The 120557-nt window shown below is 41.8% G+C and overlaps 4 protein-coding genes across 5 annotated transcripts; 1 reads left to right on the top strand and 3 right to left on the bottom strand.

Annotated features, from left to right (window-relative positions):
• Positions 1-36032: 36032 nt before the first annotated feature.
• On the bottom strand, positions 36033-44392 carry rpl35 (ribosomal protein L35). The gene is made up of 4 exons (XM_038971127.1): positions 44296-44392; positions 43421-43557; positions 39725-39806; positions 36033-36233 (listed from the first exon to the last, which is right to left on the bottom strand). Exons 1-4 carry the CDS (start codon positions 44296-44298, stop codon positions 36084-36086), a joined length of 372 nt encoding a protein of 123 aa, XP_038827055.1. The 5' UTR covers positions 44299-44392; the 3' UTR covers positions 36033-36083.
• A 4662-nt stretch (positions 44393-49054) lies between these two features.
• On the top strand, positions 49055-52520 carry LOC120026307 (actin-related protein 2/3 complex subunit 5-like protein). Its single transcript, XM_038971139.1, has 4 exons — positions 49055-49498; positions 50584-50656; positions 51088-51264; positions 51844-52520. Exons 1-4 carry the CDS (start codon positions 49359-49361, stop codon positions 51904-51906), a joined length of 453 nt encoding a protein of 150 aa, XP_038827067.1. The 5' UTR covers positions 49055-49358; the 3' UTR covers positions 51907-52520.
• Positions 52521-53488: 968 nt separating this feature from the next.
• Positions 53489-80912, bottom strand: scai (suppressor of cancer cell invasion). Of its 2 annotated transcripts, none has more exons than XM_038970541.1 (18): positions 80709-80912; positions 79841-79919; positions 76011-76135; positions 65903-65998; positions 65656-65742; positions 64859-64957; positions 63670-63766; positions 63342-63440; positions 60438-60590; positions 60236-60337; positions 59938-60066; positions 59584-59662; positions 59350-59449; positions 59060-59141; positions 58302-58374; positions 57767-57940; positions 57590-57690; positions 53489-57479 (listed from the first exon to the last, which is right to left on the bottom strand). In XM_038970541.1, the coding sequence occupies exons 3-18, from the start codon at positions 76115-76117 to the stop codon at positions 57330-57332; spliced, it is 1728 nt and encodes a 575-aa protein (XP_038826469.1). In that variant the 5' UTR covers positions 76118-76135; positions 79841-79919; positions 80709-80912; the 3' UTR covers positions 53489-57329. The 2 variants fall into 2 exon arrangements, with proteins under 2 accessions (XP_038826469.1, XP_038826470.1); XM_038970542.1 differs by having other exon boundaries at positions 59938-60039.
• A 7269-nt stretch (positions 80913-88181) lies between these two features.
• Positions 88182-97761, bottom strand: LOC120025914 (serine/threonine-protein phosphatase 6 catalytic subunit). The gene is made up of 7 exons (XM_038970632.1): positions 97628-97761; positions 96724-96819; positions 96432-96497; positions 96168-96309; positions 90496-90575; positions 90177-90386; positions 88182-89718 (listed from the first exon to the last, which is right to left on the bottom strand). Exons 1-7 carry the CDS (start codon positions 97700-97702, stop codon positions 89470-89472), a joined length of 918 nt encoding a protein of 305 aa, XP_038826560.1. The 5' UTR covers positions 97703-97761; the 3' UTR covers positions 88182-89469.
• Positions 97762-120557: the final 22796 nt, after the last annotated feature.

The following is a 120557-nucleotide window of genomic DNA, read 5'->3' as shown; positions in this document are numbered from 1 at the left end:
TTCAATAGGAAGCAATGCTTTGCAGGATCGTTTTATATATAGGCTGATGACTAAGAGTTTCCGTTGGTAAAAATAATCCCAAGTGCCTGCCCACACACATATCTCTGAAGTTAAGTCTGAAGTCTTGAATGGTCTCGGATTACATGTCTTTCCCTCTTTCCTTGAAAGTTGACAGCTGCTTTGGACTCCTAGATTGGGGTTTAGACGATATTTTTCTCTAATCTCACATCCTTTAAAAGCAGTGAAAAGGCATTGACGACCAGCCGAACCACTCAACCACTAAATTGATGCAAACATGGGGACATCCATTTCAGTCCAATATGAAGCTCTTATCTCAATCCCTGCAAGTTCAGTGGCTATTTCAAAAGGGGCAAAAAGGCATCAACGACCACTCCACCACTAACTGAACGCAAACAAGAGGACATCCATTTCAGAATTTCAGAGCAGTATCAAGCTTTAGTCATTGTAATTCCACATCACACAGCCAAAAAAGCAAAACGTACTCAACAGGGCTGCGATCTTGAGCCACTCTCTCCATAGGTCTCTCTCTAAGGGGACCCTGCAGGCTGATTTTGACATTTTCCATCTGGCCATAATGAAATTCTAGTTGACACGATTAGTAGCCATGACTGGGGGCTACAGTGCAACACAGGCAGCGTGACGGAAGGCCGCAGTGCAACACAGACGGCGTGACGGAAGGTTGCAGTGCAACACAGGCAGCGTGACGGAAGGCCGCAGTGCAACACAGGCAGCGTGACGGAAGGTTGCAGTGCAACACAGGCAGCGTGACGGAAGGTTGCAGTGCAACACAGGCAGCGTGACGGAAGGTTGCAGTGCAACACAGGCAGCGTGACGGAAGGTTGCAGTGCAACACAGGCAGCGTGACGGAAGGTTGCAGTGCAACACAGGCAGCGTGACGGAAGGTTGCAGTGCAACACAGGCAGCGTGACGGAAGGTTGCAGTGCAACACAGGCAGCGTGACGGAAGGTTGCAGTGCAACACAGGCAGCGTGACGGAAGGTTGCAGTGCAACACAGGCAGCGTGACGGAAGGTTGCAGTGCAACACAGGCAGCGTGACGGAAGGTTGCAGTGCAACACAGGCAGCGTGACGGAAGGTTGCAGTGCAACACAGGCAGCGTGACGGAAGGTTGCAGTGCAACACAGGCAGCGTGACGGAAGGTTGCAGTGCAACACAGGCAGCGTGACGGAAGGTTGCAGTGCAACACAGGCAGCGTGACGGAAGGCTGCAGTGCAACACAGACAGCGTGACGGAAGGCTGCAGTGCAACACAGACAGCGTGACGGAAGGTTGCAGTGCAACACAGACAGCGTGACGGAAGGCTGCAGTGCAACACAGACAGCGTGACGGAAGGCTGCAGTGCAACACAGACAGCGTGACGGAAGGCTGCAGTGCAACACAGACAGCGTGACGGAAGGCTGCAGTGCAACACAGACAGCGTGACGGAAGGTTGCAGTGCAACACAGACAGCGTGACGGAAGGCTGCAGTGCAACACAGACAGCGTGACGGAAGGCTGCAGTGCAACACAGGCAGCGTGACGGAAGGTTGCAGTGCAACACAGACAGCGTGACGGAAGGTTGCAGTGCAACACAGACAGCGTGACGGAAGGTTGCAGTGCAACACAGACAGCGTGATGGAAGGTTGCAGTGCAACACAGGCAGCGTGACGGAAGGCTGCAGTGCAACACAGGCAGCGTGATGGAAGGTTGCAGTGCAACACAGACAGCGTGACGGAAGGCTGCAGTGCAACACAGACAGCGTGACGGAAGGCTGCAGTGCAACACAGACAGCGTGACGGAAGGCTGCAGTGTGTCCGAGTTAGGGTTGCACATTTTGGGGAATATTCAGAGGTGGAAGCTTTCTGTGGGAATTAACAGGAATATATGGGAATTAACAAGTATATGTAAGTGAATATTAATACCATTTAAAATGTAGATTTTTTTTGCATTGGATATTTTTACCATATATGGAGACAGAAACATAAACCTTTTATCTTATCATAAGTAGACATAATTACATCCTTCCAATAGAAATAAAAAAAAACAATTTAGTTTCCACCTCTTGAACATCAGACTGAGGCCTCATCTTCACTGTCACTTTCCAACCTTGTTGAGGATGGCTTGTTGTCTCTGCACCAGACAGGATGCTCTTGCCAGCATACTTGGGGTCCAACATGTACGCTGCGGCGTGTATGGGCTTCAGGCAGAAGTCTTCACGCTTTTTGATGCATTTCAGAACTGCAGTTTCCTCTGCTTGGAACAACAGTTAAGTGGGCAGGGCAGTACGGATTTCTTCTCTTACATCTGCAAGCAGAGACTGAACAGGATCAGACAGGATGGCATTGTCATCCCTCAATCCGTGCAATGGCTACTGCTATAAGTTTCAGGAGTTTCAGGCTGCTTACCACTCTCTCCCAAAATACATCATCCAGGAGGATCCTCTTGATGGGGCTGTCCATATCAGTAGACTGTGATATGGCCATTTCTTGGAGAGACCTCTTCCCCTCCAGGAGATTGTAAAACATGATGACAACACCACCCCAACGGGTGTTGCTGGGCAGCTTCAATGTGGTGCTCTTATTCTTCTCACTTTGCTTGGTGAGGTAGATTGCTGCTATAACTTGATGACCCTTCACATACCTAACCATTTCCTTGGCTCGCTTGTCTTCAATGCATGAGCAGCACAGCCAATGGGTGTGATGTGAGGGAAGGATTCCTCCACTTTAGACCAAGCAGCCTTCATGTTCGCAGCATTGTCTGTCACCAGTGCAAACACCCTCTGTGGTCCAAGGTCATTGATGACAGCCTTCAGCTCATCAACAAAGTAGAGAGCAGTGTGTCTGTTGTCCCTTGTGTCTGTGCTCTTGTAGAATACTGGTTGAGGGGTGGAGATGATGCAGTTAATTATTCATTGCCCACGAAGATTTGACCACCCATCAGAGATGATTGCAATGCAGTCTGGTTTCTCTATGATTTGATTGTCCTTCACTTGAACTCTGTTGAACTCTGCATCCAGCAAATGAGTAGATAAAGCATGTCTGGTTGGAGGGGTGTATGCTGGATGAAGAACATTCAGAAATCTCTTCCAATACACATTGCCTGTGAGCATCAGAGGTGAACCAGTTGCATACACAGCTCGAGCAAGACATTCATCAGCATTTCTCTGAATACGTTCCTCCATTGAGTCAAACTTCTGATTCCAGGAGGACCATGAGCTGTTGCTATCGATAAGGTGTCTGATTAATCATTTTCACCTCAAATAGAAGTAGAGGGACTATTGTTAGAGGTTGCTTGTTGTGAGCACTGAGGGAACTTTATGCACTTGGCCAGATGATTCTGCATCTTTGTTGCATTCTTCACATATGATTTGGCACAGTATTTGCAAATGTACACAGCTTTTCCTTCTACATTAGCTGCAGTGAAATGTCTCCACACATCAGATAGTGCCCATGGCATTTTCCTGTAAAGATTTTTTTTTAAATGAGTAAAAATAAAAACAAATACAATTCCACGTACAGATAAATAGTTAAGCAGTTAGATTAAACAACTCCTTGTAAGATAAATGTTTTAAAATGAAACATGTATGGAAACAGGTGAATTAACACTCAGTTAGCAGCAAGCAAGCTAAAACCCACATGCTAGCAAAAACTAACTAGCAGAAAATGTTAACAAGTTAGAAATTATTTAAATCACACTTTGCTGTAGACTACTATTTACTAGTTAACAAAAAATCATGTCATAAAATATATTCACCCCACCCAGTATTATAATCAAAACTTAACAGAAAGCATGTAGTCCCAGGCTCAGACAGAGTAGTAGTGTGAGCTCAATAGCATCTCATTAGTGTGCAAGATCTTGAGAATCAGCTGTACAAGTGATGGAAAAGTGCACTGCACAGGTGATGGAAGAACGCACTGTGCATGCAGAGGGTTGCAATTCCATTGAATTGGGGATAGTTTAACCAAAATATGACACAAGACCTAGAATTTCCTTATGTGTATCCCACAAAAAAGGTTCACTGTTATAAACTAAGTTTTTTGATGAATTTAAGCAAAATTCCTGGGTTTAATTTCTCATGGAAAATGTACCGGAAAGTTTCCGACCCTTTGCAACCCTAGTCCGAGGCCCACGCTGCTCAGCCTGTGACAAAAGCCTTTTTGGACGCAGAAACAGTGCGCTGGCCTGATGTCCACTTGAGAAAGCCCTTTGTTCTTTACAGAATGGATGTTTTATTTTCCTCCGAGCAGCAGGCTCAGAGATCTCCCCTTTTTGAAAAAGGAATTGTGACTAGTACTTGGAGAGGCAGCTTGAGACAGGGCTCCAGTCAGTCGTGAGAACCCAGGAACAGGGCTGAGATCAATTCCATGTCAATTTAGTCAATTTAGCAGATTTGCTGCAACAAACAGGGTGACATTTTGATCGTGCCTGCTGAAATGGCACCGTAGTCAAAACAAACAGAATCAATGAAAATATGCAGTGAAGCTACTTCAAAGAAAGTCTGCAATGAATCAGATTCAACTGCATTGCACGCATCACTTATCGAACTTCAAGCCTGCGTGAATTATTGCCACCTGCTTGTGGACATAGCTTGTAAATAAACACAGGGAAAAATATTGACTATCTTTGGACCGCTTGTTTTACATTATCAACCCGGACCAAAGAGGTCAACAGGTCATTGAGAGCATTGTGACCGTCAGTCAGTGGGTTTACAACTCATTTAAAAAGAAGCCAGAGCAAAGTGTCACTTGGCAGCAGATACGCCCTTAAATCAGCGAACTCCAGACATGGAATTTGCCACAGGTCTTTAATCTAACGAGCCTCAACCCCGGATCCGGGATCACCCCCCACACTGATTAGCATCGCTAGCATAGCGTCACAATTAAATAGTAGCATCTAAATATCATTAAATCACAAGTCCAAGCCACCTAATGAAAGATACAGATCTTGTGAATAAAGCCACCATTTCAGATTTTTAAAATGTTTTACAGGGAAGACACAATATGTAAATCTATTAGCTAACCACGTTAGCAAAGGACACGATTTTTTTACTCCCAACAGCTTTTTCCTGCGTCAGTAGCTATCACTAATTCGACTAAATAAAAATATATATAGCCACTAACCAAGAAACAACTTCATAATATGACAGTCTGATAACATATTTATGGTATAGCATAGTTTTTTTTTGGAAAAATGTGCATTTTTCAGGTATAAATCACAGTTCTACATTGCAGCTGCAATCTGAAATAGTGCTGACCCAGCCAGAACAATTACAGAGACCAACGTCATATAACGAATTACTCATCTTAAAACATTTCAGAAAAATACACAGCGTACAGATATTGAAAGCCCAACATCTGGTGAATCCAAACAATATTTCAGATTTATTAAATGTTTTATAACGAAAACAAAATGTAGCGCTAAATTAGCATAGCTATACCAGGCAGATTCGGCTAGGCGCCCACGGCCAGTTCACATGCACAACAGATATGATATAACATCGTAAATTGGGTCTTACTATGGCTGATCTTTCATCAGAATGTTGATCAAAGTGTCCTTTGTCAAGATGAGTCGTTGGTTCCGTTCAGAAATCTTCCTTTCCCACTCCATTTAGCACAGGTACCGGTCGAGTGGCACGGATCTCTCAAATGTAAATAAATTGTGACAACGGAACACCGCAAAACTCCCAAAAAAATTCAAATAATCTGATTAAACTATATTGAAAAAACATACATTACGATGATATGGTCACATGTATCAAACAAAATTCGACACGGAGATAGTTTTCATCCATAACGCCAGCAAAACAGTACACAATCGCAGCTCCAACTCGTGCGAATCAGCAAACCGGAAGTTGTCGGTCACGCCAAAGAAATAGGTCTTATTTCACGTCAGTACCAGATAAACAAAGAATTTCTCCTCTGACGTCCTCTTGACACCCAGAGGAAGGCGAATGAGGTGTGTTTCGGGTCATAGGGGGCACGACCATATATAGGCAGAGCTTTGAAGCCAGCATAACACATCTTGATTTTATGTTCTTGGTCATGGAAAGTGCTGTGAAATGACTTCTGTATCACTCAGAGACAAAATTGAAACGGTTTTAGAAACTAGAGATTGTTTTCTTTCCAATGGTATTATTTATATGCATGTAGTAAGAGCAATAATTGAATAAGAGGCAGTTTAATCTAAAGAGCAAATTATGCTAATGGGAAAATAGCACCCCCTGTATTCTCAATAAGTTAAAAGCCAACCGCAGACACCTGCCTAACATTGCCCAGTGTCTGAATACCATTTGAATAATATAATAGTTAAATCCCATTTCATGCTGCCTTAAACCTAAAATATTCATGAGCCAGCAGTGCTAGGAGCTTCCAGCACCTGACGGTTTCTGGGCTAATTCATCCCCCTGACTTCCCCGTCCCTCCCCCTATTGTCTGGCTTTTCCACTTAATGAGAATGGCGGCCATTTTCACTGAACTGTGAAGCTCAAAACCAGCGAGCGACAAGAATTTGAATGACAAGATAAGAGGGGAAGGAACCGTTGAAAAGTAAAACCTTTCTGCTAACTAATTAAGACACCCTTTTGAGGAACCATGAAGCAGATCAAGGAAAAGAAAAAGGCCACAAAATTATTCTCTGATAAAGGTACAGATCACAGTTCTCCCACCCAAAAGTCAAGCAGTGACATGAAATCATACAGCTAGATATGCTGTAAGCACATAATCAGTTAATGGAGAGCAACAGTACAGTTCGACAGGGACCAACGAGTAACTGGTTGAAATGACGTCTTACAACCAAACTGGTTAGTTATGCCCACAGGGGAAACAATCATGCACTCCCACTGACACACCCTTTTCACAGTACTATTCTGATCTCGGCATTATGAGAGAAAGCTACTACAAACCTAATCTGGCCCAACAGCTGGATTCCTCTCTCTCTCTGTCGAGAAGTCTGATTTCAGAGAGCCTCAGAACGGGACTTGAAATGGTAGGAGCGGCTAAAATACAGCCACCGGTTTAAATTGGCTGATCTCTCAGTCCATCACCATCTAGCACCTCACCCTCTTTGTGAATTTCAAAGGGAGAGCAGCACAAGTAATGGGCTAAACAAGTGAGTGAGTTCAGGGAAATCAGAAAGTATGCATCTAAGAAATAGTTAACTTTATATGCCTGAACTCAGAATCAAAAACACATTGTCGCTGTGATAGAACATTTATTTTGATTGTCGATTTCCACAATTTTTTAAAGTCCCATCTAACACAGCTGTAGCAGGCTTGCTCCTTCTCCTGCCTCGATTTTAACCACACCCCTTTCAAGTCCCACTTTGTTGCACAGTGTTACCAGGTACTATGCAACCACCAATTCAAGCCTTGGGACAAGGTTACTACAACCCTGACAGGTGGACTCCCATGTCCCACTCAGAGTCCTATAATCAATGTCATTATCAATCCCCTGAAACCTTTCATCGCTGCACTTACTTACCAAGTTCAATGAGTAGCCCTAGGAGGTCAGATATTGACCTATGTCCCCTGACCTCCCTTTGTCCCCTTCATGGATGAAATTCTTCTTAAAATTCCCCCACAGCCAGTCTCCACAAGGCCCAGACCTAGGCTATAGCCTGTGGCTTGGTGGCGGCCAACCATACTGGTGCTGTTCTGAAGAAGCAGGCTATTCCTCACCATTACCTCACTAACAGAAATGAATGGACTCCTCAAAGCTTCATGCAGATGGGACACACACAAGTGATGGGGTAAAAAAAATGATAGTTACATATTGCAATATTATATCGATTTGTCAAAAAATGTAATACAATTAAAACGCTACTGCAGCTAGACTTAGCTAGCGCTAGTCGGCTGTAACTGCGCCAAAACTCAAGTATTTTTTACCCTATAGCTTATTCTCCATCTTCTTCTGAAATAGTGAGCCAACACGTTTTCAGCACTTGTATTTCCCTGACTGATCAATACTTCACGCTCTCTCGTTACTGCAGCAGACATACACTGAGTGTACAAAACATTAAGAACACCTGCTCTTTCCATGACAGACTGACCAGGTGAAAGCTATGATCCCTTATTGATGTCACTTGTTAAATCCACTTAAAATCACTGTAGATAAAGGGAAGGAGACAGGTTAAAAGATTTTTAAGCCTTCAGATGGATTGTGTATGTGTGTTATTCAGAGGGTGAATGGGCAAGTCAAAATATTGAAGTGCCTTTGAACGGGGTATGGTAGTAGTTGCCAGGAGCACCGGTTTGTGTCAAGAACTACAACGCTGCTGGGATTTTCACGCTCAACAGGTAATAAACTCAAAAGAAACGGCCCTTTCTCAGGACCCCGTCTTTCAAAAATATTTTGTAAAAATCCAAATAACTTCACAGATCTTCATTGTAAAGGGTTTTAACACTGTTTCCCATGCTTGTTCAATGAACCATAAACAATTAAATGAACATGCACCTGTGGAACGGTCGTTAAGACACTAACAGCTTACAGACAGTAGACAATTGATTAATGTTGATTAATGTGCACTGTCCCTGTAAAAAAATGTATAAATAAACTCAAACTCAATTAAGGTCACAGTTATGAAAACTTAGAACACTAAAGAGGCCTTTCTACTGACTCTGAAAAACACCAAAAGAAAGATGCCCAGGCTCATCTGTGTGAACGTGCCTTAGGCATGCTGCAAGGAGGCATGAGGACTGCAGATGTGGCCAGGGCAATAAATTGCAATGTCTGTACTGTGAGACGCCTAAGACATCGCTACAGGGAGACAGGACGGACAGCTGATCATCCTCGCAGTGGCAGACCATGTGTAACAACACCTGCACAGGATCGGTACATCCGAACATCACACCTTCGGGACAGGTACAGGATGGCAACAACAACTGCCCGAGTTACACCAGGAACGCACAATCCCTCCATCAGTGCTCAGACTGTCCGCAATAAGCTGAGAGAGGCTGGACTGAGGGCTAGTATGCCTGTTGTAAGGCAGGTCCTCACCAGACATCACCGGCAACAATGTCACCTATGGGCAAACCCACCGTCATTGGACCAGACAGGACTGGCAAAAAAATGCTCTTCACTGACGAGTCACAGTTTTGTCTCACCAGGGGTGATGGTCGGATTCGCGTCTATCGTCGAAGGAATGAGCGTTACACCGAGGCCTGTACACTGGAGCGGGATCGATTTGGAGGTGGAGGGTCCGTCATGGTCTGGGGCAGGGTGTCACAGCATTATCGGACTGAGCTTGTTGTCATTGTAGGCAATCTCAACGCTGTTCGTTACAGGGAAGACATCCTCCTCCCTCATGTGGTACCCTTCCTGCAGGCTCATCCTGACATGACCTTCCAGCATGACAATGCCACCAGCTATACTGCTCGTTCTGTGCGTGATTTCCTGCAAGATAGGAATGTCAGTGTTCTGCCATGGCCAGCGAAGAGCCCGGATCTCAATCCCATTGAGCACGTCTGGGACTTTTTGGATCGGAGGGTGAGGGCTAGGGCCATTCCCCCCAGAAATGTCTGTGAACTTGCAGATGCCTTGGTGGAAGAGTGGCGTAACATCTCACAGCAAGAACTGGAAAATTTGGTGCAGTCCATGAGGAGGAGATGCACTGCAGTACTTAATGCAGCTGGTGGCCACACCAGTTACTGACTGTTACTTTTGATTTTGACCCCCCCTTGTCCAGGGACACATTATTCCATTTCTGTCAGTCACATGTCTGTGAAACTTGTTCAGTGTATGTCTCAGCTGTTGAATATTGTTATGTTCATACAAATATTTACACGTCAAGTTTGCTGAAAATAAATGCAGTTGACAGTGAGGACGTTTCTGTTTTTGCTGAGTTTATGTACATGTAGGTAGAGTTAAAGTGACTATGCATAGATAATAAACAGAGAGTAGCAGCAGCTTAAAAGAGGGAGTGGGCGGGGGACAATTTGATTAGCTGTTCAGGAGTCTTATGGCTTGGGGGTAGAAGCTGTTAAGAAGCCTTTCGAACCTAGACTTGGCACAGAGAGAACAGTCTATGACTAGGGTGGGGGGGAATAGGTTTTGTCGTGCCCTCTTCCCAACTGTCTTGGTGTGTTTGGATCATGATAGTTTGTTGGTGATGTGGACACCAAGGAACTTGAAGCTCTCAACCTGCTCCACTACAGTCCCGTTGATGAGAATGGGGATGTGCTCGGTCCTCCTTTTCCTGTAGTCCACAATCATCTCTTTTGTCTTGATCACGTTGTGGGAGAGGTAGTTATCCTGGCACCACACGGTCAGGTCTCTGACCTCCTTCCTATAGGATGTCTCATCGTTGTCGGTGATCAGGCCTACCACTGTTGTGTCGTCGGCAAACTTAATGATGGTGTTGGAGTCGTGCCTAGCCACTAGGCCAAGGGTGAACAGGGAGCACAGGAGGGGACTGAGCACGCACCCCTGAGGGGAACCCGTGTTGAGGATCAGCGTGGCGGAGGTGATGTTACCTACCCTTACTACCTGGGGGTGGCCTGTCAGGAAGTCCAGGATCCAGTTGCAGAAGGAGGTGTTTAGTCCCAGGGTCCTTAGCTTAGTGATGAGCTTTGAGGGCACTATGGTGTTGAACGCTGAGCTGTAGTCAATGAATAGCATTCTTATGTAGGTGTTCCTTTTGTCCAGGTGGAAAAGGGCAGTGTGGAGTGCAATAGAGAATGCATCATCTGTGGATCTGTTTGGGCGGTATGCAAATTGGAGTGGATCTAGGGTTTCTGGGATATTGGTGTTGATGTGAGCCATGACCAGCCTTTCAAAACATTTCATAAAATCGTGAGCACCCTAGTAATTCCCAGCCCTAACGTGTGTACACACACACCCACAAGGTGATACCCACAAACCTAACCCCTAAGCCAAAAATAGCCTTTATCCTTATGGGGACCTGGGAAATGTCCCCACGAGGGAGAATTTTCCTTGTTGTACTATCCTTGTGGGGCATCCGGTACCATGTGGATAGAAATGCTCCACCAGAAATCACTTGCGCCGACAGTTTAGGGCTGATTAGCTGATTACTGCAGTCAGAGCGAGAACATTCATCTGTTCAGCAAAGGAACAATCTCAGCCAACTGAACCCAGTCTGAATTATAACAAGATAGAGTCAGACAAAGAACAAATTAAAGTGTGAAAAGATGTGGACATTCTGATACCTCGTGTTAAAAATGGAAAGATTGAGTTTGGCACAATTTCACCCTCTCATTCATCCAATTGTGACTAAAGGAAAACCCATTCTGTGAACAATTCCTACTGAGGCACCATGTGAAATTCCCTCTGTTTTGTCTTGGAGACTTCAACCTCTTTCTCCATGACCAGGAGGAGGAATGCGAGTGTGTTCTCACTCTCTCACTGGAATTTCCTCCCAGGGTATAAGTAGCCTCTAGCTCTATATGCAAGTCTTCCGGGCCAACACTGTGGTCGGCAGGAATAGTCTGCTGTAGCAGCTACTTACCCCACTAGACTACAGACAGTCATAGATCTAGAGCACACAACATTTATTTTATTTTAGAATATGTTCTAGACAAAGTAAATTGTTACAGTATATGTAGCCAGTCCTGGACTCACATACTTGGTGTTGCCTGCATCATGCTGGAGTTACCACTATGCTCCATCCAACTCATCTGGGGTTAGACATCCAGACCAGAGTATAGAGGGTTGCTGGTTCGAAACCCGTGTCTGACAGGAAAAAGTCTGGCTGTGGTGTGAACCAGCAGCTGTAACGTTACTGATTACAGTTTCAGACGCTACCTATATTACTATCGTCGTGACCTTGAGTGTAGCAGACCCTATGTACATCTGTACTGTTTCCGAATCTCTAAACAGAAACCACTTACTCAGCCAAAGAGATAGCCTGATAGAACTGAACGTTACATAACAGTGCTTGTTCTAAATGACTCTAAAGCATAAAATAACGTAAATACCAAACAATAGACTGTAAAGTGTAGTAACAGAGGTCCACCTCCTCCCTGACCTCCCTAGACACCTACAATATAGTAGCGCCCCGAGATCCCAATGCAGCCTCACGTTCCTCCTCAACCCTCCTTCTCGCCCCTCCTCCCCCACCTCACTGGAGACATGAACTCATATCGGAGAATACGAGCTGCTGCCGACAGAGCCGCAGAGCCGCTCCACAGCTTGCTGACCTGATAAAAACCAAACCCACAGACTCGGCATGTTCATTTCTCCCCCATCCGCAGAGAGAGAGGGAAGGAGCGAGGGTGGGAAGGAGCGAGGGAGGGAGGAGCGAGGGAGGGAGGGAGGGAGCTGGGAAGAGCAAACAAAGCAAAAAACTAGGGGAGCGACAGCCATTGTCAGCAAATGTAGAGTTCTAGCACAGACAGAACACATGCTGTAAGGTGTAGGTCAGTTGGCACAGGCATGTGGTGTGCTGACACATATTGCGTGACGATAATCAATTTTCTTTGAGTGTATGGATGGCGGATGTGCCAGCGGACAAATGAATTAGTGGAATACGGGACCACAGGAAACACAGGATGCAAAGATTTACAGGAGAGGAGCAAGAGTAGCTGGAGAAGAACATGATGTATCTGTTGCAAACCTGTAAACAACTAGCAGCACAGAGATGATTGCCCCAAACCCAAACCCCTTCTGTGTTTGAAGATCAGATATGTATTGGGCCATGTCTAGACATGACAGTTCATGCAGCTTTAGTATTCTGATCATAGAGTTCTGATCATGGAGTTCAGAACACGTCATGAGTCTACACCTACAATTAAATGGGTTTACTGTGTCCACACTGTGTCCAGATTCCCTTTTCCTGCACAATATTCAAATGCCAGTATGCATTCTACAAATGGTGGAACAGGCAAAATATGATAACAGAACAACTGATGGCAGTAGCTAACTACTGTAGCATACTAGCCAGCTAAATCTTGTAGCAAATGTAGACACGACCTTGCTCTAGCTCTATCTAGCTAGCTCATTATATGCACAGTGAAAATGTGTGGATCATTTATAAAACATAGCACTAATTATCTAACTTTTTAGTCCATTTGAGTCCACCGAAAATATTGAGGGGGGGAGAAAACAGAGGATAGATGGCTACACTTCTAACACAGTTCAATTCATCTTCCAAGTTACACTTCTAACACAGTTCAATTCATCTTCCACGTTACTACAGGAGAGGGTGGTACCTGCAATCATCACAGCTGATTAATGACAGTGTCTTTAATTAAAATAGTGGGAAAAGATGAGTCAGTTCAAGGACACACCAGTGGGTTTGTGTACCACGACAGAGGGCACTGTACGTGCCAGAGCCACGGACGACCATGACACCATGTAGCCTCTCCACAGGACCTCCTGCTAAATATACACAGGGATGTGGAGACAGCCATCAGTTACATCTGCCTGCTGCCGCTGAGCAACAACCTGATCTGCATCATTCACTCACTCCAGAGGTCAAATACTTGAAAGACAAACAGGAGTACTGTAAACCTACGCACGCGCAAAGCAAATACAGCCAACGGTCGATAACTGCACACCGGATAAATTGCAAATTCAGTTTAATTTCTAGGCCAAACTGCTGCTGTCTAGTGGTGCTGCCTTCTGAGGACATAGTGATTAGAGATTATGGTGTCACTGTTCATCTCCGATCTCCTTCACAGCCACTTGGAGGTGCCACAGATTGGAAGGGTGCCGGCTGGTCTGACAGTGCCTGGCTGGCACACAGTGGTGTGTTAGAGAGGGTGCCATATGATTTGAGGTAGCAGCGTCCTCAATATTTGATACGGAGATAGTATTTCGTTAACATGTTGACCAAACGTCGATATTAAGTCTTGAACAAGAAAAAAACACTGAGCAAGGACCAATGAATAGATAAGGAAGCCAGGAACCACCTGGAATGAAGTCAAGAAAACTGCCCAGAAAAAGGATTCACTGGAGATGTACCGTTGTACTTTGCTCAACTAGGAGCGGACAGAGGAGACTAGCTAGACAGGAGAATGTGTTCAACAACTAAGCAAATCTACTTTCACTGTTTTCACTCCCTCTCCAGGTGTTTGACATATGGGTAGATGCTAACACGGCATGCTGAAAGAACATCCTCGCCTGCTGAAAAGTATTTATGAATAGGAGTACGTCATGGCAAAACAACACTTCCTCTTTTCAGTAGAAACTGTTGATGGGAGGTTTCTGGGGAATTTCCTGGAAAGAGACATTATGAGCAACAGGGAATAACAGAACATCACCTAGTCTGAGAACTCAAAGTGATAGTTCAGTAAAATATATAATACATATTTTCACTGAATTATACATTTAATTAGGCAGGCATGAATTATCTTTATTACCCCTGAAGTTTCCATCTACCAGGGTGGGCAAGGAAGGTGACATTTGAGATGGAGACCACCAAGTACTCTGTAATAGCCGCTTCAATTTCAGTATAAATATTATATCTCAGTGCAGGAAGTGAGCAATCTGTAAAGGTCGCAGAATTCTGTAGGGAGATCGAATTCCTGGTGAAACAACCTTGGAGTCGGGAAGGATGTTGGGATCACCTGGAATTAATTTGCCACCAACTGGGAACAGATGAGGGGGGTGAGGCTGGGAGTCACACGACTACAGCATCTCCCATGTGCGTGCATTCACGCTCTTAAATCACACACACACACACACACACACACACACACACACACACACACACACACACACACACACACACACACACACACACACACACACACACACAGCGTGCATGCTTGGTGACACGCGCACAGACACACACACAACAGCCGTACATCAAAGACGTGCACAACCATAGGCTCATGGATAAGATCAATGTTTTCTCTTCAAAATGTCCTCCATTCGTCTTCAACAGTTTGGGCCCACTGAGCTCCTTATGCATTGACTGGTCCATACAGGAAAGCCTGGACACCACTTTATTCAGGCGCCTGAAAGAATTACTCCCTTTATCAAAGTGCCGTCACTACTGCCAGCATTTAGCTGGCTCGAGAATTAAGGAAGATGCAGTGCTAGAGTGGAGAGAGAGAGCAAAAAACACAGAAGGACAAAGAAAAAAAGATTCAATATGATGGATGGAGATACAGGGTTCCCTGGTTCAGTTGCCTTGTTGTTCAAGATAGAATATTTCAGCTAAAGTTGAGACTTTTGATGTAACAAAGTATTAAAACTAAGAAACTAAGAGTGGTAAAACTGGAATAATGCCCACGAGGCAGAAGGGGGGGGGGGGGGGGGGGGCGTGACCTGTTCAGGGTTGAGACGTGACCCTGTTCAAGGATGACTCCGTTCAGAGTCGACGACATGACCCCGGTCAAGGGTTGAGACGTGACCTGTAGGCTTGGGCGGTATACCGTATACCGAGGTATTTGGATATAGCCACAAGATGTTTGTCCAATATTTTAAAAAATAAATAAATGTGAATATTTGCAGCTACTTATTAAGTAAATACCTGCAGTTAACTTGTGCAATACATTATGTGGTAAAGATTGCGTACTTCATTTCACCTGTCACAAAATGTTGCATTATGAAGCTTACCACTAGTCCCCAGTCATCTGGTGTTTGTTTACAAGCACACGAGAGACCGGAACCTTGTGAGTCACTCACTGTTGTGCAGCACGTGCTAGGTGATCTAGTTACAGTATGGAATTCACAACTTAATGTTTGCCAGCTAGTACTCTTATAACTATTAAGTTAACTGTTTAAAATGTGCTAAAATGCTCTGCAGTTGTGCATTTGGTTTGCTAATTTAGCAGCTAGTTAGCCATCTAGAGTCAAGCTTCTTCCAAAATCAAACTTCGCTTGTAGTTACTTGTATAACTTTATGAGCTGGGATGTCTGTCCTGCAAACACCGAACAAAAATATAAACGCAACATGTAAAGTGTTGGTCTTATGTCTCATGAGATTAAATAAAAGATCCCAGAAATGTTCCATATGCACAAAAGGTAAATTTCTTTCAAATTTTGGGCACAAATTTGTTTACATCCATGTTAGTGAGCATTTCTCCTTTGCCAAGATAATCCATCGACCTGGCAGGTGTGGCATATCAAGAATATGATTAAACAGCATGATCATTACACAGGTGCACCATGTGCTGGAAAATAAAAGGCCACTCTAAAATGTGCAGTTTTGTCACACAATGCCACAGACGTCTCAAGTTTTCTATGGCGTGTGCAATAAGCATGGAGACTGCAGGAATGTCCACTAGAGCTATTGCCAGAGAATTTAATGTTAATTTCTCTACCATAAGGCGCCTCCAACATCTTTTTACAGAATTTGGCAGTTCGTCCAACCGGCCTCACAGCCGCATACCAAGTGTATGGCGTCGTGTGGATGAGCGGTTTGCTGATGTCAACGTTGTGAACAGAGTGCCCCATGGTGGCGGCGGGGTTACGGTATGGGCAGGCATAAGCTATGGACAACGAACACAATTGCATTTTAAATCGATAGTAATTTTAATGCATGGAGACCCGTGACGAAATCCTGAGGCCCATTGTCGTGCCATTCATCCGACGCCATCACCTCATGTTTCAGCATGATAATGCACAGCCCCATGTCACAAGGATCTGTACACAATTCCTGGAAGCTGAAAATGCCCCAGTTCTTCCATGGCCTGCATATTCACCAGACATTTCACCCATTGAGCATGCTTGGGATATTCTGGATCGACATGTACGACAAGGTCAGTATGAAGGTATGACAATCTGGATACCGCCCAAGCCTAGTGACCTGTTATGTCAGGTTTCTGGTGTCTTGTATTTTACACCATATCCAGTCTAGAGTTCAAAAGGGCAGCAGACAGCTGCTCCTGTCCCATTCGGGGCACATTTCACACAAAAAAGTATGTTTGTTTAGAAAGACTTCTCACTTAGGTCAACAGGTCTACTGCATACTGTGCTCTGTTGAATGTAGCCCGCTGCCAAAAGTAGAAAACATTATGCAGAGAAGCACTTGACAAGAACTGTTCAGCCACCGTTCAACTGCAGTGGTTGCATTATGTATTCTCCTTTCTTCAAATCTCCCCACCACTTCAATGGCAAAGAGGAAAAACAGCTCCGTCTCAATGCGCCACCACTGACCAGAGAAGAAGCCTTTGTTTTGGGGTTTGTGCCTTGAAGCAGCAAAACCTTCAGAGGGAACTGAGTAGTGCTGAAGACTACTGCGTGGCATTGAGGAGAGAGGGAGCAGACAGTAAGCAACAGGGGGCCCATTTCAAAAGTGGGGAGCAATGATTTATATGGTAATATGATATTCTGGACTCAGCACGTCCCATCATCACTGCACTCCCCGTGACGCCAGCAGTCAAGACCTTGAGATGGAGACTTCTGAAGCACCAGGGGCGTTATCGGTCCAGTTATGAGAGTAGGCATTTGTAATAGGCTTCCATGGTAATAGAGAGGTGAGTGGATGTGCACTGGCGTGAACACATACATTTTTTTTTTTAAAGAGGTAGGGCTTATGTTAAAAGTGTTTAACAAAGTACACAGTTATGCTAAAAGACCCCTGTTTTTAAAACTAAATGTTTACATGAATTCTGATTGTTTCCAGGGATACACAACATCCTGAAATATATGTAGATATCTTTGTTAGAAAGAAGAGTATATTTGCCTTGACGAGTGATGCCGAATGTAACGAAAGGCTCAACTTACTCAACTCACCTACCCTTGATTCATGAAAACAAGATTTTTTTGTACACACAACATTAAATTATGAATACCAAACCCTTAAGCCTTTCGCCTGCTTCCCAGTCTAAACAGTTTGTGCATATATTATGACGAAATGTTGATGTTTTTATTGCATTTGTGTTCGGCAAGATTTTTTTCTGGCTGTTTGAACAAACATTTTTCTTGAGGCAAGTCAAAGTTCGGTAGCCGATGTCTACGTCCCTTCGTCGGTGATTGTTCAACAGTACTACTTCTAGTAAGAGTGGGAATTATGGACAGGACTCTTCAATTAAGTGTTTGTTGTCATTCAACGAGAGACTAATAGTTTTCATGCACATTTTTTCACCTGACAAATACTGCACCAAACATCTTAGTTAGATGTCAAATTCTGCGAGCAAGACCTCTGTAAAAAGGTCCAAATTAATTACAGATTTCTTGATTTATCTTAAGATTCATTCTGAAAATTTTGAGGAAGTAATATTGCCATTTTTCAAGCGAAGGTCTTTTGGGAGTAAGCGAGCACAGACATTCGTACCGCCTAGCCGAGTTCTGCTAGGAGCAAACCAAACCTATGTATGTGGACGCCTTTAATGACGATGCAGCAATTCACCTACACAGGTTAATACTTTCCTCTAATGCAAAGCTAGATGACAAGCAAACAAACATTTGAGCTTTCCTAAAAAGGACAAATGACATCTATACCCAAAGATGACAGCAGCTAAATCCAATTCAATTCAGCTGATTGGGCACCATTAATAAAAAGGACTAGTGCCACAGTTTCAGTCATTGTTGTTCAATGTTCCATCAGAGCCATATTCCCCATCTCTCTCCCCACAGACCTTCCCACTTCTGGAAACATGCACTGAGACAAACTAATGTGGGTCAGGGAAGCCTGCATGCTTGCCTAGCTGCCAGTCAGCCCGCCACATGAACCGCATACGTGGAGGAAAGGCCAATTGTGTGTGTGGGAGGGGGCTATAAGGAGCTTGGCTGTGTGTCTGGTTGTGGTGCTCTCACAATCTGACCCACTGCTCAGAATGTGATACCCAGACTAAATATGTGCACAGGGTGCAAGACACTAAACACAGTCTAGCTATGCTTTAATGTAGGGGTCAACAACCTCAGACATCCAATGGGGGATGAAACTTCTAACAAGAGTTTAATTGGCATTTTATACTGAACAAAATATAAAACACAACATGCAACAATTTCAAAGACTTTGCTGAGTTACAGTTCATATAAGGAAATCAGTCAATTGAAGTAAATTCATTAGGCTCTAATCTATAGATTCCACATGACTGGGCAGGGGCCTGGGAGGGCATAGACACACCCACTTAGGAGCGAGGCCCACCCTCTGGGTGCCAGGCCCAGTCAATCAGAATATTTATTAGACAGAAATATTCCTCAGCACCCACCCCTTGACAATCCCGTAGGAGAAAAAGCCGGATGTGGAGGTCCTTGGCTGGCGTGGTTACAAGTGGTCTGCGGTTGTAAGGCCGGTTGGACGGGCTGCCAAATTCTCTAAAACGACGTCGAAGGCGGCTTATGGTAGAGAAATTAACAAATTCTCTGGAAACAGCTCTGGTGGACATTCCTGCAGTCAGCACGCCAATTGCACACTCCCTCGGGAATGTAAACAAATTTGTGCACAAAAATTGAGAGAAATAATATTTTTGTGAAACATAGGACCAACACTTTACATGTTGCATTTATATTTTTGTTCAGTGTATATGTTACATGCCAACATACTATGGTGGTATTTGCGCTGAGGCCATTATAAATGTACTGCAATACTGCCCACTGTGCTCAATGCAAAGCCATGTGTATTATCCGATTGTTCAATGACCTAATTCTGATTGACCCTGGTGGTGTTCGAACCCCCCCCCCAACACACACACACTTTCACTCTCTCTCCCAATTCAGAGACAGTGGGCTTTGGCTCACAGATGGTGGTCTACTGCAACCCCCATACCCCTCCTCCTTCACCGTCCTTCCCACTTTCTTGCTTCCCTGGACAAATTTCCTCATCTGCTTGTCACATTAACACTTTACTGGGGAGGGGGGGGTCCATCCACGCTGCAGTTGCTAAGCAACCTCTCAGATTTCCATTATGTGTCACCACACTCCGCGGTAGGTATCTCTAATGAACAGAGAGAGCTTCCTGCTCCTAAGTCCCTCCGAGAGTTAACTCAAGAGCACCAGCCACTGCATCCAGCTAAATAACATCTTCCTCAAGAGTCGTTATCATTATTTTTTTAATTTGTTTTGGGGGGGGGGGTTATAAAGTTAAAGGGGGATGTATTCCCTCCTGCATTCTTGGCCCAGAGTATTAAAGTGGCTTTGACAGGGTAACCAACATCCCATTATCAAACTGTCAAAAGGTTACTTGATTTACAACCAGATAAAGATGGATTTGAATGACAGGAGATAATTGCACATCTCATTCAGATAAATTGCTGTGTGTGTGTGTGTGTGTGTGTGTGTGTTCAGGCGTGTGCATGTGTGTTTGGTGTGCAGGCATGTGTGTGTGTGTGTGTGTGTAGGTGTGTGTGTGTGCAGGCGTGTGTGTGTGTCTGCAGGTGTGTGTGTGCGCGCAAGTGTGTGTGTGCATGTGTGAGAGCAAGAGAGGGTGTTTATGCATGATTGTGTGAGTGTCTGTTTATTTACAGTTGAAGTCGGAAGTTTACATACACCTTAGCCAAATACATTTAAACTCAGTTTTTCACAATTCCTGACATTTAATCCTAGTAAAAAATCCCTGTCTTAGGTCAGTTAGGATCACCACTTTATTTTAAGAATGTGAAATGTCAGAATAATAGTAGAGAGAATGATTTATTTTAGCTTTTATTTCTTTCATCACATTCCCAGTGGGTCAGAAGTTTACATACACTCAATTAGTATTTGGTAGCGTTGCCTTAATTGTTTAACTTGGGTCAAACATTTTGGGTAGCCTTCCACAAGCTTCCCACAATAAGTTGGGTGGATTTTGGCCCATTCCTCCTTGCTCGCACACACTTTTTCAGTTCTGCCCACAAATTTTCTATAGGATTGAGGTCAGGGTTTGTGATGGCCACTCCAATACCTTGACTTTGTTGTCCTTAACCATTTTGCCACAACTTTGGAAGTATGCTTGGGGTCATTGTCCATTTGGAAGACCCATTTGCGTCCAAGCTTTAACTTCCTGACTGATGTCTTGAGATGTTGCTTCAATAAATCCACATAATTTCCCCCCTCATGATGCCATCTATTTTGTGAAGTGCACCAGTCCCTCCTGCAGCAAAACATCCCCACAACATGATGCTGCCACCACCGTGATTCACGGTTGGGATGGTGTTCTTCGGCTTGAAAGCCTCGCAATTTTTCCTCCAAACATAACAATGGTCATTATGGCCAAACAGTTCTATTTCTGTTTCATCAGACCAGAGCACATCGTACTCCAAAAAGTACGATCTTTGTCCCCATCTGCAGTTGAAAACTGTAGTCTGGCTTTTTTTTAATGGCAGTTTTGGAGCAGTGGCTTCTTCCTTGCTGAGCGGCCTTTCAGGTTATGTCGATATAGGACTTGTTTTACTGTGGATATAGATATGTTTGTACCTGTTTCCTCCAGCATCTTCACGAGATCCTTTGCTGTTTTTCTGGGATTAATTTGCACTTTTCGCACCAAAGTACGTTCATCTCTAGGAGACAGAATGCATCTCCTTCCTGAGCGGTATGACGGCTGCGTGGTCACATGGTGTTTATACTTGCGTACTATCATTTGTACAGATGAACGTGGTACCTTCAGGCATTTGGAAATTGCTCTCAAGGATGAACCAGACTTGTGGAGGTCTACAATTTTTTTCTGAGGTCTTGGCTGATTTCTTTTGATTTTCCCATGATGTCAAGCAAAGAGGTGGAAGGTAGGCCTTGAAATACATCCATAGGTACACCTCCAATTGACACAAATTATGTCAATTATCCTATCAGAAGCTTCTAAAGCCATGACATAATTTTCTGGAATTTCCAAGATGTTTAAAGGCACAGTCAACTTAGTGGATGTAAACTTCTGACCCACTGGAATTGTGATACAGTGAATTATAAGTGAAGTAATCTGTCTGTAAACAACTGTTGGAAAAATTACTTGTGTCATGCACAAAGTAGATGTCCTAACCGACTTTCCAAAACTATAGTTTGTTAACAAGAAATTTGTGGAGTGGTTGAAAAACAAGTTTTAATGACTCCAACCTAAGTGTATGTAAACTTCCGACTTCAACTGTAGGTTGATTAGTCTTTATGAATGTTGCAGCAGTTGTCCCGGGTTTCAGGTCTTCCATTTCTATTGGCTCTGTCAAACCAAGGTCATACCCATTCCATGTCAATGAGCTCAGTACATCAGCTTCCAAGCCCCACTTTTCCCACTGCAGATAGATAGAGGAAGGGTTGCAGACAGTACACAGTATCCAGACAGATGCCACGGCACTTTTTCATCCCTACTACCCTATTGCCTGGTTGAAAAACAGAAATATCCGAGATACGGAGAATGTGGACGGAATTCAGCAATATTTAAAAAATGTATCGAACTTAATAGGGAATCAACTAAATATATTGAAAATGAAATAGTTTGCCCAGGTTTATCATAAGACATGAACAGAACGCAACAGTGATTCGTATTTCCTGTAGAGCCAACTGAAGAGCCAACGAGAATTCCACCTGTATGTGTGGTGCACGGAGCAGCTACCAGTTCGTGTAGCCGTTAGTGATGATGCTAATGAAAAATCTTCTGGTAGATGGAAAGGCTTTCCAAAAAACCTTCTCAATTAAAATGATAACTATAAAGTAGCCTTACCTGGCAGAAGGATATCATGATTATCAATCCAATGGATATTTGTTTTGCTAACTCTACCATCATATGTGCACTACAAAAACCCCACTAACCAACAGCCTCTTTTTCGGTGCAGACTGGAATTAAAGGGTAACAAGACCCCAAATTCTAAATATTTTTCCAAAAGTGGTCCCCAGATGTGGTTTAAGCATTGTTGTGGACTTAGAAAAACAATTAAATTGGATGTTCAACTTTAAAAAGCATGATTTAGAGAGCAAAAAATATATACATAAAAAAAAAAAGGGAAACAAACCTGGAAATAATAAAACGGAGAAAATGGAATTTGGGAAGAAATTTAAAAGGATTTTATAGGGCCCTATGGTTGTTGGCCAATCTGAAGTCCCTAGAGATGGTTCCATCTTGCCCCCATCTTGGGGCTGGATGGAGAAGTTCTCAGTTGCAGTGAAAAAAGCCAGAACTGTAAAGAGGAACCATTTCAGGACAGCAGGAATACTTCCTCATAAACACTATAGTAATTTTTGCAGACACTCTTCTCCAGTTTACCTAGTACAACAAAAATATGTTGATAAGCCAATAGACAAAAGCAACAGAGAATACGAGTGTGTCAGGGAGGGATCCCCTGGGAAACCGAGACAGGGTATGGGGTGGTCGACATCGAAAGGTCCCAAGAGTACAGTAGTACTGGAGTGAACACAGTCGCTCGCTGGGGGCATAGCGATAGTGTTATGGGGCAGCTGATTGATGGATACAGATACAATACGATGCAGGCTCATGTTTGAACTTTGTCTACATATTTTTCCATTCTCCGTGTCACAAAGGTTGAGCCTTGACTTTTGGGATCTTGACTTGCACTGTACTTATATAACATACTGCTGACTGCCTTCCCACTTTGGCTGTCAATTTGTTGCCAGTCACTGTTCCACTCTGTGGTATAGTGAGGTTCTGTGGTATAGTGAGGTTCTGTGGTATAGTGAGGTTCTGTGGTATAGTGAGGTTCTGTGGTATAGTGAGGTTCTGTGCAGCTCAGCCACTCTCTGGTCTCATCGACATTCCTTTACCGTGCAGGCGGGTCAGCCAGGAATGTAGGAGAGTACCAATTTCAACAGTTTCCCAACTTTGTCCACCGCTGAGGAAAGCTGAGCATTTTTCTTTTCACTTTGGCACAACAGCAAGGTTATGAAAACGGTTTACTTCTGAGTTGCTGTTGCTACACAGGGACTTGCTGTTTTCTTTGGCGGGGAATGACTGAATCCTGAACTTTCCTGTCATTATTGATTTTTCCAATCATGACTAGTGGCATCTTCCGAAAGTGACAACCTATTCTTCACAGGCCTTGAGATAGAACCTGAGATTGCTTGGGCAGGGAAACGGATATGCTACTGTGTGTGTGTGTGTGTGTGTGTGTGTGTGTGTGTGTGTTTCACCTGCACTGAGGGATTTTTTGATCCTGCGGTTGCATTTGGGCAGGAATCCTAGAACATCCTCAGGAGATGAACTCACAATCTGTCCACAATCCAGAGAGACAAAATAGGCAGCGCAAAAACGCTGACAGATGCGCTGGCATTTATAAATATAACAGCGGGAGAAGGTCACTGAAAGCACAGCAGGGGGATTGATGTCTGCCGCTGATGGCCACTCTTTCCAAACAAACTCGATATTGCACTATTTTACTGATAGATCCGTAAAGATGCCTGTCAGTAAGTCATAGACCAGGGATTCAAGCTTTATTATAAACTGGGTTGTTCGAACCCTGAACTGTGATTGGCTGACAGCCGTAGTATATCAGACCGTATACCACGGGTATGACAAAACATTTATTTTTACTGCTCTAAATTACGTTACGAACCAGTTTATAATAGCATTAAGGCACCTCTGGGGTTTGTGGTATATGGCAAATATAACACGTCTAAGGGCTATGCCTAAGAACAGCCCTTAGACGTGGTATATTGGCCATATACCACATCTCCTCGCACCTTATTGCTTAAGTCTTTCATGTCTACATTAACCAGGTCTTCATTTCATGCTACATTAACCTGGGAGAGAAGTGTCACATGACACACAATGCATCATACACAGTCCATCAGCAATGGGGGTAGTAAGGGACAAGAATTGAAGACATATGAAACAGCTACTCTAAAGAGATAAACAAAAACATTGAAAGAGTGTATGGTCATGGGCTTGAACACCATCTGATATTATGCTATAGTATCAATGTATGGAATGCACACATCCATTGCATGCATTCCCTCCGAAATACACACTTACCATTCCTACATACAGTACATGCGTATGTTACCCCAACCTGACACACACACCACAAAAATACATGTTTTTAGGAGGGTATAAAGACTCAGGAAACTTGGTGGAATTGGTTATGATTGTAATAGTGATCCCAGGGATAATACTATACTAAAGGGATGTGATTAAATTAATGTTAGGAATTGTGCGGTAGCCAGAGATTCTATAAGCAGTGAATGGAACTGGAACACCATTCATTCATCTTCTCTTCACAGCCCCACTAGAATGGTGGGTTGTGTTACGCTCTAATTACAGCTTCAGAGTCCTCAGTAGTTACGCTGTACACAGTTTCCCCAGTGTCAATACCAATCGGATAAACAACAACCCCTACAAGCATAGACTTTAAACAAAACTTTCTATAGGAGCCAGGGAAGTCAAACTGAAACTCCCAAAATACCAACCATTGTGTCAGACTTACAGAGAAATTAGATTTATTATGAAAATTACACAGCGTCTTCTGCCTTTCAGGTGAAAAATGACAGTTGAAACCAAGCAGAGGTCAATAGCCCCGGGGGGACACAATTACTGCACTCTAAGGCACAGACAACTTTGGACATTCTCGAGGGAGTATTTTCTCACACAAGTGAATAGACAGAGACGGAACTCCCTGCCTTGTTGTGACTTTGCAGTGACATCATTGCGCTTATTTAACCTCTATTTTACCAGGGAATGTCTTGGGGTTGACACCTCTTCCTTGGAGTTCATAAAGCACCAAATTAAAGAAAACAGACTGAAACAGGGAGGGACTACCTGGACACGTCCAATAAACACTCAAATCCGTTTTCCGATGCAAAAACGTTTTCAGATGTGTGCCCTAAAGAACACAACCCTGGGTTCAGGTGAGTGAGTCACCAGTCTAACAGGTAGAGCAGGAGCACACGAAAGACAATAGTACTGCAGACAATGTGATGTCAGATGACGCACCTTTTAGTTATCATACCTGTAAAAACTTCTAAAGCGTTGTTCCATGAGACCAGACTGCTGGTCTGGTCCAACCGGGGAACTTTCACACGCTTACCTAACGTCTTACCCATAGATACCTCCCCTACATTGGCAATAATTTGTAAACCATGAAGACACTGCTATGGAATATATTTTGCCTTTTGTCTGGAATACCTGGTAAACACTGATAACGCACACATTAATGAAAAGTCTCACCTGTCGCAGAGGGGTCCGAGAGCACCGTAGGAGTCGCAGCTACAGGGGATGCAGCCGGTGGTGCCATTGTTGAAGTGGGCCTCCTGGCAGTCAGCACACCGCAGTCCCATGTAGCCCAACAGGCAGACACACTGCCCTGTGCTGCGGTCGCAGCGGTCTAGATCCAGAGATCCCTCGCTGCTACAGTTACACAGGAACTCAGCTGGGGACAGAACAGGTAGTGGGTTATTCAGATGAGGTTACTGTTGATATCACATAAAGGTGCTCTAGTGTTTGTGCTACATTCATATTCTGCCCTCAACCGACCAACAGCTTTAAGACACTGCTGAAGTGGCTCAGTTGGTAAGAGCGTGGTGCCAACAACGCAAAGGTCGTGGGTTCAATCCCAGCAGGGATCATTTGTAAAAATTGTCACATCACATGTAGGCTACGTGTCATGTGTCACATACTGTACAAAGAAACTATGCAAAAACTTTCAATATCCTAAATCAGCTAATTCCCAGTATCTCTTATGAAGAATCCTAATTGAGAAGCCAAGGTAAATCTCTGCCAAGATACATATCAAATTGAGGTTCATCTCATTAACAGCCTGTTTAAATATTTAAAAAGGCCTGTATTACAAAGATCTCCCTCAGAAGAGCCTGGTTGATCATTATCTCTGCACTAGAGCCGGATGACCTTGATGTGCTGGGTTGTGTCGAGCAGATATCATTTTTCACCCACTCCGCAGAAGACAAGAGCATATTTCATTAGCCATGGGATCCGCGTGATGCTTAACAAGACTGACTTGCAGATGCCTGGACAGAGAAGATCAGAGGCAATTTGGTAGCGAGCTTTGAGACTTATTCTCCCCCTCACTCTAGCCAATTACTTTCTGTATAAAACAAAATGTCATGGAAGCCTGGAAGTTTCCAGAGGCTTTTCCTTTCTTTAGACTCAGTGGGGAAAATAGCAACTTCAGAGAACACAAACAAACGATGTACTGGAGGAAGGTACTTTGGTGAGAGGATAGCCCTAGTATATATTTAACACTGCAGTAAAGGGAAAGGAGAGAATAACTGCTCAGTGAGGGAAGAAAAACACTCCTGGGAGACACTTGTGTCCTGGGGACTATAGGTCTATTACCCATTGTGTTACAAGGTATATGGGTAAAATGTTGCGTTTGTGCTGCAATCTCTATTCAACTCTTTCATCCTCAATGTCTTTGTGAGCACACTGCGTGCTACCGTTGTCTGCAAGTGTGTCGTTCTACTATCATTATGAATGTAATATAGTTAGTGAGTGAGTGACTCAGCGTGAAAATTGTGTATGAAGTGATCCAGATTAAATCCAGGTGGAATGAGTGGAGTGACCATGGCATGTGGATAAGTCCATTAAAAAACTGCTAACTGAAAGTGACCACAGGCATCATATTTGCACATCACAAGTGGACATATCGGTGACACGTTACTTGAACCCACTGTCATCACACCAACAGGCTTACAAAAGTACCAATCCCTTTTAAATTGGATTAAAACAATAGATTTTTCAAATTCTGATTTTCTATGAAAACAGTTCTTAAATGGAACACATTGAAAGTACTTTATGGACAACAACTTGCTGCTTTCTACACATCAAAGGCATTCAAAAACAGTCATCTTTTGCTTCTCCCTCTCTGTCGACATGATGAATGGTTAGCTGCATTCATTATTACATAATCAACTGAATGAATAGCAAGACACTAACAAAGGACGTCATGGACTGCAGTGACTGGGATGGCAGTTATTCTGCAATTGTTATACAATTACGTTAGTCAGCAGCGAACATGGCCCGGCGACGCAGTGAGAAAAATAGAGATGCATCAGGCAGATATCTAGCACCAGCTAACAGCACCGTTCAGCTGGGGAAACAGGAGCCTCTATCAGAGGTGACCTTGTTGCCACAGAGAAGATTACACAATGTGAAAATCTACCAGTGTGCACCTTTTTCCCTCATTGCCTCGGACTGCTCAATCGTCCCGATGGTGGTAGATACAGGACCCTTGACTGACTGTACATAAGCACTTTCTCCTCATGTCAACGGCATGGCTTTATCAGGAGGACAATGATAAAGGATGGGTTTGGAGTTCTATACAAAATGTGAAAGGGGTATCCTGCTCTTTGTAGCAGAGTGTGATTATCATTATATAATGTTGAACACAAGGCTCTTTCACTCTCCAAACAGCCACAACAGGGAGGGACTTATAAATACCTCCAAAGCAGGGGTTTGAACCGTTTCAGGGAACATAACTGAAAACCGTAAAATAAAAATTGAGGAACAGAAGCAGAACAGAAGTGATCTATACTGTTCCGGAACATAACAGTTATTTTAAAAGTAAAGGAACCAGTTAATAACGTTATTTTACATTCCAGGCCTTTTTTTCAAACCCCACAAAGCGCCTATGCAAAGCCCTCATTTGTCAGCCAGAAACATATTCCAGTGTCTGCCCTTCCTTCCCAAGCATAGTCTGCTGTAGCTACTGACGTTACAAACATGATTAAGAAATTAGGGAGAGATTTTTAATTAGAATAGATTCACTTTTTCAATGCTAGTTAAGGATACTATAGTTAACACGTTTCACATTGGATTTAACTACAAAAATACGTGTTTTTTAGTTTAATTCTGATGCCACTGTGCACACAAGCTTGTTAGCTAGATCTGGTCTAGCTCTGGAAAACTCTAGGCAGCATTAAGTATAATGTAATGGAATGGAGTCATGGTCAAGGGCTAGCTCTGGTCCAACGTTTGCTAGCTCTGGTCCAACGTTTGCTAGCTCTGGTCCAACGTTAGCTAGCTCTGGTCCAACGTTAGCTAGCTCTGGTCCAACGTTAGCTAGCTCTGGTCCAACGTTAGCTAGCTCTGGTCCAACGTTAGCTAGCTCTGGTCCAACGTTAGCTAAGCCAACACTGAAGTTCAAAGACATTCTAGGTTCCTCCATAGAAGCTGCTCCTCCGTAGGTATAATTCTGTGGGCCTAATTCACATATGCATGTCATAACAAGGTCTGGTTAGGGTGAAAGTACAATGTCCAATGTGCTTGAGGCTCTGGCATTGGAGGATGTGGACACTACCACCAATTTTTACATGAAAACATATCAAGTTCCCCATTCAGCAGTGATCTTTAGATAGAGCATGGTATGTATATTAGTACATCCAGGGACAGCACAGCGGTCACTGAAGCAGTAGGCTGGCAGTTCAGGTGGTGGCCTGGGAACGTTCATGACGAGGCCTGGTGGCTTCCCAGTGTTACGTAAGAGAGTGACTGCATGAATAGGACAAAGGAGAAAGAGGTCAGAACTAACTGTGCCTCCCACACTCCAAAGCCTGGTTCCTTTTGAAAGTGTTCCCTTGTGCCCCCTGATCAAAAGAAACATGGGCTTTGTTGTGCAAAGTACTCTTTGACCAGTGGTTCTACATTCCAATAGAATTTGACAGGAGTTACGCAACCAGCCTGAGCAGTCAGAGAGTGAGAGACATGTCCCTGCTCCTGGCAGCAGAGCCGCTGACCCCCGGAGTTTGCTGTGCCACTGTCACCTTGCATTGCCCGACACTTTCGTGATCCCCCTCACAGCTTACATCACATGACCCTTACAGACAGAGCAGAGAATCTCCAATCCAGCTCAGTGTGGTGTAGGTCACTATTGTTCTTACTGTATTCGGGAATTTGTCTTGCATCTCGAGCTCTTGAACTTTTAAGCGCGCAAGTCAAAAATATGTTGAGAATATGGATTAAATCGTTGACATTATGCAAGAATGGAACTTCTGTTATCACTTTTCACAGTAGACATGAAGATACACAAAGCCCACAGGCACTCAGCACATACATATCAGGGAGAACAAGCGAGACTGTATACTGCAGACACCCACAGCCCCACACAGAAAAAAATGTATCAGAGAAGCAAAACAGTCTTGTGCTGTACAAGACACTGCTGCTGTGTCCACCAACATTCCAACTGGGGAGCTTGGACGGCGCACTACACTTTCTCCTGACCTGCGAAGCTCATTAAGGGGGACCTGCCAGAGGGGCTGCCAGGAGATGCTTGAAGAGCAACGCTGCTGTCTTACACGCAGACCTCTGCTGAGGTCATCCCTGGCCAACTGGCCGCTCTCAGCAAATTTTACAGCCGGTAGAACCATTACATATTCCCACGGATCCACAGCGTCACAAAATTGGATCGCATTCTTCTCCGAGAGAACAAATCCTCTGGTTCAGCACAATTTCTGACCCTAAGAAGACACACTTTCCGTTTCTTTCACCACACTGCTTGTTTACGAGTAAAATACAGTAGATTAATATCCTAAAGGAGATCATTCTTCTCACAGTAGCTTAAACAAACCAAGCACATAATGTCAAACAGAATATACAGCGTTCATAAACTGAAAAGGCCAGATAAACATAATGGTGGACAAGAAGACAGGCACAGTAGACAAATGGGTTTCTCTCAGCAGTTCAGTGTGTTTATGGCAAGAGGGATGTCCAAGGGTCTACTCTACAGCCTGGCTGCAGGTCGAGGGAAGTTTGACCAAGCTCTCAATGCTAGTGTAACGGGTGGTCAGGGTCAGCGACTACCATGGAGCCTTTTCAAGTAAGGCACATCGTATGGCTTCCCAACGTCTAGGTAGAGCGAGGGGAAACTTCATCTTACTGCAACATCACGGCAGATTCAGCAATGGCACCGTGTTTATTTTTATTTAACTCTTATTTTACCAGGTTGACAGAACACATTCTCATTTACAGCAACAACCTGGAGAATAAGAAGGGGGATGAATGAGCCAATTGGAAGCTGTGTGGGATTCTTGTTTTTGTTGTTATGGTGACCATTGGCACTGCCTCTCTGTAGCCTCCATCTACCCCGTACAACTGAATGTGGCATATCTGTGGTGTGATAACAGCGACAAGGTCAGATGCTTTTCATCTGGACAGGACACCCTGAAGGCTTGGCTATCGATCAAATACAGCCCCATTACAGTAGCCCTCTAGTTACTGCCTATTGGGTCCCTGTGCATGGGACAGGGAACAAATCAAAAACCAGGGAAAATGAATCCACCCGTAGCTGCAGTGGTAGTCCATCTACTGTAACACAAAAGCAACTCCAACCACATCTTGAATGAAACGTAGACACAATAAACAACATGTGGAGGTAATACTGTGTTCGCGGGAGTACTCTTTTTCGCCAAATGAAATCCACTCCTCCCACAACCAATAAAGCACAGTAAAACTTGTCATGAGAGTTACTCTAATATGAGCTTCCACGATTATTTAATGCAATCATCAAATATTATGCCTAGAACTAGAAGAACTCAAACTGCTTCTAACCTCACCCTCTCAAGGCATCGCTGTTCTCTCAGTAGACATTTGAAAGAGAAAATGGTCAAGATGGAAACATGTATTACAAAATAATAAGCAGAATTTGACAGTGAGACGAGTTAAAAGACCAGACAATACTGATTCAATATTTCTGAACTAGGTGGAGACCACTGAGGGGCAACATGGGCTGACAGGCAGCGCTGTGACAAACATCTCCTGGGTCTAGGAGTTTGCAATCCTTGCCATCACAAACCCATTAGCACAAAATAAATCAGTGCCAAGCCACAATGTTCCATCAGGGCTTGGCAGGGTCTATGGGGAGCATTGGGGATGCTATCCAACCAGGTGCAGAGAAACAGGCCCCTTTCAGATGCCCTGAGCTGTGCCGAAGCATGGGAAGAAAGGATAGGGATCTCTGAATGTGAAGCAGGGCACGTGCAATGTCACCCACGCTGGGACTTGCAATCTCACTCCACACATGAAGATCACAGGCGTATTAGTTCATGTCACTCCTACAGACCTGCAATGATATCCATTTTCAATCATTGATGACTTCCTCCCAATGTTACTTTATTGACACAAAACTACACAAAAACAAAGGTAGCCAGAAACATCTGACACATCTTTAGGCCAAAACCCTCCAGACAGGATACATATACAGTTGAAGTCGGAAGTTTACATACATCTTAGCCAAATACATTTCCACTCAGTTTTTCACAATTCCTGACATTTAATCCTAGTAAAAATTCAATTTTATGTCAGTTAGGATCACCACTTTATTTTAAGAATGTGAAATGTCAGAATAATAGTAGAGAGAATGATTTATTTCAGCTTTTATTTCTTTCATCACATTCCCAGTGGGTCAGACGTTTACATACACTCAATTAGTATTTGGTAGCATTGCCTTTAAATTGTTTAACTTGGGTCAAACGTTTTGGGTAGCCTTCCACAAGGTTCCCACAATAAGTTGGGTGAATTTTGGCCCATTCCTCCTGACAGAGCTGGTGTAACTGAGTCAGGTTTGTAGGCCTCCTTGGTCGCACACGCTTTTCAGTTCTGCCCACAAATGTTCTATAGGATTGAGGTCAGGGTATGTGATGGCCACTCCAATACCTTGACTTTGTTGTCCTTAACCATTTTGCCACAACTTTGGAAGTATGCTTGGGGTCATTGTCCATTTGGAAGACCCATTTACGACCAAGCTTTAACATCCTGACTGATGTCTTGAGATGTTGCTTCAATATATCCACATAATTTTCCAGCCTCATGATGCCATCTATTTTGTGAAGTGCACCAGTCCCTCCTGCAGCAAAGCACCCCCACAACATGATGCTGCCACCCGTGTGCTTCACGTTGGGATGGTGTTCTTCAGCTTGCAAGCATCCCCTTTTTTCTCCAAACATAACAATGGTCATTATGACCAAACAGTTATATTTTTGTTTCATCAGACAAGAGGACATTTCTCCAAAAAGTACGATCTTTGTCCCCATGTGCAGTTGCAAATCGTAGTCTGGCTTTTTTTATGGCGGTTTTGGAGCAGTGGCTTCTTCCTTGCTGAGCGGCCTTTCAGGTTATGTCGATAAAGGACTCGTTTTACTGTGGATATAGATACTTTTGTACCTATTTCCTCCAGAATCTTCACAAGGTCCTTTGCTGTTGTTCTGGGATTGATTTGCACTTTTCGCACCAAAGTACGTTCATCTCTAGGAGACAGAACGCGTCTCCTTCCTGAGCGGTATGAATGCTGCGTGGTCCCATGGTGTTTATACTTGCGTACTACTGTTTGTACAGATGAACGTGGTACCTTCAGGTGTTTAGATATTGCTCCCAAGGATGAACCAGACTTGTGGAGGTCCACAATTCTTTTTCTGAGCTCTTGGCGATTTCTTTGGATTTTCCATGATATCAAGCAAAGAGGCACTGAGTTTGAAGGTAGGCCTTGAAATACATCCACAGGTACACCTCCAATTGACTCAAATTATGTCAATTGGCCTATCAGATGCTTCTAAAGCCATGACATAATTTTCTGGAATTTTCCAAGATGTTTAAAGGCACAGTCAACTTAGTGTATGTAAACTTCTGACCCACTGGAATTGTGATACAGTGAATTATAAGTGAAATAATCTGTCTGTAAACAATTGTTTGAAAAATGATTTGTGCCATGCACAAAGTAGATGTCCTAACCGACTTGCCAAAACTATAGTTTGGTAACAAGAAATTTGTGGAGTGGTTGAAAAACGAGTTTTAATGACTCCAACCTAAGTGTAAGTATACTTCTGACTTCAACTGTACCTGTAGAGAGTGAATGACATTCACAATAAAAATTATATTGGATTCATATTACAATTAACCCGATTCAATAGTAGTTTTGCTCAGTTTTCTTTTCCCAAAACCTGTAACTCAAGACCCTGATGTGTACAGATGATTAGTGGAATGTGTTAGATCAGGGCTGGGACAAAACCCTGACAACTACCTGATGGACATTCAATGAGTTTCCATGAAACAGCAAAACTGTCTACCACACAATTAATGCAAAATATCTGTTGATGGCGTCATATATATGTGTGCGTGTATACATATACACACACATATATACAGTCATTGGTTGATACTACAATGAATGACCCTATTACAGTGGACGTCAGTCAGTAGTCACACTGGGCTAGTTGAAACAATGAACAAACTGGATGTAGAGTTAGAAAATTTTATTTAATTGTCCCTCCACAATGATACAAAATACCGATTAAAAAATGTACGCATTGAGGACCACTCAAATTGAGTTGAAACATGGTACAGACATCATCTATAATGCATTACAGCTATACACATGTAACGTTATGCATAAACAAAACACTAAGTAGGCTAGAGTGGATAAATGGACAATTAGGCACTTAACGTAAGTTACATTTCCCATCGCCTTTTCTGACTTGTCGTGTAACTGGAAAAGGGTCATGTGTCTTGAGACAAATGGCAGTGACAGTGCTTTGTTTCATTTTCAAATAAATATTTTTTATTTCATGTTACGCGGTGTTTGGACATGAAAAGAATCCTGTTTCAAAATAAAGGTCAACATCCGACTGCATTTCAATTTCCAAAAATGGGTACAGCAGAGACTTACTTTGTTGCGTGTCAGTGGTGGGGACAGGTAGAAGCTGAGAGGTGGGCGAAGAATGTGTCTTTGTTTCGGAAGTCCTCGATGTAGAAATTGTCTCCTTCGATATGGACTCACTTATGGTGGTCTTTGCTGTTCGGGTCAACTTGTTTGTTTGGGAAGATTTAGTGGTTTTACCTGTAATCCTGTTTGCCGATGTGGTCGCGGTAGAAACTGGGGAGAGCGCTGAAATCGTGGACAACCTCACATTGTCCTCGGGTAAATAGTTTGGCATGGTAGTGCCGAGCTGCCCGAGTGTGATTTCGGACATGGCAGGTTGCTTTGATACAGACAGTTCATTGTTGTTGGAGGCGCGCGGTGCAGCACGATATAACCCAGCTGTCAATGAAAACAAAAGTAATTCCAGCATCGTTGACCTTAACATAGTTCCAAGTTCACACTTCATGTTCTTTCAACTCCCCACGTAAAAGTTTGAACAATTCCAACTAAACAGCACTTGAGATCAGTGCACCCATCACTGGTTCTGCTGCCACAACTGCTTTCTCGCGCTTACAACCAGCTCGAGTTCTACTATCCGTCGCACCAACGAGACAATGGGCAATATGATTGACAAGCGCTCCAACCAATGCAAAGAGCCCTGTTAAGAGTTGTACATTTTAGATGTCTCTAATTTATTACATACCTACACGTTTCCCCAATTTTTATTTTTTAAACACAGGGTGGTCTACTCTGGCCTAGAGAGACTGAGAACACTGTCTACGACAGTTTTTTTGCGGCAAAACAAAAACATGGTAATTTATCAAAATTCACATCAATAAATAACACTGGTTTTGGTTGATTTAGTAAAGAATAAATTTAGTTTGCCAAAATAGATTAAAAGCCTATTCATGATTGACTTCATGGCATATAGTTTAATTGAAGTGTCCATTACACGAGAACCTAGAGCACCATCTGGTGACGACTCAGCGAAACCAAAGGTCAGGACCTGCTCCTACCTAAACTCTATATGGGAAATATTTAACCTAAAAGCCCATTTGGAGGATGTGAGACAATTGCGGAGCCTCCAGAGCTTGGCAGAGGCAAAACTGAACTCCGTATTGCATCGTTTGTGCGCTGCCCAAATATTGTAACATTGCGGAAGGCTCCATATAGCTCTGCATTGACATGATTGGTTGACGGTAGGTGGAGGCGGGAGGTCCAGTATAAACACAAACTCACATCCTTGACAACAGCTCTGCAATGCAAAGGCAAGAAGTATAAATGCCTTGACTTTTGCAGAGGCCTTATCGCAGTAAATGCTGTATGGCTCATAGACGGAAGACAGGCATTTAGTCTTGATTGACCATGCAAAGCCTAACTTAGGAGTAGTGACAAAAAGTTTCTGGGTAAGATCATAGTCAACTTTTATACACCAATCCATCATAGCTTAAGATCAATGATGAAGAATGGAGAGCGCACATGTCACAGGGGAGGGAATGAGGTCACAGCATTTTATTTGATAATTTTCCCCATGTTGTTTCCCTTGTTATTTTGTTTGTCACATCTTAAACGGTGTACATTTTTTCCAATTGTTAAAAAAAGACAATTACTGTTAAAAAATGCTGTTCCCTTGGGATTCTGATAGATTTAATTCAAACACTTACAAGACAACATTATATTTTTTCCTGGGAAAGGTAATTTATTTTCAATACAAAAAAGGTACAGACTCAAGCCTTGACAGCGAACTTGCGAATAGTGTACAAGCGTGATTTCCTCTGCATCTTTTTGGTCATCAGACTCTCCTCATGTTTGTTCAGCCGCCTGCGGATGGCACGGGTCTTCCTTGGCCTCAGATCCAGGGGCTTGTACTTCTTACCCTGCAAAAGAAGCAAAAAGGTGTAAAGATTCCAATTCCATTCAAATCACTATTCCAATTTCCATGATTTCAGGGATTCAAGTCTTTTTTGGTACAGGTACAACTGACCATGACATGTGTTCCAAAATGTAAGGCCAGAAATATTTATTTACAGGTGGAAGAATTATTTACAGGTGGTTTATTTCAGGTAATTACATATACATTTGACTGTATGTGTGAAAGAAAGTGAAGAAAAAAATATATATACAGAATGGGGGCATTCCAGAAAGCAAGCTCAACTACTGTTATTCAAGATTTTCTAGAAATATTAAGCTTTGTGTCAGAACACAAGGATCCACAACAGCTGATTTTGGAATCAGTTCACCAAATCATATCCAGCTCTTCAAATCTGCTAACTACTAGTTCAAAGCTAATAAATCTCAACAGTCCCTTCCCCTCTGCACATTCACATGCTCTTCCGCCATATGCACAAGTGTACCAAAGCTGAGGGAGTGAAAATGATTCAAGGTGTAGGGGCTAATAAGACCCTCCAATAGCCAGTTTAACAGCTTCAGAACAACGTCTTCCCAACACACACAACAATTTAAAAAATAATGGAGAGGTGTGTATAATTATATGCCACATGCAACGTCCCGAATGTCCTGAAGTTGATGAGTTTAATTGATCCCCTCGGCACTTGAAGTCTCGTCAGCAACATGTGACAACGGAGTACCCTCCGAGTGAGCTGGCAGGGGCGAGGGGCTGGTTTGAGATTCAGCAACGCAGTCCTTGATCCAGGCTGTATGTGCCATTCTGCAAATGATCCCCTAGTCTTGGAACCCATAACCAAATCCAACGCTAGCTAGCCAACTACATTTACTTCTTGGGGCTAGGGATGTGGCGGTCACGAAATTTAATCAGCCAATGATTGTCAAGAAAATAACTGTCGGTCTCACAGTAATTGACCGTTAACTAACAAAACACACATAGCCTACAAGCCACTGATGTATACCTTTGGAACATCAACATTTAAAAAGTTTAATAAATCCACTTAATATAGCCTACACCTTCACAATAAATCAAAATGTTAATTTTAGACAGGTCTAAAGAAGCATGATATGAATAAAATGTAGTCCATTTCAGAAGAACAGAATAGCATTCTCTGTAGTCCTTATATTAGGTCCTGATCTGGCTATGCCAATTGGCTGTGGGTTACACTAGTTAATTTAGCAGACAAGATTTGCTTTGAATTCCGTGGCATTATTTTATAGTATCAAGAACACAAATAGACAAAGCTGAATAAAATATAAATAATATTTTCTCCAAACGCTTTGAGGGAGAGCGCACATTCTGTTGAGCGGTTAACAAAGAAATGGGTATTCCTATATGCTTAATATAGTGTTCTTGATTTGTTCTACAAACGTTGGACTATATGTTTTGATTTTTAATCCATTGTAAGGCTGCTTGATGCGACTAATGATGATTTGAAAATTCACTTGAAAGGCATGAGCTCTGCTTTGTTTTTTGCGCAAGCTGTACACACTACATCAGTCTCTCATTTACAATTTGACAAGCACTTCATAATGCCTAGAATTTCATGGCGGCATCCCCTTAGTGTGGCCGTAATGCACCCTAAAAAAAAAATCCATGCCTTTTGCGACCAGTGGCCGTTGAAGCCCTTCTCCCCGGGGTGCTGCGTTTGAAGCCCTTCTCCCCGGGTGCAGCGTTTGAAGCCCTTCTCCCCGGGTGCAGCGTTTGAAGCCCTTCTCCCCGGGTGCAGCGTTTGAAGCCCTTCTCCCCGGGTGCAGCGTTTGAAGCCCTTCTCCCCGGGTGCAGCGTTTGAAGCCCTTCTCCCCGGGTGCAGCGTTTGAAGCCCTTCTCCCCGGGTGCAGCGTTGTGCCCATCACCTCGCACTCACATGGCTCTCCATCACACGATCGGGTCTTTCTCAAAGGCTACAAGTGAAGACCGACACGTCGGGGATGCAACTGCACGTGTCCTTATGCAATTCCGAGGTGCATATTGAAGATATTGGAAGAACTGTCCAAATTTACAGCCACAAGATGGGTAGGCCTAATGAACACCAAAAGCACTAGCCTATGTCAATCTACTATCCCCATAGTACAAAAGTTGACCTATTCTATTCTGTGCGAGAAATAAATATTCCAAATATAGTCTGGGACAATTGTGGGATGCGATAGCTCCCAAATGAATACAACCACTAGCATCAAAAAAATTTTTTTATGCAAAGTGGCTGACGCAACAGATCAGAACGTTTAGCTTAAAATGTTGATAGCCTAATAGTTTATTTATTCACATTATAAAGAGCAGCAATGCACACATCGTAGTAGGCTATAAGCGCAAATGTTCCATTAGTGGAAAAACACCATTATCAAAAGTGACCGCAAATGCGATTATGCATGCAATGCTTTTATTATAAAGGTGCATTTTAATGGTGAAAATGATCTTCCCCAAACTTGAAACTCACCCGCTGCTTATGTATGCCAGGTAGGCGCTACACGCATTGTAAAGCGGATGTGCTTAATTTTAAGAAGTTATTTGGCCACTTTAGTTGTAATACAAACCTTATCAAAACATATAGGCCTGAGGTGTGATTAGAAAAAGTCACCAAAAGTGATAATATATAATTCACAAGTGATAGGCTAATATTGTCACCCATCAAACTATTCTTGATTTAATCTTGTCTTTACATATACGTGTGAAAATGTATTTGATTTAGAATGGACCATTATCATGCACCTGTATTGAAACAGGGCAGCTGGAAAAAATACACGTCATCTATGCACTTAAATAGCGAATGGAGAATGCTTTTCCCCGTGGTTCATTTTCATGCCAGCCAGGTAGGCTATACTCCTGTTGTAAATATAATATGTTTAATATTAGGAAAGTTGGGAAATAAATATATTAGGCCTAACCTATAAAAAGCCAATGGGAGGCCATCAAAACTTTCTATAGCCTATAGAAATGTTTCGCAACAAGAGCTGTCATGAAGTGTTTGATTAGATTTTCGATCACATTTGCATTGATGTCAGAGTGATTAGAGGGACAGTAGAGTGCTGAGTACCAGGCAGTTAGCAAGTTTGGTAGGCTACTAATGACCATCAGCAGCATCAAAGCATGGAGAAGCCTTATTACCATGACTAAACGGTCATGTGGAATTTGACTGCCTTCATGACTCGTGACCGCCGGTGTGGCGGTAATACGGTCACCGCAAACAGCCCTACTTAGGGCAGATGTGGCTGGATTTCAACTAGCGAAAACTCCACATCATGATTCAGCAAAAGAATCAGTGACGCTGATGCACCAAATAAAGATTTGTGAAAAGAATCTAATGCTGATGCACCAAATACGTGAAGACAATTAGAGCTCAGTATTGCTAGTGACCTCAGGATACTGTACCATCATGACGCATAGATACTGTGATTCTATACTATAACATCCTATAACTTAAATCCATGAAGCCAGCAACAAAGTTTTAAATAAAAGGTCTACCTTGTAGAATTTCCTCAGGTTCTCCTTCTGGGTCTGGTTGACGACTGTCAGGACTCTGGCAATGGACTTCCGAACGACACGGCTGAAATAAAAGGTGGGAATAAGTGAAATGCATGAAACATTGCACTTTGAACATTTGATTTAAAACAACTTAAAAGGTAGACTCCGCAATATGACGTAGATGCAAAAAGTAAACAGCATAGTTGGTCAATTTCCACAACAGAGCGTTAAAGCACGATAATCAACTTCTCCTGTGACTCCCATGCTGTAAGAGCGTGAAGCTAACCTATCCACATGCGCAGATGCTGTGTGAAAGAAAAGTCTTGAATCTCACTCATCTCAATATCTGCGATGCTGATCATGGCAACTAATGACATATTGCTATTTACTACGTTTTAATTTTATCTTTCAAATTGTACCGATAAGATGTAGGGAAATGTACAATTGCTTTTCTGCCATATATCAATGTCAAACAATGTGTAGTACATTCAAGTTGAACATGTTTTACGAGGGGTGTGCCGATCTGGCAATGATCTGGTTATGAGTTTCCCTCATAAGCAGGGGTGAAAGGTGCTACGGTCCGGTACGCTGTACCAGTAAAACATGAGCCTATCACAAAACTAAATGTCAAGAAAACTGTAGGCTATAACACCATGAAAAATTTGTGAATGAACTTGAACGGTTGGTATAGCCTACATTCCAAAATGCGATGTGGTTTGACCAGAACAGACATTTTTGCCAAGGCAGAGATGAATGGCGAACACAGAGATGCGCACGGACAGCAGCGGATGCATAAATGCTAACCTAATGACAACTGCCAAATGTTATGACACTTTGTGGTGTTTTGAATAACAGATGTCTCTTTCCATTCACCACTGTTTGGAGGCTGGTAATATGTTGAGAGTGGATGAACGTGTGCAGGTAGCCTAGTAAAGGAGCCCTTTGACGTGATTGTTTGATAATCAGATGAAAACATCATGACTGGTTGTGTTTATGCCCCAATAAAAGGGTCATAACTTTAAAAGTTAAAGATGCACTGCAGAAAACACTGCCATTTCCTGGTTGCTAAAATTATAGTTTCAGTTTGTGTGACAAAACAAGTAAGTATAGCGTAGAGAATCACTGTACCATCTAAACTACTGTGAAATATATTTTCCAAAAACATTGTATTTTCAGCTGTTTGAAGCTGGTGTACAAAAACGAAAGTAAAAGACGCAAAAACAAACCTTAAGAACGGGAATAATAGAAACAGCACACACAGAACATATTTACCGCTTCTTAGATTTGCTTTCAATGAGATTGACAGATCTATAATACATTTTTATGTCAATTTGGTCAGGTCACACAAAAAGTTACATATTGCAGCTTTAAAATTACAAATCTTATAAGACTAGGCACACAGAAATCCTATTGAATTAATAGGGATTCTACATAGAAAAAATGTACAATGCAACAATTTCAAAGATTTTACTGAGTTACAGTTCATATAAGGAAATCAGTCAATTGAAATAAATTCAATAGGCTCTAATGTATGGGTTTCACACGACTGGGAATACAGATATGCATCTTTGGGTCACAGATACAGTACCTTAAAAACAAAGTAGGGGCATGGATCAGAAAACAAGTCCGTATCTGGTGTGACCACCATTTGCCTCATGCAGTTCACCAGGCTGTTAATTGTGGCCTGTGGAATGTTGTCCACCTCTTCAATGGCTGTATTGGCAGGAACTGGAACACGCTGTCGTACACATCAATCCAGAGCATCCCACACCTGCTCAATGGGTGACATGTCTGGTGAGTATGCAGGCCATGGAAACACTGGGAAATATTCAGCTTCCAGAAATTGTGTACAGATCCTTGCAACATGGTGCCGTGCATTATCATGCGGAAACATGAGGTGATGGCGTTGGATGAATGGCACGACAATGGGCCTCAGGATCTCATCACGGTATCTCTGTGCATTCAAATTGCCATCAATAAAATGCAATTGTGTTCATTGTCCATAGCTTATACCTGCCCATACCATAACCCCACCGCCACCATGGGACACCATGGGAAATACTTCAGTTTCATCAGGTTTCCAGGTGGCTGGTTTCAGATGATCCCGCAGGTGAAGAAGACAGATGGACAGATGGAGGTCCTGGGCTGGCGTGGATACACATGGCCTGCGGTTGTGAGACGTACTACCAAATTCTCTAAAATGACATTGAAGAAGGCTTATGGCAGAGAAATTAACATTCAATTCTCTGGCAACAGCTTTGGTGGACATTCCTGCAGTCAGCATGCCATTTGCAAACTCCCTCAACTTGAGCCATCTGTGGCATTGTGTTGGGTAACAAAACGGCACATTTTAGAGTGGTCTTTTATTGTCCCCAGCACAAGGTACACCTGTATAATAATCATGCTGTTTAATCAGATTCTTGATATGCCACACATATCACATATAGGTGGATGGATTATCTTGGCAAAGGAGAAATGTTCACTAACAAGGATGTAAACACATTTCTGCACAAAATTTGAGAAATAATATTTTTGTGTGTATGGAACATTTCTGGGATCTTTTATTTCAGCTCATGAAACATGGGACCAATACTTTACACATTGCGCTTATATTTCTGTTCACTGTATATGTAATTCTATGATTAAGCGTGTGTACACAGGAGGTCCCGTACCGGGAATAAATTCAATCAACTTTCACCCATGTCATAAAATACATTTTAAAGTTCCCTTTAAAATGCTCAAATGAAGGTTGTTGAAAAACCTTCAGGGCCAAGCTTCCCGAGATTACTTCATTCTAAGGTAAACAGGCTACATATGCCTCCATATTTCAATAACAATAACAATCAAATACAATTGAGTTCTATTTTGCTGTTGTGGCCTAGTCATTTTGCCTCAATATACTTCCTGTGTAACAACATGCACAATTATGTGAGAATTAAGATTTAATGCAATAGAGGCTACAACAGAATAAAACACCTCAATATTTGTAGCCATAGGTGATAGTCTCTCTAGGAGCTGATCCGTTGTCACTAGTGTGTACGACTACTTATGTTAGGTAAGAAATTTAATAGAGAACGCTGATCTGAGAGCAGCACTGCCTTCCTTTCGATCCTATCAGTATCGACACATGCTTCAAAGACCCACTTAGTGAACATTCTCTACGCAGAGTTTTGGGAAACGCATGTGACATATTTGGACATTATAGGAACGATGCGTTGCTAAACCCTTCTAAGCTCAAGTTCTGTCGCTATCAGGAAACACAGAACCAGGTCAACAAGTTCATTACCTGAGAGTTCAGGTTCTACCAGGGGCGGCAGGTAGCCTAGTGGTTAAGAGCCTTGGACCAGTAACTGGTTCGAGGGTTGAGCAGATAATGATCCTGTGAAGTGCGCGGTTGTGATCTCACCTAGCCTACCTGCACCCTCATAGAAATGTGTGCATTGAGGACCCATAGACGTCAAGCGTGGTGAATTGGACACAGTAATTCACATCTGTGAGCATTCCATCTAAACTCCTGACATTGTTGTCCAAAGGTGAGGAAATGCTCATATGGGTGCAGTTGTGTTTACATTCACCTAATGCCTGCTTTTAATGATGCCACTAGACACTTCTGTACATGACCTGTCTGCAAAACATTGTGGAAGGAAAGGTAAAATGAACTGTTAGCAAGTGCAAGTGATTCTAAACAATACTCACATCTTGGACAGTTTGGATGCAGCACCACCCGTAACCTTGGCAACACGGAGCTGAGATAGTTCCACCTTGAGGTCTTCAAGCTGTTTAAGGAGCTCCTCCTTCTTCTTGCCCCGCAAGTCTCGGGCCTTGATTTTAGCCTGAAAAAAAACATTGATAAACAAATCATTAATTAGAACGGTAGTTCTTTACTGATGACTTCAAACTAACATGGAATATTTTGCAATCTGTCTAATCATACAGATCTAACAGGATAACTACAATAACATTGTAATTTATCTGAGTCAAGTGTATGACAATGTTCACCCTAGAGGGAAAACCAAAACACACAGCCATGGCCTCCTATAAATGACGACCGTGTCCTAGACTACTTAAATTACGATTGAGGATGGTTCAGGCAAGATGCCCAAACTCTGAACCTTGAAATGCAGCATTCACATTTGTAGCACTAACAAACATACCCAAAATAAAACTTTCGTCTGAAAAGTGCCTAATTATGTCAATGCCTCTAAATACTTCACACTAGATAACATATTTGCAAGATGGTCTACCTAGCGACTAATAAAAACTTAAAATTGCCAACTAACTACACTATGTGAGATAAAAGTTACCTAGTTGACAGTCGATGTCATTCATTTGTCTGTCTCTCGTAGTACTTATGTAAACCTGACCATCTGAGGGGTTAGCCCAAAAAAAGTACCACTGGATTCTGAACGTGCAGGACATTCTAATCAACGAATTCGAAGGCGGACTCAATCAAAAATTAATCACGCAAAGCCCAGAGATGTGTGCCAACTATTTTATAAATGTTACTATATACAAATTGTCTGGATGATGGAAGATTGTGTTAGATTGATTTATTGTCGATTATTGCTTACCATCGTCGTCGCTGACAGCTCACCAAAAAGGAAGTTGAGGGGCCAGGTAGGAACATCTACCGGGTTATTATCGACCAATCAGAATCTTCGTAATCCTGACAAGAACTGGTATCAATTAGATTTCCGGTTTCAAAATAAAATCTCTCAGTAAAAAAAAAAAATTTAGTAGGATAAGTGATGGACATCTTTTTTAACGGTTTCGTTGTACAGTAAATAGTATTGCAATAGTTAATGAATTTGGGGAGGAATCAAAACAAAATAATTGAAATATTGCTACCACTTGATGCACATTTAGCAATAATTTAGAGTATGTTGAACGCATAACATTTTTCAAATGTGTTATTATAATTGGTTAATATTCAGAGAGAACATTCAACCTTTATTCACTATGAACATTCAAACGGCATTAAATAAATATTTCACACATAAATAGCTATATAATAACCAACAAATGTTTAGACAGAAAATTAACCATAGGGTTGTCTGTCAAATAACACACTGTGGTACTCCATAACATACTCTCAGCATGTTTAATGAAATTGGCCTGAGCACGGAGCTGCTCCAAATCGACAAGGAGCAAAGTGTTGTAACTGTGGTAGAGAACATGAGGTGACATCCCTGGAATGCCCGAGTAGGGTGAAAGAGACTGGGTTTGCCAAAATCAGGGCAGTTGAGAGAGTTTCCCTATGAGGAGGCTATCAAAGGGGTAGAAAGATTATCTCTGAAGGTCCCTTGTAGTGAATCACCAGCAGGACCCAGAAATTCTTAATGTGAAGAAAGTGGACTTTGTGTCTTCTATAGCGATCGTGTAAAACGGCACTGCACAAGTTGAAAAGAAGTCAAGAAAGATCTACATCATTGTTTCTGTACCTGAAATATTTCTGGGATTAAAATATCTCACATCTGAGGAGCTACCTTGATTACTTACATTTCAAGTTATTTAGCAAGTCAATTATCTTGTGTGATTTACAGTAGTGAGTCCATACATTTCTTTCATACTGAGGCCCCGTGACAATCGAACCCACAACCCTGGCGTTGCAAGCGCCATGCTCTACCAACTGAGTCACACTGATTACAGGTGTGTTTAAGTTTTCAAATTACTGAAGGAGTGGGAATATATAATTTGAAAACTTAAATACCCTGCTTAGGCTCTGAATCCTCAGAGAGTGGGATGACACGAGACAGTGTGGCTCAGTTGGTAGAGCATGGCGCTTGCAACGCCAGGGTTGTGGGTTTGATTGCCATGGGGGTTCAGTATGAAAGAAATGTATGAAAATGTATGGGCTCACTACTGTAAATCACTCTGGATAAGAGCGTCTGCTAAATGACTTGAAATGTAAGTAATCCAGGTAGCTCCTCAGAGAGTGGGATCACATACATGTATATATATGCAATACCAGTCAAAAGTTTGGACACACCTACTCATTCAAGGGTTTTTCTTTATTTTTACTATTTTCTACAATGCAGAATAATAGTGAAGACATCAAAACTATGAAATAACACATATGGAATCATGTAGTAACCAAAAAAGTGTAAAACAAATCAAAATATATTTTAGATTCTTCAAAGTAGCCACCCTTTGCCTTGATGATAGCTTTGCACACTCTTGGCATTCTCTCAACCAGCTTCATGAGGTAGTCACCTGGAATGTATTTCAATTAATAGGTGTGCCTTGTTAAAAGTTCATTTGTGGAATTTCTTTCCTTCTTAATGTGTTTGAGCCAATCAGTTGTGTTGTGACAAGGTAGGGGTGCTATACAGAAGATAGCCCTATTTGGTAAAAGACCAAGTCCATATTATGGCAAGAACAGCTCAAATAAGCAAAGAGAAACGACAGTCCATCATTACTTTAAGACATGAAGGTCAGTCAATCCAGAAAATGTTAAGAACGTTTAGTTTCTTCAAGTGCAATCACAAAAACCATCAAGCGCTATGATGAAACTGGCTCTCATGAGGAACGCCACAGGAAAGGAAGACCTAGAGTTACCTCTGCTGCAGAGGATAAGTTTATTAGTCGCCAGCCTCAGAGATTGCAGCCCAAATAAATGCTTCACAGAGTTCAAGTAACAGACACATCTCAACATCAACTGTTCAGAGGAGACTGCGTGAATCAGGCCTTCATGGTGGAATTGCTGCAAAGAAACCACTACTAAAGGATACCAATAAGAAGAAGAGACTTGCTTGGGCCAAGAAACACGAGCAATGGACATTAGACCGGTGGAAATCCAAATTTCAGACGTGAGATGTCTTTGTGAGACGCAGAGTAGGTGAACGGATGATCGCTGCATGTGTGGTTCCCACCGTGAAGCATGGAGGAGGTGCTTTACTGGTGACACTGTCTGTGATATATTAAGAATTGAAGGCACACTTAACCAGCATGGCTACCACAGCATTCTGCAGCGATATGCCATCCCATCTGGTTTGCGTTTAGTGGAACTATCATTTGTTTTTCAACAGGACAATGACCCCAAACACACCTCCAGGCTGTGTAAGGGCTATTTGATCAAGAAGGAGAGTGATGGAGTGCTGCATCAGATGACCTGGCTTCCACAATCACCAGACCTCAACCCAATTGAGATGGTTTGGGATGAGTTGGACTACAGATTGAAGGGAAAGCAGCCACAACAAGTGCTCAGCATATGTGGGAACTCCTTCAAGACAGTTGGAAAAGTATTCCTCATGAAGCTGGTTGAGAGAATGCCAAGAGCATGCAAAGCTGTCATCAAGGCAAAGGGTGGCTACTTTGAAGATTCTAAAATATAAAATAGATTTTGAATTGTTTTACACTTTTTTGGTTACTACATGATTCCATATGTGTTATTTCATAGTTTTGATGTCTTCACTTTTAGAAAATAGTAAAAATAAAGAAAAACCCTTGAATGAGTAGGTGTGTCCAAACATGACTGGTACTGTATATATATATTTTTTATTTTTTTTTTAAATCATTTTTTGTAGTTTATGTGGATTGATGTTATTTCTCCCTTCCCTCTAATGAAATTACTTTTCTTTGACAAATTTTTCACCCCTGTCCAGTTGGTGGCGGCAATACACCATTAAATGATGAAGTCTGTCGCAAAACCCCACCGAATGAGAAAAAGCTGCGCCAAATCTCTGATATATTTATGCAATAAGGGAGGGGGGTGGTATATGGCCAATATACTATGGCTAAGGGCTGTTCTTATGCAGGACGCGACACGGATACAGCCTTTAGCCGTGGTATATCGGCCGTATACCACAAACCCCCGAAGTGCCTTATTATATTATAAACTGGTTACTAATGTAATTAGAACAGTAAATAGTACTTTTTGTCAAAGTAAACTGTCTGATATACCATGGCTTTCAGCCAATCAGCATTCAGTGCTCGAATCCCCCAGTTTATAAAAAATGATTTTAGCACCTCAACTCATTATGTGAACATTAGTGAATCTACACAGCACCTTGCTCAGATGTATCCCCTCAAACATGAGGTTACATGTGGCTCCTCTAATATTGGTTCTTGAAGAATTTAACTAAACATTTTCAGTCCTGTCTTACCCTAGTAATAACAAAAATGATAGGCTACGGTTGTTTTACTCCACTTCGGTTGTCACCTTCCTTTTTACTGTTGGTCTGGGTCCTTGCATCCATAGACCTATATTTATGTCTATCCGTGCATTTAAGAGAATCTGTTTGGATTGCAAGATGATCTGTAAATCATTGATTCTGCACAGTCAGACTAATGTAGTTGATCTCAAAATGCAATATATGAATTTGAGAGTGGTAATTTATGCTACATTTTCCCAACAGCCCCATCCCTCAACTTCACAGCCAACCAGAGCAAAAGCATCCATTGAACTACAGGAATCATAGAGATAAATAGAGGACTCATCTTTGTATCTGTGCTACTATACTGTAGCGTCTGTGACAGGATAGGCAGCGCCGTTGAGACAATCTCCATTTTGAAGTGGTACATTTTCTTCTTCACGATTGGCTGATCCCTCCTGATGGACATGACTCTAACATGGTCACCAGGAGGGATCAGCCAATTAAGTTGTAAAGGTGTCAGCATGCTTCAGGTAAACTGGCACCTAGCCAAACTCGGCTAGCCGAACCGAACGAGTATGCTCGCATACTGCCTTAAAAGAGTGTCGCTTGAAAAACAAGAAAAAGCGGCAATAGTACTGTTTGTCCATTTTGAGACGCCATAGTCAGTATACACTTCCTCAAAATAGTCTCACCGAAGTCCTAAACTAACAAAAACGTCACAAAATGTCATCATAGTATATGCACAAACTCTCCCAAATTGTTTCGGCTGGGAAGCCTTCGGACGCCTTTAGTCCCACCCAGCTGACTACATTAAAATGGTGGAAGCCCTCAATGGTGCTGCCCATGCAAACACAGCCTTTTGGACACTAGAGGCCTCTATCATTCTCTATGAGAGGAATATAAGCGGCAGAAAGGCCAATGGACTGAAACAAAACAAAAAATCACATCGTTTTTTTCCAAATGTATTGAGTTTGATAACTACAGTAATATATTATGACAGTGATGTACTGTAAACCGTACTGCTTTTTTGGCATTTATATTTTATTTCCAATAATTGTCTAGGTTGTTGTGAAATTGTTAGATTACTTGTTAGATATTACTGCACGGTCGGAACTAGAAGCACAAGCATTTCGCTACACTCGCATTAACATCTGCTAACCGTGTGTATGTGACCAATCAAATTTGATTTGGTTTCAGGGCAGCACACTTATTGTGAAGGATTTTTCAAATATTTGACCCGGAAGGGACAGTTTATGCTGCTGGCTTCACGTAGGTGAAAATGATTCTGACAACAACACTATCGCGTGTCAAACTAGTTAGCTAGATATTTGGTTGAAAAGTAATGATTGTGTAACACTGACAGATAAATTACAATCAAAACACCGTTAGATTGTCACATCTGCATAGACTGTGGTTGCTAGCAAAAGCACCGACAGGGCAAGTACACTGTACTACGCTCGCATCAACTCAACAACAGCGCCGTGGAGGACTAGCTCGCTGGCTTGCTAGCTACTGTTTCCTCCAGCGAAGTGGCTCCGATGGCGAAAAACACTCTTTCGTCGCGATTCAGGAAACTCGACATAGATGAATTTGATGAGAACAAATTCGTGGATGATCACGATGAGGCTGTCGACAATCAAGGACCCGACGGCTCGGAGATAGACAACCTCATCAGGCAATATCCTTTACGTTCATGCGCATGCCCCCCGTGTTAACTAGCAAGCTAGCACATTTAGCTATCAGATAGCCTCGGCGATTTTGTTTTTCATTCAAAAACCCAAATGTTCAACATAGCTGATTTTGTGTTCGTACTGACAAATTTATCTTGCAAGTTAGCTTAGTTGATGTTGTGTAAATATGTCGTTTTAGGTTGTTGGCTAACTAGCCAATGGAGGATATCCCTGGCTGAACCGTCTTTAACTCTGGTCCAGACCAGGGCGCCCTCCAGAACTATCTAAACCCGAGACTCTTGGATGTCCTAACTTTTTGTTAGCTAGGTAGTTACGTCTAAACATAGTTGGCTATAACTAGCATGCAAAGTACAAGCAGTTGCTCCAGTATCGATGGGGGAATCACTGAGCCATTTGATTTGGGTGAGGCAGGAGTATCAGTGTCAGTAGGGTCAACATGGCCCCCTTAATAAGGGCCTTATTTCGAGTGAGACACATTCAGGTCAGGATTTGCTTAAATATATATACCCTCCCCCCAACACCTTGTCTGGTGGTATAGCTATCCATCTCTCTGCGTCATCCTGCTCCATTTGAGGGGAATATGGTTGGTCTGGTCAGGTGAGATGGAACTGGCTGTGTGTGATGGACACCTCTATGCCTGCGTTTTACAAAGGCAGCCCAACTCTGATCTTTTGACCAATCAGATCAGCTCTGAAAAAGATCTTACGAAAAACCAATTCCAGGAAAAATATAACAATTGAGCTGGCTGTGTAAATGCAGCCTAAGGAATTTGTATTTTATTATGATCCCCTTTAGCTGCCAAGACAGCAGCTATTCTACCAGGGGTACAGCAAAATTAAGGCAGTTTATACAATTTTAAAAACAGTGCAATACATTCAGATTTCACCACACACTGTATGCCCTCAGGAAAGAGATCTCACATTGGATGCTGCCATCAAAACCCTCCCTGATATCGGTCTGTTTGTTGGTGGAAAAACATTTGCTTGTGGAGATGCATTGTGTTCCTGCCCCTTAAACCTATTTAGGATATGGCAATAGGAAGTATTAAATTCCTTAACCGACTGTAGTGCACAGGCGACATGATGACAGCTTTTCACATTGCTCTCCGGAACCCTCCTCTCAACACTAAGAATCCAGCAATAAAGGTAATGGGCCAAGATGTGCATCAAATCTGAAATTGTACTCTTGCATCATGTAACTTTGTGGGAAGCTCCTTTTGTCAATATTGGCATTGGTCTAGAATACTAGTATTACAGAGTTAAGAACATACCGTAAGCTCACTCCACAGCTAGCTTGAAATGTTGCGGATGGAGCCATCCAATTGATAATTTTCCTTGTGGCTCAAACCATTGGAATGTTGTCAAGTAGGGCGGTCCCGAGTTCAAGCCAGGCATGAGGCGAATCAGGTGGAAGTGGTACTCACTAAGCAAGCAATGTGGCGTCCATAACATGGCAGGAGAGGCTTAGCAAGCATCCCAAAAATGTTGCCTCTCTCCCGTGGGAATCTGCAGTTGTAAATAACTTCCTTTAACATGCTCTCTCTCCCTTTCTCTCGCTGTCTTGCTCTGTCTTTCAGGAAAGGGCTCTGGCAATAGTGCTGAGAGTGTTGACGTCATTCAAGTCCAGCGATATCGAGCCAGCTGTCAAGTCGCTAGACAGAAGCGGGGTGGACCTGCTTATGAAGTACATATATAGAGGCTTCGAGAAGCCCTCTGACAATAGCAGTGCCATTCTCCTACAGTGGCACGAAAAGGTGTGAAAGCTCTCTGAACTTGTGATCTTTAAACTCTAAGCCACCTAATACAGGGATGGACAACTGGTGGCACCCCCTTTGAAGGCCCTCTGAACTTGATTTTTTTTTTTTAGGAAGGGGGCCAACTGTTGGAATAGTATAATACTCCAGGTGCAATTTTGAAGTTTAGTTGAATTACTGGCCCGGGGAGCCCCCATTGATTTTGTTAGTCAGTATCACTCAGATATATTAAAAACAGTAAACATATCTCTCCACTGTATAGCAAAATGTGTAGAATTGCACTAAACTTGTTATGAAGTTGCTATAATTGTCTCTCCGCCCCATGGCAAACTGGCTTTAAAACTGCAACATTTTCTCTCAGCTGTCAAGAGGGGGGCTACTAAAACGTTTCTCACTATGTGGTGGGGGGGGGGGGGGGGGGGGGTATGCACGTGGTTATGCAGACCCACGAGCAACTGTGGCCCCTCATGAATTCAGATGTGGCACCCACCCCCATAAAAGTTGCCCATCCCTGACCTAATTTAGCATGTGTGTATGATATTTGTTCATTTGTCTCTTCCCCTCGTTTTCTTCACTCAGGCTTTCGCAGTTGGGGGCTTAGGGTCAATCGTAAGAGTTCTGACCGCCCGAAAGACGGTTTGAGGGGACGTGCTTTATCACATGGAGCATCTCCTGCATGACCACTGACAAGAGTGACTGCCTTCTGTATAAGGGAAAGTAGCTTATAATTACAATACATTTCTTCCTGAGAATAAAACCCCTTACACTACATAAGTTAAAGACAAAAAAACAAACAAAGGGAGCATTATTTTCTGTTAGAAAATATTTAGCTGTAACTAAGGAAATTGATACATGTTCATGTATAGGATTATCATTTTTACCTAATCACGAGGTTGTCGTTCTTTCACCATTGCATTTCTGTTTTAATATTCATAAGTATCCGCATGTTTCTTTGAGGGTGGGGGAAGGAAGAGTTTCCCTAATGACATGAACATGGCAGGTAAAAGGCTGTGCATCAACTGTTACTTGGTACCAACGGTACCTTTATACCAGTGTGTGTGTGTGTTGTGTGAGCTTGCGAGTATGTCCTTTGGCTCACATCAGTGTTGAATATTTAGATTTGTTTTTCTCATTGTCAGTTTTGTACAGACAAAAGTACATTTAATATAAAGAGATTCAATTAATTGATGGGTGGGGGATTTCATTGTAAAGTGCCTGCTGCAATAAAACTCATGGATCATCTTAACTGGGAACAAGTGTCCTTGTCATTTGCCCTCTAGTCTGCAGGTTGGTGGTGAATTTGGCTGTGGAACCTGTATTCCTGTTCAGATTGAACACAACGGTACGTGTGAATCTACAAACTAGTTCGAGAAACACCTCATCCAAATAGTATATTATTTTTTCGGGCTAGGGTATAAGTGAACTATCAATTTAAAAAGGCTGGACCTATCAGGAGGAAAGGTTGAATTTATATAAAAAAATAGGTAAAGCAGTGTTGGCGGCAGTAAAGGTAATTTTCAATTGAGCCGACATGCAGCGTTTACCGTGAATGTAGTCTCCGCTGACGCGGGAATATTGCCTTTAAATCACACTGAACTTCCGCAATATGGATTGAATAGAACCCCAAATCAAATAAACTTTCATAGCTGCTTAACCAGAAATGTTAAGCTCCAAGTGACATCTCTTCATACAGGGTTTTAAACAAGTACACCTTACAGCCACCCAGAGAATGAACCAATGCCCCCACAAGCTAGGTATCTAATTGTAATAGACGTAACAGGTAAATTATCTTTATACAACCATCACTGACGTCTACAACATATGTCCATAAACCCCGTCGATAATTATGCTTTCAGCAACAACTGAAGACCATCGTAACACAGTAAAGACTTATTTTTTTCCTTTTGATAGCAAGAAGAAATGGGCACAATTCATAGCATGCTAAGTGAGGGACATTGGTTTTGGTTAGAAAAATATCCCTGGAACACATTGGGGGGAAAAATCAGTTAAAATTGGAGTGGTGTGTCAATTCATTCAGGGGCATTTTCTGCAAAATTGTTAATGTCTTCAGTCCAAAGGCATCTCTTGCCTACTGTATTGTTGATTGTGTTTGAAATAAATGTTTGAGTGATGCTTTTGTAACAGATTTTTTCTTTTGAGGAGTCAAAGCAATCACCTATATAAAATACATTTTAAACAATAAAGACAATATATCTCACACAAATTAAAACAAAACAGTCAAACTTTTAATTTTCTTAAAGCATTCAAAAAAGCTTGCATGTTTTGGTATTTTAGTCAACTTATTTTTCCTTCATACTTAACATCAAATATAATTGGCAACAAATGGGACAGAACCGTTTAAAGGATATAAACAAAGAATGCCAAATAATGTTTAACTAGCATCTCTAGAAACCCTTAACTTATAAAGAAAGAGTATTCCGACCAATATATCACTTTGAAATCGTTCCCTCCCACAACAGTAGGAACCGGTAGAAAGAACACCCTTACTCTCAAAGTAACATTTTAGATTTAGGCCCAAGAAATTAATGTTCATACTTAAATATACTTTTGTTCCATATCATTGTGTTACTCATCTAGGGCTTATCCAAATGGTGCGAAACGTTCAAAGCATTGCAGATAGAAATGTATTGCACAGAATTGACATGACTTTCAAATAATAGATACGTAATTTATAGAATGGACATTCCTTTGTTTCTCAACATTTCACCCTATTAGGGGCTTCAACTACATGCCAACGGGGGAAAGAGGTCAGTCACATCCTGTCACAATTTACAAGTATTATAACATAAATAAATGGTGTCTAGGGCTTTGTCATTATGCATAAATATCATATGTACTTTACATATACTGTACTATCCTCACTAGTAAGACCTATTTTGGGATGGGGATACACGGTAAAGGGGCAGCTTCACTTCAGTTTGCACAGGAAGCTTTGACACTTTTCTATAAGAATGAGTGCTTTTTGTTCCCCTCTTGCTCCTAACTACAATGCACAATAACACACTACATGGAGGAGAGTAAAGTCACCACGAGATTACAACGGGCTGTAAACAAAGGCCCAAAGACAAAGCAGGAAAACATGTCCCAAAATGGTTTTACTGCATACAATTCACAGTGTATGATATGACACGGTCACAATGCGTCAACTTGCAACCTTTTTGAATCAGGTTTAGTTAAGTATGGGTGCTCCGTCTTTTCCTCTTCCCTTGAGGACTTCATCATGTTTGTAAATTCATGAATCAAGGATAGTCCAAGAAAACATGGGTGATATGCTCAACTGGACAGTAATTCTTCATGGCCTTCCCCTGAAAGCTCATCCGTCAACTTGTTTTGGCAGTGATAACTCTTATGGAAATTGGAGTGGTCCATAAAAATGGTGGCAATTAAAAATTGGTCCATGATGTGCTTGAAGAAAAAAAAATGGATAAAACCAAAAGGCAGTTTGAATGAAACAGTCCACAGAGGCTTTGTAGATGTACATTTCTATGAAAGTGGGTCCCCTAAGTGAAGAGAAGATGAGCTACGGTAGTGTAGCTCGTTGCACTAACTTGTGCTTCCCAGTGAGCTAGGATGCTAGTCTTGTGTGATCTGGATGATCATGCCCTGTGCTGCCATCCCAAACATGGACAGACATACATGCTCTAATGAAATAACACAGATAACATCATATATCACAACAATTAAGGTTTTTACAAAAAATATGGACAGTGTTCTTGTCCATTGTCATTGACAAAAACATCAAATATCTAAATGTGTATTACAATGATCGTAGGGTGGCATAGGGAATAATGGATTGGACGGTCTCTGACATGCCTTTTTACCGACAGCACGACAAATAAGATTAGGTCATAATTGAATACAGTAAAGTGCAAGGCTACTATTGTTTTTATCATCATTATTAACAAATAAACAAAATATTATTATAATTGCCATGGGGAGAAGTATTTCCCATGTTGAAATGGTCCACTTTTGTTTGTTTCTATGGGGAGAACCGTGTCAGTTTCCCCGACTCTCTCCATGTCCTTGGAATGTATGCTGGCTGAATTTGACCAAAACAACTGATGGGGGGAACAATGTGCAGTTCATTCATTAAAATTGCTGTGCCAACTGCATATATTTTTCACAGCTTCTACAATTAACAATTCGACATACGTACTAAAGACCAAACATCTCTCTGTATCACATACTGTTATTTTCAATTAAACATAAATATACATTTAAAATGGTGATTTCTTACTTTTGAAATTCATTTTTTCCTCTCAGTAAATACAAAAAAACAAAATGATTTGGCTATTTTTGTTCATCACCACACACACGTACTTAAAACTGGTTGCCAGGAGTCAGTTTCAGCACTACCCGGTTCCATTGCTTCAAGCCCCCATCTATATAAGGAAATTAGATGACGCTTGCTGCCATGCAGGGCACTTGCTAGACGGCTAACGCTGGAACTGACCTGCAAACAGACTAACATGAACTCGACAGAGTAAACTCTGGACAAGAATACTGATAAGACATGCAAAGAAAGAGAAACAGCAGCATGAACTCTCTCCAGTAAACCATCATGCCTAAAACAGAGGAATGGGGGCTTAGTTATAATGAATGACACAGGGCCTCAAAGTCCTACATTTTCCATAAACCATAGGTTTTTGAATCAGTAGGGGTGAATCTCAGAATCTACCCCCTTTACCTAATTTCCTTAATCCCCACTGGTCAGGAGAAAGCCGGTTAAGGAGAGAATACATAAGACTATAATTGCCATGGGATGCAACCCCCAAAACATATAGGCTACAGCATAGAGAGAGAGGCCTTTTCCATCCCTACAATGTCTCAAAAGATATGCAGCCAATGATATGCTGCCAATCAAGGTCAAAGCTAAATCTTTTAAAAGATCCACCCCAGAAGGAGTGTTACCCTGGTTCCTCAAGTGATATCTTTGAAAAGCAGAAGATTGGGAGAGATGTGTCTATTTATCTATTTTGATTGGCCTGTGAGGAGCTGGGCAGCTGTGTACCTGCGGGGTGCTTAAACATATACCCGCAGTAAACCCAGTCCGAAAACTTGCTCTGATACAAGGAGTAATAGACAGTGAAAATAGATTAGCGACCTCCTGCTTGCTCAGTCACTGCACTAAATGAGCAGATATGTTTGCAGATCATTCAGAGCCGCTGACATCGCCACCGTATGTTAGTACCTAGATGTTAGGAGCTGGTACCTAAACAGGTCAGAGCTGGTGCCTAGAGGGTAGGGGCAAGTGGTTGTTTCTGAACAGGGCTAAACTGTTCATGAGGGTCTTCATAGGCACTCTGTTACTTTACACATCCAGGCCTCAGTTTTACAGAACAGACTACTGAAACGAAACAAAAAAAGCAACTTCCAGGCAATTACATTAGAAGTGTTAAAACCAGCAGATCTAGTTGGGTAAACAAATATGGAGGTTAGTCTCACTCTAAACCCTACATCCAGTAAACTTGGCCAACACATCTACCCATGCACAGAAGAGGAGATTTCCCTACAGCTTGCATTGAAGTTCATTTGCAGTTCAGATAGCTGGAAGCATCCATCTAGAACCCACTGCAGGCAGTGTTGTCGTAAAACTATGTTAATTTATTTTCTGTCTTTTTAAGTGTTATAAAGCCCTCGATAGCTTCATGTGTCCTCCTGTCACCCTCAGACTAAAATAGCTGCACCATGTGGTTCATTTGAGTGCTTTTTTTTGAGTAACAACACGTAGTACATGCTCATCTCATGTGGATATAAGTAGCTAGGTAACTTGTTCATGTTTGCATTGTACATAGTTGACTTCCACAAGTAGCTGTATGAATGTACTCAAAATAAGTATAGCCGATAGGGTAAAGTAGATAAGGTAGGGGAAATAAGGGGATCTTGGGTTAAAAAGAAACGGACACTATTGCAGTGTGTTCAACCAGTAACTTAATTACCTCTGAAAGATGAGGACTCTTGTGCGAATGTGTATAGCGGTGGTCTGCGTGTCTGTGGTTGGTCTGTGTTTGTATAGTTGTGGTGACTAGCTGGGCAGCTGAAGGTTAGTAGTTCACGTCCAGCGTTCCGTCCCAAAAGAGGCTCCGCACATCCAACATGGCGGCCAGCTCCAGAACGTGCTTCTGCAGGAGGCTGCTCTCCACCGTGTCCTGTTTGGGTAGCTGAGGGTACGATTCCGGGAAGCTCCTGGACTCCTGCAAACGGCAGACAGAGAGAGAAGGGACATTACATTTAACCCCCTAATTACCATGAATAACTATGGGAGATGTAACTAAGTACCAAGGGCACAATAAAACTGATTTACCCGGAAGAGCTTGTGCAGTCTCAGTGTAGCCGAGCAAAACACAAAGCGGATCAGTAACAATCGGAGGAACTCATCACCGTAGAACTGTAGAAAGGCTTGGTCTGTGAAGGAGAAATTCCACCATTATGGTTGTGATATTTGCACTTACAATCTTTAAAAAATTGCCAAAAAACACACCTATAGCTTGTGAGCGCGTGATCATCTGGCCGATGTCACGGTACACCTTGTGTAGAAACTCCTCAGCCTTCTCCCACAATCCTTGGCGCAGGCTGCTCAGGCCACACACTGACAGGAAGGCCAGAAGGGGGCAGTACAGGAAGAGTGTGAAGAGGCTGCCGCGCTGAGACTGGTCTGAGAGAAATTCATAGAACAGTTTCTCAGAACACCCACAAAAACAATGTCTCATCTCACGTGGCTTATTCTGCACACACATTTCTAAACCAATCAATAAAATGAATTAAAATAATTGCAGAATCCAATGGAAAATAATCTGCCACATAAATAGGCCTAAATGAGTACAATGGCTGGTATCAATAGGTCAACATTTGAGAATTAACTGACAAGCTCTAAGAACTATTTTCTAGAATAGTTAAGAGTATGGCATAGTGTAATTGCCGACTTCAACATTGAAAGTAATTGACGGTTGCCTGTAACACGCTAATTAAGAGGAGTACAGAGGTGTAAAAAGCTATAATAATAGTGACAAACTAACCTTGCATGCTCTTTGGATAGACTGTGGGAGATAGCAGGCACACCAGCGGCTGACCAAAGAGATTGGTGAAATTCTACATGGAGATACAAGGCATAGCGTTAGTAAGGATCACGCCAGACTGAATTCCCAAAAGGAATAGTCCACTTTTCCTTAAATGCATCTTAAAATTAGGGGGGGGGGTGGTAGTGAGGAGTATTTCTGTCTGCAATAAAGCACTTTAGTGGGGATTGGCTGGGCCTGTGCTCCAAGGCCCACCCATGGCTGCACCCCTGCCCAGTCACGTGAAATCCATAGATTAGGGCCTAGTGATATTATTTCAATTGATTTATTTCCTTATATTTTTATTTCATTATTAATTAAGTCAGTTAAGAACAAATTCTTATTTACAATGATGGCCTACCCCGACCAAGCCCTAACCCGGACGACGCTGGGCCAATTGTGCGCCACCCTATGGGACTCCGAATCATGGCCGGTTGTGATACAGCCTGGAATCAAACCAGGTCTGTAGTGACGCCTCTAGCAGTGCCTTAGACCGCTGCGCCACTTGGGATCATGAACTGTAACTCAGTAAAAACGTTGAAATTGTTGCATGTTGCGTTTATATTGTTGTTCAGTAAAATAATGATGAAAATCCAGGGAACTAACATCAATCAATTTAAGTTGAGTGTTTTAGCAATGTATGAAAAGCACCTCAGTTATCATTATCCTTCTCTTAACCCAAAAAAGGTGTAATTGTGATTAATGTAATTCTCACCAACCTTATAGGCTGTGCTGTTGGAAGAGTCCACAATGACAAAAAGAGGCTTCCGGGTGAAAGGGAACAAGTCCCCAGGGTGAAGGCTAAGGCATACAGGAGTCAACAGTAATTGCATGTACACACACACACACGTTACAAACAATTTGGGAGAATATTGTAGAGTGTGTTAATAAATAAAGTGGGCTGTGCAAGAAGTTCTATGTGACTTTTTAAAGGCCAATACTGTACATGCATCTCATGTCTGCCAAAAAACATATTGAGGACAGTGGATTGCCAGAGCCTGTTCCTTACCAGTGCATCTCTTTTTGGGCTTGGTTCCTTTTCTGTACAGTCTCCCCATTCACCACATCACGGTTTGTGTTGGTGAGAACTCCTCCAAAGTCATATGGTCCTGATAAAAAATCAATCAAATTTTTTGAATAAATTATCAGATGAATTTCAGCTCCTGCTGCAAGAACGTGACCAGTGTGTGAACTAGTGAGTGTGTGTGTGTTTACAGAATTTAAGGGGGGGGGGCTGGTGTACCCTCATAATCCAAGCGTCCGGTAGGGAAGACTCCAGTAGCTGAAAGATAGACGAGCAGCACACTGTTCGCTGGCAACTCCTACAAAACAACACCTAAAATCAGCCAATACCATCCAAAAATCATTAATGTTTTAAAATATACATTTTATTGATATTTTATACAATTCTGATGGGATTCCATTAGGATGTACTCTAGAACAGGATGTAGATTTCTTTCTGTTCAGCGTTTTAATTTCCATTGGCTAGAACTAGGGCTGTGGCGGTCATGAAATTTTGTTAACCGTCACGCGATCGGGTCTTTCTCACAGGTTACAAGTGAAGGGAGACACATCGGGGAGACAGTTGGAGACTGACCTTAAAGGAGGCAGACAAGAAGGTGTAGAGCTGGCTGAACGTTGGCTTGTACAGCAGGTACTTGTGAGGGTTCTCTCTCTTGGCTGGCTTCTCGCTGGGTTCCTGTGAAGGAAGACATGGGGTAAGGGCCTGTGAAGGAAGAAACGGAGTAAGCAGCTGTTTACAGGACAGGTTTCATGTAGGGTTTCCGGCGCTGCCTTTCTCCCATATCACATTCGAGACTTTTACATTTGCAATATTCTGTCTATGTTGTTGTCCACAACACAGTGTAAGATGCGTTTCCAGTATTCCCCCTCACCAATGTTCCAGGTTTAGAAGTTGTAGTAGCCAGGTTGACTGGTTCCCGCTCCAAAGCTTGGAGTATGCGGAACATATCGATGGTTAGCTCACTGAATTTTACCTGACAAACACAAATGATTATAGTTTAGAATGTAGGTCCCCAGACTGGTCAAGAGGTTGTTTTAGAGCTGCGCTTTAGACTAGAATCTGTGTTCACACACCTGGTTGTTGCAGTTTCCAATGATTAGTGCATCTGCCAGGGTGAGTTGGCCAACTACCATTCCCTGTTCCAACTGAGGCACGCCCCCCTCCTGTAGCCGATTGGATGTGAAGACCACAGTATTTTCATCGTTCAGCACCACCACTGGGTCTGCCTGCTCACAGAAACAAAACATTCATAGCTTCACTTCAACTCCATTGTGCACACCATTCTAGTAATACTTCTGTGGTATGTAAAATCTTTCACACAAAATATCACAGATTGACATAAATATACAATGATAATTTCAACCCCATAATCCTGAATTAATTAAATTACAGTACTTCAGTAATGCTTGGTGGAAACCCATCTGATTTTTGCTGACTTGTGGAAGCCTCCTTTAAGTGTTGGTATATCCTTCATTCATAAGTTATGATGACATTTCCCCCTTTCGTAGTAGGAAATTGGCAGTAGGCACAGAAAGGTAAAAGTCATCAAGAGATCGTGACGGGATACAGTAAGTTCATACCAATATCGTTAAAAATCTAAACCTTTGCTTATAACGACATAAGCCAAACCCATCCTCAAAGCTGATAATTTCTCTCAAGACTGCAAAAGGTTACTCTGAGAATCTTTATGAAATATCCCTGCACATAGAATGTCCATTAAAAGGGTCATTTTGGCAATGAAGCTCTTACTCTACTTCCCCAGAGTCAGATGAACTCGTGGATACCATTTTTATGTCTCTGCATGCAGTTTAAAGAAAGTTGCTAACTAGTGTTAGTGCAATGATTGGAAGTCTAGGGAAACTGCTAACATACACGCTAGTTAGCATTGGCTAACTACCTTCATACTGGATGTAGACATAAAAATGTTATCCATGAGTTTTTCATCTGACTCTGGGGAAGTAGATGAAGGGCTTCATTGCCAAAATTCTGAAGTATCCCTTTCAAATCTTTAAGAGTCTAAGTACGTGGGGGTTCTACTAAGCGAACATATGGTCATACCAAGGATCATTTAGCTGTTTGATTTGAAATTTTAGAACTCCATAAGGTAAAAAAAAATGTTTGTTTTTTAAAGCTTACTGCTATTAGCCCATAGCAACGCATAACAGCTTCATGGAATAACAGATAGTCCCCCAAAGAATCTAAAGGAAGTTTGTTCTGAAGTGTCTGTTCTGTATCTGAGAGATATACAAAAGATCAGGACTCTTACTTTTTTGACAAGGATTTAACCCCTTATTTTAGGCACTGAACTAGTTTCTCCATATACACTACCATTCAAAAAAGTTTGGGGTCACTTATACATTTTGTTGTCAATTAAAATAGCATCAAATTGACCAGAAATACACTGTAGACATTGTTAATGTGGTAAATGACTACTGTAGCTGGAAACGGCAGATTTTTTAATGGAATATCTACATGGGTGTACAGAGGCCCATTATCAGCAACCATCACTCCTGTGTTCCAATGGCATGTTGTGTTAGCTAATCCAAGTTTATCCTTTTAAAAGGCTAATTGATCATTACAAAACCCTTTTGCAATTATGTTAGCACAGCAGAAAAGTGTTGTGCTCATTTTAGAAGCAATAAAACTGTCCTTTAGACTAGTTGATTCTGGCCAATAAAAATAAAAGATTAAGATGGGCAAAAGAACACAGACACTGGACAGAGGAACTCTGCCTAGGCCAGCATCCCAGAGTCGCCTCTTCACTGTTGACGTTGAGACTGGTGTTTTTAAGGTACTATTTAATGAAACTGCCAATTGAGGACTTGTGAGGTGTCTGTTTCTCAAACTAGACACTCTAATGTACTTGTCCTCTTGCTCAGTTGTGTACCGGGGCCTCCCACTCCTCTTTCTATTCTGGTTCTGTGAAGGGAGTAGTACACAGCGTTGTACGAGATCTTCAATTTCTCGCATGGAATAGCCTTAATTTCTCAGAATAAGAATAGACTGACGAGTTTCAGAAGAAAGTTCTTTGTTTCTGGCCATGTTGAGCCTGTAATCGAACCCACAAATGCTGATGCTCCAGATACTCAACTAGTCTAAAGAAGGCCAGTTTTATTGCTTCTTTTATCAGAACAACACTTTCAACTGTGCTAACATAATTGCAAAAGGGTTTTCTAATGATCAATTAGCCTTTTAAAATGATAAACTTGGATTAGCTAACACAACGTGCCATTGGAACACAGGAGTGATGGCTGCTGATAATGGGCCTCGGGTGGTGTATATTTTCATTCATTTTTTAAACTGGTACCCGGCTATCTTCAGACTATTCTTGTAAGCGTCCTAGAGCAAAACAACTGACATATACATGTCCGTGAGAGACTCGCCTTTCCACAGAGGGGTCATAGAGTGTAGCCCAAACTGTTTGGACGCTACAGACCGAAGTTGGCAGATCGGCTGTACCGACTTCAGACGAGTCACGTGAGACTTGTGGAGGTCATGGCGCAAAATGGAGAACTATCGTGCTCGTTAGTCTCATCTTTCCATGAAGTTTGTAGATCAAACTGTTCGGACGCTACCAACGTTTTTGTGAGTAGACTGATTTTCGGGATGTCTCATGGTCTGACAAACACCACTCTAGCTCTGCCACCTTTCACCGCATATGCGGAAGGGCGACATCAACAGATAAGGTGGATTGAGATGCAGCCAATGCACATTTACTCTAGGGGGTTAACTGCCAATCATTAGTGAGTAAAACACTCCTGCAGTGTTTCTTTATATACAGTCAAGTTATTCTTTAGTATTTTATTAGGATCCCCATTAGCTGTTGCGAAAGCAGCAGCTACTCTTCCTGGGGTCCACACAAAACATGAAAGAACATTAATAGACAAGAACAGCTCAAGGACAGAACTAAATCAATTTCAAAAAGGCACAAGTAGCCTAAATATCAATACAATCACACAACCTATTCGGAATCTGACCTCCACAAAAGCTGCCACCTCTTGTAAGACCAGATTCCATTCTAACTGATCTTCTGTGTTGAATCGCTGGGTATAGTCCTCGATTTCCTCTGACAGCTCCTGCAGGAGGGGAGACCACTGTTATACACACTATACACAGCACACTAATGCATGCTACTTAAATATGTGTATTTTTGTAAGAGTAAAAAATAAAAAATTCAGGCTGAAACTTCTGCACTCCACTTTATATTAAACTCCAATAATAAAATACAACAAAAAGGCCTAAATAAATACAAATGAGATTGAGAACTTCCTCTGGTAATCGTTTGTTTATCCTCAGATTTTTTACCTTGACCAGCACCTTCACTAGGTCCATCTTGTTCAGAAGTAAACAGACGACTATGTAGCGGGCATAATACCGAAGCTTCTTCACTACCAACTCAGGCCTAACAGGAGGGGGAAGACATTGGAAGAAAGCAAAGTTGTGTTACAATCTTTCCCTGGCAAGCACAAACACACACAGAGTAAAATGTTAATGTGTTTTGTTCCAGCAGCACTAAATAAATGTAGCTGTTGGAACATTCACAACAATTTTGTTAAATGTGATTATGTAATTTGTCTCAGTCTACCATAAACACCTTCAACAAATATCATATAACATTACATAAAAATGTACTTCTATCATTATCCCCATGTGGATTGTTGCTCCTTGTTGCTAGCTAAATCACTCACCCACCTTTCCCAGGTTTAGCTGGGTTTTGAAAAATTTCATTAAAATATAAATAAAATGTTAGCAAGCCAGCTAACCCATTACTACGTTCACCTGGTTCAGCAGCAAACAGATAATTATTAAGTGGCTAAAAATGTGCATTCAAGTGCTGTCGGAAATACAACTGTCCAACTCTAATATAGCCGAATGACGGTCCAAGTCGGAGTAACAAGTGGGAAACTCAGAATTTGAGTCTACAAGTTGACACGTTTCATCACTGACTTCTCACCTTTTCAACCTGAAGGTAATGAAACAAAGCCATTTACAGCCTTTATCATGTAGCTAGTTTGACAATGTAGCTAGTTTGACCACATTGCCAACATTAGCAAGCTAGCTAAGTTATTAACAACGTTAGTTTGCTAGCTAAAATCTCATTGGTTGAAGAGTTGTTCAGACTTCAAAAGCACTTGAACATGTCGAAAAAAGTTATGTGCTGAGGGTTAAAATATATATATTTTTATCACAGAAATTGCAAGTATATAAACTACCCGTTACTCATATGTATTTTTGCATTATTGTTAAGTTGTCTGACAGTCAGGGATACTTCACTCCAAATACAAAGGTATATGGTTTTATCCATACCATGTCTGTATTCAATTGACCCAGGCCGCTTTTAAAGTGCATAGTTCAGTTGATTTGCTATGTTACAACAGCCTCTGGCAAGCATTAACCTCCTGGGACAAAACCTGAATAGAAGCCAGACGGGCATGTTCAGAGTGCTCGAACAAATGTCTTAAAAATCAATAAAATGCCATGCGTTGGCACTCACCTATCCTCTTTGTTGACCTGATAGTAGTAGGACCGCTGACGGATGGCCGAGTAGAACGAGAAGGCCTCATTCAGGTAACTTGTTTCTGAGGTACGAAGACTACAACACAAAAAGAGAAAATGGTGTGCCAAGAACTCTCTGTATTGAGTGTGACACTGGTACCCCGGTAGTTCCTGAATAAGTGTATTAAGGAACAAATTTGATCAACTTAAAACTCAATACACTTAAAGAACACTTTAGGAAACACAAATTCTGCATGTCAGCTTGGTTTTATATCGTTTAAAAAAATCCATGCACCTCACACCACCACATTGGATTACATGATACTTAGGTATTTATTTTGCCACCCGTTTTTTTATTTTGTTTTAGTCAGTCTTTCCAAACATATTAGTTTTAATCCCAAAAAAGTAAGTAATTTTAGTTGACAAGATTTTCCTCTTGTTTTTAGTCATTGTACCTTTTATATTGCTTAATTCACAGGTGCACACAAACAGTGCTACATGTAGCAACTAAATAGCTACAAATGGCAGCAAATACTAAATGTTTCAGAATTATTTTCCCAAATTCACTTTTTGTGCACATCCGAATAATGGATTTAGAGTCGGGCCCACTCCTAGGTCCTAGATACTGGACCAACCTCTCCATGAAGTACAATCAATTGCTTGAACCAGGAATTGTTTTCACACAAGTTACCGGAGTTAAAGCACAGATCAGACCAACAAAATGTTCCAGGACATGAATGATAAGGATATGTGACAGTCTGTGTATGTGAGCGCGTGCAGTTGGAGGAACCTTACTAGTAGTGGTAGTACAGCTGGCCTATTTTGGACGCCACCTCCCCTATCTGCCATCTCTTCAGGCCATACCGATTGTCCAGGACCTGCCTGCTCCCAAGCAAGAACAGAAAAAAAGAAGCAATGCTGCGTTTAAAATGAACGTTTAAGCCAACAGATTTCTCCATCTCATCCACTAGGCTCAAATGTTGTTGATCTATCTGGGGAAATGTGGTGTCAGAGAGAACGGAGCCGTCAGTGATCAGCTGACCTGTGCTGCTGCTGAAACTTCCACAGCTTGGTGTAGACGTCAAAGGTGCGGCCGAAGTAGGACTGCCACTGCTTGTGTCCGTACTGAGGAAGATCTCTGCAAGAGACAAAAGGGTGAGGAGGATTGAGAAGAAGGAAAATGCAGCCAAGTAGAACAGTCTCACACCTTCTCTCCTGATTGGAGAACTGAATAACAATTCATAAAAATTACAACAAAATAGAGGAAGCAAAGAGGGATTTGGTCGAACTAAAATTTGAGCTGGGTAATCAACAGAGGAAACAGTAGTGCTGTCTTTGGAAGATAGTTTTAGTAATCATATTTTTTAATAGCGAAGTATACATATGCAAAACTTACATCCAGGTCACCTCTGAGCTGTCAAATCAACTCATTCACACAACAGCAAAGCAGAAAGGCTATGTTGAGACCCTCTGAAGGTCTACCTCAGAGACATTCTCTGGACATTGAGCTATTTTTTGCTTTCCTAATAGCCAACGTTGTGCCTGAGGAGTGGTGTGTGTGTGTGTGTGTGGGCTATGCTGCGTGCAGTAGTGAGTCAGAGGGGTGGGGATGTGATGGAATCGGATGAGGTCTGCCTGTCAGCTGGGGTGCAAGTCGGCCACTTTGCCTCTAATTTCCCGCTGAAGCTCCGGGCCTCGTTGTTATCATTGAAGCATTGCCATGACAACGTGTCTGGAGACTGAGGAGAGGAACGGGCAATGGTGGCTGTGGCGGCAAAAGTGCAGCAGCAAACGCACGCATAGCCTGAAAACACCCAATACGATACTGGTCAACACTACACAGCCATAATCCTTCCCTGCAACATCATTTTTGCCACAATTATCCATCTGGCAAATTTCTCACCCAGACTGGCATACAGAATATGGAATGCAGATACACTAAACACAACAGACAGACCAACGATACATTTCAAACTCTAGTCTTTGTACTCAAAAGGGGAGATGTATGGTTTGCACTTATTTTTGAAAACACATTGTGTTAAACGATACAGACTGCCTTCCTAAGATATTCAAAGGAGAATGGATAGAAGATTCATTCGTAAACATGACACAAAGAAAACGTGTGCTCCTATATACTGGTACGTAACACTGAGGCCTACTGATTGCTCAGTTTTCCCCCGTGTGATTATCTCTTACCCTAACGCCCTTCCTGGCTGTGGGAAACAATGTCATGACTGTTAAGTCAGGAATATGGGTCAAATAATCAAGCAGAATTAAACTTAGCCTAATTCCATCCACCATTAATTTCATATCGCTATGAACAAGATTAATACCCAAAATACTTATTCCCAAACAGAGTGAAGGGATGGAGAAGGAAATCCGCAAGATCGCTAAACCTGCTCTGTTGTTTCCGGTCAAACTAATAAGATACTGGATAACCAATACAAATGTGGGTGTCGTTGTGTAAAAAGGGGTGGATCTTAAGTAAATGAAATGCTATTTATTTAATCATCCACTTAAAATGTTCTTACTCACTTTACATAAAGCTATTCCAATACCATGGAGCAGGGGCATTTTTAAACATCAGCACCAAGTGATTTATTTTGTGAAAATCTGTTCCAAAGTATTCCCATGCATAATATAGAGAATGTGATCGTATACTAATGTAAGCAAGGTTCGAAATTATTATGTTTTAGCTGGGTTTCTGAAAATTTGCCGCTTGACAACGTGACCCGCAAGATTTTCATTTACCGGACTTCCATATGCATAGGGTGCTTAACGCATTAGGGCGTCCACCAAGGTGCTCAAAATCACATTTGGATTGTAATTCATTTTAACAGAATAGAAATGAAAATGTATTGAAAAGCAAAACATTGACTGTTGTGTCTTCATCCCTGCTATAAATCATAACTGAATATAATTTTAAATTTAAAACATTTAGCCTAGAAGAACAAGTTGCCTACATATTAAACTAATAAAACAAACTCCAAAATATAACATTTGCGTAATATAATTAGCGAACGACCTGCCCTATGGGCTATTTGTATGAACATTTTAATAAATAAATAAAGCAGATGTTTTCAAATAGAATCTAGGCCCCTCTAGTTTAATTTAGCCTAGGCATGAACATTTAGATTAGGCCTAATAAAAAACTAAACGTGTATGTCTATGAACACCAGGGCCGGCTGGTCATGGCTAGAAGGGCCCCAGCTTTTGTCAAATTAACGTCAAATTTGACTTTTCGTAGCAGGTTAGGATAATTATATTAAAAAGGTTAAGAAAAGGGTTAGGTAAAATGCAACAAAAAAAAAAATCTACTTTTGACGTTCATTTGACAAAAGCTTGATCCCTTCTAGCCATGACCGGGCCAGCCCGTCTCACTCCCGCTGCGATTCAGCACCACAGCAGTGGAATGAGGACACTAGACGGCCACAAAATTAAGAAATTGTATAACTGACATTGGACAACAAAATTCGATATGTAAATAAACAAAATTCGTTAAGGCTGGTTCATTGAAAGAAAACGTATTTTACAATGCTCCTGTGAAATGAGGCACTAGCCATGCATTCATGAAAGCATTTGTTTCCAAAGCTGAAATGATCTCACTCTTTGTACAGTTCTACTGATGTTAATAAATGTTATGTTTATTGTAATTTGAACTATAGTGGGGTTATGATTTGTGTGATATATATATATATATATACACACATGTATAGCGTTGCAGTTCTTGACACAAACCGGTGCGCCTGGCACCTACTACCATACCCCGTTCAAAGGCACTTAAATATTTTGTCTTGCCATTCACCCTCTGAATGGTACACATCCACAATCCATGTCTCACTTGTCTCAAGGCTTAAAAAAACATTCTTTAACCTGTCTCCTCCCCTTCATCTACACTGATTGAAGTAGATTTAACAAGTGACAACAAATAAGGGATCATAGCTTTCACCTGGATTCACCTGGTCAGTCTGTCATGGAAAGAGAGTTCCTAATGTTTTGTACACTCCATGAACGTGGTTTATTGATAACAAGTATGTTTTCTAATATAGGCAGTTAGCTGCCTAGTGATTGCAACATTGTAACTCTCCGATGTGAATAGTTGGCAACGATCTTTCGTTTCGAAGTGCTACTGAATAAGCTCAACTGAAACACTCCCAGTGGCGCATGATACACATTATACAAGTCTAGCAATCCATTCCAAATCTTTATACTATACATGATACAGGCGGCATATGTTGATCTTGCCTAGGGGGCCAGCAGAACTGCTAGGACCGGGTCTGACGAACACATTCATTTGCATCCAATTTACTTGCGTTTGCAGTTACTTCCGTTTGCTGTTGGGAAGTTTAAACTGTCCAACTACTTGGAGCAGCTTGATGAACACTAGCTAGCCTCGTTACTTTGTCCTCAAGAAGGTGCGATTTTGAAGCTGTTTTTACTCTTGTTTTGGAGAAAGAATCCACTCTCGGCAGGCACACTGGGAACAGGGATAATCAAACACAATCTTTGCCAATTTTGCCCAGTCAGGGTACATTTAGCTGAAGTCCCTTATGAGGACCTCAAGTCTTTTGCGTGAGTAAAAATATAAACACACACACACACCCTAACACTAATTTCCAAGCAGCTTGAGGATTTATTAGCTTATGAAGTATATTTGATTTTGAAATTGGAGCACATCGATTGGTATTTCGATCAATGAATAAAAAGCATTATTTTGCAATGGATATTTTTTTTTTTTTTATCTAGGTCGATTTTGCCAGCAACAATTTTATTTATCGGTTTTTCATTTATTTTAGTTGGCCAAAAGCCGGCATTTACCGGCTAACGGAAACCCTGTGTTTTAATCAAATAAATCTGTCTGGTCTTAGATTCAATGCAGTCTACAAATGATTTGTAATTATGTTCCAGCCCAGAAAGTCCAGAAAGTATTCAGACCACTTGGCTTTTTCCACAGTTACATTACAGCCTTATTCTAAAATTGCTTAAATATTTTCCCCCCTACATCTACACACAACACCCCATAATGACAAAGCCAAAACATGATTTTAGAAATGTAAGCAAATTTATAAAAAATAAAGTGAAATATTAAATTTACATCAGTATTTCAGACTCTTTACTCAGTACTTTGTTGAAGCACCTTTGGCAGTGATTACAGCCTCGAGTCTTCTTGGATATGACACTACAAGCTTGGCACACCTGTCTTTGGGGAGTTTCTCCTATCCTTCTCTGCAGATCCTCAAGCTCTGTCAGGTTGGATGGGGAGCGTCGCTGCACAGCTATTTTCATGTCTCTCTAGAGATGGACATTCAGAGACTTGTCCTGAAGCCACTCCTGCGTTGTCTTGGTTGTGTGCTTAGGGTCATTGTCCTGTTGGAAGGTGAACCATCACCCCAGTCCACGGTCCTGAGCGCTCTGGAGCAGGTTTTCATCAAGGATCTCTCTGTGCTTCTACACCTGCATTGCTTGCTGTTTGGGGTTTTAGGCTGGGTTTCTGTACAGCACTTTGAGATATCAGCTGATGTAAGAAGGGCTATATAAATACATTTGATTTGATTTGTACTTTGCTCCGTTCATCTTTCCCTCAATCCCGACATCTTTCCCTCCCAGTACCTGCAGGCTGAAAATGATCCCCACAGCATGATGCTGCCACCACCATGCTTCACTGTAGGGATGGTACCAGGTTTCCTCCAGACGTGATGCTTGGCATTCAGGCCAAAGAGTTCAATCTTGGTTTCATCAGACCAGAGAATGTTGTTTCTCATGATCTGAGAGTCCCTAAAGTGCCTTTTGGCAATCTCCCAGCAGGCTGTCATGTGCCTTTTACTGGCTTCTGTCTGACCACTCTACCATAAAGGTCTGATTGGTGGAGTGTTGCAGAGATTGTTGTCCTTCTGGAAGGTTCTCCCATCTCCACAGAGGAACTCTAGAGCTTGGTCAGAGTGACCATCGGGTTCTTGGTCACCTCCCTAACCAAGGCCCTTCTCCCCCGATTGCTCAGTTTGGCCGGCGGCCAGCTCTAGGAAGAGTCTTGGTGGTTCCAAACTTCTTCCATTTAAGAATGATGGAGGCCACTGTGTTCTTGGGGACCTTCAATGCTGCAGAACATTTTTGGTACCCTTCCCCAGATCTGTGCCTTGACACAATCCTGTCTCGGAGCTCTAGGGACAATTCCTTCGACCTCATGGCTTGGTTTTTGCTCTGACATGCATTGTCAACTGTGGGACCTTATATAGACAGGTGTGTGCCTTTCCAAATCATGTCCAATCAATTGAATTGACCACCAGTGGATTCCAATCAAGTTGAAAAAAAACATCAAGAATTATCAATGGAAACAGGATGCACCTGAGCTGAATTGAGTTAGCAAAGGGTCTGAATACTTATATATAAAATGTATGCTTTCTTTTATTTTTAATACATTTTAGGCAAAAATGTCTAAAAACCTGTTTCACTTTGTCATTATGGGGTATTGTGTGTAGACTGAGGATAAAAATGAATGTAATCAATTTTAGAATAAGGCTGTAACGTAACAAAATGTGGAAAAGGGGAAGGGGTCTGAATACTTTCTTAATGCACTGTAATTACAAAGTATTTTCTATTGTGAATGGAAGGGTCCTTATTTACAATGTGTAAAAAGGCAAGCTTTGTTGCATTTGACATGTCTGCAGTTACCATATATAAAATGATAAATCCCCTAGTTTATTCATAACAATTCCAATTATTTAATTGAAATCAGACACAGGGCACCAAACAAGCAAAGTCCCAAAGAAGAACTAGGACACTGATCCCAATCTTTGGTCTGATTCTAATAACCAAACCTCTGTAATTAGCGTGGAGGAACAGAGCACTGCAGCAGGGCTGGCTTTGGTTAATTCCAGGATGGGACCAAGCCTCCAGAGACAGGGTCACTGTGCCCCAGATTTCACACGCAGGCCTCGTCCAAAAAGCTACGCTGCCTGGACCCATCAGGATGATAAGAATCCTACCACAGGAGACTCATGAGGGGAGGACGGCTCATAATAATGGCTGGAATGGAATGAAACACATGGAAACCATGGGTTGGATGTGTTTGATACCGTTTGATTTATTCCATCCCAGCCATTACTACTCCCCAATGAATTAAGGTTCCACCAGCCACCTGTGAATCCTACCAATTACAAAAGGTTTCCAGGTACAGGGCTACAGGCATCACACTCCATGTGGAACCAAGTCTGGAGCGATAAAAGACAACAGCTGTCTTTGAGCCTGAGCTCGTCAGGGAGTTAATGTGATCAAAATAAAAAGAGACACCAAAGCTGGAGGGAAATTGCCACGCTCTACAGCAACACGAGTTTGTTTCTTTCTAAATCATTTGCAATCCTATACTGTAAACATACATACTGATCACATGGAGTGCAACATAAAATAATGTGATTTCTTTATTTTTTAAACATCCATGTCAACATTTAGGCCAATCAATTCCATTAGTTATTGTTCCATTCTCATCTCTTCGCATGAGTCATAGATTCTACTACACACACACACAAACCCTTGGAGCTGTTTCCCTGGTAACTCCCAAATTGTAAGGTGGAGGATGTTTGTCGTGTGTTAACAAATCGCCCAGTGTGACGGCTACTATAGGACCAGTGTGCAGAGTAGGGATGGGCATTTGACATTATTTCACTATTCAAATAATATCATTATATATTTTTTCGGATATCCGGATAGTCAAAATACACTGAGTGTACAAAACATTAGGAACACATTCCTAATATTGAGTTACACCCCATTTTGCCGCCAAAACAGCCTCAATTCGTCAGTGCATGGACTACAAGGTGTCAAGTGTTCCACAGGGATGCTGGCCCATGTTGACTGCAATACCTCCCACAGTTGTGTCAAGTTGGCTGGATGTCCTTTTGGTGGTGGACCATTCTTGATACACACGGTTAAATGTTGAGTGTGAAAAACCGCCCAGCCAAACTGAGCAATCTGGGGAGAAGGGCCTTGGTCAGGGAGGTGACCAAGAACCCGATGGTCACTCTGAAAGAGCTCCAGAGTTCCTCTGAGGCGATGGGAGTACCTTCCAGAAGGACAACCAATCAGGCCTTTATGGTAGAGTGGCCAGACGGAAGCCACTCCTCAGTAAAAGGCACATGACAGCCTGCTTGGAGTTTGCCAAAAGGCACTTAAGGACTCTCAGACAATGAGAAACAGCATTCTCTGGTCTGATGAAACCAAGATTGATCTTATTGGCCTGAATGCCAAGCGTCACATCTGGAGGAAACCTGGCACCATCTCTACAGTAAAGCATGGTGGTGGTAGCATCTTGCTGTGGGGATGTTTTTCAGTGCCAGGGACTGGGAGACTAGTCAGGATCGAGGGAAAGATGAACGGAGCAAAGTAGAGAGAGATCATTGATGAAAACCTGCTCCAGAGCACTCAGGACCTCAGACTGGGGCGAAGGTTCACCACCCAACAGGACAACGACCCTAAACACACAGCCAAGACAACACAGGAGTGGCTTCGGGACAAGTCTCAATGTCGTCGAGTGGACATTATTTTTCCAAAATGAATACTCTCCCAAGTAATCTAATACGAACGTCAGTTCAGATATTTTGAATAACAGTGCCCATCCCTAGTGCAGAGAGCTGATTGCACAGTGCAAGATGCTCCAGTCCTTTGGGGTCATTTGAGATTGGTGAAACCATGTTTTGTTGAGTGTTAAATCTTGTTTATGTTGGCTTGAGCGGACAAGCACAGGCAATTATCATAAACACACCCCCGTAAAGCCCTCCCATGTCAACACAAAGGGCTTCTACGCAGGACAACGCTGATGCAGTGAGACCGATTTCACCAATGCGTCAGCCAAAACAGTCATGTTTGACAACATCATTGCGATGCATGTTTCTCAATTACTACCAGCCACAACACTTTTGTCTGACAACACCGTTGCAGTGAGTCGAGCTGCAATTAGAGTAGGCAGTGTTTCCCATCTCTTCTAGGGAAGCGTTTGTTTCAGAGTGGGATGCCAGTCACGCCACTTCAGTTTCTAGCCATACATCCCATGGACGAGCAGAATGGAGAAGTAATGAAGCGACCAATTCCAAGCTCTCAGACAATCATTCAGGCACGCGCTGTTACTACTGTACACACTTGTTAGGGACAGAGGGATAGAGCGGGGGAGGGAGACAGAGAGAGAGCGAAGGGAGGCCTGCAGCTACTGACATACCCAGACTAAAAATAGACGAGAAATGACTGATTAACTCAAACACAACCCGTTGGCCACATGGGATACGCCGAACACATGGTCTGACATGAATATTTTTCCATTTTAATGTATGCGTGATTGCATGCGTGTATTCTGTGTATGTGATGTATTGAAAAGAAAACATCTTAACCCAACAGTAAGGTTTGGCAAAAGAGACAGAGCCACATTAGAAATGACATGGTTCCACTCTTTAAATTGGGGTTGATACAAAGAAATTGTGTAATACAGCTTAATATTTTTATTCACCTTAATTCTAAGAGTGTGGACCTTATTTTCAACACTGATCATTTCAGGTCTACGAGCCATTTACTTAATATAACGTGTGCAGGTGAGGGATTGGCATTTGACATTTTACTATTCAAATAATATCATGGCATGTTTTCGGATATCTGAATTGCAAAAAAATGTTTTTAATAAATATTGCCGACAAATCAAAACGAAGCAAATGCACATGGCAGAGGTAAATGGGACAGACTGCTTTAATCCGGGAGTTTTGGCTAACAGCAATTTGTGACAGATTTTAATGCGAATATTCTAAAATCTGCATTTAAAAAATATGTGCATTTTCTTACCAGAGGTGTGTTTCAATTAAACTGACCTGGTGCACATAAAAAGCACTTAGTCGTATAACGTTTACTTTATCGGGGAAAAAAAGAGATGTGTTTCCATTTTATTTTTATCACTGTCGATGATTTTGGCACAAAAAGTCTGCCATAAACAGCAAATGTGCCCATGCTGATCTTGGTATGTGAGCTCCAGCCAACCACTTGCAGATACAATGCAGACGGTACATGACGAGATTATGGATAAGAGCAGGATAATTTTTACTTCTCAATTGGCAGCCAAGCACCGATCATCATTTCACCACCACCTCTATGGTTTGGAAAGGAGCACCAAGCTCATCACTGTGCACTTTCACCACCCTGTGAAGTTCATCATAACTTATTTTGTCTGTAGCCTAATAAACTGTCCATGCTTTTCCAAGTCGCAGTGGGAGGACCACACAACATAACTTGCAGTAACACGATGCTTACTTCGCCGTGATGGTTATGTCAATCTTTGCACACAAAAGCATTTCCACCTCAATTGTAGCATAATCTATTTCCCCAACAAAAACATGATCCCACGTTGTCTACAGTTTTGTTTTGTCGACATTTGGAAAGTTTACCCACAAAATATCTGTTTCCATCAGGCCTGTCGCGACATTTTTTATCTGACGTACTTTACTCGCATAAAAGGTTGGATGGAAACCCTGTTATTGACAAGAGAAATATGATGTGTGTCATGATAGAACTAACTTTGAAACAAAAGGGTTTTCTGGTGAGTGTTTTGCATTGATCGGTGTCAGGTCTTGTGGAAACTCCATTAGGTACATGTCTGTAATTGCTATGTGGGAAATAACATACCGGTCTCGAGACAAGACTGTATGGCTAAATGAACAGAAGAAGCTCAATGCACTGTTATAAAAACTACATTCAAAAGTTTATTGTTTTATTAAATTAAGAATTTTAAATATCATGGTATATCCTTGAAGGTAAAAATGTCACAAGGATAATTTACATTTAGAGCTTTTTCAATGTTATAGGCCTACCATTTAGAGCTTTTTCAATGTTAATATAGGCCAACCATTTAGAGCTTTTTCAATGTTAATATAGGCCTACCAATTAGAGCTTTTTCAATGTTAAAACACTCACTCAAGTAATCTAATACTAACGTCCGTTCGGTTATTGGATTGATCGATTAACAGTGCCCAAACCTAGCGTATTTGTTATATATTTTATACCTTACTGCATTGAATGTCACATAACTGAAGAGTATTCCATTGAGAAGTAAACATTTAGAAACGACTCAACAACAGCCATAAATCAAAACACAAATTCAGAAACCTCAAGAGACAGAGACTGACCTTAGACCATTGAAGAGTTGTTTGGACTTGTCCAGCAGGTAGCAGAAGTCTGTGACCGTCTTCCTTTCACCCAATGGGATGTCATCCTCAGCCCCAGCTCCAGTCATGTCACCTGCTTCTCTCCCCTGAAAAACCAAAGAGCATCTATGACTTGATAGAGGCCATAATACATATGTTAAAACTAGAGCATTTTGTCATGTATCATTCTTTGTTGTAGATAATATTCATCTGACAAAATGGCTGTAAGCTAAAACTAAAATCAATTGGAATAATAGTTTTTCAATTGAAGCCTGCAAATGCCATGTCTGTGGAATACATATTGTTTGTTAGACTACAAAAAAAGGTGGGAACTTGTGTCTTTTAGACAACTGTTGAAAAAGGTAAAACTACACCATAGGGAAGAACTGCAAGCCTCATCACAGTGAGTAACCTATTATGAGAGGTTTGGTCCTGGTTAAAATGAAGGTTGTGTGTGGGATGCCAGTGGGGCCAGAGGCTAAATAGGCACTGTTCATCTGCTAAGTCATGCAACTGAAGAGGGACAAATCAACATGCACACTGTCCCCCACACAGACACTGAAATATCCTCTGTGTGTGTGTGTGTGAGAGCCTTTTCTGCATCACCAGAAAACCCAAGGGCTCTACACTGTCCAACAATTCACTGTCAAGCTCTGGTGATCACACTCTGGCAACCAGCATGTAACTTGCTAACCAGCGCATGCATTCAAGGTGTGTGTGTCTGTGTGTGTAAGATTGGGTAATACACGCACACTGAAATGTAGCGTGCAAGCATCTTTTCTGCATCACCCTATGACCAAAGGGCTCTACACTGTCCAACACTTAGGCTAACTGCTGTCAAAGCCAACCAGCTCAAGCATATTACTTCCCCCTTTTGCCGAATAGGAGCAACCAATTATAAACAGTTTTACAGAAAAATATATTGATTTTTCAAAGAAAATATATATATAAAGCCACTAATTCATGAATTTGTGCGAGAATACAAGACTTGCCAAACTCTAGACCACCTTTACTCCACACACAGACACACGCATACAAAGCTCTCCCTCGCCCTTCATTTGGAAAATCTGAACATAATTCTATCCTACTGATTCCTGCTTACAAACAAAAACTAAAGCAGGAAGCACCAGTGACTCGGTCAATAAGAAAGTGGTCAGATGAAGCAGATGCTAAGCTACAGGACTGTTTTGCTAGCACAGACTGGAATATGTTCCGGGATTCTTCCGATGGCATTGAGGAGTACACCACATCTGTCATTGGCTTCATCAATAATGCATCGATGACGTCGTCCCCACAGTGACCACACATACATACCCCAACCAGAAGCCATGGATTACAGGCAACATCTGCACTGAGCTAAATGGTAGAGCAGCCACTTTCAAGGAGCGGGACTCTAAAGCTTATAAGAAAGCTTATAAGAAATCCCGCTATGCCCTCCAACAAACCATCAAACAGGCAAAGCATCAATACAGGACTAAGATTGAATCATACTACACCGGCGCCGATCCTCGTCGGATGTCGCAGGGCTTGCAAACTATTACAGATTACAAAGGGAAGCACAGCCGCGAGCTGCCTAGTGACACGAGCCTACCAGACGAGCTAAATTACTTCTATGCTCGCGTCGAGGCAAGTAACACTGAAGCATGCATGAGAGCATCAGCTGTTCCGGATGACTGTATGATCACGCTCTACGCAGCCGATGTGAGTAAGAACTTTAAACAGGTCAATATTCGCAAGGCCAGACGGATTACCAGAATGTGTACTCCGAGCATGTGCTGACCAACTGGCAAGTGTCTTCACTGACATTTTCAACCTGTCCCTGACTGAGTCTGTAATACCAAAATGTTTCAAACAGACCACCATAGTCCATGTGCCCAAGAACACGAAGGTAACCTGCCTAAATGACTACCGACCCATAGCACTCACATCTGTTGCCATGAAGTGCTTTGAAAGGCTGGTCAAGGTAATTTGCAACAGATCCACAGATGATGCAATCTCTATTGCACTCAACACCCTTTCCCACCTGGACAAAATGAACACCTATGTGAGAATGCTGTTCATTGACTACAGCTCAGCATTCAACACCATAGTGCCCTCAAAGCTCATCACTAAGATAAGGACCCTATGACTAAACACCTCCCTCTGCAACTGGATCCTGGACTTCCTGACAGACCGCCCCCAGGTGGTAAGGGTAGGTAACAACACATCCGCCACGCTTATCCTCAACCGGGGGGCCCCTCAGGGGTGCGTGCTCAGTCCCCTCCTGTACTCCCTGTTCACTCATGACTGCATGGCCAGGCACGACTCCATCATCATCTCCATCATCAAGTTTGCCAATGACAACAGTGGTAGGCCTGACCACCGACATCGACGAGACAGCCTATAGGGAGGAGGTCAGAGACCTGGCCGTGTGATGCCAGGACAACAACCTCTCCCTCAACGTGATCAAGACAAAGGAGATGATTGTGGACTACAGGAAAAGGAGGACCGAGCACACCCCCATTCTCATCGATGGGGCTGCAGTGGCGCAGGTTGAGAGTTTCAAGTTCCAAACTATCATGGTCCAAACACACTAAGACAGTCGTGAAGAGGGCACGACATAACCTATTCCCCCTCACGAGCCTGAAAAGATTTGGCATGGGTCCTCAGATCCTCAAAAGGTTCTACAGCTGCACCATCGAGGGAATCCCGACTGGTTGCATCAGCCTGTTATGGCAACTGCTTGGCCTCCGACCGCAAGGCACTACAGAGGGTAGTGCGTACGGCCCAGTACATCACTGGGGCCAAGCTTCCCGCCAGCTTCCCGCCATCCATACCAGGCGGTATACCAGGCGGTGTCAGGGGAAGGCCCTAAAAATTGTCAAAGACGCCAGCCACCCTAGTCATAGACTGTTCTCTCTGCTACTGCACAGCAAGCGGTACCGGAGCACCAAGTCTAGGTCCAGAAAGGCTTCTTAACAGCTTCTACACCCAAGCCATAAGACTCCTGAACAGCTGAAAGGGCTACCAAGACCCCTCTTTTATGCTGCTGCTACTCTGTTTATTATCTATGCAGTCACTTTAACTCTACCTACATGTACATATTACCTCAACTAACCGGTGCCCCCGCACATCGACTCTGTACTGGTACCCCCTGTATATAGCCTCACTACTATTATTTAATTACTTGTTACTTTTATTTTCTACTTATCTATTTTTTTTTTTTTTTTAACACATTTTCTTCTTAACTTCTTAAAGCATTGTTGGTTAAGGGCTTGTAAGTAAGCATTTCACTGTAAGGTCTACCTACACCTGTTGTATTCGGCCCAAGTGACAAATTCAATTTTATTTGACATCTAGCTACACCTCCTTGTTAAGGGAAGCGGTATCGATGGTATCACTAATGTAGCCTAGTATATTGTGGCAGCATTGAGAACTTAGCCCGTGTCTGGGGCAATCAAACATAATTTTTTTATCCACATATTAAAGCATGCGATGGTAGCATCATGTTATTGGTATGATTATCATTGCCAATAACTGGGTACAGGATCAAGAGGAGAGTTGATTGTCAATTCATTCTGGTCCATAAAGACAACAAAAAGGGGCTGTATGCTTTCTAGGGGCACTGTATAGTCCAAAAAGTAGGTTCTATTTAAATTAATGACTCCCTCCCCAGACTGGAGCTGGAAGTAGTGGGAAAATCGTCACAATTTGCTTCATTGCCATCATTTCCTTTCAGTGGACATTTTGGACGCAATTGCATTTCAAATCCCCAGTGTATAACGTGGATCATATCATCATCCGGGTACAGAAATCAAATGAAATGTACTCACCTCTCAGAACAGGACAGGCTTGTGTCAAGTCCGAATCCACTTGAAACAGTAGAGGTCGACCCTATAGGTGCCTATACGTCTTAAAATGAGACATTGTTTTGACATCAGTGAAGAGGTATTGATTAAAACGACAATCTGTGCACAAATTAAACGGCCACAGTGACAACGCACTGCCAGTTACTAGCTTGCTAAGCTATCGTAAATACACGATTTTATGTGGGTGATTTAATGTTGTGCAAAAAACTACATAGCTAGCTAAACAGCTAGCGGCTGGCGGCAGGTAGCCTAGTGGTTGGAGCGTTGTAACCGAAAGGTTGCAAGATCGAATCCCCGAGCTGACAAGGTACAAATCTGTCGTTCTGTTCTTGAACAAGGCAGTTAACCCACTGTTCCTAGGCCGTCATTGAAACTAAGAATTTGTTCTTAACTGACTTGCCTAGTTAAATAAAGGTAAAAATGAAATTAATCAAATCAATAATGTAAAATAATGTACCTGTAAACTAGCTAACGTTAGATAGCTAGTTGGTAACGTTAAGGTTACTAACGTTATTAACTAGGTAGATTTGGAAGCGTGCATGAAAAAAATTGCCTTTCCACTACTTGGCAATGCAAACCCGTTATTGTATCTCGATTCTTTTGTCTATGCAATCATAGTTAGCTAGCTATTAGCAATGCATCAATCTAAGCAGCTTGCTAATGATGTGCAACCAATTTCCCCCAGCTACTAGTTAGCTACGTAAACAGCTGGGCAGTTGGATACGTAGCTACTGTAGCTAGCCAGCTAAAGAAAATATAGCTAGCTAGCCATTTCTCGACTACTCCAAATATACTAGCTATCGTTAGCTAGTTAGCTAAACTGGCTAACTACCTGACTCAGTCCTGATGTCTCCACCCTGTCGTCCTGAGAGCAACCGTATCCAGGTGTAAATGTATGAACCCTTTTAAGTCAGAGCCTCCAATGCAGTGCCGCACTGTCATTTACAGCTGTTTTACACTAGGAAAAAGAAACGGAACCGTGGTGCACCAAGCCGATGGCAGTCAAACTAACTGCGGGTGGTTGTATATGTGTGTGCTCAGACTGTGGAAGGAGGAGGGTGAATGGAGAAAAAGCGTCAACGTTCTGCACGAGGGGCACGTTTTCAGTCAGTCGTCTTTGCTACCTGGTTAAACGCCTGTCTGTAAGAGTTCCAGTCATTTCAATAAATGAAATAAACGCCTTGATTTTGAAGTATGAACGTATACTTTCATGAGATACTTGAATTAGTCAAACTGCCGAAGGTTATCATAATCAGAAACACAAGGATATAATATATTCCTTTAATTATGATAGCTTCAAATCATGTATGAAAGTAAATTATGACCAAAGTGTAACTCAGTGCAACCACTGCAGGGCTAAAACCCTGACTTCAAGTCAACTGAAGTATGCTAACCACAATCCAAAGAGAGTTCGCACTGTTGCAGGTAGTTGCGCCATCCCACTTCTGACATCCAATCGAATTGTATTTGTCACATGCTTCATAAACAACAGGTGTAGGCTAATAGTGAAATGTTGAATTACAGCCCCATCCCTACAAAGCAGAGAAAAATTGAAAAAAATACTAGAAAAAGGATAACATGAGGAATAAATAACACTCAGAGTAACGATAACTTTGGTATAATATATATATACACAAACATACATACACAAACAAGGTACCTGTACCGAGTCGATGTGCAGGTTTACGAGGTAATTGAGGTAGATACAGTATGTACAGACTGTTGAAGTCGGAAGTATACTTACACTTAGGTTGGAGTCATTAAAACTAGTTTTTCAACCACTCCACAAATTTCTTGTTTAACAAACTATAGTTTTGGCAAGTCGGTTAGGACATCTACTTTGTGCATGACAAGTCATTTTTCCAACAATTGTTTACAGACAGATTATTTCACTGTATCACAATTCCAGTGGGTCAGAAGTTTATGTACACTAAGTTGACTGTGCCTTTAAACAGCTTGGAAAATTCCAGAAAATGGTGTCATGGCTATAGAAGCTTCTGATAGGCTAATTGACATCATTTGAGACAATTGGAGGTGTACATGTGAATGTATTTCAAGGCCTACTTTCAAACTCAGTGCCTCTTTGCTTGACATCATGGGAAAATCAAAAGAAATCAGCCAAGACCTCAGAAAAAGAATTCCAAACACCTGAAGGTACCACGGTCATCTGTACAAACAATTGTACGCAAATAGAAACACCATGGGACCATGCAGCCGTCATACCGCTCAGGAAGGAGACGCGTTCTGTCTCCTAGAGATGAACGTACTTTGGTGCGAAAAGTGCAAATCAATCCCGGAACAGCAGCAAAAGACCTTGTGAAGATGCTGGAGGAAACCGGTACAAAAGTATCTATATCCACATAATCTGAAAGGCCACTCAGCAAGGAGGAAGCCACTGCTCCAAAACCACCATAAAAAAAAAAGCCAGACTACGGTTTGCAACTGCACATGGGGACAAAGATCGTACTTTTTGGAGAAATGTCCTCTAGTTTGATGAAACAAAAATTTAACTGTTTGGCCATAATGACCATCGTTATGTTTGGAGGAAAAGGGGGGAGACTTGCAAGGCGAAGAACACCATCCCAACCGTGAAGCACGGGGGTGGCAGCATCATGTTGTGGGGTTGCTTTGCTGCAGGAGGGACTGGTGCACTTCACAAAATAGATGGCATCATGAGGCAGGAAAATTATGTGGATATATTGAAGCAACATCAAGACATCAGTCAGGAAGTTAAAGCTTGGTCGCTAATGGGTCTTCCAAATGGACAATGACCCCAAGCATACTTCCAAAGTTGTGGCAAAATGGCTTAAGGACAACAAAGTCAAGATATTGGAGTGGCCATCACAAAGCCCTGACCTCAATCCTCTAGAAAATGCATGGGTAGAACTGAAAAAGCATGTGCGAGCAAGGAGGCCTACAAACCTGACTCAGTTACACCAGCTCTGTCAGGAGGAATGGGCCAAAATGTACCCAACTTATTGTGGGAAGCTTATGGAAGGCTACCCAAAATGTTTGACCCAAGATAAACAATTAAGGCAATGCTACCAAATACGAATTGTGTATGTAAACTTCTGACCCACTGAGAATGTGATGAAAGAAATAAAAGCTGAAATAAATCACTACTATTATGCTGACATTTCACATTCTTAAAATATAGTGGTGATCCTAACTGACCTAAAACAGGGACATTTTACTAGGATTAAATGTCAGGAATTGTGAAAAACTGAGTTTAAATGTATTTGACTATGGTGTATGTAAAACTTCCGACTTCAACTGTATATGCATGGGTAAAGTGACTAGGAACCAGAATATTTAAATAATCAACAGTAGCAGCAGCATATGTGATGAGTTAAAAGAGCAAAAAAGGTCAATGTGTAGCTACAGTGCCATCAGAAAAGTGCCACCCCTTGACTTTTTCCACAATTGGTTGTGTTACAGCCTGAATTTAAAATGGATTAGATTCAGATGTTTTTGTCACTTGCCTACACACAACTCATGTCAAAGTGGTATTATGTTGATCAAAATTGACAAATTAATAAAAAATGAAAAGCTTAAATGTCTTGAGTCAATTAGTGTATTCAACCCATTTGTTATGGCAAGTCTAAAAAAGTTCAGGAGTAAAAATGTGCTTAACAAGTCACATAATAAGTTGCATGAACTCACTCTGTGTGCAATTATAGTGTTTAGCATGATTGTTGAATAACTACCTAATCTCTGTACCCCACACATACAATTATCTGTCAGGTCCCTCAGTCGAGCAGCGAATTTCAAGCACAGATTCAACCACAAAGACCAGGAAGGTTTTCCAATGACTCAAAATGAAGGGCACCTATTGTGAGGTGGGTAAAAATCTAAATAAACAGACATTGAATATCCCTTAGAGCATGGTGAAGTTAATAATTACACTTTGAATGGTGTATCAATACACCCAGTCACTACAAAGAAACAGGTGTTTTTCTTAACTCAGTTGCCGGAGAGGAAGGAAACCTATCAGGGATTTCACCATGAGGCCAATGGTGCCTTTTAAACAGAGTTGAATGGCTTTGATGGGAGAAAAGTGAGGATGGATCAACAATGTAGTTACTCAACAATACTAACCTAAATGACAGAGTGAAAAGAATGAAGGCTGTACAGAATACACATATTCTAAAGCATGCATCCTGTTTGCCACAAGGCACTAAAGTAATACTGCAAAGAAATTGGCAAAGCAATTCACTTTTTGTCCTAAATACAACATGTTATGTTTGGGGCATATCCAAAACAACACAGTACCACTCTCCATATTTTCAAGCATAGTGGTGGCTGCATCATGTTATGTGTATGCAGTGGCGACACATCATTCAGGGCAGGTGGGGCAGAGCCCCACACCTTTAGGTAAAAACATATATTTTTTGCCTGTTTTTCTTGTTATTATGGCATTAATACGTGTCACATATCATTTTGCAAACAATGTAAAAAAAAAAAAAAAAAAAAAGTCTGAGTTAATAAAGCTGCGTACAAACCTGGTCTCATTTTTGCTTTCTTGAGTAAGGCAGCTCCAAAATGCAGGTGTTTCAGCCTAGCTCAGTGCTTTCTGTGGTGGTGGGGCTGGCCAGCAGAAAATATGGTGTGGCTTTGCTGGCATGCATCCCACCTTTTTTTTTTGCCACGTCAAGATTTACATGCTAAAATCACCATTGTGTGTATGCTTTTAATCGTTAAGGACTGGGGAGTTTTTCATAATATATATATATATTTTTTTACAATAAGCACATACGAAAACCTAGAGGAAAACCTGGTTCAGTCTGTTTTCCACCAGACACGGGTAGATTAATGAATCTTTCAGCAGGACAATAACCTAAAAAACAGGGCCAAATCTACAGTGCATTCGGAAAGTATTCAGACCCCTTGACTTTTTCCACATTTTATAGCGTTAAAGCCTTATTCTAAAATTGATGAAATAATTTTTTCTCTCATCAACCTACACACAATACCCCATAATGACAAAGCGAAAACAGGTTTTTAGTAATGTTAGCAAATGTTGAATTTTTTAAAATCAGAAATACCTTATTTACATAAGTATTCAGGCCCTTTGCATGAGCCTCATTATTGAGCTCAACTGCATCCTGTTTCCATTGATCATCCTTGAGATGTTTATACAATTTGATTGGAGTCCACCTGTGGTAAATTGATTGATTTGGAAAGGCACACACCTGTCTCTATAAGGTCCCACAGTTGGGTCCCACGTGCTTCTACACCTGCATTGCTTGCTGTTTGGGGTTTTAGGCTGGGTTTCTGTACAGCACTTTGAGATATCAGCTGATGTAAGAAGGGCTATATAAATACATTTGATAGTGCATGTCAGAGCAAAGCCTTGAGATTGAAGGAATTGTCCGTAGAGCGCGGAGACAGGATTGTATCGAGGCACAGATCTGGGGAAGGGTATCAAAACATTTCTGCACCATTGAAGGTCCCCAAGAATAGTGGCCTCCATTTTTAAATGGAAGAAGTTTGGAACCACTAAGACTCTTCCTAGAACTGGATGCCCAACCAAAGTGAGCAATCGGGGGAAAAGGGCCTTGGTCAGGGAGGTGACCAAGAACTCACTGTGGAGATGGGATAATCTTCCAGAAGGACAACAATCTCTGCAGCACTCCACCAATCAGGACTTTATGGTAGAGTGGCCAGACGGAAGCCACTCCTCAGTAAAAGGCATATGACAGCCCACTTGGAGTTAGCCAAAAGGCACCTAAAGGACTCTCAGACCATGAAAAACAAGGTTTCTTTGGCCTGAATGCCAAGTGTCACATCTGGAGAAAACCTGGCACCACTACAGTGAAGCTTCGGGGTGGCAGCATCATGCTGTGGGGAGGTTCTTTAGTGGCAGGGAATGGGAGACTAGTCAGGATCAAGGGAAAGTTCGGAGCAAAGTATAGCGAGATCCTTGATGAAAACCGGCTCCAGAGTGCTCAGGACCTCAGTCTGGGGTGAAAGTTCACCTTCCAACAGGACAACAACTCTAAGCACACAGCCAAGACAACGCAGGAGTGTCTTCGGGACAAGTCTCTGAATGTCCTTGAGTGGCCCAGCCAGAGCCCGGATTTGAACCCGATCAAACATCCGAGAAGAGACCTGAAAATAGCGGTGCAGCCACGCTCCCCATCCAACCTGACAGAGCTTGAGGATCTGCAGAGAAGAATGGGAGAAACTCCCCAAATACAGGTGTGCCAAGCTTGTAGCGTCATACACAAGAAGACTCGAGGCTGTAATCGCTGCCAAAAGGTGCTTCAACAAAGTACTGAGTAATACTTAAGTAAATGGGATATATATTTATTTTTTATACATTTGCCAACATTTCTAAAAAACAGTTATTGCTTTGTCATTATGGGGTATTGTGTGTATATCGATGAGAAAAAAAACGATTTAATCCATTTTAGAATAAGGCTGTAATGTAACAAAATGTGGAAAAGGTCAAGGGGTTTGAATACTTTCTGAATGCACTGTATTTGGTTAACTATTTAGCAGTGTTATTGCTTGGGGATAGAAGCTGTTCAGGGCAACTGTTTGTTCCAGACTTGGTGCATCGATACAGCTTGCCATACGGAAGCAGAAAGCAATGACAATTTCAGCATGTAAATCTGGGTGGGGCAAACTCAAAAGAAAATTGATGCATGCCAGCAAAGCCACTACACAACACTAAACAATACATTCATTGCACTATAGCGGTGACAAATGCTGCCCACACTGTTAGGACCTACATAAAGCTGTCCCAACAGAAGAGCTTTCTTTTCAGCACCACAGAGTGAATCCTTGTCTGGCAGCGAAACAGTTCATTCAGCCTCATTTACTGTCTTAAAAAAAAACATGGCTGACTTGCTTAAACAAATGTGGTTTCTACTAACAATTCAGATGTACAAACTATGGCATAAGGGGACGACGAGCGGATAAGAGACAATCCGTATTTTCGATTGACAATGAGCGAGCTAGGACGGACGTAGTCAATATAACTATTAGTTCAGCACTTTTGAAATATACAGCGACACAATTCAGAACATGGGCCGTTCTTACAGTATTCTCCCTGTACACCAAGTCAGAACCGTAGGATAAATAAAGGGGGCATATAAGCAATGAAAGCACTTACAATATTTTATGATTACATTTCTCTAAAACAGGCTATAGGCTACATGTGCACCACCAACCAAGTCAGAACAGTAGGCTAGGTTATGAGGGGGAAAGGGACCAAATTATTAGGGTGAGGCACATGGGTTACTAACAGCTTACTACACAACATACACTTAGTATTACTTTCTTAGCTACAGAATACATATCTCCCTGGCATATTACATCATTTATGCAGCAGCAAGACATTTTTGGACTCACCTCACTGGAACAGGAATGTGGCGCAGCGGTCATTCTGGGCAAATTTTGTCAAACTGTCATCAGTCTGGCATTCTCTGGACTTATGGTGCTTTCAAGACAACTGGGAACTTGATGGCAGGGATCTAGTGAGCTCCCTGCCCCAGTGATGTACTTGGCCATACGCACTACCCTCTAGTCCCTTGCAGTCAGATGCCAAGTAGTTGACATACCAAGTGGTGATGCAGCCAGTCAAGATGCTCTCAGTGGTGCAGCTGCAGAATTTGAGGATCTGAGGGCCCATGGCAAATCTTTTCAGCCTCCAGAGATGGAAGGGGCGTTGTCGTGCCCTCTTCATGACCGTGTTGATGTGTCTGGACCATGATAGATCCTTAGTGATGTGGACACGGATTTCAGTTTCACTGCTTTAAAATCACCGGCCACAAAAAGCACCGCCTCTGGGTGTGCATTTTCTTGTTTGCTTATGGCCCTATATAGCTCGTTGAGTGCGGTCTTAGTGACAGCATCGGTTTGGTGGTGGTAAATGGACAGCTACAAAAAAATAGATGAAAACTCTCATGGTAAATAATATGGTCTGCAGCTTATCATGAGGTTTGGTAACACAAGCAAGCAAAAACAGAGACTTACTTAATATTAGAGATCATACACCAGTTGGTTAACAAAGAGACAGACCCCCCATCTTACCTAAGGATGCTGACCGGTCTTGACAATGCATGGAAAAGCCAGCAGTATATTATCCATGTTCTTGTTCAGCCAAAACTCCATGAAACATAGAATATTAAAGTTCTTCAGGTCCCGTCGATAGAATAGTCTCAAACGGAGCTCATCCAGTTTGTTCTCTAGTGACTGGCGGTTTATTTGCACACCAACGTAGTCTAGTCAGGATGCCAACTGGTCTGCCACAAATGCAGCAACCACCGTTGGATATTTTAACAAAATAAACAGGTACTTAAGTTAAAGGCTTTTTATTTTCAATTGGTAGGTTGATTGCGGTCTACAACAATAAAATACAACAAATCAGAAAAAAATAGGAAAAATAATCAATACAATTATTTGAATGTACAAAAGCCTAATCGCCCACTCAGTCCCCAAGACTTATCCCCTCCCCAATCACCCTGATCTGGTTTAAAAAACAACAGCAGCATACTTAAGTTGCTGTCTTCGGTGGAAATAATATCTGTGAAGATAGTACGGCATGAGGATAAAACTGTTTTCTTCTATAGATTACAGCTGAGAGTCCATAGTATCAGATCTGACATGCCTTTAGCGTAATTGCAATATCGACCCAGTTGGAACGATAAAACTCACACATCACTGAATTCCATTCAATAGTTAACATGGAATTCTGAGACAGTGCAATTCAAGGAATTCAATCCGTGACAGCATTTGATAATATCCCTATAAAGAAGCAGAGTAGATGAATGACCGTTGAATGTGCACAAAGCTGCAAAACATATTCATACAAATACACTGTTGGCTACAATTACATTTAATAGGAACAGCGTGTCCCATTTACTCACATCAAATAGAATTTGAGGGAGTAGAAATTAAAATCAGGAGTATTGGGGTGAAGTATAAAGATAGGGCTTCAATTGAAATGAAGGGCCAACAGTACTATTGAGTCAATTCATCCAATGCAACAATGTTAATCTACAAAAACAAATATGCATTTGGCAACATCAAATACTATCAAGGGAATGAGGCAGGACTGAGATGGGATATTTCAAGAAAGAAAATGTTCAATAAAACAAATAGAGAAATGCAAGTCCCGTTGGGAGAAGCTGGGGGGGGGGGGGGGGGGGGTAGTTGTCAGTGGGGACAATAGCCCAGTCCCAAAACCACTAACCCTTTGCAGATGACAACAAACCAGATAGGTTTAAGAAATATAGATAGATCCCCTAAACATATTACAAGATTCAGTCCAGAAGCATCTATCACTTAGGTTTTTGCAGATCAAAAGGGATGAGACTGATGTAAAGTAAACAAATTAGTGACAGCTCAACCTTTCAATGAGGCTTAGGGGAGCTTACATCATGTTGCTTATACACATCTCATTCCTTCAGATCTGTAAACACTGAAGGGGTAAGAGCTATGGTTAGTTCTGGACCAGACCAAGGTGAAGCCATTGTATTGTCATTTCTTAGTTACACCTATCCACTTCCTTAAGACTGCAAACGGGAATTGGTAGAGGGAAAGAGGCAACGGGCTATTTTTGGGGTGAACAAAATGGCTCGTGATTAGAGGAAGTAAGGTGTTGTTGTTCTGGGAGGGATGACCCGCTCCGAGTCGGGCACGGCGCGGAACAGCTTGGGCTCCCGGGTGTTCACGTCTTTGAAGACCATGATGGAGGCAATGTTTCCACAGCGGTAACAGTAGTTGGGCGCAGACCACACTGTCACCAGCTTCTCGTCAAACATGAACTTGTAGCCCTCGTGGACCAGCTGGTGTGCACGGCAAATCAGCTTCAGATTATTGATGTGAACAAACTGAAATGGGTCAAACAGAACCACAGATGAGCTCAGTATTCAACATAGGAGGTCTCTCTTTCAAATTGAAAAAGAAAAAAGACACAAAAATGCACAAAAATTGGGCAGCAGGGATCTTGATCCAGGAGGGGATTGTTTGTCTCTGCTGTAACCAAGAAGCTTGATCTTACAAGCTAGCCACTTAGCTAGCAAGTTAGAGAACCAAATGCATAACTGGAGCCCTGAACTGGAGATCATTTATTTGGCACATCTTAGATAGTTAACTTATATTTATAAGCAGTGGCATAGCATGCAAACCCCTGGCATTTTTACTGTATTGAAAATCATACCTTTGGTATTTCAAAATATCCCGGTATACTGTATATACCACCCAAGCCTACCGTCTAGGTCTATGCATATCATCATTATAAGCTGTAGTAGTTAGCCCTCTACTCAGGACAACAATTTGATGCGTTTACCTCATTAGTGACCTTGGCGCCAAACAGCCAGCCAGCACCTCGCGGACTGATGGCCCAGGTGTCCACATCCTCTGGGTCCGACCACACCAGGTCACAGAAGGCCCCCTTGTGGGGAATCTCTTGGTTGCGCTCGATTGTGCGGATCTGGTCCAGGGTCTTGATGTCAGGTGAAAGACCCCCATGCACACAAAGGACCTGCTCGTCTATCAACTGTGGTAAGAAACTCTGTAAGTGATTGATTCATATGTGTGGGAAAATGTAAGATAGATAAAGCACATGCATTCAAAGAAGTGTGAACGGTCATGGTGATTGGACTTACAGCCGCTACTGTTAGCATGTCAAACACTTTAGTGCAGTATCGCCACGCATTTGCATTCCCATATTTAGTTTGGCACTCATCTGCAAAAAATAACAAGTTAAAATTCTAGAACACTTTACAAAATCTGGCAGCACTTATTATTTTTATTTTTACACTGAACGAAACTATAAACGCAACATGCAACAATTTCAAAACTTTAACTAAGTTACAGTTCCCATGTATGGGTTCCCTAGTGGCACAGAGGTCTAAGGCACTGCATATCAGCGCTAGAGGCGTCACTACAGACCCTGGTTCGATTCCAGGCTGTGTCACAACTGGCCGTGATTGGGAGTCCCATAGGGCGGCACACAATTTAACCAGCATTGTCCGGGTTAGGGTTTGGCTGGGGTAGGCCGTCATTGTAAATAAGAATTTGTTCTTAACTGACTTGCCTAGTTAAATAAAGGTTAAATAAGGAAATAAGAAAATTGAAATAAATGAATTAGACCCTAATCTATGGATTTCACATGACTGGGAATACTGATATGCATCTATTGGTCACAGATACCTTCTTTTTTTTTTAAAGTTGGGGCTGGGATCAGAAAACCAGTCAGTATCTGGTGTGACCACCATTTGCCTCATACAGTGCAAAACATCTCCTTCGCATCGAGTTGATCAGTCTGTTGATTGTGGCCTGTGGAATGTTGTCCCACTCTTTTTCAATGGCTATGTGAAGTTGCTGGATATTGGCGGAAACTGACACACGCTGTGGTACAGATTGATCCAGATCATCCCAAACATGCTCAATGGGTGACATGTCGGGTGAGTACGCAGGCCATGTAAGAAATCCAAGAATTGCAGGGTTCGTACAGACAGTGGCAAATCAAATTCAAGTACTTTTTCAAGCACTAATATTTTCAAGGACAATCATTTTGTAATACTTAATGTTATAGAATTGTTTCTAGCCACCACCAGATGGCAGTATATCGCCAAAACCGCATAAAAAAAAAAAACTACCGTAGTATTCATCACTACCTTATAAGTTCTACTCAATAATACGCTGTTTCACTACTTATTTACTCAATACGTGAGTGGTAAGTCAGTACTGATTATTTTGTTATCTGAGTAGTGACGAATCTACATTTGCCCGGCATTTTAGCCATCGATGTGAGGTTTGGCGGCGCCCAATCAAATCAAATTTGAATAGTCACATGCGCCAAATACAACCTTAGTGAAATGCTTACTTAAAAGCTCTTAACCAATAATGCAGTTTAAAAAAACACAGATAAGAATAATACAAATTAAAAAAGGAACAAGTACTTAAAGAACAGCAGTAAAATAACAATAGCGAGACTATATACAGGGTGGTGCCGGTACAGAGTCAATGTGCGGGGGCACCGGTTAGTTGAGGTAATATGTACATATAGGAAGAGTTAATAAAGTGACTATGCCTAGAGGATAACAACAGAGAGTAGCAGTGGTGTAAAAGAGGGGGAGAGGTGGGGCAATGCAAATAGTCTGGGTAGCCATTTGATTAGGTGTTCAGGAGTCTTATGGCTTAAGGGTAGAACCTGTTTAGAAGCCTCTTGGACCTAGACTTGGCGCTTCGGTACCGCTTACCGTGCGGTTGCAAAGAGAATAGTCTATGACTAGGGTGGCTGGAGTCTGACAATTTTTAGATCCTTCCTCGGACACTGCCTGGTATAGAGGTCCTGGATGGCAGGAAGCTTGGCCCCAGTTATGTACTGGGCCGTTCGCGCTACCCTCTGTAGTGCCTTGCGGTCGGAGGCCGGGCAGTTGCCATACCAGGCAGTGATGCAACCAGTCAGGATGCGCTTGATGGTGCAGCTGTAGAACCTTTTGAGGATCTCAGGACCCATGCCAAGTCATTTCAGTCTCCTGAGGGGGAATAGGTTTTGTTGTGCCCTCTTTCACAACTGTCTTGGTGTGCTTGGACCATGTTAGTTTGTTGGTGATGTGGACACCAAGGAACTTGAAGCTCTCAACCTGCTCCACTGCAGCCCCGTTGATGAGATGCTTGGTCCTCGTTTTTCCTGTAGTCCACAATCATCTCCTTTGTCTTGATCATGTTGAGGGAGAGGTTGTTGTTCTGGCACCACACGGCCAGGTCTCTGACCTCCTCCCTATAGGATGTCTCGTCGATGTCAGTGGTCAGGCCTACCACTGTTGTGTCATAGGCAAACTTAATGATGGTGTTGGAGTCGTGCCTAGCCGTGCAGTCATGAGTGAACAGGGAGTACAGGAAGGGACTGAGCACACACCCCTGAGGGGCCCCCGTGTTGAGGATCAGTGTGGCGGATGTGTTGTTACCTACCTTTACCACCTGGGAGCAGCCCGTCAGGAAGTCCAGGATCCAGTTGCAGAGGGAGATGTTTAGTCCCAGGGTCCTTATTGATGAGCTTTGAGGGCACTATGGTGTTGAACGCTGAGCTGTAGTCAATGAATAGCATTCTCACATAGGTGTTCCTTTTGTCCAGGTGGGAAAGGGCAGTGTGGAGTGCATTAGAGATTGCATCATCTGTGGATCTGTTAGGGCGTAATGCAAATTGGAGTGGGTCTAGGGTTTCTGGGATGATGGTGTTGATGTGAGGCATGATCAGCCTTTCAAAGCACTTCATGGCTACAGACGTGAGTGCTACGGGTCGGTAGTCATTTAGGCAGGTTACCTTAGTGTTATTGGGCACAGGCACTACATGCTTAAAACATGTTGGTATTATGGACTCGGACAGGGAGAGATTAAAAATGTCAGTGAAGACACTTGCCAGTTGGTCAGCGCATGCTTGCAGTACACGGTCTGGCAATCCATCTGGACCTGCGGCCTTGTGAATGTTGACCTGTCTAAAGGTCTTACTCACACCGGCTGCGGAGAGCGTGATTACACAGTCTTCCGGAACAGCTGGTGCTCTCATGCATGTTTCAGTGTTATTTGCCTCGAAGCGAGCATAGCTCGTCTGGTAGGCTCGTGTCACTGGGCAGCTCTCGGCTGTGCTTCCCTTTGTAGTCTGTAATGGTTTGCAAGCCCTGCCACATTCGACGAGCGTCAGAGCTGGTGTAGTACGATTCGATCTTAGTCCTGTATTGACGCTTTGCCTGTTTGATGGTTTGTCAGAGGGCATAGCGGCATTTCTTATAAGCATCCCGCTAGAGTCCCGCTCCTTGAAAGCTCAGTGTGGATGTTGCCTGTAATCCATGGCTTCTGGTTGGGGTATGTACGTACGGTCACTGTGGGGACGACGTCATAGATGCACTTATTGATTAAGCCAATGACTGATGCGGTGTACTCCTCAATGCCATCAGAGGAATCCCGGAACATATTCCAGTCTGTGCTAGCATAACAGTCCTGTAGCTTAGCATCTGCTTCACCTGACCACTTTTTTTATTGATCTAGACTGGTGCTTCCCGCTTTAATTTTTGCTTGTGAGCAGGAATCAGGAGGATAGAATTATGGTCAGATTTGCCAAATGGAGGGCATGGGAGAGCTTTGAACGTGTGTCTGTGTGTGGAGTAAAGGTGGTCCAGAGTTTTTGTCCCCTCTGGTTGCACATTTAACATGCTGATAGAAATTTGGTAAAACGGATTTAAGTTTCCCTGCATTAAAGTCCTCGGCTACTAGGAGTGCCGCCTCTGGGTGCGCATTTTCTTGTTTGCTTATGGTGGAATACAGCTCATTCAATGTTGTCTTAGTGCCAGCCTCTGACTGTGGTGGTATGTAAACAGCTATGAAAAATAGATGAAAACGCTCTAGGTAGATCATGTGGTCTACAGCTTATCATGAGATACTCTACCTCAGGAGAGCAATAGCTCGAGACTTCCTTAAATATCGTGCATCAGCTGTTATTTACAAAAATACATAGCCTTCCGCCCCTTGTCTTACCAGACGCCGCTGTTCTATCCTGCCGTTACAGCGTATAACCAGCCAGCTGTATGTTGATGGTGTCGTCATTCAGCCACGACTCTGTGAAGCTTAAGATATTGCTGTTTTGAATGTCCCGTTGGTAGCTTAATCTTGCGCGTAGGTCATCCGTTTTATTCTCCAAAGATTGCACATTTGCTAGCAGAATGGAAGGAAGTGGGGGTTTATTCGATTGCCTACGAATTCTCAGAAGGCAGCCCGCCCCTTTTTCTCCACCTCCTCTTCATGCAAATCACGGGGATCTGGGCCTGTCCCCGAGAAAGGAGTATATCATTTGCGTCTGGCGCGTCAGACTCGAGACGATACCGGCAACATTATGTACAAAATAAGTATATCATTTTTATTTATTTTTAAACAAAGCCATTTGCCCGAATTAGAATTAGCAAAACCAATACATTTTTCTAATATTTTTCATAAATGTAATTGATCATTATCTGTTCTCATCATTTTAATACCAATTTTAATACCAACTCAAGTACCAACTTGAGAAAATATCTGAGTACTTGAATTTCAGAATGCCAAATTCACATACTTTAAGCACCTCAAGCTCCTTTTGCGAACCCTGGAATTGTGTACAGATCCTTGCGACATGGGACCGTGCATTATCATGATAAAACATGTGATGGCGGCGGATGAATGGCACGACAATGGCCTCAGGATCTCGTAACCGTATGTCTGGGCATTCAAATTGGCATTGATAAAATGCAATTGTGTTTGTTGTCCGTTGCTTATGCCTGCCGCTGCCATAACCACAACGCCACCATGGGGCACGCTGTTCACAATGTTGACATCCGCAAACAGCTCGTCCACACGACACCATCTTCTGCCTGGTACAATTGAAACCGGGATTCATCCGTGAAGAGCACACTTCTCCAGCGTGCCAGTGGCCATCGAAGGTGAGCATTTGCCCACTGAAGTCGATTACAACACCGAACCACAGTCAGGTCAAGACCCTGGTCTCAGAAGAGCACGCGGATGAGCTTCCCTGAGATGGTTTCTGACAGTTTGTGTAGAAATTCTTCCATTGTGCAAACCCACAGTTTTATCAGCTGTCTGGGTGGCTGGTCTCAGACGACCCCGCAAGTGAAGAAGCCAGATGTGGAGGTCCTGGGCTTGCGTGGTTACACGTGCTCTGCGGTCGTGAGGCCGGTTGAAAGTACTGCCAAATTCTCTAAAATTACATTGGAGGCGCTTTATATTAAAGAAAGTAACATTCAATTCTCTGGCAAAAGCTCTGGTGGACATTCCTGCAGTCAACATACCAATTGCACACTCCCTCAAAACTTGAGACATCTGTGGCATTGTTTTGTGAGACAAAACTGCACATTTTAAAGTGGCCTTTCATTGTCCCCAACCCAAGCTGCACCCGTGTAATGATCATCGTGTAATGATCATGCTGTTTAATCAGCTTCCTGAGATGCAACACCTGTCTGGTAGATTGTCTTGGCAAAGGAGAAATGCTCACTTTGATAGAAATAAGCTTTTTGGACATATGAAGAATTTCTGGAATCGTTTATTTTAGCTCATGAAACCAACACTTGACATGTTGCGTGTATATTTTTGTTCAGTATACTTTAATCTCAAGGTTAAATGGTAATTACACCATAATAACCTAGAAATTCAGCTACTTGTTTGCTTCTTGGTACCAGGTTAGTTACCAATTGTCCCAATAACTATGGCACGAGAACCTACAAGTATACATATGGTCTTATGTGTTGTTAGAGTTGATGTGCCCCCAGCAATTAGGCATGTTGCTCACCGTAAAAGCCGTACACCTGTGTTATCTGCCTGCTTTCGTGATTTCCTCGTAGAAGCGTGATGCGGTCCGGCCACTTGGCTTTTAAGGCTAGCAGGTACGTGAATGTCTCCAAGCTGTAGTATCCCCTGTCCACAAAGTCTCCCTGGACAAAACAGACAGGCATTGACCAGGGTTCAGATCAATCGCAAGTCAGATCCAGCTTATGTTCTAAATTCCATTTTTGTTACAGCAGACCATAACAATATAATACAACTTCACACTTACCATAAAAATGTAGTTTGTGTCTGGAACTTGTCCGCCAGTTCTGAAGAGTTCACATAGGTCATAAAACTGCAGACAGTGTTCAGAAAGAGAATTTCACATTTACTATAAAAAATTGGGATATTCAGAATGCGCATACTAGATAGATTTGTTTGATCATTTAAAACAATACAACCACACATTGGGATAATGCATTTAAAATCATGGACGATGATTTTTAATGTAGAATCAAAACAAAAAAAGTAAGAGAACCAATTCATTTGGGGATGGTATCAAAAAGAACATTGGATAATACCTGGCCATGAATGTCTCCACAAACAGTGACTGGAGTAGATACTGGTTGAACATTTGATTCCTCGAGTAGCAAATCACATACATAGTCACATAATCTCTGAGAGGGATGAGACATGACAAAATTATTAGGCTGCATAATAAGGTTTGCACACTGGACCTGCTGCTATTTCTAAACGACCAATTTTCGAATATTTGGCCATATCAGCAGAAACCCTCTCTAAATGGGAGGCATCTTCACAGGTATCCAGGTTTCTCAACTCCACGATCACATCAATGGACCAGATGTACATATCGTGGAGTTGATCAACCCAGCTTCTTCACATGTTATTTGTTAAACCTAGATTTGTAATGGTAGTTAGCTACAACTTCCCGGGCCCTGATTGATACGTCTAACATTAGCTAACCAATATTGAAATAACGTTGTGGTTTCAGGTCACAACGTTACGTTTTCGAAAGACACCAATATTTGCTCTGTACTATACTAAGCTGGCTAGCTGACTATAAATGTATGTGCTGAAAGCTAGTATCCTTCCTATATAGTCATCTGCTACAGAGTTAACGCGTTAGCCTGTTAGTTCACAAACCATGGCTAGCCCACGAACGTTAGCTACCGTTAACGTTAGTCATATGCATACCTAGTTCACAGGTCTAAATAGTTAGCAAGATATCTAATAGCAAGAATATACATATATTCTATCGTGATTATCCCAAGGTTTGACGTGTTCGGCTAACAGGCAAGCTACTGTACTGGCTAACGTTAGCTGCCTTCATTTAGCTGAAGAAGGAAATCATGCTAGCTTAGCCAGCCATATTGATGTCGCAATGTGATTGATATAGCCAGAGCGAATGTACTAACATATGGGTATTGGTTAAGTACACGAATAAAAAATAATATTCATGCTCACCTTTAAGTCGTTTTCTGGTAAATATTTGCACTGTCTTGCAATCTCAACATACTTATCCAAGTCTAACGGCGCCATTTTAAAAACAAGAACTTCAGACAAATAGGAAGTATATGCGCATCTCGAGCAATGGGCCAGGGTTCCGGTCTAAAGCACGGTTTCGACTGCTCCTACAGTTTTGTTTCGGCACTGCAGTTTAATTGACGCCCGGCCCAGAAATACAATTTCCAAAGACGGTCACATAGAGATGTCAGATTAGAAAATTCGTAATAAGACACTTTAGTCATCACCTGTGTGCACAAATCATCCATTGAATTATTCAAATAATTGTCGCTGAGGCCGACTTTTTTTTTTTTTTTTTTTTTTTGGGGTGGATCAGCTTAATATTGCGGAAAGAATGTTGCTTCCAATGTAATTGTCTGCATCATTTCCAATCCCCCATATTTTTTTGGGTAAATATATATATCCATACACGCATGCATACATATATACATATATACATACACATACCTATATAGACATACATACTTTTTTAAAGAATATACCTTTATTATTATTCCCCGCAACCCTACCACCGCTCCCCCAATTGGAGTAAACTAATAAACACTTCTGCTTTTACCTTCAATTTATACATCTTATACCTATTTTACAGACACAGACTACTTTATAATAGTTCTCTCTTGTTTGTTCTTAGTCCTTCCTCTATTTCTGTTGTCCATCCAATTTTATTTCCACTTGTAACTGTGCTATTTCACAAAAGCTCCGCACCTATACACATTTCACAGATCCCGTATGCCCTACATTGTTTATCTTGTTATTAGTCCCACCCTTCAGTTCCACTCAACCCTTCCCATCTATCTTCCAACATCATCCATTTCGGATTTTTATTTGCCATATATTTTTCAACTGTGCTGTGATGCTTCACAAAAGATTTGAACCTTCCTATTCTCATAGCTTCTACAGATTGTAAATTAAAAATAAACATTTTTGCTAAAATAATTATTATATTATTGATTGATTGACTATGGCTTTTCAAATCCCCCAGTATTGCTATCTGTAGCGTTAGTTCTAGGCAAATGTTGCAATTCTTCAGCCATTCCTGGACCTGTGACCAAAAACGAGCTACATATGGACAATACCAAAATAAATGATCTAATGACTCTGCCTCCTCACAACAGAATCTGCAGAGCTGGGAAGATTGTATACCCCATATATATAACATTCTATTAGTTGCAAGAATTTTGTACAGTAATTTAAATTGAAAAATTCGAAGTTTTGAATCCGGCGTTGTTTTGCGTATCAATTCATAAACCATGTGCCATGGAATGGGTACATCGAAAATCTCTTCCCAACTATTTTGCAATTTATATGGCACAGCTGTCAGTTTTTTGGTCCTTAAATGAAATTGGTATATGTTTTTATTTATCACACTTTTCTTTAACCATTTATGTTCTTTAATACAGGGCCGACATACAAGTTCCTTACTTTTTTCCCCTTCTACTTGCCTCTTCCATTTTTGTGGTAATGCTGCAATTAATTGGTTGTAATTTTGGGTAGAGCAGACATTTCCATATGTCTGTGTTAGCTGCATGTGTGACATAACTCCACCAGTCCTATTTATGATATCATTCACAAAAATTATACCTTTTTTAAACATTTCTTCGATAAATACAGTTTTTTTATCAATTACTATATTTGAATTTAACCACAATATTTGTTGTACTATTTGTTCCGTCCTTTCAGGTGGATTAAACTGAAATTGCAACCAACTTTCTAAGGCTTGTTTAAAAAATAAGGATATTTTGGAGATTATTTCCTTTTCAAACAACCGAAAGTGAGCAGGTGTAATCTGAATAAAGGGAAAAAGGCCCTTCTTGAACATAGGATGAGACATTCGTACCAATTTACTAGAGAACCAGTTTGGATTTAAGTATAACTTTTGTATGACTGATGCCTTTAGTGAGAGGTCTAATGCTTTAATATTTAATAATTTCTGCCCTCCGAATTCATATTCGTTATATAAATAGGCCCTTTTAATTTTATCTGGCTTGCCGTTCCAAATAAAATGGAATATTTTTTGTTCATATAATTTAAAAAGCAGGTCACTAGGTGTAGGCAAAACCATAAGCAAATAGGTTAACTGTGATATGACTAAAGAGTTAATCAGGGTGATTTTTCCACAAATAGACAAGTATTTTCCTTTCCATGGTAGCAAGATCTTATCTATTTTTGCTAACTTTCTATAAAAATTTATTGGAGTGAGATCATTTCTTTCTTTTGGGATTTTTATACCGAGTATGTCCACATCTCCGTCAGACCATTTAATTGGTAAACTACATGGCAATATAAAATGTGTATTTTTTAGTGATCCAATACGTAATATGGTACATTTATCATAATTTGGTTTTAATCCAGAGAGGATAGCAAAGGTATCTAGATCCTCTATGAGGCCGTGGAGAGACTCTAGTTGTGGTTTTAAAAGAAAACATGAATCATCAGCGTACAATGACACCTTAGTTTTTAAGCCACGGATTTCTAATCCATTAATATTAATGTTTGATCTAATTTTAACAGCTAACATTTCGATGGCAATAATAAATAGATATGCCGATAGTGGACAACCTTGTTTTACTCCTCTAGATAGTTTAAAACTTTCTGAGATGTAGCCATTATTTACTATTTTACACCTAGGGTTACTATACATAATTTTAACCCATTTTATAAGAGATTCCCCAAAATTGAAATATTCTAGGCATTTATATATAAACTCCAGTCGTACTTTATCAAAAGCCTTTTCAAAATCAGCTATGAAAACCAGACCTGGTGTCCCCGATATTTCATAGTGTTCTATTGTTTCCAGTACTTGCCTTATATTATCTCCAATGTATCGTCCATGTAAAAAACCTGTCTGATTAGGATGAATAATATCTGACAAAACTTTTTTTATTCTATGCGCCAAGCATTTTGCTAGGATTTTTGCATCACAACACTGAAGTGTAAGAGGTCTCCAATTTTTTAATTGGACTGGATCTTTATATATACCACTTGGGTCCTGTTTCAGTAATAACGATATCAGACCTTCTTGTTGCGTGTCTGATAATCTACCATTTATATAGGAGTGGTTAAAACAAGCTAATAATGGTCCTTTGAGTATATCAAAAAAAGTTTTGTATACTTCCACTGGTATGCCATCCAGCCCTGGAGTTTTCCCATCCTTAAAGGCCCCAATTGCATCAAGCAGTTCCTCCTCTGTAATTTGGCCTTCACATGAGTCTTTCTGTACAGATGTTAATTTTACATTATTAATAGGAAAAAAATCCATACAATTAGTTTCAGTTAGTGGAGATGGAGGAGCCTGAAACGAAAACATATTCTTAAAGTACTTTACTTCCTCTTTCAAAATATCATTTGGTGAATCATGCGTGACTCCATCATTTGTAACAAGTTTTAATACATTTTTTTTGGTAGCATTTCTATATTGAAGATTGAAAAAGAATTTGGTGCATTTTTCCCCATATTCCATCCAGTTCGCTTTATTTTTATAATATATTACACTGGATCTTTCTTGAATAAGTTCCTCCATTTCTTTTTGTTTTTCCTCTAACTTATTCTGTGCCTCTATGGTACCGTTTTTATTGCTATCTAACTGTACTGTTAGTCCTTCAATTTCCTTTGTTAATATGGACTCTTTTGATCTAAATTCCCTTTGTTTTATAGATGAGTACTGAATTGCATGGCCTCTAAAGGCACACTTAAAAGTGTCCCATACAATAAGGGGATCTGCTGTACCTATGTTATGTCTGAAAAAGTCAGTTATAAAATCTTCTGTCCTAGTTCTAAACAATTTATCATCTAGTAGACTTTGATTAAATTTCCAATATCCTCGCCCACGTGGAAATTCTGTAAGAGAAATATATATGCCAATTATGTGATGATCCGACCGCATTCTGTCCCCTATCAACACTTTTTTAACTTTTGGTGCCAGAGAGAATGGTATAAGAAAGTAGTCAAGACGACTAGCTTGATTCAGCCTCCGCCATGTATATCTCACTAAATCAGGGTATTTAAGTCTCCATATTCTCCATAGTCTCCACAGAGGCCGACTTGTTTCCATCACTCACAACCGAAGATATTAACATTTTATTTTTATCCAATGTCTGCAATGTTTTTGGATGACATGACAACCTAGACGCTGCTCACGATGCTCCCTGTGCACTGAGTGCTAGTGCGCATGTGATGTTTGTCTGTTTAAACAGAGAGGAAAAGAGAGCGAACTCTGCGAAAAATCGGTCTCCCACCAGCAAGTGGCGCTTTTGTTGTTTCGTCCACCAAGTAAGGAGTCAACGAGAGTGTTGAATTTGGTCAACACATTTTTTTAAATATCTTATATGCTACTTGAGGTTTATTTGATCGAATATACGTTTTGCAATGCTTAACTTGTTACGAGTGTACTGATATAAGTAGGACATTTTAAGAAAAAGCACTTTATATCGGAGTTCTCTCGAGATGGCTATGCATATTCATGAACTGGGGCTAGTAGCATATCATCTCTCTCCATTGAATACAGGCGTTTGACGTCAACAACCCTTATCGCATATTCAAAATAAGATTACAACAATGAGATGTATCCACCAATCCAAATAAAAGGAAGGCAGGAGCTAGACAGCCGGCCTAGGGGCCAAGGGTCAGTCTGTCATATCTGGTGTAATTCTCCTATCTTATCTGGTGTCCTGTGCGATCTTAAATTAAGTATGCTCCCTCTCTACCCCGTTGCACCCTCTACAACAGTGATCACCAACCCACTATTCAATCTCCAAGGATTTCCTAGTCGATCACCAAACATTTCTGTAAAAAAAAAAAACGCCTTGCGTTCTTATTTTTCGCGCTATTGGCAGTAGGTGCACTTGATTCAGCAGCCCTAGTGCCGGGAAGGCAAAGTGTTCCCAATTTTAACCATTTCATGTGTCTGAAGGTAGAACTCTGCCCACCTGGCAGGCCCAGAGAGCAAATCAAGTGCACTTATAGGCCTACGGCTACAACCAGCACTGCAGCTGCAAAGAGCTCCGAAAAGCTTGCGTTGATATTATTAGCGGCTTGTGTCTTTTTTAATATCGATGAATTGGTGCATGATGCAGAAATAATGCAGTGCTACTCAGTGGTGTGTATTCATGGATGCCAAAGGAAGCCAGGCTTTCCCCAAAGATTCACCAAGAAAATACATTTTCTTTCGTTTCTCTGTTTTCATGATTTTCCTTCCAATTCGCAAGAGGCTGAATGTATCTCACAAGAGAAAGCATCCTTTAATTGTTGCATCTCATTGTGTTGTTGTCCTCCGGTGTCTAGCTAGCTAGCTAAAATTGCCCCTTTCCTAAATTAGCCATGGATGGAGATAGGGATTTGGACTTGTGGTTTTACTTAATTCTCTGTACTGGCCGGTGATTCTAATCCAACCATAAATTCATACATTGTGCCCTTGGATTTAGAGGATGGAAGTTCAACATGTAGCTAGATGTAGAAGGCTACATATTCATGGATGCCAAGGGAAGCCAGACTTTCCCCAAAAAATGACCAAGAAAAAACATGTAAAATATTTTCTTTCGTCTCTCTGTGTTTTCATAATTGTCCTTCAATTCGCAAGAGGCCGAATGTATTTTACCAGAGAAAGCATCAGAGCAAGCGAAACAGCGCCCCTCTGTCTCTGTACGTGTAGCCCATCTATCTGATGCACTCTGGTCATAAAGAGTATGACATTGTTGCCACCCATAGCAGAGGGAGGGAGAGTGGAAGCCTCACCACTGTTCCCTCCCCTCACCCATGCTCCCTCCCCTCAGACTGACCATCAGATGCAGGCCATACTGCCCTTTCCCACTTGGACAAAAGGAACACCTATGTGAGAATGCTGTTCATTGACTACAGCTCAGCATTCAATACCATAGTGCCCACAAAGCTCATCAATAAGCTAAGGACCCTGGGACTAAACAACCCTGGGACTCCCTCTGCAACTGGATCCTGGACTTCCTGACGGGCTGCCCCCAGGTTGTAAGGGTAGGCAACAACACATTTGCCACGCTGATCCTCAACACTGGGGCCCCTCAGGGGTGCGTGCTTAGTCCCCTCCTGTACTCCCTGTTCACCCACGACTGCGTGGCCAAGCACGACTCCAACACCATCATTAAGTTTGCTGACGACACAACAGTGGTAGGCCTGATCACCGACAATGATGAGACAGCCTATAGGGAGAAGGTCAGAGACCTGGCCGTGTGGTGCCAGGACAACAACCTCTCTCTCAATGTGTGCATGACAAAGGAGCTGATTGTGGACTACAGGCAAAGGAGGGCCGAACAAGCCCCCATTAACATCGATGGGACTGAAGTGAAGCGGGTCGAGAGTTTCAAGTTCCTTGGTGTCCACATCACCAACAAACTATCATCGTCCAAACACACCAAGACAGTTGTGAAGAGGGCACGACAACACCTTTCCTCCTCAGGAGACTGAAAAGATTGGCTATGACTTGGGTGACTGGAGTCATAGCCCTTTGTTTTTACACTGCTGCTACTCGCTGTTTATTATCTATGCATAGTCACTTTACAAATGACCTCGACTAACCTGTACCCCCGTACATTGCCTCGGTACCAGTACCCCCTGTATATAGCCTTGTTATTTTTATGTACATTTATTGTGCTACTTTTTGATTGATTAGATTTGTTTTAAACTTTATTTAATGGCTCAAGATATTTCAGCTTTACATTTTTTATTAATTTGTAAACATTTCAAAAACCATAATTCCACTTTGACATTATGGGGTATTGTGTGAATGCCAGTGACCACATAAAACAAATTATATATACAGTATATATATTGATTCAGGATGTAACACAACAAAATGTGGAAAAAGTCAGGGGGTGCGAATACTTTCTGAAGGCACTGTAAATGTACGTCTTTGTACTTCAGGACATCAGCAAGCAATCATCCATATCATTACCACTGGGTTGTTCAGTTATGGTATGACCTTTCAGTCTGAAGGTATTCTTATGCTGCGTTCAGAACCAAGTGGGAAGTTGGAAATCACTAGTTGTGCAGTCCTAAATACCAGTTGGATGCATTCACGTGCTTTGAACTCGTTGAGAAAAGGCTGATTGGCTAATGGCCCACAAGCTGCATCAACCATAACATATAAGTACAGCTATCATGCTTGTAAACAAATTATAGTATTAAAAAATCATTTTAATAGTTTATTTTTTATTTTTTAAATGTTGTTGCATTTAACTGCCCGAAAATGTCATTTCCTTAGTAGAGGACATCAGAGGTTAGCATGTGGGAGAAGTCAATGCTCAGCAATGATAGACAAGTTTCCCACTAGTAATTACCATTTGGAGGGGCGTTCAAGTGGACATTTCTCAGTCGTATGTTGTAAATACCACCTTCCCAGTAGATGAGCATGTATGAAGAATTTTTCCTTCCATCAGAGATTAGAATCTTAAAAAAACACAAACCCTGTGAATTTAGGAGCTGTCAACACATCACTGCTGGCTTGTTTATATGGCTTTGATGTGAGACAGAGAAACTATGTATGTAGGCTTAATGGGGATATAAACTCAGCAAAAAAAGAAACGTCCTCTCACTGTCAACTGCGTTTATTTTTAGCAAACTTAACATGTGTAAATATTTGTATGAACATAACAAGATTCAACAACTGAGAACTAAACTGAACAAGTTCCACAGACATGTGACTAACAGAAATTGAATAATGTTTCCCTGAACAAAGGGGGGATCAAAATCAAAAGTAACAGTCAGTATCTGGTGTGGCCACCAGCTGCATTAAGTACTGCAGTGCATCTCCTCCTCATGACTGCACCAGATTTGCACATTCTTCCTGTGAGATGTTACCCCACTCTTCCACCAAGGCACCTGCGAGTTCCTGGACATTTCTGGGGGGAATGGCCATAGCCCTCACCCTCCGATCCAACAGGTCCCAGACGTGCTCAATGGGATTGAGATCCGGGCTCTTCGCTGGCCATGGCAAAACACTGACATTCCTGTCTTGCAGGAAATCACGCACAGAACGAGCAGTATGGCTGGTGGCATTGTCATGCTGGAGGGTCATGTCAGGATGAGCCTGCAGGAAGGGTACCACATGAGGGAGGAGGATGTCTTCCTTGTAACGCACAGCGTTGAGATTGCCTGCAATGACAACAAGCTCAGTCCGATGATGCTATGACACACTGCCCCAGACCATGACAGACCCTCCACCTCCAAATTGATCCCGCTCCAGAGTACAGGCCTCGGTGTAACGCTCATTCCTTCGACGATAAACGCGAATCCGACCATCACCCCTGGTGAGACAAAACCGCGACTCGTCAGTGAAGAGCACTTTTTGCAAGTCCTGTCTGGTCCAGCGACGGTGAGTTTGTGCCCATCGGCGACGTTGTTGCCGGTGATGTCTGGTGAGGACCTGCCTTACAACAGGCCTACAAGCCCTCAGTCCAGCCTCTCTCAGCCTATTGTGGACAGTCTGAGCACTGATGGAGGGATTGTGCGTTCCTGGTGTAACTCGGGCAGTTGTTGTTGCCATCCTGTACCTGTACCTCAGGTGTGATGTTCGATGTACCGATCCTGTGCAGGTGGTGTTACACATGGTCTGCTACTGCGAGGACGATCAGCTGTCCGTCCTGTCTCCCTGTAGCGCTGTCTTAGGCGTCTCACAGTACAGACATTGCAATTTATTGCCCTGGCCACATCTGCAGTCCTCATGCCTCCTTGCAGCATGCCTAAGGCACGTTCACACAGATGAGCCTGGGCATCTTTCTTTTGGTGTTTTTCAGAGTCAGTTGAAAGGCCTCTTTAGTGTCCTAAGTTTTCATAACTGTGACCTAAATTGCCTACCGTCTGTAAGCTGTTAGTGTCTTAACGACCGTTCCACAGGTGCATGTTCATTAATTGTTTATGGTTCATTGAACAAGCATGGGAAACAGTGTTTAAACCCTTTACAATGAAGATCTGTGAAGTTATTTGGATTTTTACGAATTATCTTTGAAAGACAGGGTCCTGAAAAAGGGACGTTTATTTTTTTGCTGAGTTTACATGGACATGGCTACTGGCAAGAGGAGGGGGCAAACACAATGAGGGTAAAGGATGTCCACCATCCAATTACCTAATTTCTGTCTCTTAATTTCTCTGACTAATTTGTCTTCACAACAACTACATGTCTGCATTGAAGACAAAACAGAGTTATGCTGTTTTAAGGGTTCTAGCACTGTGCATCTCAATAGCAGGACTACAGTTTAAAAAATATATATTTTATTTGGGCTGAAAAATCTAACCATGCATTTTATATTTAATATCAGGTAATGTTTTCATATACTTAACAAATTAATATGTTGCAGAAAAATAAAGTGCCTGACCACACATCAGTTCTTTTTTATACAATATATATATATATATATATATTAATACATGAATAGGACATTTAGCCAGGACACCCTTCCAAGTGTCATGGATCTGACCATAGAACCTCATCATAGCATCTTTGCAGGTTATGCTGCTTTTTGACTGTAACACTAGTGCTTGACTTGGGCAGGATCTCACCAGAGCCGAGTACTTGCACCTCAAATGTTCTTCTGCTTGAGCTCCTGCTCCTCTTATTGAATATTAGCTCAAAAGTATTGTGGAGCTCCTACACCTAATTATAAACAGTATCTGCACCCAAAATGAGTATAGGCACCTATTTAAATCCAAGTCAAGCACTGTGTATACACCCTTATGTTATACTAGGGAAATTGTGTTTCCATAGCTATGGCTGACAGTGAGGACTTGTGAAGAGCAGAATCAACAACATCTGCATAATCAAAACAGTTGCTTTGAGAGGTGTTCAAATCAAATTTTATTGGTCACATACACTTAATTAGCAGATGTTATTGCAGGTGTAGCGAAATGCTTGTGCTTCTAGCTCCGACAGTGCAGTAATATCTAACAAATTACACAACATATATCCAATACACACAAATCTAAGTAGGAATAAAATAAGACTATATACATATGGATGAGCGATGTCAGAGTGGAACGGACTAAGATACAGTAGAATAGTATGGAAAACAGTATATATATATATATGAGATGAGTAATGCAAGATATGTAAACATTATTAAGTGAATGAGATAGCGTAGAATAGTATAGAATACAGTATATACATATGAGTAATGCCAGATATGTAAACATTAATGTGACTAGTGTTCCATTCCTTAAAATGGCCAGTGATTTCTAGTCTATGCCTATAGGCAGCAGCCTCTAATGTGCTAGTGATGGCCGTTTAACAGTCTGATGGCCTTGAGATAGAAGCTGTTTTTCATTCTCTCGGTCCCAGTTTTGATGCACCTGTACTGACCTCACCTTCTGGATGATAGCGGGGTGAACAGGCAGTGGCTCGGGTGGTTGATGTCCTTGATGATCTTTTTGGCCTTCCTGTGACATCGGGTGCTGTAGGCGTCCTGGAGGGCAGGTAGTTTGCCCCCGGTGATGCATTGGGCAGACCGCACCACCCTCTGGAGAGCCTTGCGGTTGCAGGCGGTGCAGTTGCCTTACCAGGCGGTGATACAGCCCGACAGGATGCTTTCAATTGTGCATCTGTAAAAGTTTGACAGTTTTAGGTGACAAGCCAAATTTCTTTAGCCTCCTGAGGTTGAAGAGGCTCTGTAGCGCCTTCTTCACCACACTGTCTGTGTGGGTGGTCCATTTCAGTTTGTCAGTGATGTGTACGCCAAGGAACTTGAAGCTTTCCACCTTCTCCACTGCGGTCCCGTCGATTTAAATAAAAAAAATAAAAAAAAATATTTCACCAGGTAGGCCAATTGAGAACAAGTTCTCATTTACAACTGTGACCTGGCCAAGATAAAGCAAAGCAGTGCAACAAAAACAACAACTCAGAGTTACATGGGATAAACAAACGTACAGTCAATAACACAATAGACAATCTGTATACAGTGTGTGCAAATTAAGGAGGTAAGGCAATAAATAGGCCATAGTGGCGAATTAATTACAATTTAGCAATTAACACTGGAGTGATAGATGTGCAGATGAGGATGTGCAAGTAGAAATACTGGTGTGCAAATAGGGGGGTGCACCCTCTGCTGTTTCCTGAAGTCCACGATCATCTCCTTTGTTTTGTTGACATTGAGTGAGAGGTTGTTTTCCAGGCACCACCCTCCCAGAGCCCTCACCTTCTCCCTGTAGGCTGTCTCGTCATCGTTAGTAAGCAAGCCTACTACTGTGTCGTCTGCAAACTTGATGATTGCGTTGGAGGCGTGCAAGGCCACGCAGTCATGGGTGAACAGGGAGTACAGGAGGGGGCTGAGCACGCACCCTTGTGGGGCCCCAGTGTTGAGGATCAGTGGAGTGGAGGTGATGTTTCCTACCTTCACCACCTGGGGGCGGCCGTCAAAGTCCAGGACCCAGTTGCACAGGGCGGGGTTCAGACCCAGGGCCTCGAGCTTAATGATGAGATTGGAGGGCACTATGGTGTTGAATGCTGAGCTATACAGTGGCTTGCGAAAGTATTCACCCCCTTGGTATTTTTCCTATTTTGTTGCCTTACAACCCGGAATTAAAATTGACTTTTTCGGGGTTTGTATAATTTGATTTACACAACATGCCTACCACTTTGAAGATTCAAAATATGTTTTATTGTGAAACAAACAACAAATAAGACAAAAACAGAAAACTTGAGCATGCATAATTATTCACCCCCCAAAAGTCAATACTTTGTAGAGCCATCTTTTGCAGCAATTACAACTGCAAGTCTCTTGGGGTATGTCTCTATAAGCCTGGCACATCTAGCCACTGGGATTTTTTCCCATTCTTCAAGGCAAAACTGCTCCAGCTCCTTCAAGTTGGATGGGTTCCACTGGTGTACTGCAATATTTAAATCATACCACAGATTCTCAATTGGATTCAGGTCTGGGCTTTGGCTAGGCCATTCCAAGACATTTAAATGTTTCCCCTTAAACCACTCGAGTGTTGCTTTAGCAGTATGCTTAGGGTCATTGTCCTGCTGGAAGTCTCAAATCTCTGGAAGACTGAAACAGGTTTCCCTCAAGAATTTCCCTGTATTTAGCGGCATCCATCATTCCTTCAATTCTGACCAGTTTCCCAGTCCCTGCCGATGGAAAACATCCCCACAGCATGATGCTGCCACCACCATGCTTCACTGTGGGGATGGTGTTCTCGGAGTGATGAGAGGTGTTGGGTTTGCGCCAGACATAACGTTTTCCATGATGGCCAAAAAGCTCAATTTTAGTCTCATCTGACCAGAGTACCTTCTTCCATATGTTTGGGGAGTCTCCCACATGCCTTTTGGCAAACACCAAACGTGTTTGCTTATTTTTTTCTTTAAGCAATGGCTTTTTTCTGGCCTTTCTTCCGTAAAGCCCAGTTCTGTGGAATGTACGGCTTAAAGTGGTCCTATGGACAGATACTCCAATCTCCGCTGTGGAGCTTTGCAGCTCCTTCAGGGTTATCTTTGGTCTCTTTGTTGCCTCTCTGATTAATGCCCTCCTTGCCTGGTCTGTGAGTTTTGGTGGGCGGCCCTCTCTTGGCAGGTTTGTTGTGGTGCCATATTCTTTCAATTTTTTAAATAATGGATTTAATGGTGCTCCATGGGATGTTCAAAGTTTTGGATATTTTTTTATAACCCAACCCTGATCTGTACTTCTCCACAACTTTGTCCCTGACCTGTTTGGAGAGCTCTTTGGTCTTCATGGTGCCGCTTGCTTGGTAGTGGCCCTTGCTTAGTGGTGTTGCAGACTCTGGGGCCTTTCAGAACAGGTGTATATATACTGAGATCATGTGACACTTAAATAAAGTCCACCTGTGTGCAATCTAACTAATTATGTGAATTCTGAAGGTAATTGGTTGCACCAGATCTTATTTAGGGGCTTCATAGCAACGGGGGTGAATACATATGCACACACCACTTTTCCGTTTAAATTATTATTATTATTTTTTAACATGTTTTTTTTTCTTCGTTTCACTTCACAAATTTAGACTATTCTGTGTATGTCCATTACATGAAATCTAAACAAAATCCATTTAAATTACAGGTTGTAATGCAATAAAATAGGAAAAAAGCCAAGGGGGTTGAATACTTTTGCAAGGCACTGCAGTCAATAAACCGCATTCTTACATATGTATTCCTCTTGTCCAGATGGGATAGGGCAGTGTGCAGAGTGATGGCAATTGCATCGTCTGGGGATCTATTGGGGCGGTAAGCAAATTGAAGTGGGTCTAGGGTGGCAGGTAAGGTAGAAGTGATATAATCCTTGACTAGTCTCTCAAAGCTCTTCATGATGACAGAGGTGAGTGCTACGGGGCAATAGTCATTAAGTTCAGTTACCTTTGCCTTCTTGGGTACCTCCTTCTTGGGTACAGGAACAATGGTGGCCATCTTGAAGCATTTGGGGACAGCAGACTGGGATAGGGAGAGATTGAATATGCCCATAAACACACCAGCCAGCTGCTCTGCGCATGCTCTGAGTACTCGGCTAGGGGTGCCGTCTGGGCCGGCAGCCTTGCGAGGGTTAACACGTTTAAATGTTTTAGTCACGTCAGCCACAGAAAAGGAGAGCCCACAGTCCTTGGTAGCGGGCCGTGTCGGTGGCACTGTGTTATCCTCAAAGTGTGCGAAGAATGCGTCTAGCCTGTCCGGAAACAAGACGTCGGTCTCGGCAACGTTTTCCTTTTGTAGTCCGTGATTGTCTGTAGTCCCTGCCACATACGTCTTGTGTCTGAGTTGTTGAATTGCGACTCCACACTGACGTTTAGCTTGTTTGATTGCCTTGCGGAGTGAATAACTACACTGTTTATATTCTGCCATATTACCAGTCACCTTGCCATGGTTAAATGCGGTGGTTCGCGCTTTCAGTTTTGCGCGAATGCTACCATCTATCCACGGTTTCTGGTTAGGGTAGGTTTTAATAGTCACATTGGGAACTACATCTCATATACACTTCCTTAAAACCTCAGTCACCGTATCCGTGTATGCGTCTAGATTATTTTCGCAAGCTACCCGGAACATATCCCAGTCCACGTGATCAAAACAATCCTGAAGCATGGATTCCGATTGGTCAGACCAGCGTTGAATAGTACGAAGCACGGGCACTTCCTGTTTGAGTTTCTGCCTATAGGACGGAAGGAGCCAGATGGAGTCGTAATCAGATTTGAAGTTTGAATAGCAATGGTCGAGAGTCTTAGTAGCGCGAGTAGGACAGTCGATATGTTGATAGAACTTCGGCAGGCTAGTCTTCAGATTTGCTACGTTAAAATCCCCATCTACAATAAATGCAGCCTCAGGATATGTGGTTTCCAGTTTGCATAGAGTCCAGTGAAGTTCTTTGAGGGCCGTCGAGGTTTCGGCTTGAGGTGGGATGTAAACGGCATTGGCAATGACGGATGAGAATTCTCTTGGGAGATAATATGGTCGGCATTTAAATTGTGAGGTATTCTAGGTCGGGTGAACAAAATGACTTGAGTTCCTGTATGTTCCTAGAATTACACCAGGAGTCGATAATCATGAAACACACCCCTCCGCCCTTCTGCTTCCCGGAGAGATATTTATTCCTGTCTGCGTGATGTACTGAGAATCCTGCTGGCTTTACCGACTCCAACAGAGAATCCCGAGAGAGCCATGTTTCTGTGAAACAAAGTATATTACAGGCCCCGATGTCTCTCTGGAAAGAAATCCTTGCTCTAAGCTCATCAACCTTGTTATACAAAGACTGAACATTAGCAAGTAATATACCCGGAAGTGGTGGGTGGTGTGCGCGCGTCCTAAGTCGAACCAGCAGGCCGCATCAAGTGCCTCTCCACCGACAATGTTTTGGGTCGGCCTCTGGAATTAGTTCAATTCCTCTGGGGAGAGTGAACAAAGGATCTGCTCCAAGGAAGTCGTAATCCTGGTCGTAATGTTGGTAGTTCTGGTGAGTTTCCACTGCTCTAATATCCAATAGTTCTTCCCGGCTGTATGTAATGACACAAAACATTTCCTGAGTTAATAATGTAAAAAATAATACATAAAAATAAATAATAATACTGCAAAGTTTCCTAAGAGCTAGACGCGATGCTGCCATCTGTCGCGCCATCTTTATCTTCAAGTTCACAGTTAGCCATTTAAGTAAATGCCAGCTGAAAAGTACCAGTGGCCTGGCTTTGGCCCCAAGTGAGAGCAGATCTGCCGGAGTCATGGCCTAGTGAGACACGGGGGCCAGCCCGCATAGATGGAAACAGAAAAGTCTGAGCCTTTTGGGTAAAATACTCCCAATATGGAATTTTGTGTCTCCCAGACCAGAGAGAATTCCCAAGGGTTGAGCTCTATGGTGGAGAGCAGGGAGCATTCTCTGCTTCGCTTCAGAAGCAAGCCAGTAGACAGCAGTGTAAAAGTATACATGGTGATATTGTTGTGTGGGGAGACACTTCAAACAATAAAATGTTCTCAATAACATACAATGGATTCCATATTTTTTTTCTCTCACCCATCTACACACAATACCCCATTATGACAAAGTGAAAAAATGTTTTTTGCACATCTATTGAAAATGAAATACAGAAATATCAAATTTACATAAGTATTCACACTACTGAGTCAATTGACAGGTTTTGGCTTTCCATTTATATTTCGAGGTTGGACATTAGCATGTGAGGCACACCGATTGGTGTCACCTCGTTAGTCAGTACGTGTTACACCTGTGCTGGTTTGTCATCTCGTTAGTGGGAAGGTGTTTCACCTGTGCTGGCCCAGGGGATATTTAAGAGTGGCTGGCCCAGTGCTCTTGAGAGAGAGAGAGCCCTATTTGAGTTCTAGAAAAACAATCCTTTAGCTGCTCATCCCTGTTTCGTTTAGCTCCACTCTTTGGTTTGCTTCCTGTCCAAGTTTATTGTGGGTTTTTCTTTTGTTTGCCTCTATTTGGGCAAATTTAGTGGGCACTCATGGTGGGTGTCTATTAGGTCCCAGTTGTGGTTACTAGTCAACTTTCAGTGGGCACCCCCATGAGTTTCTTTCAGAACCCCTCCTAAAACCCCACCTGTTTTGTTTTGGCTGTTGTCAGTGACTCTTTGTTAGTTCCCCCTTCTGTTTGAGCGTCAATTTTCTTATTTTTTTTGTTGGGGAATGTTAGATTCACCTTTGGCAGCAATTGCAGCTGTGAGTCTTTCTGGGTAAATCTCTGAGCTTTGCACAAATGGATTGTACAATATTGGCCTTTAAAAAAAATATATATTCTTAAAGCTCTGTCAAGTTGGATGTTGATCATTGCTAGACAGCTATTTTCAAGTATTGGCATAGATTTTCAAGACGATTTAAGTCAAAACTGTAACTAGGCCATTCACGCTTCGAACACACCGACAGTGTCATTGCGCAAAATAGTACGCAGCATCATCTGGATATGTATACAACAAAAGTTTAACATTCACCATCTGCTACCATTTCTGTCAAGCCGTCTGCGCATACATTTTGACGCATACGTTCGATAAATCTGACATATGCACCACACCAAACGCACTGCAACTGCCTCTGCAATGCAATGCTGCAAGGCAAACACAGCATTTCATTGGAAATTAATGTAATTCTGATGTACCAAAATGCAATGGCGCTGTCGGTGTGATCGAAGCGTCAGGGTCTCTAGGACGCAGGTGGTTGATGATGTGGCAGCGTGGTAGGCACAGCTTGTCCCATGAATTAATCATAAAAATTGAGGATTAGCTGATAACTGTGAAACATTCTGGATAATATAGAGAATCTTGAACTATTTATTTATCAACATTTTGATATGCTCGAAAAAGAATCAGATACACTGAAGCGAACAAGAGAAGACCTTTCCTCGAGCTCTGCAAGCGAAACTGAAAGGAAGCAGGCATCTAAAATCGCAAATGTAACATTGGAGGGAGACGTTTTTAAAACTGTCTCCAGAAGATAGAGCATTGCTTACAAGCATGAGCGACCAGCAAAAACATTGATCTATTGACTGGGCTACTGGGGGAGGTTGAGACCTTAAAAACAGGAATGGATTATAGTAATAAAATTATGGAAGAAATATGAGCGGAAAATAAGATATTGGAAACTACCGTGGACTCCCTAAAATACATTACAGAGAGGCTACGGTATGATAATAAAACAATGAAAGCCAAATTACTTGATCTAAAGTGCAGAAGAATAATATTGTTATAATGGGAATAAAGGAGGATGAAAACGGAGGAAAAAGTCAAGTATGTCTACTTCACCATCTGACCATTTTATTGGTAAACTACAAGGTAGTGTAAACACTGTTTTTTAACGATCCAATATGCAATATGGTACAGTTGTCATAATTAGGTTTTAGTCCAGAAAGGCTAGAAAAGTGATCAAGATCTTCAATGAGACTGTGCAGGGATCCAGATTGCGGACTTAAGAAAAAACGCAAGTCATTGGCATACATTGACACTGATTTTTTCTAACCTCTTGATGTTCTTATTGGATCTAATTTTAATAGCTAGCATTTCAATTGCCATAAAATGATATGGAGACAACGGACAGCCTTGTTTTACCTCTCGTAAACGCTCAATACTTTCTGAGAAGTAACCATTATTTACCACTATTTTACATCTGGGGTTGCTGTACATAACTTTAACCCATTGTATAAGAAATTCACTGAAATTAAAGTAATCCAGGCATTTATATATAAATTCTCGTCGTACTTTATCAAACGCCTTTTCAAAATCTGCAATGAAGACCAGGCCTGGTGTCTTTGATGTTTCATAATGTCCAATTGTTTCAAGTAATTGTCATATGTTATCTCCAGTATATCGTCCATGTAAAATACCTGTCTGATCAGGATGAACAATATCTAGTAAAACCTTTTTTATTATATGTGCAATGCATTTCACCAGGATTTTCGCATCACAACATTGAATTGTAAGAGGCCTCCAGTTTTTTAAATGGATGGATCTTTATACTTACCACCTGGGTCCTGTTTTAGTAGTAATGAAATCAGACCTTGTTGAGTACCTGAAAGTCTACCATTTTTATAGGAGTAATTAAAACATGCTAATAATGGATCTTTGAGTACATCAAAAAAATTCTGATATACCTCTACTGGTATACTATCAAGCCCTGGTGTTTTTCGAGACTGAAAAGATTTTATTGCCTCAAAAAGATCCTCTTCTGTAAGGTGGCCTTCACACAGGTATTTCTGTAAATGTGTTAATTTTACATTATTATTAAGGAAGAAATCCTTACAGTTAACATCATTAAGTGTAAATGGAGGAGACTGAAACAAAAACATATGCTTAAAATATTTTGCTTCCTCTTTCAAAATATAATTTTGTGAATCATGGATGACTCAATCATTTCTAACGAGTTTCTGTAAATCATTTTTGGTAGCATTTCTATGTTGAAGATCCAAGAGAAATTATGCATTTTTCACAATTTTCCATCCAATTCGCTTTATTTTTGTAATACATTACACTTGATCGTTCTTGAATAAGTACCTTCATTTCTTTTTGTTTTTCCTCTAACCTATTTTGTGTCTCTATAGTATAGTTTCATTTACCATCTACATGTGCTGTTACTTCCTCTATTTCCTTTATTTGTCTAATCTCTTTTGACCTAAACTGCTTTTATTTTAATGATGAGTATTGTATTGAATGGCCTCTAAAAGTACATTTGAAAGTGTTGCATACAATAAGGCGATCTGCTGTACCTATGTTGGGCAAAAGAAAGTGAATTATGAATTATTTTGTCTTAGTTAACTTCTACTTCATCACAATCCCGGATCCGGGAGCACCCCCATCAGTAAAAAAGCTGACTAGCATAGCCTAGCATAGCGTCACAAGTAAATACTAGCATCTAAATATCATTAAATCACAAGTCCAAGACACGAGATGAAAGATACACATCTTGTGAATCCAGCCATCATTTCTGATTTTTAAAATGTTTTACAGGGAAGACACTATGTATTTCTATTAGCTAACCACGATAGCAAAAGACACAACTTTTTTTTCCCACCATTTTTTTCCTGCATAGGTAGCTATCACAATTTCGACCAAATAAAGATATAAATAGTCACTAACCAAGAAACAACTTCATCAGATGACAGTCTGATAACATATTTATTGTATAGCATATGTTTTGTTAGAAAAATGTGCATATTTCAGGTATAAATCATAGTTTTACATTGCAGCCACCATCACAACTCTCACCAAAGCAACTAGAATAACTACAGAGACCAACGTGAATTACCTAAATACTCATCATAAAACATTTATGAAAAATACACAGCGTACAGCAAATGAAAGACAAAGATCTTGTGAATCCAGCCAATATTTCAGATTTTTTAAGTGTTTTACAGCGAAAACACAATATAGCATTATATTAGCTTACTACAATAGCCAACCACACCACAGCATTGATTCAAGCCAACAATAGCGATAACGAATAAACCAGCAAAATATATTAATTTTTTCACTAACCTTCTCAAACTTCTTCAGATGACAGTCCTATAACATCATATTACACAATACATATAGAGTTTGTTCGAAAATGTGCATATTTAGCGGCACAAATCGTGGTTATACAATGAGAATAGTAGCCAAGCTGCCAACAAAATGTCGGGAGAAATCTTGGGAGAGGCACCTAATCTAATCATTAACTAATCATAAACTTGACTAAAAAATACAGGTTGGACAGCAAATGAAAGATACATTAGTTCTTAATGCAACCGCTGTGTTAGAACGTTAATTTTTCAAATTAACGTTACTACGACATACAGCGTGCGTTAAAGCGAGACCGCACCGAAATTAATGGCGGAATAGGAGTTTTACATTTTTCAACAGAACAACGAATTAACATCATAAATAGTTCTTACTTTTTGATGAGCTTTCATCAGAATCTTGGGCAAGTTGTCCTTTGTCCAAAAGAATCGTTGCTCGGTTGTAGATTGTCGCCTTCAACTTTGGAATTAGCAGTAAACATTAGCCATGTGGCCCAGACGTGCCCAACTCACTATAACGCAGCACAAAGAAATATCCGAAAATCGCAATATACTGATATAAACTGATATAACTCGGTTTAAAATAACAACATTATGATGTCTTTAACACCTATATTGAATAAAATCAGAGCCGGATATATCTAAGGCCTATAACGGGAGCTTCCCAGAACGCCATCCTGAGGTCTGTCTTGCGTCATGGCGAATGATGAAAAGAGTGCACCCCACGTTCCCAGACCCTTTATATGGCCTCAGATCTGCCTAGCAACTCCATTCCAATTCTCACTATTTGCTGACATCTAGGGGAAGGCGTATGCAGTGCATCTCGACCAATAGAAGACATGCAAATTAATAAACTGACCCCAGAACAGCCTGCCTGATTTCAGATTTCTCACTTCCTCACAGGAAGTTTGCTCCAACTTGAGTTCTGTTTTACTCACAGATATAATTCAAACGGTTTTAGAAACTAGAGAGTGTTTTCTATCCAATAGTAATAATAATATGCATATTGTACGAGCAAGAATTGAGTACGAGGCAGTTTAATTTGGGAACGAAATTTTTACAAAGTGAAAACAGCACCCCCTATTGAGAAAAGGTTATTAAGAACAAATTGTCATCCAATAGGCTTTGATTAAATTTCTAATATCCCGTCCACGTGGAAATTCTGTTATATGGAGGCCAATTAGATGGTGGTCCGATCGCATTCAAACTTTTATTTACTTTTGATGCCAGCAAGAATAAGACTAGGAAGTAATCAAGACGGCTAGCTCGATTAAACCTCCTCCATGTATATCTCACTAGGTCAGGGTTTTTCAGCCTCCATATCCACTAGTTCTAATGTATCCATGATCTCCTTAAGTGCTTGAGGGTGATAGTTTGTAGTGTGATTTCCTTTAAGATCCATTGAGGTACTTAAAACCGTACTATAATCTCCCACCATAATAATAGATTAATTCGTTACTGTCACGCCCTGACCTTAGAGATCATTTTTATGTCTCTATTTTGGTTTGGTCAGGGCGTGAGTTGGGGTGGGCATTCTATGTTCTGTGTTTCTATGATTTTCTATTTCTATGTTTTGGCTGGGTATGGTTCTCAATCAGGGACAGCTGTCTATCGTTGTCTCTGATTGGGAACCATACTTAGGTAGCCTTTTTTCCCACCTGTCTTTGTGGGAAGTTGACTTTGTTTAGGGCACTTTGCCTTTGAGCTTCACGGTTTGTTTTTGTAGTGTTATTTGTTTTATTCTGCGTCATTTTTTCAATAAAAGAAAATGTACGCTGACCACGCTGCACCTTGGTCCTCCTCCTTCAACAGCCGTGACAGTTACTTATGAGCTCAATAGATTATATATATTTTCGAAGAAGTGTGGATCATCATTATTTGGCCCATATAGACTAATTAGCCAGATCTGTTTTTGATCCAATAGCATATTTAAAATAATCCATCTTCCTTGCGGATATGTTTGCACAATCGAATCAAAATTTGTATTAATCACCCCTTTTGAGTTTCTTTGCCCATGAAAATCAATTCTCCCTCCCAGTCATTTTTCCACCCAACCTCATCTATATTTGTAGAATGAGTTTCCTGTAAACAATAGATATTATATTCTTATTTATTTATGATCTGCTAAGCCATTACAATTAACTGGCTATACTTATTTCCCTATTTACAGTAATGATACCCACGTTTCAATTATACTTACCACTACCAATGTTTGTAAACTTACCATTAAAAAGCATCATGATGATTAAGTGTCCATATAGCTGTACCATAATATTTGCACTGTTAAGCATACTCTAGCTGCAAAAAATATAAATGAACTTACCACAATCAATTTCAATTGAAAGTTAGAAAAAATTGATAAGATTCTGCAATCATGTAGATGTAAATACTTGTCTATTTATGGGAAAATCACATTGATTAACTCTTTGGTCCTATGACAGTGTAACGTCTGCTTCTAACTCACACCCTCAAACACGTAGATCCCCTGAACGCAGCTCACTTTCCAGCCCACTTTCCAGCTCACACTCTCAAATGCCTAGATCCCCTGAACGCAGCTCACTCTCCAGATCCCTGCCTGTACTTTAGCAGATTTCCTGTTATCTACCTATTGCCTGATCTCCCGGACTACGTTACTAGCCTTTTCCCTGCCTGTTGCCCTTTTTGGACCCCCTGTGTATGACCTTCTGCCTGCCTCTGGACCAGCTACCTGCCTCCTCCTCTGGTCCTTTGCAATAAACACCTTCTGTGCCCTTCCCCTTAAACCAGCTCTCTGTCTCCCCTCGTGTTCACTACACACAGTTTACTTACTTACTAAATGGCACTGCCTACTCCAGACGACTCATTTTTTTAATGATATGAGCAAAAAATATAATAATAATGTTAAGCCAGACAAAATTAAACGTGCCTATTTATATAATGAATATGAGTTTGGGGGGCTAAAATGATTAAATATTAAAGTATAAACCTCTCACTAAAAGGTTCACTCATACATAAATTATACTTAATCCCAAAATGGTTCTCCAGTAGATTATTAAGAAAGGCTCATCCTTTGTTCAAAAATGTCATTTATTCCTTTATACAGATTACAATTTCTCATTTCCGACTAATTGAAAATGACATTTTGTTTAAAGCATCGCCCTTTATTAAACAAGCCATACAAAGCTGTTTACCATTTCAGTTTTATCCTCCATAAAAGATAAAACAAATATTACAACAAATGTTATAGTTAAACTCAAATATACTGATTAATTTAAAAAATATTCTTTATGGATAAAAAAAGTATTATATTTATTAATTATATTGTGCATAGAAACGAAGGAGTTATGTCACATATGCAGCTATCGAAAATATATGGAAATATCTGCTCAATCCAAATTTACAACCAATTGATTGCAGCATTACCACAAAAACGGGGGAGGCAAGTG

This window comes from Salvelinus namaycush, chromosome 31 (genome assembly GCF_016432855.1).
Source record: "Salvelinus namaycush isolate Seneca chromosome 31, SaNama_1.0, whole genome shotgun sequence".
In the NCBI taxonomy this organism is placed as follows: domain Eukaryota; kingdom Metazoa; phylum Chordata; class Actinopteri; order Salmoniformes; family Salmonidae; genus Salvelinus; species Salvelinus namaycush.
The sequence above is the reverse complement of the archived record's forward strand: the minus strand, read 5'-3'. Positions and strand labels throughout refer to the sequence as shown.

Coding starts and splice junctions, on each gene's coding strand:
- rpl35 (XM_038971127.1), bottom strand. Junction 39,807..43,420: donor GCATCCAAACTGTCCAAGAT/GTGAGTATTGTT, acceptor CTTTTATTTCAG/CCGTGTCGTTCGGAAGTCCA. Junction 36,234..39,724: donor ACCTGAGGAAATTCTACAAG/GTAGACCTTTTA, acceptor CTTCTTTTGCAG/GGTAAGAAGTACAAGCCCCT.
- LOC120026307 (XM_038971139.1), top strand. CDS start 49,359: ATGGCGAAAAACACTCTTTCGTCGCGATTCAGGAAACTCGACATAGAT. Junction 49,499..50,583: donor ATAGACAACCTCATCAGGCA/ATATCCTTTACG, acceptor ACTGTAGTGCAC/AGGCGACATGATGACAGCTT. Junction 50,657..51,087: donor CTAAGAATCCAGCAATAAAG/GTAATGGGCCAA, acceptor TCTGTCTTTCAG/GAAAGGGCTCTGGCAATAGT.
- scai (XM_038970541.1), bottom strand. CDS start 76,117: ATGACTGGAGCTGGGGCTGAGGATGACATCCCATTGGGTGAAAGGAAG. Junction 63,767..64,858: donor CAGGTCAACAAAGAGGATAG/GTGAGTGCCAAC, acceptor CCCTCCTGTTAG/GCCTGAGTTGGTAGTGAAGA. Junction 60,338..60,437: donor TTGGAAACTGCAACAACCAG/GTGTGTGAACAC, acceptor TGTGTTTGTCAG/GTAAAATTCAGTGAGCTAAC.
- LOC120025914 (XM_038970632.1), bottom strand. CDS start 97,702: ATGGCGCCGTTAGACTTGGATAAGTATGTTGAGATTGCAAGACAGTGC. Junction 96,310..96,431: donor ACACAAACTACATTTTTATG/GTAAGTGTGAAG, acceptor TGTTTTGTCCAG/GGAGACTTTGTGGACAGGGG. Junction 89,719..90,176: donor GCGCCAAGGTCACTAATGAG/GTAAACGCATCA, acceptor GACCCATTTCAG/TTTGTTCACATCAATAATCT.